Source organism: Peromyscus leucopus, chromosome 10, assembly GCF_004664715.2.
Source record: "Peromyscus leucopus breed LL Stock chromosome 10, UCI_PerLeu_2.1, whole genome shotgun sequence".
In the NCBI taxonomy this organism is placed as follows: domain Eukaryota; kingdom Metazoa; phylum Chordata; class Mammalia; order Rodentia; family Cricetidae; genus Peromyscus; species Peromyscus leucopus.
Genome location: NC_051071.1, coordinates 93,371,382 through 93,511,840, shown reverse-complemented (window position 1 = coordinate 93,511,840; position 140,459 = coordinate 93,371,382). Strand labels below are relative to the sequence as shown.

Genomic DNA, 140,459 nt, shown 5'->3' with positions numbered 1-140,459 from the left:
GTGTCAGCCAAGGAGGGTGAGTTGGGGGTACCAGAGTGTGAGCCATGTAACCCCATGAGTTGAGCTGGAGGCATGTGAAGCCAGTAGGACTTCGGGTTAAGGATCAGGAGTGGGGGCCCGCTGCGATGGGGCAAACAAGGAGAGGAGGAGTGTGCCAGGAGGGCACTGTGGCAGGGTTCAGGGCTGGCGGGAAAGGGGCGGCGCTGCTGAGGCCAGAGCGCCAGACTGGGCGCCAGGACTCACCTCGCGCCGCCTCAGCCGACGGGAGGACCCCCAGTAGCAACGGCGGCAGCAGTAGCAGCAGCGCCGGGCTCCGCGTCATCTCGCCGGTCGAACCTGGAGTAGGGACGCGGTCACTGGGAGCTGAAGTGGACGCCGCTCAGGGCTCAGGGCTCAAGCAAGCAAGACCCAGGTCGCGGCCGCAGAGCCAGGGTCCAGCCCCCCTCGGCGCTGAGCTCCAGGCAAAGGAAGCGCGGCGCGTAGACGCTGAGCGTATCAAAGGCAGACAAAGGGTTTACACTAATTACCAGCCGCCCCCGCCGCCCCCTCTCCAAACACCGTCTGGATTCCTGGCGCTTGTAACTCCGGCCCTGCCCGCGGGACACACAACACCAAGCGGCCCCGCAGATAATCGCCTGCGCCATTAGCGGACAAATTTGCGCTGGGGGGCCCACGTGGGGCGCGGGCGGGGGCGGGGCGCGGGGCAGGGCCGCGGGCTCCACAGGAGAAGCTTCGGCGCGAGCCCGGCCCCCAGTCCGCACAGTGATCGCGGCCCTGCCCTTCGCGCCCCGCACAACGACCCACTCTAGCCCTCCCTCCAGGGGTCGTGGACGTACGGTCCGGCTTACCTCGACAGGGATCGGCGCGCGGTGCGCGGCAGGCAGCAGGGTCAGGGCCGGGCCCGCGAGAAGAGCGCCGCGGTCATCGCTGCCCCGGGCGCCGCATCCCGCCCCCGCGCCCCGGGCCCGGCCTGGGCGGGGCGGCGCTACCTGGGCGCTGGCGGGTGGGGCCGGGCTGCGGCGCGGGGCGCGCTGTCCACGCGGATAAACGGCGAGGCTAGGCGCGGGCCGGGGCGAGGGGCGGCAGGGCGAGGGGCCCGGGGCGCCGCGCCGCGAGGCGTCCTTCCCTGCGGGGCTTTGTCAACTCTCCCGGAGCGAGCGCGGAGCAGCTGTGAGCTCCGCCCCGCACAACTTCCGGCCAATCTGCGAGTCCAGTCCTCCCCGTGCCCCGCCCCTCCCAGAAACTTTGCTCCAATCCGCGCGCGTGCCAGCCAGGCTCGCAGCTTAACCCTCGCAGTGCTTCTGCGCTTCACACCAGCGGCTCCCCGGAGCGCGCCTAGTCTGCCTGGCCTCACCCGGTCCCTGTGTGCTCTGGGAACGCCGCGTCGCTAGCCTCGAGACCAGCCGATGGCCCCGGAGCTTACTCTATACCCTCACCAGCAGGCTGTACTCTGAGTTCCCCTGGCTCCTAGAGCTGGCCGCTACTGCCCTGGCTCTAGCCTGGTATCTCAGGAGGAAGAGAAGTAGTCAGCCCAAAACACTACTAGGTTTGAAATCTGCAACCCTTGGAGCTTTTGTGAGTAGAGAAGGTCGCTGGTCTGCTCTGGTTTGAGGCAGAGGCAGGTCTCTACTGCTGAGTCTAAAGAGACCCTGACTTGAGCATCTAGCTTTCTTTACCTAGTGACCTTAGGAGGGCAGATAGGGTCCTGTGGCTTCTCTGCACCTCACTTGCTTTGTGATGGTAATCACAAGACATGGATAAGTCAACACACCCTTTTGTCTTTGCTACTTGGCAGGTGTGTTGCTGCCCTGATCAAACAGAAAAGACGGGTGAGTTACCCATGATATCATGGGGTAAGACAAACCATCTGGTTCCCAGGCCTCACCAGCTCCCTCCAGCAGCAGCTCTCTGACCAACCACCCCACAGCTTCCTACCCTCACTCTCTTGAGTGAGGGTAGGAAGAGCCAAAATTCATCAAAACATGGGTCACTCAATACAAAACCCATAATCATTTTTGAGGCCTTAGACGTCTGGGTCCCAACAGGTCACAGGAGCACTCCATTCCCAAGAGATCACCCCTATGCTCTGCTCTCAAGGACCCTGATCCAAACAGCCTCTCTGAGCTAAGAAGTACCCCTCTTCCAGGAAGCATTCCAGAAGGAAAAAAGAAAGAAAGAAACTGGGGGATCCCTTAGTGTCGCTAGCTCTAAATTCTGTTTCTGGGCCTGGTGGACAAGTGGAAGTGAGCCTATCATGCCTCCTGTGCCCCCTCTGCTCCCTGCATGAAGGTTCAGGGACCCATCTAGTAGTCATCTCACCTCCAAAACTTTGTCTCGGAAGCAGCCCACAGAACGTTCAATGGGCTACCAGAGGACTTGGCCTGGCACTCATGTCACAGACAACATTCAAAACAGAAGGATAGAGTGGTTCTGGCTCTTCTGAGTAGGCCCTGGCTCCACAGAAAGTTTTGTGAGGAGATGCCATTGAAGCATGAAGAGCTCCAACAGGTGTGTTGCTGCCAAGGGCAGGTGTGTGTCAAGGTGGCTCTGAAGTGTGGGGAGGTTAAAAGCAGGAGGTGAGCCCAAGGGGCAGGAAAAAATGGGCAGTGGGGAGGAGTTTCGGGAAGGTACAGAGACCACAGGTGGGTGAGGCTTGTTCAAAGAAGTAGGTGTCGGGGCAGGTGTGCCAGGAGCCCTTTGCCTCCCTCCTGGTTCCTGGTCACCACCTCTAGCCAGAATTCTCCAGTCCCCCTTCACCCTCACTGTTCCCTGCTGGGGAGACCACTCCCCTGCACCTGTTCCAGGTGGCCTGCCCAGACTCTACCTTACCCCTGCCCGGCACAAGAACACGCTGCCCCCTGGCGGAGGTGACGGGTCCAGCAGCTCCCGAGGGAACTTAACCAACCCCGCCCCGCCACGTCCTGCAGGAGCCCACACGGTGCCCATTCCTGCTGTCCGGAAACCGCAGCGCAGCTCTGGAACCTGGCTCGCCTCGCCTCGCCTCACTGCGTTTGGAACCCGAAACCGGAGTTTGGTATATTGAATGCAAGCCCTGCCCCCTTTAAAAGTGAAACCTAGGCGGTTGGCTATTATGTATCCAGTAGGCAATCCCACTCGGTACCATCACCGGTTTGAGTTTGTTTGTCGCATCTGCCGGCACAGGTAAATCCCTGCAGTCCCCAATTCTCTTTCTGTGATCCTCATTCTCTGTGCCCTGGTAAGACCAGGCTCAGTGATGGCCTAGAAGTGTGGCTGAATAAGGCAGACAGTCTAATGGGAGGATGGCCTCTTATCAGCTGCAGAGACTGAAAAGTACACATGCCCCCCCAAAAGATCTGCAGAGAACTGAGATGTGTAAGGATCAGATTTGCACTCTGACCTGAAACAGTAACAGTGACAAATATATGTGAAAGCCACTGAAGACATGGTAGCAAAGACGGACAGCACCTTTTGGAAGATGGCTGCCAGCTGCTGTCCTTATCACGCCCAGGCAGAGCCCAGATGAGATGCAGATAGAAGGCAAGAAGACAAAATACACAGAGCTCCAGAGACTTCAGAGAACCCCACCCAGCACAGAGGGCCTCCAGAGAGGGCAGGGAAGGCAAGAGAGGGAAATACCAGGAGAACAGGAACGACTTGGGGTCAGTCAGATACAGTGTCCACCACCCAAGTTGGACCTCAAAGCTCAAGTGGCAGTAGCTAGAACACAAAAAGGAGCCTGCCTCAGTTGAAGTGGGGGAGAATCACTCAGACCAAGTAGTTCCTGATGTGTGAAAACAAGACCCAGAGGATCTCCCAGCTCCCAAGTAACCCAGTCACATCACAGAAGCATGTGCAGAAATAGAAATACTCAGCATAATTCCAGATGTCCTATAAAAACATGAAAAGAAATGTAAAGTTGTAACTCAGATAGGGAAGGTGGGCAGTCACTCAAAATTGACCAGAAGTTAGAAAGTAGAAACATCACATTCTGTGACTATTTCTGTATTTTAGATGCTGCAAGAAGCCAGGAGTGGTCAGTTATCTCAGCACTTAGGAGACTGAGGAAGAAGGAGCATGAGTCCTAGGCCAGCCTGGACACAGAATGAGAGTGTGTGTGGACGATGGGAGGAATGCTGCAGGGAAGACTGAGATGTTACAATGGTGGGGGGTGGGCTTGCAACTGCATATCCAATTTCTAGATGTGAAATTAAGTGCCCAGAATTAAGATGGTGAATAATTGAAAAAGTAAGGGTAAGAAACCCATCAAGCTAGTGTTCTTTGCCAGCAAAATGCCTTTAAAAGAAAAGGCTAAATTAAGAATATGGAGCTGAAAGAATTTGTGACCAGCAGATCTGTTCTAAAGAAGTTGAAGATAAAGACACACAAGTTGTGTGTCTTCTTTAGGAGAGATGGGGATCACAGTAGTACTGCATGAGTAAATCAATATAAGTAATGCTTGTCTTATTTAATTCTCTTTAAAAGGTAACTATTTAAAGGTAGGCATGGTAGCATATTTCTGTAATTCCAACATTCTGGAGACTGAAGTAGTAGGATCATAAGTTTGAGGCTAACCTGGGGTACATAATAAAACCCTATTTCAAAAAGAATAGAAAAGACAACTGTTTACAGTAAGAAATAACAATGCATTTAAGAGCTTAAATGAAAAAAAAAAAGAATGTTTTATTTTTGTTTTTGAGACAGGGTCTTGATTTGTAGCTCTGACTGGCCTGGAACTCACCAAAGAAACCAGGCTGACCTCAAACTCAGAGATCTGCCTGCCTGCCTGCCTGTCTGCCTCTACCTCCCAAGTACTGGGACTGAAGACATTCACCACCACACCCCATTTACATGAAAGTTTAAAATATATAATCACAACAGCACAAACTGAAAAGAAAAATGGAAATATAATGTTGTAATTATTTTCTGCTTATGAGGTAATAAAATGCCATTTGAAGCTAAACTGCAACAGGCTAAACACACTTAACAGGGACAGAGCTTGATGACACCATTCTCTGTAGTCCTGGCCTAGGAGTTCAGACTGGGGTCCAGGTAATATAGAAGGACTCTATCTAAAGAAGTAAGTTTAGAATAAGTTCTCTGAAGCATCCAAGAATTTCATATAATGGAACGATACAGGAGAAAAAGGAAAAACATCATCCCAAAGAAGAAAGAGCAAATGAAAAAAAAAAAAAAAAAACAGAGGTGGTAGATATACACCTAGTTTTATCTATAATGACATTAAATGTAAATTATTCTAAACATCTACAATAAAATGCAGAGAATGTCCAGATTGGCAAGTGGGGGAGACCTAACCCTATGCTTTGTAGGGAAAAAAATCTTTAAAGACACAAATAGGTTGAAACGAAAAAGAAAAAAGATAAATCATACTAACTCTATTCAAAAGAATCTGGACAAGTCAAAGTGGGTTGCAAAACAAAGAATATTACCAGAGGTCAGCAGGGCCATTCCATACAAATAAATTGGCATTTGTAAAAGTACATGAAACCCTAATAACAGACAAACATCTCTGAAGCAAAAGCTAATAGAACTAAGCAGAGGAATGGGCAAATCTACAATTACATTGAGAGACTTCAGCATTCCCAGAAGATAACTTTATGGACAACAATGTCAATTTACTTAGCATAATTAATGTTTACCACTTGGAGTCAGGGCACAAGTCTCAAATATTTAAAAGGATTCAAATAATGCAGAGCACGTTCTCTGATCCCAATGGAATTATTGCAAAAATGAACAATAGAGATGAGTGTCATTCAGTGGTAGAGCACTTGCCAGTATGCATGAGTGAAAGGGGTAGGGGATACTATAGGAAAAATTATATCAATACTGTTTAAAAAAAGACTTTCAAATGAACAAGCTCAGCTTCTGTCTAAAGGAACAAGGAACACAGAGTAGTGGAACCTAAGGAAGCAGAAGGGAGGGATGGTAATGCCACAGAAGTTAACAGAAAAGCTGTAAAGAAAGAAGAGGAGCCGGGCGGTGGTGGCGCACGCCTTTAATCCCAGCACTCGGGAGGCAGAGCCAGGCGGATCTCTGTGAGTTCGAGGCCAGCCTGGGCTACCAAGTGAGTTCCAGGAAAAGGCGCAAAGCTACACAGAGAAACCCTGTCTCGAAAAAACCAAAAAAAAAAAAGAAAAAGAAAGAAGAGGAAATCAGAACTTGATTCATTGTAAAGTACAAGAAAATTGACAAAGAAAAACACAGAGGAAAGACAAAAGTTAACAGATACAAACAGCCCTGCAGGAGAAATTACAAGAATAATAGAGAATAAAAATCATTTTATGTCAGTGGATTTGACAACTCAGACAAAATAGACAGCTTCCTTAGAAGACAGAAACAACCAAAACTAACTCAAGAAAATTTACCTTACTTTAACAGCCCCGTGTCTATTAAATAATTGGAAGTTTTGATTAAAACCTTCACACATGCACACATGCACATATGCATACAATATTCACACACACACACACACACACACACACACACACACACACACACACACCACAAACAAAACAAAAACCTAGACCCAGATGGTTCCATTCTGGATGGTGATGTGGTTCTACACACACTCCCAAATGTAAGAAAGAACATTATGTCATGATCAGTAAAGGTTTCTTTCCCTACAGCTACAAAACTGGCTTTCCCTCCAAAAACCAACCACTTCAGGAAAGGTGATGGCCACAGAGACACAGAAAGACACAAAACAGGTCAGAATCCCTTCCTCACTCTCAGAATAGACTGTTCCCAAACTAGGAATAGGAAGGAATTTCCTTGGCTTGGCAAAAGGTAACTATCAAAGTAAATAAAAATGTAAAGAAAAAAATTATAGTCAGCCTCACACATAAATGAAAGACTACTACTTTCCCCTAAAACGAGGAACTAGATGCTTATGTTCAGTCTTTACTTCTGTTTAGTCCTTCACCTGTGGTCCTTACTCAGTGCATTAATCACAGGAAATATCCATACCGATAGACACCTGTGATCTCTTTCTAAGGCAAGAGGATTATGAGCTTGAGGCTAACTTGGGCTTCATAGTAAGGCCTTATCTAAAAACAAAACAAAAAACAAGTGAGAGATCCAGATTGGAGGGAAGAAGTAGAACATACCCTATTTGTAAAGGACAAAGCCAACTGTATGGGCACTTCAGTGTCCACTATGACTTGTGTATTTTTGGCAAGGTGGCCAGATAGAAGATTACAATATAAAGATCCATCACACAAGAAGTACAGCAAACTGTCACATGTGCTAGCTGGGTATGTAATTTTGGAAATGTTTCACAGGTTCTTGAATAACTGAGCCTGAATCTAACATATGCTCTGGCCATCATTCTCCAAAACCCACACCCAACAGAAATGAAGGTCCACAAAAGATATATGCACAGATGTTCACAGCAGCTTTATTTCCAACTGAGGTCAGGCAGTATTTAGAAGAGGAATCCATGCATGAAGAGGCTGTGAGAGGCCATTGCATGAAGCTGTGATAGTGAAGCTGGGTTGAAATGAAAACCCCAGTATGTTGGAGAAACTTAGCCATAAGGCATCTGCCAAAGAGAGTTGCAGGCAGGGATTGGAACCATCCCCAAAAGACATATGTATGCTGCAGGCAGCAAAGTAGGAGGTGGGGGTGCCATCTAAGTACTTTAAAACTGAAGTCCTTGGCACTAGACATGGAGCTATAGGATTTATTGTTTTTCCTCCTGGGTTCAGTCTTACTTAGGTCCAGTATTTTCCCACTACACCTCCATTGCTCCCCTTTGGAAAGGCTAAGGCATATTCTGTGTCCTTGTATGTTGGAACATACATACATATGTATATATAATGTAGTACTCCTTTTTTATTTTGAAATTGTCTTGAGTTTCAGAAGAGACTACACTGGAGGCAGGTTTTTAAGAAGTTATGCCTTCACCCAAATTCCAGCTCACTCTCTCTGCTTTGTGTGTGTGGTTGAAGATTTGTGATCTCTGTTTCCTGCTCCCAACACCATACCTGCTTCTTACTGCTATGCCTTCCTGCCATAATGAACTTTTATCCCTCTGAAACTAAGCCAGAATAAATTCTTCCATAGATGCCTTGGTCATGGTGTATTACCATAGCAATAGAAAAGAAACTAATACAGCCTCCTGAATGAAAACGAGCGCATGATTGCTCCAAGGTATGGTTGAGGAGAAGGGTTTTATTGTAGATATGAGGGAGAGTTCAGCCAGAGGCATCTGGAAGTGTCCAAACTGAACTGGGCCATGAGTGAAGGGGATCAAGAGGAAAAGGAGATACGGAAGTCAGACCAAAAGACGAGACAAGGACCAACTATGCCCAGTCATCAGGGTCAGAAGTGACATTATGACATAGACCATTAGGTTTTGTCTACTTGACACAAGCCAGAGTGATCTGTGAACAGGAAACCTCAATTGAGGAATTGTCTCCATCAGATTGGCCTGTAGGCAAGTCTCGGGAGCATTTTCTTGATTAATGATTGATGTGAGGACTTAGACTACTGTGGCTAATGCCATCTCTGGTCAGGTGGAACGGTCTAGAATAAGAGAGCAAGGTGAGCAAGCCATGAAGAGCAACCAGTAAGCTGTTTTCCTCAATAGTTCCTGCCTTGACTGTCTAGAGTATCAAGGGTCTGAAGTCTGTGGTGTATGCCTGAGTACCTACAGGGTTCAAAAGTCAGGATGAGGGACCTGGACAATACTCTGCCTGCACATACTGTGGCTAGGAGGCTGGTGATACCCCCTTCATAATGTACAAAGGGACAATGGTCAGTGTACCAAACAATATCCAAAGCCCTTTGGAAGCAACTACACCACAGGCAGATGGGATGTTTCTGAGCTGGCTCTTGGCTCAAGTACTTACACAGTAATGTTCCTGCAAAAGTCTGTGACACTGAAGGGACCAGTAAGATAAATACCATCAACAAGATGAGAGGGCCTGAGATATTACCTACACCACAGAGTATAGGCTGCAGAGTGCTGCTGGACATGGGCCCACAGGAACCTTTGCCAGCACAAACTATCACAATGTTGCTCCAGGGCCTCATATTAATTACTGACCTGAGCCACTTTACAGACACAGAACCTAGAACAAGGAAGGCTAGGTCCCACCTGGAAGAGGGAAGATGAACTCCTACGGTGATTAGATAATAGGTCTGAGTGGCTGAAGTCCTGTTACCTGAAAACTAAGTGGCCTACTGGTCAGAGGCTTAGGGACATCTGTCAGCAGACAACGTTGACTTGTACTGAAGACCACCCATCAGGCCCCTTTCCAGTTTACAGGACAGAGTGGGAGACTGAGAGGTCTCCCTCCAGATCCTCATACCGCCCCAGGGATATTAAATGTTGGTGGTTTGCTGAAACATGACCATGTCAACACCCACTATATCTGAGGGCTGGCTGCCTGACACATCAGCTTGTCCACTGGAAAGCACTCTTTATCTCATCAAGAGCAGTCTACTTTCTCATAATGGATGTCAGCACACCTCAAGTTTGCCTGGTGACATCACTCTTCCAAAATTAATGCAACCTGCTGGTCATGCTCACTGGGCTTTGTGGGCAAGAAGTTACATGCCCTGGAGGGCTTAGTAAAACATACTTCCAAGAGGTGGAAGACAAGCTCTGAAAAGCTCAAGATCCTCCAGGGAAGCCTGTGGTGATCCCATGGCAGTGGGAAATGTCATATTTTATTTAAAGTGAGGGGTCATTGACAGGCATGGTGATACATACCCATAATCTTAGTCCTACAGAGGCTGAGAGCCTAAAGTCCACAAAGGTGGTATTTTATTTGTACTGAAATGTGGTTTTATTTGTATGTTAATAAATAAAGTTGCCTGGGGATCAGAGCTAATAGCAAGCCATAACAGAGCTGGGCATTCGTGGCACACGCCTTTAATCCCAGCACTTGGTAGGCAGAGCTAGGTAGATCTCTGTGTGGTCAAGGATGCAGCCAGCACTGGAGACACACGTCTTTAATCTCAATACCACAGAAGACCTGGAGGGCTGTACAGACAGGCAGTGATGAGGCAGTCATGTGGTTGGGTTTGCAACCAATGAGAAGGCAGAACAGAAAGTCTATATAAAGATAAACAGACAGGAAGTAGGTCTCTTTCGGAGAGGTCTCTTGGCTGAAGAGGCTAGCTGCAGCAGGTGGGTAAGGCTCTTAGCTCTGATCTCTTGGCTTTCTTCTTTGCATTGGTTCTGTGTTTCTTGTTGGTTACTTCTACAGATAAAAAGCACTACAGAAAGTCATTGTATTTCATTCACTCTGCCCACTTCTAAGAGGCACAAGGCCAGAGGAACTCTCAATTTGGATGTAGCCACGAAGTATATACAAGTATTCCATTCAGACTTATTTCCTGGACAGTAGGTAACACTAACTTGGAAAAGCTTGGCAGCAGGCCTAGGCTGCAGAACAAACTTCTGTGTGCTGGGCTTTCATGGGTTGCTGGAGAGAAGGAAAATGTGCAGAATGAATTAAGGACATATGTGTCCAGCAGGCCACCTGGAAAGGGATATAGCTGTGTATTAGCATACCAGGAACTGGTACTGAAAGAGAGCGGGTTTTTCCCAATGGCCAGAACCAAGGTGATATATCCAGCCAATTCTGAATATTAAATACACCCCCAAGGACTTACATATTAAACAGTTGGTTTCCAGGTAGTGGTTCTGTTTTGGGAGATTCTAGAAACTTTAGGAGCTAGGGCCTAGTTGGACAAAGCAGGTCCGTGAAGAAGTGTTTTTGAAGGTTACACTTAATTTTATCCTTATATTGCTTCCTGTTCCCCATGAGGTGAACAGCCTTCCCCTCTACAAGTTACCATTGTCATAATGTTCTGCCCAAGTGCATGGGGCTAAGCAACAAGGCACTCCAAGTTTACTGCAGTCATGGATGGCTCAAGGGTCCTCAACTACCATTCAAGCTGATAATAGACCTTTGTATGATCCACAGCATGCTGGCTTAGAAGACAGAATACAAGAATTACAGTTACAGGGTTATGTAGGCTTCCAGCCAGATTTCAAAGGAAGACTTGGGAGGCCAGGTAATACGTGGCAAGGCTGGAATAGTTTTATGTCAATTTGTCACAAGCTACAGTCATTTGGGAAGTGGGAACCTCGCTGAGAAAACACCCTAACAAGATTGACTTATGAGCAATAAGTCTGTGTTGCATTTTCTTAATTAGTGATTGATGTGGGAGGGCCCAGGCCACTGTGAGAGGTGCCACCCTTTGGCTGGTGGTCCTGGAGTGTATAAGAACATAGTCTGAGCAAGCCGTGGAGAACAAGCCAGTAAGCAGCACTTCTCAATGACTCCTACATCAGTTCCTGCCTCCAGGTTCCTGCCCTGGCTTCCTTCGATAATAGACTGTAATGTAGAAATGTAAGTGAAATAAACTTTTTCCTACCCAAGTTGCTTATGTTCATCATGTTTAATCACAGCAATGGAAAACCTAAGACACCAGCCTGGGAGAAAGGTCACAGGGGCTGTAAATGGCAATACCACAAAGATAGAACTGTCTAGCACATTAGAGTTCATATCACAATAACATGTGTCCCAATTCTGGGAATGTATCTACAGGATTTAATGTTTGGTCTTGCTTCAATTAAATCCTTCCTTGTCATTTATTTTCCTGTTGAAATGGAGATGTTTACCCTGTGCAATTGTATTTCAGAAGTACATAACTTTCTTTTTGATATTACAGAATCTCAAGCTAAGAGTTTGTCTCAAGTCTCAGAAAAGGGACAGAATTTAGACTGTGTGTGCACAGTGTGATCTGTGGTGTGTTTGGGGGGTGGGTGTGTATTTGTGTATGTGAGGGGTGTGTGTGTGTGTGTGTGTGTGTGTGTATGTGTACCAAAGGTCAATATTGAGTATCTTCTCTATAGTTCTCTACTTGATTTTTCTGAAACAGGATTTCTTATTGAACCTGGAGCTTGCAGTTCCAGGTAGACTGGATGGCCAGTGAGCCTGGCCTGTGTCTGTCCTTCCCACCAACACTAGGTTACAGGCATACATCGCCATGCCCCGCCTTCACATGAGTAATCTGTAAACTCTGAATAGATGTCTGCACTCTGGTCCTCATGCCTGCACAGCAAGCGCTTTACCCACTGAGTGTCCTCCCAGCTCCAGATTTAAACTTTGAACAGCTGGGAAGAAGGAAAAAGGCAGGCAAAGGTTACTCCAGCTGGGCCCTCTGTAGTGTTCCTCCACAAAGGCAGACCCCAAGACTGAGGTAGAGAAAGATACTTTCAAAGGAAATGGGGGAACAACAAAAGGAGCTGATAGTCAACTAACCAGCTAATGGCAGTCTAGCTCAACCTGGCTGACCCCATTCACTAGTCAGCACAGGCTCACCAGTCACTAGGAGCCAGTGGCTCTTATGAGGCACGGAGATCCACGTAAGTTACAGGGTCTGAGAAGGGGCCTGGCCGGGCCCAGTAGTCCAATGCTCGTACTCGATAGGAACCAGAGACCACAGCTGTATCTGCAGACACAAAAGCACATATTTCCTGAAGTTCCCAAAACCCCAGACCCACCCCACACCATGTGATACTGAGGTCCATTTGGGCGCACCTGGGCTGAACACAAAGAGGTTAAAAGTAGATGGCCTCCTGCTGATTGGAGTATACACTTCACCCTTCTGGGAGAACTGGATCTCATATGTCCACAGGCACCTGGGGAGGGCTGGATCAGTACTGAAGCTGGGACCAGCTGGCATGGATGGACGGGATAGGGTGGACCCACATCTCTATACTCTTCAGCTCCCTTCCTGGTACCTCTAGGGTCCCTGGGTACTCTCAACATTATGACAGGCCACAGTGAGGGGAGAGCACTGGACACTACCACTGTAGGTGATTTCCAACTCAGACACAAGTGGATCTGTGCAGGTGTTGTGCAGTGTGTATAGAGCACAGAGGCAATAGAGGAGGAAGGTGAATGACTAAAAGGGTAATGACATAGGGAAGGATAACCACCCCCACTCACGCACTTGGAGCCCACATGCTCATCTGACCAGACCAGAACCAACTGCCCACAAGTCAGGGGCAGTGCACGCAGCCGGCTAACCTGTGAGGAGGGAGAAGCTGTGAAGGGGTGAGCTAGGCAGCCTCACAGGTAGGGTGGGAAGCTGCCACTTGCCTGCCCTGGTGGCTTCAAGGGGCGTGTGCAGACATGCACCAGCAGAAGTGATGGCAAAGAAAGCTTCCGGTGTAGAGTCAGGCTGCCTCCAGCAGGGAAGGGACGTGGTGCCTCAACCACTGGGTCCTGGGGACAAGGGAGGGGCATGTGGTTGGCAACTCTCTACAGTAACTAAGTAATTAAGGAACCCCCTCTCCCTCCCTCCCTACTTGCCCACAAACCTCCACCATGCGCATATGTCGGAATTGCTCTGCAGAGGGGAAGACTGGCTGGCCCATGTGCTGCCACGCACTGTAGGGGCTGCACAGTTGATTGTCTAGGTAGCGTACTACGTAGACAAGCCCTGTGGACCCAGACACCATGGTTTATCTCCCTTGTCCTATCCCTGCTGAGTTCCCAACTTCCTTCAGAACCCCACTCACCCAAGCCAGGGGGTACCCCATGAAGGTGAAGCGTCACAGGGATACTGTGGTTGAGGTGCTCATGGGTATCATCACTAGCGTAGATCAGGACTGTGGTACGCCAGGCCTCTGAGGAGACTTCAGGGCGATGGGTGCTGGCCAGGACACCCACTGTGTGATTGCTGTCCAACACAGCCCCAGCCTGTGACACTTCCGCCCAGAGTTGTTCTCCATCTACAGGCCAGGCAGAGGACTGGGGCTGTTGGCTCCCTCATACCCAGCTCCTGGCTTCCTACCCTAATGCCTGGCTCCCACCATTTGTATACTGAGAGGTCCTGCCATACTGTTCAGCCCACAGAATGAGAGGAGGGAATAAGGCAGAGATTTGGAAAACAAGCCTAAGAAACCCACCCAGCAGCTGGAGGAAATATGTTTGTCCCTGCCCAGCATTTCCATGTTCTCTCAACCCAGGTCCTTCTATGCTGATCCTCACCCAACCCAGGACATGACAGGCTATCATGGTATTTTCACTCTGACCCAGCATATGCAGAAGCTAGGTAGGTCATTACTCACCCAGCAGGGCCATCAGCCCCATGACTGTAAGGATTGGCTTTCTCAGAAGCTGCACATGGGGTGGGCAAGTATTGTTGACCTGGAAGCGGGCAGTAAGTGTACGCTGGGTGAAAGGGTGTGGGTGGTAGCTCAGGAAGGCATTGTCGTTGCTCAGGAGCACATAGCGAATGGAGGAACTGCTATTGGCAAACAGCAGGTTCTGGTGCTGTGCAATGACCTGTGGACATCAGAGCAGTTGGGACCTGTACCTCTGGCCACCCATACTGTTCCCACCCCCACCAGAGGAAGTCTTCCTGAGTCTGGATGAGGCCAGATGGCAAGAACCCACCTTCACCACCAAGGCTGCATAAATCACATCGGCTCTCCAAGGTTGTGGCAGTGACCAGCCCACCAAAGGGTCTGCCTCATCATTGTAAATAGGGGTGTCCTTGAACTTGGGGAAGAGCTGCTGGATCTGCTCCACAACTGCCACCTCCTGCTCCAGGATGGAGATGGAGCTGCCTGCGCCCTGCAGTCAGCATATACCTCAGTGCAGGCTCAGCTCAAAGCAGGCAGGTAGGGGTGGGGGAATAACATACCTTCTTGTGCAGGGAGATATAATCCAGACGCACGCCCACCTCACCAGTGAAGAAGTTGGTTCCATTGGCACAGTGACGCAGAAGGCTCCAGCACAGTGGTGACCTTGGCAGGGGGTGGAATGAATCCCCAGGGCCACCCATCCTCAACATGGGGCTGGCAATGCGCAGCCCCTCAGAGCAGGCATCATAGTAATTCAGGAAGCCTAGGGCAAAAGGGTCTTGAAGGTCTGGGGCTGTCATACTTCCCTCTCATGCAGCCCACCCAACAGGACCTGGAAAAATGCTGCCCACCTTGTGCAGTCATGGACACATTGTCAAAGTCATGGTGGTCTGGCTCATTCCAAGTCTCGAAGTTCCACTTGGAAACATGTGTCAGCCCATACCTACCTGCAGAGAGTCTCTGCTGTTATACAATGGAAGTTCTACCTTCAGGTCTGGGGATGGAGCCTATCTGGTGTCTCCTAGGTATTGGGCCCCATGGGTGGGGTTCCATTGATAGGGTTTATCTGGCTCCCAGTAAGTACCCCACCGCCATCAGGTGAATCCCTCACTCATCAGGCATCTCTAGCTGGGATATAGGGATGTCTATGGCAAAGAAGACCAGGAGGTGGCCTGAGAGATCAGGGAAGAGAGCCTCTCCAGGACAGCCCACTGGAGCCCCCCAGGATTTCCCCCTTCTATGCACCGATATATCTTCTGGCCAATAGAGAAACCAAGTCCCTCCATTCGAACACCTGCTGCTTGTCCTCAAAGTCTGTGAAATGCCCAGAAGGACTGCCCATCAGCTCAAATCCTGAAACACAAAGGGGTAGTTGCCCCACTGCCCAACACACCAAGCCCAGCTGGGCTACACCTCAACAGCACCTCAGTCTGTGCTGAGATACACTACCTACCAGGACATAGAACAGCAGGTGACGGGAGAAAGTAGAACCACTACTCACCAGGGAGGAGCTGGTTCTCCATGAGGAGGTCCAAAAATGCATCCAAGTGGGTGAAGTTGTATATCAGTCCCTGCCCAGATGACTTCCTGTGAAGGGAAGGTCAGTGCTGGAGAGCAGCAGTATTTCTCTACACCCTAGATTGGAACTAGGGCCACATTTAAGGATGTTGGTACCTCAAGTTCCCAGGGAGATCTAGGCTTTCAGATGGGCTTTCCCTTTGGAAAAGACCAGCATTGTGAAAGTCTGTCACAGTGTACAAGTCTGTAAACACTATGTACAAGTATGTGCACATAAAACCCCACATTAAGCCTTAAAGACACTGAAAACGGTACTATGAAAGCTTCTGTCACTCACAGTGGAATGTGAATGAGTATGGGTGTGTGCATGAAACCTTTAAAGAGATTCAAGTCAGGCTCAGGTCAGTCACCACACTGAGGAGGGAGGGACAGGCAAGTCATTTAGGAAAGGTACAAGACAGGGATGGGGCGGGGAGGTGATGAGGCATCTCAAGGACAACTGACATGGAACAGGGTATGGGACAGAAGTTGAGCAGAAGTTAGTAGGCACTACCCTTATTCTATACACTCTAAGAGACCAAAGCTCCGAATTTGACCCAGCAGTCCCTTTCCCTCTCTCCATACTGAGAAACAAATGGATGGACAAGAAAAGAAGATGAAGGACTTCCTCAATTCCACACTGGGCCTTTTTCATAGGGTTCAGTTTCTGAGAGGAAAAGAGTCATTAGACATTTGCCTGGATCTTTATTAAAACATCACACGTTTGGGAAAAGGGAAATGTCAGAGTGAAAGGGGAAGATGATCGGGGAGAGGAAACCACTCCAAAGGGGTAACATCAAAGGTCTGCCAAGTGGTGGCATGAACCAGTGATGAAAATATCCGGGGAACAAGGAGGTACAAAGGCCCTTAAACAGGAGCAAGCTAAGGGCAGTCAGGCAGCAGAAAGGCAGCTAGCTGGCCTGGAGCAGAATGAAGGTACAGAGACGGAAATGGGGTTACACAGGGACTTGTGACCACATGAATATGGGACATGATTCAGGCCACATGACTCAGAGCAAAATAGGAGACCTGTAAGGTGGTGATCAGAGCAAAGCCACTACATTCTGGAAGAATCTTGGTAGTGGTTAATTGAGGTGAAAGCAGGAGACATCAATGGGCATGAAGGAAGAGATGCCATGACAGTCTACTGTCAGATCTGAGATGAGCTGTGAGTAGTGTACAGGACAATCGCATGAATTTCAGGACACTGATGCTTGGGGCTGTCTCTGGCTTACAATTCTGGGGAAGGGGGAGAGCAGCCCCGAGGGCTGAATCTGCAACTGACACTGGCTGAAGGCACCAGCTAACAAGTTCAGTGTCAGTCCTGCCAGGTTCTGAGAGCTTGCTAAAAACAAGTAGCTCCAGAAGATATGTAAGACAGCTCATGGGTTTGTCTGGAGTGGGATGGTAGGTCAGAGACAGTCTCCACACTGGTTGGTAGAACCACCTCAACAAGAAGCAACAATTCTAGCCACATCAATCCCTCACCCTATATGGTCACATTGGCTACTGCCCCCAAGTTCAGGTCCTGCTTCTCCCAGCCTGCCTGCCCTCTGTGCTTTTGGACTGGAGCCTCTGCCTAAAGCTACAAAACAGACCTGCTTGGCTTCCCACCCAACGGTCAAAAACAGTTGCAAATAAATAAAGCCAAACAAGCACTTGGATAAAGATTAAACGCTTGTTCCAAAGTCCCAAGTTATTGGGGTTGGTCAGAAGCTGTCACCAGCTCCCTGTCTTCATAAACCAAGCAGAATACACAATTCATGGAGCAGGCCTCAGCAAAAGGGCTATTCCTGGGCCAGTCTTTCACATCAGAGATGTCCCAAGACTGCAACCCTGTAAGGACCTGACTGTTTGCCTGTCACCCCTGTCAGCCTCTACAGCTAGACCACTGAGATACCTCGAGGGCTTCCCATGCCCAGGAAACCCAGGGAACAGTCCTTTGTCCTCACTGCGAATTAGTTCCTTTCTGCTGCCTTGGAAGGTGTTGTTGTTAAAGAATCCTAAACAAGGGAGGGGGCAAGTCAGTGAGGTGAAGTGTAGGGAAGTCTGTCATTCCCTGCAGAGTGGCCTGAGCTGAGCTGAGGCAGGAAAAGATGCAGCCACACTAGCAAGGCCACACAAGGGCCTTTTCTCTCTAGCCCGCAGCGGTCGCACTGCTCTAGGCCTCCCGCTAGAGGCGGAGCGCGTGCGCTTAGAGGATGAGGCCGCAGCGGCTGGTGAGTGCCTGGGTGAGCGCGGGTGAGCCTGAGCGGGCGGGGAGGCGGAACGCGCCTGCAGCGGAGTGCAGCAGTACCCGGCAGCACCAGGGCCGATGCACGCAGCAGGCTTGGGAGGTCTAGGGCGGCGAAGAGAACACGGTCTGTTGACACCGCCGACTATGCAGGATGGGGGTGGTGCGTGGAGCGCGGAAACCGTATCTCGGTATCTCTCGGGAAAACCTGCTGAAGCCCCAGGAAGGTGCGCACCCGGACTAATTCTGGGGAAGAAATTCTGATTTGGTCCGGGAGCCTGTCTAGCCCATCATTTCCCACTGTTGGACAGTGTATAATATTTTCTTCCAAAATAAAATGTATTCAAGATTTAAATGGTGGATTTAGAGATAAAAGAAGGAAATCACTGAGCCGCATAGGACTAAACAGACCGATCGGCCCCATACCCCTGCCCTATATGTGTCCAGTAGCAAGCCAAGAAGCCCGCAGTTCAATGCACATTAGGGTGGGACAGTGGGCCTGGTCACACCAATTGCAGCACCACCCTGAGTGCACAGAGCTGTAGAGGCAGAAGACTGAGTGGGGCAGGGGACTCATGGCAAGTCATGGAAGACATGACTTCATCTACATTTCCATTGGCTGTGGGCACTGGCAGGGCGGGGTGGGGGTGGAGGATGGGGGATGTGTGATGTAAGGCTTAATCCCTCCTACCCAGGGCGGTGGAGAAGGGAGGGACCATTCCGACGCGGTTTTCTTTGCTTCCAAGGGAAGTTGAATACTCTCACCCTCTCCTTCACCCCAGCACCTCTGTGTTTACAGATCCATCCATTCCACAACTTCAGCTCTGCCTTTCTCAAAGATGTAGCAACAGGACATTCCCCAGAGGCCTCTTCGTGGGTAACAGGCTAGGCGGCACCCTCAGTAGCTGTCCGCACCACCACTAGAGGAGGCTTTTATCTGACAAAAGAGGGGCTGCTCTGACTAGCCCCACCACACCCACTGGGTAACTGCTCCTGTAAACCACAGTTCCCAACTGCTGTGCAAACAGAGGCTCAGGGCTTGTTGTAAGGGGAAAGGAAGCCCAGCCCTACAAAGGTAGGGCACAATGAGTTAAGACCCTGGGGCCCTAAATAGGTTCTTCCAGGAACAGCAGACCTACTTGGAGGGGTAGGACAGCATCCAGGTGGGGAGCCAGAGAGCAAAGGTAGAGGAACACCTAACCCACAGAGCATCCAGCCCTGCCTAGTCTTACACTCAGGCTTCCTACTCTGGCCATTCTACCCACATTCCATTTTCATTTCACCCCCAAGCAAAGTGTTGGTCAGGCCCATGGCTGCCAGGAACTGGACAAGGCTTCTTGCAGATGTCCCAAAGGACTGTCCAACCTGTGAACTGGAAGGGACTCTGAATTATTATCTCCTGACTTGGAGGAATGGAGCCTCAGAGTCCCAGCTGGTTCTGCAAGACAACTGTTGATCCTAAGCCCCTTCCCAAGACCCTTGGGGATAAGAGGAGGAGCAAAGCGTATAGCTTCACTTTGCCCAGTCCCAGGGCAAACTGCCCACTGAGCTTGGGCCAGTGGAGACAACAGACCAGCCTAGCTGGGCCTTCCAGCAATAATGAAGGGGACGATCTCCAGGATGGGAGGGTACCCAGAATACAGCAGACCACAGAAAAGATCAAGGCCTGTTAGCACAAAACTACTTACTCTCAAAGCACAAGAAGTGGACCTGAGATTCTGACCAGCCTTACAGAACTTGGAGGCATACCTCAAGTCTGAGGGCACTGATTAATTATGCTAATGTTAAGGATCCATTTATCTCTAGGCAATCCTTACAAGGCAAGTCCCATGTCCTACAGAGGTACATGGGGGCCAAGTACCTGACCATGATCACTGGTGGTCAGTACCAGGGAGGAGAGGAAAAGAAGTGGGGCAGGATCTGAGGCCAACCCAGGATTGAACACACTTATCTTGATGCTGACAGTCCTTGGGCTGTGCACAACACAGGCATGTGTTCACTCACACAAGTATGTGCACACGCATCAGTAGCCTTATGCATATACTGCACACAGGGACATGGAACAAAGCCTGAGCTTCAGTTTGCCCCAGCTAGCACAGGCTCCATGAAGGTGGAGAGAAGATAACCAGCATCTGGGTAGGTGAAGTCAGCTGTACGTGACCCCAGAACTTCACAGCTAAAGTGTTCCACTCAGCTCCTCTGGGGCCTCACACTCAAGCACCTCAGCCACTCCTGTCCCCACCTCCTCTTCCTCCTGACATTACAGAAGCTGGTGCACCTGGAGCACCCACCCCTCTGCAAAGGGGAGTTTATCAGAGGCCCACATAACCATAATTATTGTGAGCCTCTGATTATAGTACAACTCGCTGGATTAGCTCACCCGATTAGCTGCTCAGGTAACACTCATTTGACGGGGGAAACCCATGACTCAGCTATTTTGGGGGTAAATAATTTAACAGCGAGCCCAGTGGAGTATTCCCACAGGTCAGTCTCAGAGGCGCCTGCCAACCTTGTTCTCTGCCTGTTAACAGAAGCCAGAGTGATTGGAGGTTCAGCCCACGGCAGCCCCTGGATATTGTAAAGCCTACAGAGCCGGCCAGGTGTCCCAGGTAAGAACTATCCTTGTACCCATACAACAGGCCCCAGGAGATGTGGTTTCCTGGGCAGAGACAGGAACCTAGACTGTCATTTCTCTGGGGATTGCTCAGATACAAGGAAGATGACACTTAACAGTCCTTCCTCCACACACATGAGCCCCCAAAGACTTGGGGTGAGCCTCAGAGCGCTCAGTTTCACTTGTGTATCATTGTTCTCATAATCTTTCTCAAGAGCTAAGATGCCTGATAGACCACCACCCTAGCAGGGAAGCTGCTGTTCCAATACCCAAGCCAGGCACAAGGGGCTCCAACAGTCACCACTGTGTCCTGAGTCCCATGAGAACAGAGAGTGTTTGATTAATATTACAAATAAGTACTTTGGAACCTGTAAACAGGACCCAAGGTCATCATGTGGTCAGCATGGCCTGAGACTCTTCAGTACCAAGGCAAGGTCAGAAGGGGCCAGAACAGCTAGGCCAAAGGTGGACATCTGTGGAGCAGTGTGCTTGTTCAATATAGTCGAGCCTCTGGGAAGAGGCTCAGCACTCGGAGTTAAGGAGCACACTCGTTCCGGAGCACACTGGTCCCTGGTGAGGCACTCTCTAAACTCATTGGGAAGGGTGTCACAGACCAGGGGCCTCGGCACACACAATATGCAAGGCTTTCTCCAGGTCCATGGTATTCACAGGAGAACAGATGATGGCTTGGGAGAACTCGTGTGAAGTGGGGTGACTGGCAAAGCCCCTTGCCATCCAGATAGATGGGGAGTGGCTAGAGCTCAGGCAAACATGCATCTGTCTCTGTTGTCACTGGCTTGGGCATATATGGGTCTAGTCCAGCCCTCGTCTCAGGTGGGTGATCTTCAGAATGCTTTAAGTGGACTTCACACAGGAGCTGAACTAGACAAACACAGAGCACAAATGGGGGTGAGGCTGTGTAGAATGGCTCCCTGTCATAAGACCTCTCACCATCCATCCACATAGAAGAACAAGTGCTTAATGGAAGAACAGTCTCTGATGTCTGGTGTCTGTGTTTGGGTGAACAAACACTCACTGTGAAGCTGGGTCCTGGGCTCCTAACCATGCCCATTCTCCCTTGCAGGTTGGCCAAAGAGCCTGGTCTGACAGGATGGATGCTTCTCCTGAGCCCCAACAGAAGGGTGGGACACTGGTGCTGGTCCGACGGCAACCCCCTGTGTCCCAGGGCTTGCTGGAAACACTGAAAGCCAGGCTGAAGCAGAGCTGCACCTGCAGTGTGCCATGTGCTCAGGCTTTGGTGCGGAATCTGTTTCCTGTCATACACTGGCTGCGTCAGTACCGCCCAAAAGAGTACCTGGCAGGTGATGTTATGTCTGGGTTGGTCATTGGCATTATCCTAGTGCCACAGGCCATAGCCTACTCACTGCTGGCTGGGCTGCAGCCCATCTATAGCCTCTATACGTCCTTCTTTGCCAACCTTATCTACTTCCTCATGGGCACCTCACGCCATGTTAATGTGGGCATCTTCAGTCTACTGTGCCTCATGGTAGGTCAGGTGGTGGACCGAGAACTCCAGTTCGCTGGTTTTGACTCCTCCCAGGATTCTCTGGGGCATATGGACAATGGCACCACCCTCAACAACTCAACTACAACACTGGTGCTTGGACTACAGGACTGTGGACGGGACTGCCATGCCATTCGAATCGCCACTGCTCTCACTCTGGTGACCGGACTTTATCAGGTAAGGAGTTAGCTGTCTAGCAAGCGGGCTGGCGACTCAGTTTCTTAGAGCACCGGAAGGTGGTTGCCACTACCACCAGGAAAAGCCTGGAAGCATGTGGAAGAAGAATTCTTCAGGTTCAGAGAGAAAACAGCTCAGCAAGGGCAAGGTGGAGCCCAGGCCTAGATACCAGAGGGACTTCAGTCACAGAATGGAGGGATATGTGGGACTGGCCTGGCCACCTGTGCTCTGAGAAGGGCCACTGGGCCAAATATGGCCATGGCTCAGATGAGCTAGACTATAACCCCAATGTCCATCTTGGCTTTCTGACCCAGGCAGGACCTAGGAGTGGAGATGTGTTCCCCTGGCCTCCCCACACCTAGACCTTGTCTGCTGACCTTGTCTTCTCTGTTCCTTCTGTCTGTTCCATGGCTGCCCAGGAGGGGACTGGGTGGAAGGAGCTGTGTGCTGCATACAAGGCACAGGGGAAGGGCCTGCCTCCTTATGCCTACAGCCCTGATTCTGAAATAAAACCAATTTCCGCATGTGTGAGAGTGTGAGAAGTGAACATCCACAGCCAACTGCAACATCCATGTGCCCCTGTGTCTTCTGTCCCGTTATGCATGTGGAAACAGCAGGAGTCCATTCAGGGGAGTAAGCAAGGGTAGACACCAGGCTCTGTGCTGTAACCCCTTGGGTTATACTGATGCTAGCTCCTGCCTCGTGGCCTACCAAACTGACTGTACTCCATTTACAGGTCCTCATGGGTATCCTCCGGCTGGGCTTTGTGTCTACCTACCTCTCACAACCACTGCTCGACGGTTTTGCTATGGGAGCCTCTGTGACCATCTTGACTTCTCAAGCTAAACACCTGCTGGGTGTGCGGATCCCTCGGCACCAGGGCCCAGGCATGGTGGTCCGCACATGGCTGAGCTTGCTGCAGAGTGTGGGACAGGCCAATATGTGTGACATGGTCACCAGTGCCGTGTGCCTAGGAGTGCTAATAGCAGCTAAGGAGCTCTCAGACCGCTACCGACACTGCCTGAAGGTGCCAGTACCCACAGAGCTGCTAGTCATTGTGGTGGCCACACTTGTGTCGCACTTTGGACAGCTCCATACTCGGTTCGGCTCTAGTGTGGCTGGCAACATTCCCACTGGTTTTGTAGCCCCACAGGTACCAGACCCTAAGATAATGTGGCGTGTGTCCCTGGATGCTATGTCCCTAGCCCTTGTGGGCTCAGCCTTCTCCATCTCATTGGCAGAGATGTTTGCTCGTAGCCATGGCTACTCTGTTCATGCCAACCAAGAGCTGTTAGCTGTGGGCTGCTGCAACGTGCTGCCTGCCTTCTTCCACTGTTTTGCCACAAGTGCTGCTCTGTCCAAAACCCTGGTGAAGATAGCCACTGGCTGCCAGACCCAGCTGTCCAGTGTGGTCAGTGCTGCTGTGGTGCTGCTGGTGCTGCTGGTGCTAGCTCCATTGTTTCATGATCTGCAGAGGTGTGTGCTGGCTTGTATCATTGTTGTCAGCCTGCGAGGGGCACTGCGAAAAGTGAAGGACCTCCCACAGCTTTGGTGGCTAAGCCCTGCTGATGCATTGGTCTGGGTGGCTACTGCAGCCACCTGTGTGCTAGTCAGCACCGAGGCTGGACTGTTAGCTGGGCTGTTCTTCTCACTGCTCAGCCTGGCAGTCCGCACACAGCGTCCACGGGCTGCCCTTCTTGCTCGAATTGGAGACTCAACCTTCTATGAGGATGCTTCTGAGTTTGAGGGCCTCCTGCCCCCACCTGAGGTGCGAGTGTTCCGTTTCACAGGCCCACTATACTATGCCAACAAGGACTTCTTCTTGCGGTCACTCTACAGCCTCACAGGGCTGGACGCAGGGCACTCAGCCACCAGGAAGGAGAAGGGCCCAGAGGAGGGTGTCAGTGACAGAAATCATGACGGCAAGGACATGGGTTCAGTGAGCAGCGGGGCTGGGCTGGTGGTACCCCTGGCATTTGGTTTCCACACAGTGGTCATTGACTGTGCACCACTGCTGTTTTTGGATGTGGCTGGCATGGCCACACTGAAGGACCTGCACAGAGACTACAGGGCCCTGGACATCACCCTGCTTCTGGCCTGCTGCAGTCCCTCAGTGAGGGACACACTGAGGAAAGGTGGCTTCCTTGGGGAAGACCAGGGAGCTGAGGATGAGCTGCTGTTCCCCAGTGTACACAGTGCCGTGGAGGCTGCACGTGCCCGCCGTGAGGAGCTGGTGGCTGCTGACTCTGCTTTCTAGCACGACTAAGACCCATGTCCACAAGCCAGTACTGAGCTCCTTTGTAGGAGTGAAATGAAGGATGGAGTCATTAGAGAGATGTACCCTTGGACCATCTCTGCCCTGGAAAAGCCAGGGAACTCCAACTAGGAAAGGGAACACATTCATTCCAAACATTCAGTGATTGAGATCCTCTACCTGAGACCACTGCTGCCCCCTGGTGCCTATTCAACCCTGGTGGCTGCACCCACACATCTGATCCCTCAACCAAGGCAGTGCCCAGTTTGATATTCTGTTACCATCTTATCTGAAAAAAAGTCCTGCAAATTATGTGGCCTCCAAGATGCCAAAAGGACACTTTCCCTCCCCCTGCACCACCAGATATTAGGTATGAGCTGAACATATGGCCCAGGGGCAAGAGTCTGAATTTCTGAAAGGCCTTCTCATGCCTGGTGCTCATCTTGGTTGGGCCTTGCAAAGGCAGTCACCTGCTCCAGAACAGATGGCCCAGTGTCACTGTCTAAGATGATGTGACTGATATAACCCCAACATGACCTTCAATATGATGTCTCTACACAGCTTATACTGGTGACCACAACGGGCACATGTATGGTACAAAGCCAGGCACAGTATACACCAACCCCATTCTGTACTTCTAAGAAACCCTTAGAAGGAAACCACCTGTGCTCTTTCCAGGGGCTGCCCTTGGCATAGCCAAGCAGACCTTCCCTTCGTCTTCTGCCCAAGAGGATGCTCTAACAGGCAGTGCAGTCCCGGCCCTGTGCCCTACCATGATGCTTCCCAACCAACAGCCCAGCACTGTGCTCCACAGCTGGCCCTGACAAGGTCAGATCCACCACCTCAGCATCTCTGTAAGACAAGCTCTGACCAGCAGCTCCCACGGCACCCACCTCAGCATCACCCACCTGGCTGTGATGAGATCCAGCAGCCAATGTATCCGGACCTGCTCGATGCCACTGTGAGGTACGGCACCTATGTAGGCAAGGTTCAGGTGCTGGTCCCAACTAAGGTCGTACTGGTCAGCCTGGTCGTGAGGCAGTGGGGGGCTAGGGACAGGACAAAGAAGTAAAGTGTTTGTCCTAAGCAGGGGCCTGCAGCAGACCAGGTTCTACACATTTAGCACTTGACTGCCAGGCCCTTGCTGAGGAACAGTGTGTGTCTCCACATTGTATGATAAAGTAGCCCTTCCACCAGAAATGTTTTACAGTCTTGTCTCTGGGAGGTGGGTTCCCATAGGACACAGTACCATATTCTAATAGGACATCTGCCTGCCATAGAAGGGGATCTGTAAATTCCTAGAGAGACTTGGAGGCATTCAGAAACCAGGTCTGATCCAACACTCGAGGTCAGGTCTTAGTACTTTGGGAGAGTCCTAGGTTCTGCCAAAGTACCAATCATGAGCCTATAGCCTGAGTACCGTGCTCTTGATCCATGGGGACCATTTAGGGAGGCTCTGGCACTCGGAAAACCCACGCCACACCCTGAAGGAAGAAGTTTGATCTTCACTCCTGAGTGTCCAAGAATGATGGGCAGAGAGCCCAAAGGTCTGATGAGAGAAACCCAGAGAATGGAGCAAGAGGCTTTCCTGGACTTGGCAAGAGTGAGAGGTGGGCCTCACCAGAAGCCGGTGCTCCTCCAAAAGGGCAACAGAGGCCTCAGCGGGCGGGCTGCGTCCACACGCACCAGGTATGGGGTCTCAGCCATAGCCAAGGGCGCAGCCAAGAACGCAACTAGAAATGCCAGCGTAGCAGAGGTGGGACGCAGGGAGCGCATGACTAGGTAACCTGGAGCTGCCGATCTGCAAGCCTTTAGGTCCCGGTCGTAGTAGTTCCGCCTCCGGGTAGCGCCCCACGTGACCACTCGCCGGGCCGGGGCAGGACAGAACCCAACGCGCGCCGCCTCTTCCCCTGGCGAGTACCGCCCAGGCTGCTGCGTCTCAGATGCTCCAAATGCCAAACGAACACCTGCAGTGCTTGGGAGAACACTGTCCTTGGGTGTCTCCGTGAGGCCATTATTCTTGGCGATGCCCGCAAAGATCTCTCGGGAGGCCTACACGAGGTCTGAAAAGCAAATCAGACACTACTGCCTCTCGAGGAGTGGAGGTGAAGAGCTGTACCAGAAGATGGCGCTGCGGGACTGCTCCAAGGATTAGGTTTGCGGAGAAAATCAAGAGTACTCCAGAGCTTTGGCAGTGAGAATCTATTCCTTTTCCTGAAATGGGGCTGCTGTAGGACAAACAGGCGTGTGGTCAAAGACGCTTCAGAAGCCAAGTGGCCACTTCTAGTGGACAGCCAAAGGTAAATCCTGGATGTCTGTGAAAGGCAGGGTCAATAGTGCAAGTCTCTAAGATTTGAATTGTGCACACACGCTGAGTAGGATATTAGCAACAGTGGAAGAGAATCAACTAGTCTCTAACGACTCCAGTTCCTGGCACTCTTGGTAGCATATGCCTTTAACTTCTGGGGTTCCCTCAATAATAAAAGCAATCAAGTTTCACGACCCGGTAAAACAACCCTTTCTCGTGCAGTCTTCCCCTGACACCAACAGGAGACCTTCCCTGGAGTCAAACAACTGGTGTTGATAGTCACTTGGGTTGGTGACTTGAAGTCTTAGGTCCCCAGGACAGCTGGTAAAAGAAGGTTTCTAGGTAGAGAAATGAAAGCTCTTATGTCGTAACCCTATTCAAGGATCAGAAAGTCAGGAGACTATGTGGCATTTCTGCAATGACTGAAATTCAAAGCTCAGTGTCCATAGACAACCTCTGGATACTACCTGGTAGGGTATTCTGTTCTGTATGAATACTGATATATAGAAGCTGTATGTTTGATCTTGAATTAGTGGGTTTATTAAGCACATAGCAAGCAAAAGTAAAATAGTGAATATTAAGTAGTGAATAGAAGCAGACAACAAAGCATCAATGTTGGGCACTCACCAACACCCAACAGAAATGACTGGGATAGCCTGAGCTACATAGCAAAATGCTCCAAAAAGGGAGGGGGGGAGGTGAAGGAGGCAAGGATAAAACAATCACACAGAAATGTTCTAGAAACAATACAGAGACGGTAAATACCCCAGAGAAAACTGCTAAAATGGTGAGTGGAGCATTTTAAATAACCTAAAAGCTGAAGTAACAGTAAAGACTCCAGGCTGAAACTAAAGAGGGAGACAGCAGTGGGAGCAAGATTGTTTCAGACTAACCTTCATTAGAACAGCCAGTGATGGCAGGATTCTTGGGGTCACAGTTTCTCTGATGACAAGAACAGCATTTACAGCTGGAGATTTTCAATCAGGAAAGCGGGGACCAAGAAGCTATGGAGTTGGGACAGTCTCATGGGGACTGTGGTACAGAAGCTGAAGGTCAGGCTCAGTGCATTAGAGGACTATTCCCTGAACGTGAAGGTGAGACAGAAACTGAACTGTCCTCACGGGAACTGAAGTTCAAATCTCCTCATGTCCTGAGTGAAGGTAAGTATACTCCACTTGATTGAAGAGAACATAGTCCCTCTACTCCAGGAAGCTCCAGCTTCATCAGGATGTTATTAACTGGTGCTAGAATGGATCCTGGGTCAGGAAAAGATGATCAATCACACAGAGCACACTAGTAAAAATTCTTAACCTGAAAATGTACTGTATATTGCTCAATAAAACTCTATCATTGATAATTCCAAGGTGGTTAACTGACTTGACTGCACCACAGTGGGAATGGAGAGGCACTTGTTCCTTTCATATCTGGGCTGACATACTTGAAATCAAAGGGTCTTTGTCCAAATGACTTTGAAGTTCAAACCAAAGAGTAATAGTATGATTATACATAATAAGTGAGGCAAAGCAAATTCAGCAAAATGTTAATGATCCAGAATATGTACTACTATCCTAACTCTTCTGTACATTTGAAAAAAATTATTTTTTGAGACAGAATCTCCATATGTAGCCCTGGCTGGCTTGGAACTTACCATGGAAATCAGGCTGGCATAGAACTCGCAGGCATCTGTTTTTCTCTGTCTCCTGAGTGCTGAGATCAAAGCCATGTGCTTCCATGCCTGACCCTATCATTATTATCATTATTATTAGTTTTTTTTGAGACAAGATTTCTTTGTGTAGCCCTTGCTGTCCTAGAACTTGATCTGTAGACCAGGCCTGCCTCAGACTTGGAGATCCTGCCTCTGCCTTCCAGGTGCTGGGATTAAAATCATGCATCACCACCTCCAGCTGCCTATTTTTTTTTTTTTATTTTATACACATGGGTGAATGCCTGCATGTTTGTATGTGCACCATGTACCTGCTTGGTGCTCATGGTGGCTAAAAGTGAGTGTCAGACGCCCTGGAACTAGAATTACAGGTAGTTGTGAGGCACCATGTGGGTGCTGGGACCTGAATCTGGGTCTTCTGCAACAATAGTAGATTCTCTTAACCACTGAATCATCTTTCCAGCTCCTTCAAATTTTTTTCAACATAAAAATGTTGAAGAAAACACAAAAACTACAAGAAAACTTATCAAATGGCACTACTTAAAATGCTCTGTTTTGTTGTATGTAGATCATAAAGGTCGCAGAACCTTAATGGATTAGATTAGCTACAAATTAGACCCAGCTAAAGATAGAAGTAAGGAACTGGAAGATAGATTTTGGAGACAATTAATACTGAAACCACAGGACAGACTTAGAGAAAGGGTCTAATGGTATGATTAAATTTGCAGCTGGAAACAAGAGGTAATAGAGTGTAAAAAGTATTTGAAGGGACCATTGTGATACCTTTCTGAAAGTGAATTAAGAAAATTAGGGGCCAGGAAGATGACTGAGTTAGTAAAACGACCTGAGTTTGAGCCCTAGTGGAAAAGCTGGGTGTAGTGCACATGCTAGTAATCCCAGCACTGGGGAAGTAGAGACAAGAGGATCCTGGGGGCTTGCTGGCTAGCTAGTCTAGCAGAATTTGAGAGCTCCACATTTGAGAGACCTTGTCTCAAAAAACAGGTAGAGTTGGTGAAATAGCATAGCAGATATGAACACTTGCTGCCAAGCCTGAGGACATGAACTCAATCTCTGGAATGGTAGAAAAAAAGAACTGACTCCTGTAAGTTGTCCTCTGGCCTCCACATACATGCTGTGACACTCAAGTGCTCCTACACATATGTACTATAAGATGAATTGCTAAATGGTCTTATTAATAAAAAAAAAAAAACCAGAGCCAGATATCGGGGTGAAAAACTGAGAGATCAGAGAAATAGTACAAGCCACAGACAACCTCACCCCAGTCTCCAAAGAGACCTACTTCCTGTATACCCACGCCTATATGCCTTTCTGTTCTGCCATCTCATTTCCTCTCTCAGCCCAGCTACATCATTTCCTCTTCCTGTCCAGCTCTGTCACTTCCTGTCTGTCTGAACAGACCTCTAGACCTTTATGGTTAGTGCTGGGATTAAAGGTATGTACCACCACACCTGGCTCTGTTCCCAGTGTGGCCTTGAACTCACAGAGATCCAGATGGATCTCTGCTTCCCGAGTGATAGGATTAAAAGCCTGTACACCATTGCCTGACCTCTATGTTTACTATAGTGGCTGGCTTTTCCCTCTGATCCTCGGATAAACTTTATTAGGGTGCATAATATATTGGGGACACAATACATCACCACAATATACACAAATAATTAAAGGGTTAAAGAACATAGAGATGGAGAACAATTAAGGAAGACACCCATCTGATCTCTTATCTCCATGAACACACATTTGTGCACACACACAGAGACAATCAAGCTATCAGATTAAAAGTAAATCATTGTGTGGACTGGAGAGATATCTCACCAGTTAATAGCACTGACTGCTCTCCCAGAGGACCTGGGTGTTGTGGAATAATCTTTTTGCATACTGTGAAGATGTGTCACTCACTCAGATTGGTTTAATAAAAAGCTAAATGGCTGCCAGGCGGTGGTGGCGCACTCCTTTAATCCCAGCACTTGGGAGGCAGAGCCAGGCGGATCTCTGTGAGTTTGAGGCCAGCCTCAGCAACCAAGTGAGTTCTAGGAAAGGTGCAAAGCTATGCAGAGAAACCCTGTCTCGGGGGAAAAAAAAAAAAAAAAAAAAAAAAAAAAGCTGAATGGCCAATAGCTAGGTAGGATTTTAGGGGCACAGAGGATGCTGGGAAGAAGAAGCATGGAGTCACCAGCTGGATACAGAACAAGCAGGTAGAAAGTAAATTAATATAAATGAGTTAATTTTTATAAGAGCTAATTAGAAGCAATCCTAAAATATCAGGAAAGCTTTCATAATTAATAATGTCTCTGTGTCATGATTTGGGAGCAGGATGGCAGGACAGAAAAATCTGCCTACAAATGGTGTCTAATGTGGGGGCACGTATTTCCACATAAGATCTGAGAAAGCTTAAATAAAGATTCCAAACACACAAAAAATGGAGCCAAGTGCAGCTTCCTAGTCCCACAGTCTCTCATGGGGGCTGTGGTACAGAGATGTGTCTCCCAGCTGCTCCCTGTGGGCTTGAGCCGCCAGTGCACCCTGAGCTAAGGTGTACAGTGGTTTAAGATTTTGGTCATGCAGACAGAAAAGGTTACAGATATGCAGTAAAACAAGTTCAGATGGAAAAAACCTATAAGCAGGTTACAGTGTGTTTAACAATGTGCATAGGCTTAAGGGACAAAGAGAAAAATGGTATAGACAGTCATAAGAAATAATGGTTTAACAATAATAAAATAAAGTCTTTAAAGAGAGAAGTAATAAAAAAGAGGATAAGCCATGCAGATATGGAAACTACACAGGGAGTCTGGATCCTGTATGGTGTTGTATTAACTTTAAATTTTTTGATTGCTGATGAGCAAACAATAGCTGCTGAGACACATTGGATTATAAGAACTACTAAATTAAACCAACCTATATATTTTTTAAATGCCTTAACTTCAAAATGGAAGTAAAAAAATATGTTACATTGGAAAAGAGGTTATGCTTGTGTTTCCACAGAAACGAAAGGTTGTGGATTCAAGGTTGATAGAGATCAGATTTGATTAGAGGAGACCCCTGAAAATTCTGGCTACAGATATAAAAAAAAGTAGAAAAACTACAAGATAGGTCACATATATTTTCTCTGCTCAAACATAAAACAAAACATCATCTTTGGCTGGTTTGTGTACAACACATAGTCCATATTTGTGCTAATATAGATATGTAGATTTATATGTTTTCAGAGCAAGGGGACCAGACACCAATAAAAATGGGTGGCCCAGGTGATCCAGCCTCTCAGAGTGTCTCTGTTGCATTTTCCTCAGAGTCCTGCATCCAGGACAGCTTCAAGGCTGCTGGCTGAGATGGTCTAAACTCACAGACTAGTCTATCCAGGACTTGATCACTATTTTAATTTTCTCAGAGTCCCCTAAAGATGCCATTGCCCCCAGACAACAAAAAGTAATTTTAAGAACAGGATCCACATTCCCAAGAGGCTGGTTTTTGGTTGTTCAATGGATGTTTCTCATTACTTAGGGGGATTTGTCACCAGCTGTTACTGATCATGGAGGATACTAGGTAAAGGAAATTAGATTCAGGAATCTTGTTCTGAAAAAGGAAAGGGGGGTATAGAAATGATAGGATAAAAGGATAGATCATTGTATCTACTTTCAAACTAAAAAAAAAAATGACTAGGGGCTGGAGAGATGGCTTAGTGGTTAAGAACACTGGCTGCTCTTCCAGAGGACCTGAGTTCAATTACCAGCACTCACATAGCAGCTCACAACTGTCTATAACTCCAGTTCCAGGGATCTGGCATCTTCACACAGACATACATGTAGGCAAAATATCAATGCACATAAAAATAAATAAATCTTAAAAAAAGCAATGACTAATCTCAAATATTTAACATTGGCATGGATTTTTGTATATTGATACAAATTTAAGGTTGTTTTTGTTATATGGTATATATGTTTCTACTCTTGTGTAAGTATACTCTTATGTAAATATTTTTGTATAATGATCAAATGTAAGGTTATTTTTGTTATACTGTGATATATGCTTCTATTTCTTGTTTAAGGTATTATACATATACAGCTCATTTAAAATGTAATGTAAAGTTCTATTTCTTGAAAGCTATTTAGGATAATAAAGAAATACATGTTAATAGTCATCTATAACAATCAAACTTAGAGTCATGTTAGGTATATTTTCAAGGTCAATCAGAGATATTTTAGATAGATACATGGTCTTCAAACACTTCAGAGACCTACAGAATATGGGATTTTAATGTTTTAATAACATAGGAGTTTGTATGACAATGAGACACATTTGTTCCTGGTAGCACCAATTTACTTCAGAAAAAATGATGGGCATTGAAAAAAAATAAATATAGAGTTTGCTTTAATATGGCAAAACTAGCCAGCTGGGTAAGAAACTGCTCTTGTCTTGACTGCTGACAGTATGCTGTGCAAACTGGACAAGCAGGACACAAAGGAAAAAGACTGCTGAACTTTGCCAAGATAAGGCAGGACAGTCCTTCATAATTCCTGTTTCACAGAAAAGTCTGTCAGATATGCTAGGCCTGTGGGCCAAAGATGGAGGCCCCAACTTTGCAGAGGAATCTTTGGATGATTGTCCAGGCAGCCAGTTGGCTCTGTTGTTTCTATAGTTTGGGAAGTAGCTTACACTGCACTTCCTGTTTACTCAAGTAATATTATATCCTTCTGGGGTCTTTGATGGAGTTGAAGACTAGATAGTTATAGTTTTCCTTAGTTGTGATAGAAGATAAATTAGATACAAAACTTTGGACTCATCAAGAGAGGATAGATAATAGAGTATTTTCTCTAAATTTACCAAATGCAAATAGACTGGGCATTATAAATGTAATTCTTGATGATTGTTCTTATTGTTTCATGTGTTAAAGTTAATACCTTTCCTTTCTATTTAGATAATATCTGATAATTGTTCTTAGTTTTACTACGATATAGCTTTACTATGTTAGAATGAAAACTTTTCTTTTTATTTAGAAAAAAAGGGAAATGTTGTGGAATAATCTTTTTGCACACTGTGAAGATGTGTCACTCAGATTGGTTTAATAAAAAGCTGAATTGCCAATAGCTAGGCAGCATTTTCAGGGCTGGGAAGAAGTGCTGAGTCATTAGGTGGACACAAAGTAAGCAGGATGGGAAATACAAAGATGAGGTAATAAAGCCATGAGGCAGAAAGTAACTCAATGTAAATGGGTTAATTTAGGTTCTAAGAGCTAGTTAGACACAAGTCTAAGCTATCAGCCAAGCTTTCATAATTAATAATATCTCTGTGTCATGATTTGGGAACTGTATGGCTGGACAGAAAAATCTGCCTACACCTGGGTTCAATTCCTAGTACTCACACAGTGGCTCACAACTGTCTGTAACTCCAGCTCCAGGGCATCCAACATTGTCTTCTTGCCACCATAGGCACTGCACACACATGGTACACAGACATACATGCAGCTCTATAAAAAGAGCCTGGCATGGTACATGTTGGTAATCTTAGCACTCAGGAGCTGAAACAGGAGAATCACATTTTAAGGCAGCCTAGGATACGCAATAAGACCCTGTCTCAAAAAGTCAAGAACTGGGACTGTAGTTTAATGGTGCAGTTCTTGCCTAGTATGTGCAAAGCCATATGCAGAACCCCAGCACTGAAAAAAACATTTAAAGGGAACTGTAAAGATCAAGAGGAAAAAGATGAAATGAAGCAAAACAGTAATACTGGAAGTAGCCAATGGAAATGACCTATTTATTGCCTTCAAAGAGCCAAACAATAAAATGAACACCGACTCCAGCAGAAGTACTGATCTGAAGACTGAAAACAAACCTTTTAAGTCCTGAAAGTAAGCATCTTAGTTTTCTTTCTTTGCTGTAATAAACATGCTGAACAAAAAGTAACTTGGGCCAGGGGTGGGGTGGGGGGGTTTATTTGGCTTATGCCTCCCAGTCACAGTTCATCATCAAAAGAAGTCAAGGCTGGAACTCAAGGCAGGAACTGCATCAGAGGCAGTGGTGGAAAGCTCCTTATTGGCTTGATTCCCATGGCCACCTGCCCAGGGTACACTATCCACAGTGGGTTGGACTCAACCACATCAGTCACTAATCAAGAAAATGCCCCGCCACACTTCCCTACAAGCCATTTTGATGAAGACATTTTCCCAATTGAGGATCCCTCTTCCCAGAAGACCCTAGCTTGTATCACATTGCAAAAAATTTAGCTATCATATAAGCAACTAGTAACTTAAAATTCTAAATTCAGTAAAAAAAAAATCCAGTTGGGTGCTATGATATATTCAATTATCAGACACTCAGGAAGTTGAGGAGGATGTTGAAGGATTGCTTGAACCTAAAAGTTTGAGACTAGCCTGGACAACATAGGGAGAAACATATCTATGTCATACATAGACACACAGATACTTTGAAAACCAAAGGTTGAATAGAAACATTTTAGATAAATTGTGAAAACAACTGTTGCCACCCATTTTTTAATTAGGAAAATATTACATGTTATTCTTTAAGCAGAAAGATAATGATCCCTAGTCAGATGCAGAGGAACCAGAAAGAATGAAAAGTAGGGGTATAAAAGCTGTGTAAATCTAATTAATTGTGACTGCAGAAAGCCATGGTGGTAGGAGTGTCTTATGGGGGCATAAAGACAAACGTGTCTGGAGAGTTACACTGAATGGTAATAGCGGTGCAGGCACTAGAGGTCGGTATCAGGGTTAGAATTCCACTGCCATACTTCTGGAACATGCAGTCTTTATTGCATGATGTGGTGATGGGTATTTACAGGCATAATTGCATTAGGATCTTGAGGTGTGAGATTATCCTGGATTATCCAGTGGGTCCCAGATGCAACGGTGTGCTTACACAGGGAGGCAGCAGAAGATGTGACACAGAAGAGGGGATTATGGTGACCTCAGAAGATTGTCCTAAAACTAGACCAAGACTCTTAAGCCAGGTATGGGGACTCAGCAGACATCGGAGTGACATCCTGAAAGAAAAGAGGGTAAGATATTCTAGCAAGGCCTGGTATTGTGTGGCCTAATGACATGTATGTACTTTTGATTTGTATTTGAGTACCAGAGGGCAGATTTCCAGAGTTTTCCAGCTCAGCAATGTATCATACATGTGAGGATAAGTCCCTGTGTCATTTGAGGGCATTGTGTGCTAAGAGACTGCCTAGAGAGTGGCTAGGTGTAGGCCCATCTGGTACTGGGAACATTCTGGCTAGGAGATGGATGTCATCAGTTTCTCTCAACACCATCACAGATTTTGATCAGAGTGCTTCCAGCAATCTGCCAGCTTCCGTTGCCATCCATTCCATGAATACTAAGGGTCCCACCAGGTAGTCTGAGATCTGAGGCAAAGGGGACATCTTGGGTACCCTAGCCTTTGGCAAGGAATTGGACATGGGAAATTGTCTGCTACTGGAGACAAACACACCAGAGGGCCCAGATTTGACTCCATCTTATTTTAGAGAAGCCTGTTTGTGGGCAGAGAAGATGGATAGGTTAAGGTCTACAAGGGCCTCTTTGTAGGAAAGCCTTGCAAGTGGCTGGGCCTGTACGATTCTAGTGGTTCTTTCAAAAGGGTGAGGGGGCAACTGTTGAAATCAGAAGGAGCCTGACTCAGGGCTTGTGGATGAGAGGAGAGGTGCCCAAAGCAGTCACAGTGGAGAGCCTCAAGGGCCCTAGTGAAGATGCCCATGGAAAAACAATTTATAAACAAGGAATATGTTCCTGGCAGAGCCCAAAGAAAATTACAATGCTGTGGATATTGCTCTATATAAATAAAACACTGATGGCCAGTGACCAGGCAGGAAGTAGGTTGCCAGGCAGGAAGCAGGTGGGACAAGGAGAGAGGAGAATTCTGGGAAGCGGAAGGCTGAGGAGAGAGACATTGTAGCCACCGCCAGGAGAAGCAGCATGTGAAGACGCTGGTAAGCCACCAGCCACGTGGCAAGGTAGAGATTTATAAAAATGGGTTAATTTAAGATAAAAGAACAGTTAGCAAAAAGCCTGCCACGGCCATACAGTTTATAAGTGATATAAGCGTCTAAGTGAGTATTTTATATGTGGATTGTGGGACTGTGGGGCTTGGGGAACCTGGAGAGAAGCCCTCCAGCAACATTACAAGGCACAGGACTTATTGTCTGAAGGAGTGTGGCTTATATAAAATACTGTATCTACTCCTGGAGAGGAGAGGAGAAAGGCTCTTTCCCAAGAAGTTGTGATCACAAATGGGAATCCAAAAGGGAAGTACAGAGAGCTAAGTGTCTACCCAAGGCTGAGGCAAGCTGTTCTGAGCATTGTTAAAATGACACCAAAGGGAGCATGAACCAGTGTCTGGGAGAGGAATATGCATGAGCAGTATGTGAGGTTCACTCTGCCATTTTTAATATGTGAGATTAGGATATGGAGCCTTTGCAGATGGAACTACAGCTTCAGGCCACAATAATCCACCAGGACACACCTTAATTTTTTCCAGGTTAAAAAAAAAAGTCAAATTTGGGCAAATTTTCTCCCCAGGCTATTTATGTTTCTTATCTTTTCTTTCTACTCAACTCAATTCACTTTTTGTCACCAAGCTGGGGGCTTTAGTCTTGCCTCTAGTTGAGCAGAGGAAGAAGAGGTAAGGAGCCTGTCTGCCTTGCTGGTTCTTCCCAGTGGGCTCTATCCTATGTCATTACCTTCCCTGCTCATTTTCTGTTATACAAAATCTTGAGATTTTTTTCCAAAAGTTTAGCTTATTCTTTTAGATGGCTAACCTTCACTTTTTATATATCTTTCTTGTATTAACTATATTTTCTTATTTTCTGTGTTCTAGATGTGACATTTGGGGCTTTGATCCTAGATATACCCTAGATTGGCTAATTCCAGACAGCAAATGGAGTACCTTTGATATAAAGACTAAACATGTCAAAGCCCAGACTCACACCAAGTTCTTGCTCTAGAACCCCAAGAAGGTGGACAACACACCCTGCCATAAAGCCCCAGTAGGATGTGCAGGTTATCACCCTCACCCACTTATTCTTTGGGAAGCCAAACAAAAGCTTGGGTTGCATCCCCCTACTTCTGTTCCAATCAAAACTGGTGTCGCCACAGCCTGCTTGGCATATCAGGCCTCTTCCCTAAGTAAGTGTAGGTTGTGTGTCTTTCCACGCAGCTGTCTGCATGGCTGCAGGCCACCTGACTAGAACCTGTCTGGATTTGAAAGTGGATGCTGGGCCAATGGCCAGCATTTGGGGGTGGGGGGAGCCAAAAATGTCATGTACCTTAGCCTCTGGGAGAAGGCTAGTTTCTTAGCACCCTGTGCTGTTGAGGGCATGAACCATCCTAGATATAGTCTGCAAATGACAAGAAGGACAAAGGACTCCTAGAAAAACTGTGGGTCCACAATGGTATCACACACTAAGAAGCTAATGAAGCCCCTTCCAAGGTCATAAAAGGCCCTGGTTGCATATTCACATATCTTTGTAAAGCTCAATAAGGTGAACATAACTAATCCTGACCCAAGGTCTATATTATTTCCAACTTTTCTCTGGTTGGTCTGCTGCTGGGGAAGTAGGCACTTTATGACATGACCAAGAGGAAATTAAGTTGTAGAGATATCAGTTGGAACTTTGCAGAGATAACATTCTTTCTAGTCATTTCTTTTCTTAACAGAGTGAGGGCCAGGCATTCTGTAATAGAAAATAACTTTCAGGAATGCTATGGCTGGCTGCTTGGTTCAGGGTCTTATTGGTTCCACAGAAAATGCTGATAGATAAGGTGGTACAGGGTACTAACACTCAAAGTAACAGATGTGCTATCACACGGTGCATCAGAGGGAATTTATATTGGTTAACCCAGACACAGTCAATTTCCAAACCTCCCATCTTATAAATGAAAAACTAGTGTGAACAAGAATTTCTGGAAAGACTCTCTGTCTGCCAAGGTTGATGGACTGATTAAAACTGCAATGATGTGAAGAGGTTGGAATGTTGCAGGTCCAGAGGCTAATTACCTTATCTTGGGCTAGTTTTACCCCCCATAAACAGCCATTTCTTGCCCACCTCTATATCAGAACTAATATCCTGTGACTGATTAATAAAAGCCTTTTAAAATCTATTGATTTAGTGGACCACTAGTTTCTACAAACCCAATAGCTAAGAATGTCATCATATAACATCTGAAGTTTATAGAAAACCTCCCCCCACATTTTTTTAAACCACCTCGCTGATGTACCCACTAATATATTTTAAACTTCATTGATTTATGACTTACTTTGTTCCATAAAATTATACAACTTCACGAAATTGTTTTCATGATGGAATATGGAATTTGGGGTAACTTAAATCTGTGTTTCTGGGCCATGGTCACTCAAAAGGGCTCCAGAATAAACTCTTATTCCTTTAAAGAAGAGAGCTGTGGTTTTTGTGTCAACACTGGGCAGTGTTCTCTCAACTTTAACAGCAGTCTTTTCATTGCTTGTTTGTTTTATGTGTATGGTGTTTTGCTTGCATGTATGTATATGCATCGTGTATGTTCCTGGTGGCTTCAGAGATCAAAGAAGGTGTTGGATTCCCTGGAGCTGGAGTTACAGATGGTTGTAAGCCACTATGTGGGTGCTAGGTATTGAACCCAGGTCCTCTGGAAGAACCACCAGCTCTCTTAACTACTGAACTAACTCTCCAGCCCCTTAGCAGCAATCTCTTTTTCTTTTTTTTTTTTTTAACAAAATATTTATTTTTCCCGGTGTGATGGAGCATGTCTTTAATACTAACCCTCAAGAAACAGAAGCTGGTGGAGCCCTATGAGTCCAGCGCCACCCTGGTCTACAGGAATATGTAAAAAGACCCTGTCTTAGAAACAAAACGGACTTATTTTATCTGTATGAATGTTTTGCTCACACTATATGTCTGTGCCTGGTGTTTGAGGAGGTCAGAAGAGGGCACTGGATTTCCTGGAACTGGAGTTATAGATGTTTTTGAGCTACCATGTGAGTGCTAGGAATAGAACCAGGGTCCTCTGCAAGAACAACAAATGCTCTTAACCTCTGAGCCATCTCTCCAGCCCCCTTAGTAGCATTCTTAATAAGACATTTCTCCTCCTATCACTAATAAGGCAACAACAGCTCAAGTTCTTTAGAATAAGCCACTTTTGGGGTTCAATCAGCCATTTGAGGGGCTAAGTTATCTTTTTCTTGGAAAATAATATTTCAAAGTTGTTAGAAGAGATAATTTTAAAAGTAGCAACATAGGGACTGGAGAGAGAGATTATTGGTTAAGAGAACTTGCTGCTCTTACGAAAGACTGGGTTTTGATTCCTAGCACCTGCATAGCAGCTCATAACCTTCTATAACTCCAGTTCCAGGGAAATCTTCTGGTGTCTATGGCCACCAGACACACATATGGTGCTCATACATACATGCAGACAAAACAGTCATACACATAAAATTGAATAAAAAATTTCAATGTACTAACCAATAAAGAATAAAAGTCCTATTTATGGCTTTTGTGATGTTTGTGCTTTTAGTCTCTTTTTTAAATACTTAATTTTTAATTTTTGTGTGTGTGATTTTGTCTGTGTCTTAGTGTTTTATTGCTGTGATGAGATACCATGGCAAATCTTTTTTTTTTTTTTTTTTTGAAGTGGGGGCTTCAAGACAGAGTTTTTCTTTGTAACCCTGGTTGTTCTGGAACTCACTCTGTTGACCAGGCTGGCCTCGAACTCAGAGATTTGCCATGATAACTCTTAAGAAGAAAAACGTTTAATTAGGGGTGGCTTACAGTTCAGAGGTTTAGTCCATTATTGTCATGGTGGGAAGCATGCAGACAGACATGGTGCTGGAGAGGTAGTTAAGAGTTCTACATCTGGATCTGCAGGCAGCAGGAAGAGCAAGTGAGTCACTGGGCCTATCTTGAGCTTCTGAGACCTCCAAGCCCACCCCCAGTGAAATATTTCCTCAACAAGGCTACACCTACTCCAACAGGGCCATACCTCTAAATAGTGCCACTCCCTATGAGCCTATGGGGGCCATTTTCATTCAAACCACAGTCTCTAATTCTGAGTAAATACATACCAAATTTTGTAGTGATTATTTTTGCATTTTTTCATGGAGAAGCATTCACTTTAGGCTGCTCAAGTGGATGGGTTCTATGGTACTAGCCTAGCCATCTTTTTTTTGTGGAGACAAATTGTCATTTAACAGCATTAGGCCACTGGATGGCTGGTGCTCCCATTCCAGATCTATTCTGTCCACTCCAGGATAAAAGTGTGTGTGTGATTATCCACATTCTCCTACAAACAGGAGCGTGAAGTGACCTGTAGGAAGTGTAATTACTGAGGCATGGATGGAGCCAGAGACATGACCACCTATACTGGTAACAGTAAAGGGCTTCTTGCCGTAAGCACTATTAAGGACTGCCCTGCTTTGAGGGAGGTGTGGCCTGAGGACAAATTCCCTAAACATGTTCATATTATCCAGGTCAGTATTATTGTGCTTTTATGTCATTCAGGGAAATACTAGTCTGAGCTCCTGACATGCAGATTCCTGCTGCTTGTCCCTGTTCATCTGCCTTTTCTCGATTCTGCTGGTCACAGAAGTGATCTTAGCACAGTGCTAAGTGCTGTCGCTGTCCCCTAAGTTGTGGCATTCTTATAGAGAAAAGAGACGTATAAGAGTAGCTTCTTTCAGGTGTGAGTGTTAGCACTGCCAGTCCACAGAAGAAAGTAATGAATTGCTCTATGTTACTTATTAAGCAAGGTATCTATAAGCAGAGGCACTTAGGAAAAAAGGTCATGTGTCAGTTAAGTGCTCCAGCTAGCAGAACCTTACTATCCCCTGAGGGCAGTGATGCAGCATTTCTTTCAGGGTCTGCTGTGATCCATCCATGAGTTCTTTAGGACCTGAACAACAGCAAGTAACAAGCACCTGAGTTCCTGAGGCCCCTGCCAGTGAGAACAAAAGGCCCAGCAGGAGACAGTAAGATGTATGAAGGCTTCACAGCAACTAAGATAGGTGAAGGTCCTCTGACATCAGAGATACCCCTGAATATGACCAGAGAGCATGGAATACAAATTTAAGGGTCCACAGTCAGCAGAGTGTACAGCCTAGGGAGTCTTCCACACAACTGAGAGAAGTATTCATTTTAATTGTTGTATGATTGTATGTAAAAACCAGTTTAGTATTATTATCTTTTGAGACAGGGTCTCATTATGTAGCTCTCATGTCACTAGACCAGGCTGACCTTGAATTCACAGAGATTCTCCTGCCTCTCCCTCTTGAATGCTGGGCATGCACCACCATGCCCCACAGTCTAGTATTATTTTCTAAAGTGACTGTAATGCGCCCTGCTACCTCTTGTGCCACTCCAGCCATATGAGAATCTGGGCATGGACCATGCAGGTACAAGGACAGACTATTCATAAAAGTAAAATCAGAGTAGGGGGGTGGCGGCGGCACACGCCTTTAATCCTAGCACTCAGGAGGCAGAGGCAGGCAAATCTCTGAGTTTGAGGCCAGATCTACAGAGTGAGTTCCAGGACAGCCAGAGCTACACAGAAAAACCCTGTCTCGAAAAACAACAACAAAAAAGTAAAAAATCTGGTTATGAACCTGAGCACACTGGCAGTAGATTTAGTACTCCAATTGTAGGTCCAAAGTCACAGGCACTATCTGGATAACACAAAACTGTGGTTACTGTGGATGCCCTTCCTTTGCATGCTGGTCCTCAAAGACCTGGGAACACACTGAAGGAAGGTCTTGCCATGGGGTAAGGGGGTTTGTGAGAGCCCCGCTGAGGTTTGCAGCTAGCTATGAATGTCCCCATAGATTCTCCGCTGCTTATAGGAGCAAAGGCCTCATATCCAGTATTCTGAGACCCTCTGAGGGAAATCTAGCCCATTCCTTGTTTTGCTCATCTGGCGCTGGGCATAACAAATCCTTGTGGGCCACCTCGTCCCTCTGTCGGAGGCAAAGGCTCCGCCTTCAACAGGGCAGCACCGCCCCTCTGGAGGCCCTAGCCAAGCTCTCCGTTTGGGCCCCGCCCACGCGAGCCTGCGCGTTAGGTAGCACAGTCGGAAGCTCGGAGCGGGCACCGCTGAGGACCCTCTACATCGCCGATCTGGCTTTATCGCGCAGCTGCTGTTGGAGTGGTCGGGTTGCGGATGGCGGCGGCAGCCGAGGCCGGGGCCCGTACCTGGCCGGGCAGCGATTCCCCACGTCTCGGCAGCCCGGCCGGCAGCCCGGTACTGGGCATCTCAGGCCGCGCACGCCCAGGGTCAGGGCCGGAGAGGACTGGCAGAGCTATTGGCCCTGCAGCGCCTGGCCACAGCTTCCGCAAGGTGACACTCACCAAGCCCACCTTCTGCCACCTCTGCTCGGACTTCATTTGGGGGCTGGCCGGCTTCCTGTGCGATGGTGAGAATCCACCCTGTGTCCTGAGGCCGCTCCCAAGAGCCCTAGCCCTTCTCCTGATACACTGTCCTAACCTTTGAGCCCTGTCCCTCTTGGCAGTGGCCTTAGGGACAGTCTCTTGTTTGAATAGGGCCTCCCTGTGGAGGTGACGCCTGCTTTTAGGGGTAGGAAGGAGGGGTGTCCCCGGTCTGGCCCCCTTGGCCTGGGATCTCAATATTTCCTAGTGGAAGGTGGAGACAGAGTCGCCATAGTGCAATGCTGTGGATGGAATCCAGCGGGGTTGCAAGAGGCAAGGTGTGTGTTGAGTCAGTTGCTGGGCCTGGGCATAGAGATAAGAAGGTAGGACTGAGACCTTAGGCAATGGCGTTCCGTGTCTGGCTTCCTAAGTGCCCGGGACACTAGGAGAGGGCAAGCAGGGCTGGCCTGAACCATGGGTCCTGGTCATTCTTGTCCCAAGTGCAGGCTGATGCACAGAGGGACTAAATGATTCTTTGCTCAGGCTCAACTGCTTGGAGAGCCAGGCCCAGCCTTCTTTACAGATGTGGCATGTCCCAACACAGCTCCCACCCAGCTGCCAAGCCGGCTGGGCAGGGCAGAGGATGGCACCTCTTCCTCTGCTTCCCAGGTAGTTCTGTGACCAGCCCTCTTCGTGTTCTTCCTCTTGTGAGGAGACAGAACCCAAGACCCACCTCCCAAGTCTGTGAGGGGCATCTGGGCCTTTGACAGTGTGTTCTGACCAGGGACTGAAGCTGGGACCAGTTAAGGAGCATCTGTCCTGCTCAGGCAGACAGACTTGTGCTCCTCACACAGAAGTGTATTCTGCTAGTGGGAATGGCTAGTTGTCATGGCACCTTAGGGCCATCAGTGACATAGGAGTGGTCACCTGGTTTTCTCTGTCAGATAAGAAATATTATGCCAGGCGGTGGTGGTGCACGCGGTGGTGGTGCACGCTTTTAATCTCAGCACTCGGGAGGCAGAGCCAGGCATATCTCTGTGAGTTAAAAAGAGGCCAGCCTGGTCTACAGAGTGAGTGCCAGGAAAGGCACAAAGCTACACAGAGAAACCTTGTCTCGAAAAGCAAAAAACAAAGAAACAAAACAAACAAAAAAGAAACATTACACTGTCCTACCTGCTCTTTTGTAGTATCTGAGTCCCACTGGGGTGAAGGCTGCGGCATGTACACTGACTTAGCAGCAGGTCTGAAGCTATACCTCAGGATCTACAGGGTAGCATAGGCAAGGATCCAGGTAGAAGGGTGGTTCTCTGACTCACTTTATTGTTGAAAACCACAGAAAGCAAAGCTTCAAATCTAAGTGTAATCTCTGTGGAGGTAAAGGTAGTGGAGGTAGACCTAGGCTCTTTGAAGAACTAAGAGATAATGAAAGGAGGACTTGAAGTCTAAGGGTAGATTCCAGGTACTCCTTACAGATATGACCCCTGGCCTAGGTCTGTGGAGTCAAGAAACCCAAGCAAAATCCTGGTGTACAGCAGTCTTAGGATCTGGTCCTCAAGCAAGGGTACAGAGCCTCTTCTAGGCAGCATTGTGGGGAATGGGCTGGAACCCCAGCAGATGTCCTCACAAAGGTATGGGCAGAGGCCTTCCACCTTCAGGAGCACATAAGGTTCTACACACAACAGGTGCTGCCTCAACCTACAGAGGAGGCAGCTGGCAAGACCTTCCATGGTTGAGTAAATGGAGTACCTGGGAAAGACTCTTGTTGGGTCACTGCTTTCTCATCTGCTTTTCTCATCAGCTCTAGTCTCCTTCCAGATGTTTATGTGCACTCTATTCTGCCTTTGGAAACTCATCTCTTGGGTCCTCTATTGGCCTCAGAGACAAGGGAGTTCTGAGTCAGTGTGACAGGCATGGGCCATTCCCAAGACAGCAGGGCACACTCATCTCCCACTATGGTCCTACTGTGGCATCTGGCCTTTGGGCTCTTAAGGATGGTGTTACTGCCCGCTTCCATAATGATGGAGATCACAGGAATGACATTCCTGCCCCTCAGTGGCATAGGGCTAGGGTACCATACTGACTAGCCCAGTTCAAGAACTTCCCCCATTGGCTCTGGCTGAGTGGCCTCTTGATGATGGGCTCTTAGCCCTGTTGTGGAGTGCTCATGCCCTGTTATGCTGACAAAGGCTGAGTCTTCCTAAGCGTACATGGGGCTGCTTAGCAGGGTGGGCTGACTCACACAGCTCTCCTCCCTGCAGTCTGCAACTTCATGTCCCATGAGAAGTGCCTGAAGCAAGTGAAGACCCCGTGCACAAGCATTGCTCCAAGCCTAGTGCGGGTAAGCGTGGGGGCAGTGCAATGGCTCTCCTGGGGTTGAGTGCTGACCTCTAGCTGTCCTTTGCATTGGCAGTTTAGTCACATCATAGTTAGGAAGCAAAGGGCAGAGTCCTGTTCACAATCAGAAGGAAGGAGCCATTGATGACCTGAGCACCCTGAGTGGATCTCTAGGGAACTATATTGAAAACAGTCAGTGTCAAAGGGCACATACTTATCTATGGAACACTCTGAATGAGGAAGCCAGAGGAACACAGATCAGAGGTTCAAGGTAAGGAATTGGATATGGCTGCAAAAGGGCCTACTGAGAGGTCCTGGAGGCTGGGTACTTTGCTTGGACTGCATGTACTCTCAGTGCTTTGGCTATGACACTGACAAGTTTTGTAAGCTGTTAAGATTGGAAAATGGGTAAAGACCACAGGGGATCTCTGCATTGTTTCTCACAAATGCACATAAACCCTAGAGGTTGTAACATTAAATGCTTATGTAAAAGGCTTCAGAGCCTTGGAGTAGGTTTTGGCTATTGACCTTCCTTCACAGGGCTCTGGAGAGGGCAGTGAGGCTCCTAGCAGGGCACAGAGACTTCCTTTCTGTGAGTAACGGTAGTGGGGACAGTAGCATAGCCAGACACAGTTCAAACAGGTGAGCATGAGATACTTGATTACTAGGTGTGAGTACAAAACTCCAAGGATGCTAGCTGCTGGCTGCTGTAGTCTCAGGATGCTATGCTTGCCAGAGTGGTGCCCTTGTAAACACGGTGAGGCTATAGCTATTTAAAATGATCTCAATGTTTTATTTTTACTTAATAATAAAAATAAATACTGATATGATTTCAAAGAGGATATAGATACTTAAAAAGAAAATAAAAATCATCTTCCATCCTGACGTGTATATATAGACTACCCTTCTAGTATGCAGTTTTTCTGTCTTGCTAATTGAGTGTTCTTTAAGTCTTAGGCTAAGGACCAGTCAAGTTAAGACCTGACCCTTCCAATCTGCTTTCATGGGAAGGCAATTTTTCATCTCATGTTCACAGTCACTGTGATTGCCTCCAAGAGGGTAGATCTGGGGGGCTTTGGAAGCTCCTGAATCTAACAGGTACTTGGTAGTTGGCAGTCTTGCTGGCCTGTGGAGTAAGGAATGGATGTCAGGTGTCTTTCCATTACCTGTGCTTACAGTACTACAGATGTGAAGTTACAGAGCCTTTTCCCTACTCACCTGTCCCATAGTCAGTCAGGCTAGCCCCAGTCCAGGTCTCATGGTAGTATAGCTGGGTTGAGGTAGACACTCTCAAGTAGTACCTGAGCTACAGACTTGTGAAGGTGAAGGAGGAAGAGAGATGATCCCCTCTGTTCAAACAGTTACCAGCAGGTGATGCTGGGCCAGTTCACAGGGCTACCAGGAATAAGGGGTGCAGGCCCAGGCAGGCCCAAATCTGAGGATTGTTCTGCCCCTATAGGTCCCTGTAGCCCACTGCTTTGGCTCCCTCGGGCTCTACAAGCGCAAGTTCTGTGTGGTCTGCCGCAAGAGCCTGGAGGTACCTGCGCTCCGCTGTGAAGGTACCATTGGGCCTGTGGTCCCCTTGGAACTGAGCTCATCAATCAAGGGGCCTGATCTCTACTGCTCTGGGTAGCCCAGCCATCCTCTACCTGTGGCTTGTCAGTGCATGGGTAGTAGGCTCAGGATAATTTTGGGGGCTCCAACGGTAGGAACCTACTAGGCAAGAAGCAATTAGTCTAAAAGAAGCTGGTTCAGGATGGCAGGGGTTGGGGTTGGAGCACGCCCAAGCTAAGTGGTCAGTGAGGAGGGCAGGGGTACGGCAAGAGGCCCCTAACCTTGCCCACCCCCCAGTGTGTGAGCTGCACGTTCACCCCGAGTGTGTGCCCTTCGCCTGCAGCGACTGTCGTCAGTGCCACCAGGATGGACAGCAGGATTATGTGAGTGTACAAGTACTGGGGTAGGTTGGGTAGGGGTAGGCTGGCTGAGCTTCTGATTGTCCCCCATCCTCAGGACACATATCACCACCACTGGCGGGAGGGGAACCTGCCTTCTGGTGCACGATGTGAGGTCTGTAGGAAGACTTGTGGTTCCTCAGATGTGCTGGCTGGTGTACGCTGTGAGTGGTGTGGTGTACAGGTGAGCATGGGAATGGCATGAATGGGGCCTTGGGTGTGGGACAAAAGACAGCTGAAGCCATCAGGCAGGGTAGGCTCTATGACAGGGTATATGTGGAGGAGGGGGGAAGTTCCTTTCTTTCAAGTTGTCTACATCCTGTTGTTTTCTGGGTTATGGAGTAGCACCTCTGACTTTGTGCACCATCTAGATGGGTGCTTAGCCTGATGGATATAGCAGCTTTCTGCCCAGGGTGCCAGACTTATACCTTTGTCCTACCAGGCCCACTCAGTGTGCTCCACAGCACTCACACCTGAGTGTACGTTTGGACGTCTACGTTCCATGGTATTGCCTCCCTCATGTGTGCGCCTGTTATCCCGAAACTTCAGCAAGATGCACTGCTTCCGTATCCCTGAGACTATGGCCTTGGAGCTTGGTGAGGCGTAGAGGTGGGACTGGGGTATACCCTGTCTGGGCCAGGCACTGAGTACAAGGGCTTTGTCTATCCTGCAGGTGATGGAGACGATGGCCTAGATGGAAGTGCTGCCACAGGCATAGGCAGAGAGATGCAGACAGCCACAGAATCCAGTAAGTATGCCACTTAGCTGTCACTCTGTCCTGCCTAGTTTCAAGCCCCCTAGATTCTCAGCTGCTTCCCTCTTGCCTAGCCAAACAGACCTTGAAGATCTTTGATGGCAACGATTCCATGAGGAAAAATCAGTTTCGCCTGGTTACAGTTTCCCGCATGGCTCGGAATGAGGAGGTGATGGTAAGAGTGAGCCTATGCACACACTACCATACCTGGAGCACTCTGCTTACCTGGCCCTTCATATCTGGCCCCCTTCACAGTTGGCTTCCTCATACCTGCCTCCCTCACCTCTTCCCTTAACCTGGCCCCACATACTCGGCTCTACCCTTTACAGGAGGCAGCACTTCGAGCCTACTATATCAACGAGGACCCTAGAGACTTCCAGCTGCAGGCACTGCCCTTAACCATACTGTCTGGCAATGCCCAGGCCCCGGGGAAGGCCGGAACCACTGAGGAAGAGGCTAGCAAAGGCTCTGGGCCCCGGGATTCCATGCCTGAGGCCTGGGTCATCAGGTCTCTGCCTCGTGCCCAGGAGATCCTGAAGATCTACCCTGGCTGGCTCAAGTAAGACTCAAAGCACAAGATCTGATGAGGGAGGGTTAGGGTGAGGACCCAAAGCCCATACTTTGAGTCTGTCCCCCACAGGGTGGGTGTGGCCTATGTGTCCATCCGTGTGAACTCACAGAGTACAGCACAGTCTGTGGTTCAAGAGGTTCTTCCGCTGCTTGGACGACAGGTATGTACACTGTCCATTCCCATCCAACTCTGAGGTCACCTGCCCAATGGGCTAGGCTACTATTCCTCTGAATGTCCTGTGGATATGGGGGTTCTGTCCTAGGCCTGATGTTTTGCCCATGCTGTATAGGTTGAGGATCAGGGGAGATTCCAGCTGATTGAGGTGCTCATGAGCAGCAGACAAGGTAAGTGGTCTGCATTTTCAGATCCTTTTATGTAGTAGGCTTGGGCCTGCTGCTCTGGGAGGCCTACTAAGGACATTGAGGCTAGACCATGCCCTTCTGATCAGTCCCACCTAGACTCACTTGCATGTCCCAGAGACTCAGAGCAGCTGTTTATAGAAGGGAGGAGCCTAGCGCTGACATGCTGTGTCCCTCAATCCTACAGTCCAAAGGACAGTGCTGATGGATGAGGAACCTCTGCTAGACCGACTTTGGGACATTCGACAGGTCAGTGGGTATAGACAGTACTTCCAGGGAACTGCCAGCCCTTAGCCATGGCATATACTGGAATGCCACCAAGGCTGTCCACTCACCTGCCACCTCCAGAGGAGCATTTCTTCTCAGACACTATAACCTCTCCAATCATCAGCTGGCAGTACCCTCTATAACATATCACCTATTTCTGGCTGGGAGGCCTTGAGTCTTCATGTTAGTTAGAGTATCCAAGTTAGTTTCCTCAAGAGCTAAGTGAGGCGATGTAGAAGTGCTGCTGCCATGCTGCCCAGCATTCCCCATTCCTGTTCTTCCTACAGACATCTGTGCGCCAGGTGAGCCAGACGCGGTTCTACGTGGCTGAGAGCAGGGCCACGGCCCCACATGTCTCCCTGTTCGTGGGTGGCCTACCACCTGGCTTGTCCCCCCAGGATTACAGCAACCTGCTGCATGAGGCCATGGCCACCAAAGGTGTGACCTTGGGCTATCCAGGGCTCTGGCTGGGAGAGGGTCCTGACTGGGCAGTGGAACTGTGGTGCCAAACCTAAGTTCTCTTGCCTCCTCATGCACCATCTGAAGCCCATGCTCAGTTCCCACCCCAGGCCAACCAATACGGCCCTCACTGAGAGGCTTCTGGTCCCCCGTCCCACCCCCCACCTCCCCCCGTTTCCTAAAGTATTTAGTCTATGCTTCTTCTGGGGGGAATCCCTATACATTCAGGAGTCAGGGACCTTGTTTGGGAATAGGGCATGGGTAATTCCCAGGGGGCTGACCCCAAAGTATGGGTCAGGGCTGCTTGGGTGGGCTGTGCTCTGGATGTAGATGCCCTTAGAAGGGAGGCTGGCCCTAGATTGGGAGGTCAGGCCCAGGCCTCAATATGCCACTCTGACTGCAAACTGTCTATGCAGCTGCTGTGGTGTCTGTGAGTCACGTCTACTCCTTACAAGGTGAGCTGATGTCTGGTGGATGTTCCTGGAGTCGGGTGGAAGAGCCTGCTCTTATACTGTCTTCTCTATATCCACATGCCTGGAATCATCCCTTGGTTTTGTTTCCTGGTTCACATCTATTGCTTTTGTTACAATATGGCTGAGATTTTAGCTGTTTCCCCCCAATCTTTGTGGGCCAGCATATTTTACGGGGCAAGAAAGGTTTCAGATGCACTGCCATCCTTCTTGGCATGTGAACCCAGGATACTCAGAGACCATGCAGTGCTCATGGTACTAGATTTGGGTGTAAGTGGTTGGTCGGGGAGATGAGCCTCTTTACTCACTGCTGGATCCTGAATTCCGCCCGCTGTCTGTGGGAATACTTTGCTGTAAGTGGCCCCTTACTGTGGCTGTGGTCAGAGCTGGGGCTGGTACTTGTAGTGGAGGCTCCACCTAGGCACCTGGTTGGCATGGTACACAGGAGAGATTTTGGGGGTGTGATATCTTGGGGGTGGATTTCATAGACCCTTTCCTGAATACCATTTGGGTAGGATGCACAATATATCCTTCTCTGGGCACCTGGGGGTAGGATACACAGGACTCCTCACTGAGTACCTTGTGGATGGGGTGCATAGGACACCCACCCTGAGGTTTGGCCCACCTGTGGCAGGCGCAGTAATTCTGGATGTCACCTGCTTCGCGGAGGCTGAGCGGCTATACATGCTGGCCAGGGACACAGCAGTGCATGGCCGGCCACTGACTGCACTGGTGCTTCCAGATGTACTGGTAAGTGATTAGGACTCTGAGACCAGCTTAATGCTTCAGGACCATCTCCTCATTGCCAGATGGCTGGTACATGCCACTTTGGCCTACCTACAACAGCCCAAAAGGGACAAGGTTGACCTTGACAAGGTTTACATCAGAGGGTCAGAGGTCAGAGTCAGTGCTTGTCCAAGGTTTCTGAACGAGTGAGACATGATGCTTAGGATCAAGGCTGGTGGGCTGGAGAGATGGCTCAGAGGTTCAGAGCCATGAGTTCAATTCCCAGCAACCACATGGTGGCTCATAACCATCTATAATGAGATCTGGCGCCCTCTTCTGGTGTGCAGGCATACATGCAGGCAGAACACAGTATACATAATAAATAAATCTAAAAAAAAAAAAAAAAAACCAAAGGACCGAGGCTGGTTTCACATCAGGAATGGTGAAGTTCTAACCAGCTGGGATTACCACAGGACACAGCTCCAGCCCACTTAAGGCCAGAGTGTGTTGTGACCATGTGCCTACATCCTGCCAGGCCCTATCCTTTTGAGTATGATACCAACATTTTTACCCATGTGGCCATGTGCCTAGGGTTATTTCTGGCTGCTAGGTGGAGCTCCCTGACTTCAGATACCACTCTTACGACGTGGCAATGGTTGGGAAGAGGTGCACCCAGAAGGCAGCAGAAAGCAGTGGAATTGAATATGAGGAGTACCAGAAGGATTTATGCCTGGTCTCCACAAAGTGCCCACAGGTGTCCATGGCTTGATTGTACCCCAAACCCTGATCTTGACTTCAGACTCAAGTCTAGGAGGAACAGAATTCAAGTGGAATGAGTTTGGGAGACTGGCAGGCTTAGGCAGTGCCTACAGGTCCCTCCTGCCGCAGCCCACCGGTCCTGCCCTGGAAGTAGCTGTTACCAATGCCTAAGGATATAGGGCTCCCTGTATGTTTAACTAGGTACTGTCATCACTAGCTCTGTGGCAGTTAAGCACTGAGGCCATATAGTTTCTATTTCCTGCCAGCTGCCTGCCCTGGGGCAAGTGAGTAAGTGTTGAGTACCAGTAGCTCTGCCTGTCCAGTGGGTACCCCATCTCAAGTATGTCCTTGTCAGGCATGATGTAGCTCCTGTGCTGCTGTCCACCTTTTGTCTGTACCTGGCTTGTGTGTCTCTGTTACCCAAAACCACTGTAGAGACCTGAATCTGAGGCTGGACATGGCTTAGCAGTTCCTATGTGGGGCCTTGACCCCAACATAATTCAGTCCCCCCACTTCTCAGCACACGAAGCTGCCTCCTGACTGCTGCCCCCTCCTCGTATTTGTGAACCCAAAGAGTGGGGGCCTCAAGGGCCGAGAGCTGCTCTGCAGTTTCCGGAAACTGCTGAATCCACACCAGGTCTTTGAGCTGACCAACGGGGGCCCTCTTCCTGGGTGAGTCTGGAGTTTTCTGGCATGTGGAAAAAGCAACCCCTACCTGTCTCTAGCTAGTAGGAACTCCAAATGGGACTGCTGGAATAATTAAGTCCTCTATGTGGCCAGAGATGGACATCTGAAAAGTAAAGGGCTGCCCAGGGCAAGAATGAATGGCTGGGTCTTGGCCTGGGCAGCCAGGAAGTAGTGGCAGAACACTGTCTCCCACACAGGTTCCACCTTTTCTCTCAGGTGCCCTGTTTTCGGGTACTGGTGTGTGGTGGAGACGGCACCGTGGGCTGGGTGCTCGCTGCCCTGGAGGAGACAAGGCGCCATCTGGCCTGCCCAGAGCCGTCTGTGGCCATCCTGCCCCTGGGTACAGGTGGGCTTAGCCATCAACTTGAGGGATGGGGTCTCAGGGCTGTCCCCACTGTGGGTTATGCTAGAGATTCATGGTGGTATGTGGATTATGCTGTCTTTCCTGTTCCTAGGGAATGACCTTGGCCGGGTCCTCCGTTGGGGGGCAGGCTATAGTGGTGAGGACCCATTCTCTGTGCTGGTGTCTGTGGATGAGGCTGATGCTGTGCTCATGGATCGCTGGACAATCCTGCTGGATGCTCATGAGACTGATAGTACAGAGAACAGTGTGGTAGACACGGAGCCCCCCAAGGTACCAGTGTGGCACCTGCAAGGATCTTACATTTGACTCCCCCTTTGCTGATGTGTCTTTCCTCATGAGGCAGAGCAAGAGCTTGCTGACTGAAGCCTGTGGGGTTGTTGGGTTCTGCCCTCTCTGGGGGTGCTGTGGCATTTAAGCAGAGAGGTTACTAGGAAAGGGTACTGGTGACAACAGAGTCAGAGATGGCTGGCACAATTTGGGACACTTGGGAATGGCTGGCAGGATTCTGAACACTCGGGAGTGCCTGGCCAGCATCCTGGTTATGCCCTGTCTCCAGATTGTTCAGATGAGTAACTACTGTGGCATTGGTATTGATGCGGAACTCAGCCTAGACTTCCACCAGGCACGTGAGGAGGAGCCTGGCAAATTCACAAGCAGGTACTAGTAGAGCTGGGCTGGGGGATCAGGTCACTTAGAGCAGCTAGCAGCTTTTACCTGGTAATGCAGGATGCCTACCTCTCCTGTGGCAGGTTCCACAACAAGGGTGTGTATGTGCGGGTTGGGCTGCAGAAGATCAGCCACTCTCGAAGCCTACACAAGGAGATCCGGCTGCAGGTGGAGCAGCAGGAGGTGGAGCTACCCAGCATTGAGGGTCTCATCTTTATCAACATCCCCAGGTGCTGGGGCTGGGCTCTCAGAGATTCTGCAGTTTGGGCCAGGTGCTAGGTCTGTGTCTGGTCTGTGCTTAACTTTGTATTTTCATCTTTTGGGGGCAGCTGGGGCTCGGGGGCTGACCTGTGGGGCTCTGACAGCGACTCCAGGTTTGAGAAGCCGCGCATAGACGACGGGCTGTTGGAGGTGGTGGGTGTAACGGGTGTCGTGCACATGGTGAGCACTCACTGGCAGGCTGGTGGGCAGGCCCCGTGGTACCCCTTGGGCCCCACTAGCTAGCTCAGCTTTTGTCTTGCCTAGGGCCAGGTCCAGGGTGGGCTGCGCTCTGGAATCCGCATTGCCCAGGGCTCCTACTTCCGTGTTACACTCCTTAAGGCTACTCCAGTACAAGTGGATGGTGAGCCCTGGGTTCAGGCCCCAGGGCACATGATCATCTCTGCTACTGCCCCTAAGGTATGTTGGCAAGGTTGAGAACAGAGGTAAAATGGGTCAAGGTTAGAGCCATGCAGGCTGATGCTGTACAATAGCTAAGGCCAGGTGGGTCTAAACGTTGGCCTTCTGGGACTCCAGGTGTCATGAAGCCCTGGTGAAAGCAGCTTTGCTCTTTGAAGCCATTGCCCCTCTTTTGTGGAATGGAGCCAAGAAGTATTCACTGACCCAGAGGTCCCAGAGCTATCACTTGTAATGTCACTCTGGCCCTCTGACCCTCCATCCCTGCCTTGGAACAGGTTCACATGCTGAGGAAGGCCAAGCAGAAGCCCAGGAAGGCTGGCACCATCAGGGATACCCGAGTGGACACCTTGCCTGCTCCTGAGGGCAATCCTTAATAGAGGAGCCAAGATGAAGGGTCTCAACCACCCAGCCTTTCTCGTCTTTGGTTCTGTTCCAAGTCACATATTGGCTTGCCAAAAATTGGACTTAGCTATACCATTGGCCATAGCATCTTCATGGGTCTTGGGATGTTTCCATCCCTCATCCTTATCCAATGTCATCTGCAAACTTAGTAGCAGGCAGGTAATGACCACTGCTCACTCTGCTACAGCCCCAGTCTATAGGACATGGGCACAAGGCCCTGGCTACTTTGTCTTCTATACAAGACTGGTATGGGATAAGTGGAGCTGGTCCAGTTAGTCATACTCCTCCCTTTGAAATCTCTCTTACGAGTCCCTTGGGCCCAACACTTCTGGATGCAGGCCATCCAGGTGGGCCCTCTGATCTTATTTTGTTTTCTTTCAAAACAGTTAGCCCTACTAGGCCCTGGCCTAGCAGATACAGAATGCTGCTTGTTCCTCCTGCCCCTTTTAGGTGGGTGTGGCATCCTCAAGTTCCCTGGGCTCATCACCAGACAGCAGTTTGGGCTTAAGATATTAGTTGCAAGGTCTCATCCAGCTAGTGTCCCTAAGCTGAAAAGCTGTACCAAGGAAGGAGAAACTTTGTCTAACCTGAGGCTAGTTACGTTTAGGTGCCACTCATGTGTCACAGCTGGAGTATGTGCCAGGCCCTGAGTGTCCCTCCTCAGCCCTGGAGTAGTCACCTTGTGTCCAGAAGGGATCAGAACAGGACCAGGTGGTACTTGGTTGAGGAGTGTGTAAATAACAGTGGCTATTGTGGAGTGCTTAAAACTCCCTTAGACTCAACTTATAGCACTTTATATACATGCTGTTTGCCAGCCTGTAGCCCTTCCTTGTAGATGTAGAGCTTCTGCTCTGGCTCCTACATAAACCAAGGCAGCTCTGATGGCCAGGCCTTGCTGGGGGCATCAGGTTCACAGAATGAGAGAAAGCTCTCTTCCATCACCCAAGAATTCATCAGACCCCAGAAGAATATGTCCAAAAATAAGCTGTCTAGCTAAGCCTGGTGGTACATGCCTGTAATTCATTTCTTGGGGGCTAAAGCAAGAGAATAGCATGTTTAAGACCTGACTGGGCTACAGAGCTAAAGCCCCTGTTGAAAAGTAGAAAGATAAAAAAAATGGGGGGGTGGTGTGTGCTAAAGATGTTCAGGGGGCCAGCCTCAGCCCTGGATGGGGGAGGACCTATGTGGGACGTGTCCTGTGATACCCCACAAACAAGTAAATGGGTCTAGATCCTTCTCCTGTTTGTTATCACTGGGCCTGTGCCACTCTCAGAAGTGGCTATGGTGGGGACCAGGGGGGTCTACCTGGCTGGCAGCTTTATAGGACCATTGTTCCACTCCCTCACCTGCTTCTGCCAAAACTGCACACAAGTGCATTAGGTAGCCATTTGTGTTCTCAGTATACATGTCCCTCATGTTTACATCATTTTCCACATTCAAAAGAAACTGCAATGTAGTTTTTCACTTTTATTTCAGTCTATAGGAATTATTTGTAAATTGTGGTCAGTGTAGCATGTCCTTTGTATTTAAGTGAGACTGTCCCTTTGTGGAGTGTGTCCTGTCTCTGTGTGTAATTTATCACTACCTGAATGTGATCTAACTTATATCTGGGCCAAATACATTGTGCTGTCCTGTAGCTGCCTCTTGTCTTTGTCCAACTACTAGTACAGGAATGGGCAGATAAACTGTCAGTCCCACCAGGGAAGCTCTGCACTTGTGAGGATGTGAACCAGACAGCAACTTCTCAGCCTGACTTAGCCCAGACTCAACTGCCCAAAGGTTCTGAGCAGAAGGGTGGACTGTGTGGCCACATGCAGGTCAGAGCAAGGAAAAGGGATGGTCCTCTCATCTTGGCTAGGTGCTAACTGCCTCAAACAACCTCGGTGACAGCCCCTGGCATCTTACTCAGGTTAGTCAGACAGGTAAATTCCCCTAGCAGTGTTGGGGACAGGAAGTGAAGAGGAAAATAAATAGGTAAAAGTAATAAAATTAGTTCCCATGAAATCTCTCATTGCAAAATGTGAACAATGTTCATACTCTTGAAATAGATCTTGATATTTCACAATGTACACAATACCCAGACCAATAAAACCATAGCCCCAGGGTCACAACAAACTTCTACTGAGCCATCTCCACAGGACCCCTTACAGTATGCCTGGGATGGGCAGGTGTAGCTTCCTTGGCATTAACAGGGGGCAGGTAAAAGCTGAGACTGTGCCTCAGGTTCACCCTGGCCTGGTTGAGGGTGCTCTGGCCGGAGTTCCCATAGGATGTGAAGGCCTGCCAGGGCAAGGCGCACAAGGAGACGGAGCAGCAGGAAGGCAAAGGGCACTGCGATCTGCATGAGGTGGAAGATGGCTGTGCTGAACCGGCTCAGCAGGCAGGTGGCAGCAAAGGCCAGCAGGCTGGCACAGGGGTACAGTGCAAGCTTGGCAAACATGAAAGCATGCTCCTGCCCACCAAACTGCACAGCTGGCTGCAGTGTTTCTGTCTGGTGTAGCAGGGCTGCAGTCCAGATGGCAAACTGGAAGATGCTGGCCAAGAAGATGATGGCACAGCTGACGCGCACACGCTCCAGCTCATCACGGGGCTGTCGGGCAAAAGCTGAGGTCTGCTGGTAGGCCAGAGGGAGGCCACCCACAAAGGCCAGTGACAGTATGTTGAGTAGCCCCATGGTCTGTGTAGCCTTCCGGACATGCAGGAAGAGTGAATGGTGGGCAAACCAGAGCAGACCCACTGTAGCAAAGGAGCCGAAGTATGCCAGGAATTGTGGCCCATATGCACCCAGGGCAGTCACAAGGCTGCCACTGAATTTCTCTTGCACATCCTTGGGATCTGGAACGTTGTCCTCACTGGGAAGTATGAACAGATGACATATGTATCCCAAAGATGGCAGGACCAGAGGGGTATACCAAGCATCATAAATGAATTTGAGATTAATAACATGATCTTAGCAAACAAATGTTCCTTATGTGCTACTTACATATATTCTGCATACTAAACAGTTACTCTTCTTCACTCAAAATGCAAATTTAACCAGTCCTGTATATTCTCTGCCAACTGGTGCCCTATCTGACAGCCAGGAATTGACAGATAGCTCTGGTTCATTGGCCAGGGCCAGCCTTCTGAGGGTAGGATACCTATGAAAGAGAGCCCCCACAACTATCCTGAATCTTGCAGGCTGTGTTGGAACATAAGAGTCTAGGAATGGGAACCCATCACCTGGACATGAACATCAGGACACCCCAGTACCCACTGCTTTCTCCAAACCAGCCAGAAGGAGGGACATAGGGTTGGGGCAGGCAAGAGCATGAGGGCTGTCATATGAAGTAAAACTCCAGGCAGGAAGTGGCAGCCTTCTCTTGGCTTTGATTTCCTGCCCTAACCATGGCTTCTTAGCTGTGAGTCCTTCAGCCCTGGCCACAGAATGAAAGCAAAAGGAGATTGTTCTGGAATATTCTTTAAATCTAAGAACTCAGGAAATCAGGTACTAATGAATATTTACTTCTAGCTCATAAGAATTCACAAATTATAGTAGAAAAACCTACTCAAAAGTATCAGGAGAATCAGTGTCAGATACAGAATATAAAACCAGAGTTGTAACGTGTTTAATAAAATAAGTATGTAATGGAATATGACTGAGGAAACATAGGCCAGAGGAGAGCAAGGGGCTTTAAAAAAAAAAGGGTGGGTGGGTGGAGGTAGAGGAGACACTTGGAAATAAAAGTGAGCACCCACCAGAGCGCCAACAAGAGCCAGTCCTAGTAAGTATGGAAGTGGACAAGGTCTGAGGGAGCTGCCTGAATACTTCTGGGATGGAGAACACAAGGTAGCCTAGCACCTGTGCTTTCAGGTTGAAAGCAACGGGAAGGGGGCCTACATAAATCTCCAAGTACCCAAGGGGAAGCTAGTGCGGAGTAATACCTTTCTGGAGTTCCTAAGGACAAAACACTCAAGGACATACTACCACCTGGAAGATGGGCCAAAGCAGCAGAATTAGGGTCCTTACCAAATGTCCAGGATGAGGAGTGTGGCCACGATGGCATAGACACCGTCACTGAAAGCTTCCACCCGTTCTTTGCTGAGGGGCGCATGCAGATCAATACTGAAGGGCTCCACATTGTGAGGTGGAGACTCCCTGTGGCCTGTGGACATGCCAGGAAAAGGAACTAGCCTAGGTTAGAGACTATCAGGCCAGTGTGGATATCACTGCCGTCTTCTCCAAGGGGCCAGGAATATACAGGCCAAGAAGGGAAATGATGCAGAGATGTTTAAGGGGCAGGAAGCAGCCAGGGCCCAGTAAACCCACCACCAGAACTGGGCTGAGCCCAGAAGGCATCACAGACTGATGCCTTGTTCCTACTCAGTGGTCCTTGGGAGTAGCCTGAAATCCAGTGGAGCCTTCCAACATGCTTATTGTAGTGCTGTGCATGGTCACTTACCCATGAGCTTGTCTTTGCACCAGGCGGTAGCCTTGCTGATATGAGGGAGGAAGATGACAGTCACCATCAGCACATATGACTGCAGGAAGAAATAACAGGTCAGGGTGTTTCCCTGGGAACAGGGGCTGCTCACATCTCAAGTCTGGTCCCACTCTTCTGCCACAGATGGAGGGGCAGCAGGAGCAACAAAGGAAAATCCAGAGAACTGTCCTTTATGGAAATTAACTGTGTATAAGGGCAAAATCCCAAAAGGAAGGACTATTATAAAGGAGAAATGGATACCAGTCATGTACTTTCTGAGAATTTAGTATCCAGAATACATAAAGAATAGTAACAGCTCAACAACAAAAGGTGAGCATTCCAACTAAGAAATTAATGGGAATGGACTTGAAAAGACACTTCACCTGTGACTCTTCAGTCAAGGTCTGCTTGGCTAGATGCTTCCCATACACTGTTCTGTTCCATTCCAGTTTAGAAGTCTCGGGGTTCCCTGGATCCCACCCACTTAGCTAGAACCTTATCCCCTCACAAGATGACCTGCTAAGGCTTTAAAGGATGGCATCTGCAGCACTCACAGGCCTTCATTAGTCCATCTGTTTAAAACTTGGAATGTTCTTAAAATGCCAACCAAACATTCACTAATTTTTACTTAATTTTAATTACATTTAATTATTAATTTTTTGTTTGTATGCATGTGTAACCATGTTTATGCCTGTTACCAAACATTTAAAGTAACTAGCATTTGTTAATTTTCAATATTCTTAGGATACTTTGGTAATTCAATGTACTTTCATAGTACTTAAGATGACCCTGCTCAAGCCAGCTCCCATAGCCTGCTCTGAAAAAACATTGTTTCAGCATTGCCCGTTCTTTCTCCTGTTAGCTGTCCTTGCTTTTTTTCAACTGTGCTAAGACATCCTCTGAGGTTCTCACCAAGTGCTCACCAAGGGAAAGAAGAAGAGGGAAAAGACAGCTGCAACAAAACACAGTGCTGGGCCACGGAGGACTAGGCGCAGGATATGCCGCTGGGACTGGGCCCTGTGTGTAGAATGCTGGATCTGTGGATTCAGCAGGTGTGGGAAGTGGAAAGCATACCCTACAATTAGTGCCTGTGGTAAAAACAAACAAATAAAACAAGCTATAGGGCATCAGCAGGTAGATGAAGCACCAGTTAACCCTTGAGCCAACATACACATCTTTAGGGGTTAGGAGCAAGAGGGTCCCTCCTAGATAGCCTCCTACCCTAGGATGTTCTGAGAAGCTGGGGTGGAGAAGAGGGTAGAAACTCTCACCCTATTCCGAGACTGTGAGGCCCTGGTTATGCCACATCCCAGGTGCATTTATGGGTAAGACTGGGCTACTTGAGATGTACACATCCATATCCTGTGTCCTTACCTGCACAGATCCAATGGCAATCACACACATGCAGAACAGGAAGATGCCCAGGGGCACATCAGGGAACGTCACCATTAGAGAAAACTGTCAAAAGAACCCCCACAAGACCCCCAAAAGGCTATCAGAACTAGGCTCTGAGGTGGTGTATAATGAGCTTCCTCGTCTCTGTACTGGGCACTGAGAAGAAAACTGTCCTAGTGTGGGGGCAATGGCATGGGGCTGGGCGTGGGTATATTCAGCTCTCCAACAGAACAATGCCACCCACTGCTTTAGGCCTTTAAAGCCACCATCATGTAAAATCCCTCAGATCTGAATTATCTGCATCATAGCCTTGTATACTTTGGCCAACAACCTATATTAGAATTTTGAATGCTTGTTCGTCTGCTAGTGGGAATTATGAAGAGAGGCAGGTGGAAGCAAGGGGCATCCGGGACACTCTCAGTGCCTCCAGCAGCCCTCAACTCCTTTCTCTACTCACACCAACCGCTAGTTCTCTGGAAGTCTCTCCTCTTTTTAATTTGCAGTCCAGGTCTGGAACCTGCATTTCTGAGGACTGCCACACACAGATGTGCTCAAGGGAGATGTGTATGCAGGGAGATGATCTTTACTCACTGTGTAGGGTAGAAGGGTGATGGTCATCATACAGGCCTGCAGTGAGAGGAGAGGAAGAAGGTCACAGTCATCAGAAAGCCTAGAGGGTAAGGGCACTCCAGGAAGGCAGCAATATATCTATAGGAGTTGTGGGGTGAGATATACCCAAGAAGCCTGTGTGTCTGTCCTGGACAGGAGGACTCCATGGGCCATCTGAGGAGCTCCCAGGAATGGACAAAATCCAGGTTGTGGGGACCCATATCTTGTCCTACCTTTCAGGAGGGCTAAATCATACATAAACTCATTTTTCAAAACAATTACTCACCAGGTTGAGCAAGGCAAGTGTATCATCTATTTTCCCAACAACCTGGAACAATCTAAAGTTAGGAAAAAGAGAAGATGGGCTATCATTCAAATATGGCTCCAATAATAATAAAATTAAAATGCACCTCCCACAGTATTTTCTAGTTAAAATATCATTGAAGATGTCACTTTTGATCAAATTTAAGAAACTACCAGCCGGGCAGTGGTGGTGCATGCCTTTAATCCCAGCACTTGGGAGACAGAGCCAGGTGGATCTCTGAGTTCGAGGCCAGCCTGGGCTACCAAGTGAGTTCCAGGAAAGGCGCAAAGCTACGCAGAGAAACCCTGTCTCAAAAAACAGAAACAAAAACAAAACGAAACAAAAAAGATACTACCTAGTGGGACTGATGATAAGACTTAGTGGGTAAAGGTTGCTTTTTAAGCCTGAGAACCTGAGTTTGATCCCCAGACCCACATGGTGTGAGGAATCTTCCCATTTTGCACGAAGTTTACAGAAATCTTTTGCAGACAGTCTTTTCATAGAAAGCCTCGAGGAAGACTTCTGCACAAAGGCAGGGGACTTTTAACTGTCCAGGGAGGTCCTGCTAAGGGCAGGACTAGCAGGGTGGCTATAAGCTACCTGTCCCATGAGTGAGAAACAGCCTCTGGGGAAGTGGAGCTAGAGTTCTATTGTACAATACACTTGTTTTTTAGGCATTATATCTAAAATCCATTTTGAAGGAAAGAAATATTCTTTTCTCATTTTTTCTCCCCAAAGATTTCATACACTGCACCTGTTAGAAGTTGTTGTTTAACAGAGAGGTAGTGTTGTATGGAGATACTACAATGTAAATAGAAAACAAAATGGAGTACCATCCTTCATGGAAACATGAGCACAGGCTGCCAAGAATCCTGAAGCTTCCTCCAATGCCTGGGCCCTACAACAGGGTTGCCCCCAGTAGTCTTTGACTGTGGCTCAGGCTGCCACCCATCCAACTCTGAGCACATGGCCTTCTCTTGGACTGGACTCAGCTGAACTGCCGTTCTCACTCTAGAAGCTACCCCTAGCTCATGTCAGTGACACAGGCTCATTTGGGCTGAAGTCTTAATAAGCCAAATAGAAGGGGCTGCAACTCTAGAGACAGGAGTTCTGCTGCCTACTTGCTGGTACTAAGACCAAGTGAGCACCCAAAGCAGGATGCAGAACAGATCTATGAAGGGCCTCCCTGGGCCTCAGAACCCTGCTGTTGATGTTTTTCACAGTGGGTGTGGCCCCTGATGAACGAACCATGATGCTGGTATAGGGAAGGTTGGCTAAAGTTGCAGGCAGGCACCCAGCACCCACCAGGCTGTGTGCCTCGTGAACATTCCATAAACAAGGGAGACCAAAAAGATAAAGCCTGCCAATTCTTGAAACAGAAAGGCCATCTATCAGCATAATCTTTGCTTGGAACAAGTGTGTAACATGAAACATTTTGCTGCACTTTTAAATGTACTTTCAAAGAGCAGTGAGCTGGATGCCTTTAATCCCAGCACTTAAGAGGCATAGGCAGGCTAGTCGATACAGATTCACGCCCCCTTCCCCCCCCCACACACACAGAGCAGTGAAATCTTTACTAGGATCTGTGGATTTTTCTGTACCTTAAGCATTCTCTGAAGAGTATTTCCTTTGATCATGCTAATTTGCAGCCAGGAATGCAACACCTACATGCCCAGCTCTACCTATGGAAACCTCCTGTCCCTCTTTTGCCTACCCTGAGCAAATCATGACAATGAAGACCTTGTGTTAAAGGTCTGACTCCCTACCTGGTATGTGCTGCCCATGCCACAGTTACGATCAGAAATGTCATCAGGTAGACTGCAATCCTAGTAGCTAGAAGTTTCTGTATACTTTTGTCAAATTGCTGTATGAAAAGAACATTGCTATTAGAACAAAGTAACACATATCATTTCAACAAGACTTACCCTAATGCACAGTGCGAAGGTTACCAGGCTCAAAGTGTATACAGTCTATGTCTGCTCCCAGTCTAATCTTACTTCTACTACACTTGTCCCACCTCCACCCTCAAAGATGTCTTTTGCAGGTAGTTTTCCTAAAGCAATAGATTCCCTGGGTGTCACAGGATGACACCATCACCTCAAGTGACAAAAAATCCTGGCTGTCAGCAGGTCTTCTGTCCAGGGAGAGTCTAAGCATCTCAACAGTCACAGCATAAGGCATACAAAGGACAAAAAAAGGCATCCAGTCCTTCTACAAGGTCATTAATTTTCTTCTAAAGTATTCACTTTGGGGTTTAAGTTCCAACATGTGAATTCTGGAGGGACACAGACATCTAGGATATAGCAAGGCTAGATCTAGCATAGTCATGGGCAGGGACACCTCTAAAAGTTCCCAATGAGATTACAAGCATAACGGGTCTTCCATAGACACCACTTAAGGGGTTTTGGCTAGAACGGAGACCAGAGTACTAACAAAAAAAAAAACTCAATCAAGGCAGAACTCTTACCTCTGAAATCATGAGCAGGGAGGGAGCCTTATGCTTTTTAAACATACTCAAAGAAACTCACTTTGTAGACCAGGTTGGCTTCGAACTAACAGAGATCCATCTGCCTCTGAGAGTGCTGGGATTAAAGGCGTGCACCACCACGCCACCACGCCCAGCTTTTTTGTTTGTTTTTGAGACAGGGTCTCTCTACATAGTCCTGGCTGTCCTGTTGGGCCTCAAATTCACAGAAATCCACCTGTCTCTGCCTCCCAAGTGCTGGGATTAAAGGTGTGCATCCCCACACTTGGTCTCTTCTTTTTATTTTGAGACAGGATCTAAGTTGCCCACACTGGCATTGAACATGGAAATCTTTTGCCTCAACCTCCAGAGCAGCTATTGATCACAGGCAATGCCACCAGGCCTGGAAGTTAAGTCTCTTTTTTAAAAAAAATTGAACAGAAGCCAGGTACGGTGCCACATACCTTTAATCCCAGCACTGGGGGGGGTGGGGGGGGGGAGGCGGAGCCAGGAGGATCTCTATGAGTTTGAGGCCAGCCTGGTCTACAGAGCAAGTCCAGGACAGCCAAGGCTACCCAGAAAAACTCTGTCTCAAAAAAAAAAATTTAAAATTTCAGTACCAGGGATTAAAACTACAGCTTCATTCATGTAGGCTAGGCAAATATTCTACCACTAAGCCATATCTGCTCACTATACTTTTTAATTTTATTTAGGTTTTTTGAGATAGGTTCTCACTATATAGCCTTGCCTAGCCTGGGGATGCCATGTAGACCAGCCACTAGCAGGTACTTTCTCATCAGAACAGCTTTAAGCACAGCACAAGTGTGGTCTGATGCTCGGGTTTCTGAAAGTTTAATTTTTATCACAACACTATACCAGTGTTGTAACTATAGTTCAAAAGAAAAACCTCAGTAGTTCTGGGACCTCCCCAAAGATCTACCTCAGCTTGCGGGTATGGCTCGAATCACACCTCACTGTTGTGCTGGGTAAAGCTACAACCTGTTTCCTTGAGGCTTGTATGGTGGCATGCTAATCACATGGATGAAACCAGGAGAGGCACCTCAGTGCTGTCCAAGTATCAAAGTTGCTTCACTAAAGAACTACATGTTGTTGACTCAGGAAAAAAAAAAAAAATCCCATAAAATTGGATATAAATAGAAATGCTTTTAAAAAGCTCTTTGCTACCCACACAGGATGGTTTGGCTGGGTAGACATGCTTCCTTTCCTCTCAGTGGTGGATATCACTACCTGTCCACCTAGCTAGAAATAAAGTCTCCCTTGCAGAAGCCTGTGCTTCAGCCCACCCCACCCCCCACCTACTCTAAGTGCATATCCTGCCAGGAGGAAACACAGATGTCCTGCCCTCTCAATAAATACCCTGCCTTGGGCTCTGCTGCCTGCAGATCTGGGGGTTGGCTCCCCAAGTCCAGGTTGGGTTTTCTTATTGGCCCACTGTACAAACCAGTCTGCTCCTGTTACCTGTTCTGGTGAGATCTCTGTGTGGGTCACAGGCAGGATCTAAAGAAACAAAGACAAAAATCACCAAGAGATACTTCTTCAGCTGCTCAGAGGCAGAGGTTTATGGGCTCTTGACTATTGCTGGGCAGCCCCACCTTCATGAAAGGCTTGGGCATCTGACGCTGCTGCAGAAACCAGGGGTGGGTTTGACACAGTGGGCCCAACACTGACCATGACAGTGGCGATGATGGATAGCAGTGCATCACTGAAGCCCAGCATGCGGTGGGAGCTCTGGGTCCCCTCCTCGTCTCTCCTGTATAGGGATGAGTCTCCCTCAGAATCCACTGCCTGCTCCTGGGCCTGGGGCCTGGACATGGTGGGGCCACCGAGTTGTCACAGCAGCCTGGGAATAAGCGTAGCTCTGAGCATATCAGTGGGATCAGGTGGCCAACCCTGTGGACTTCAGCCATTTCAATGTAGAGACATGGGCTAGGTATGAAGACAAAGAAAGAGACACTTCACAAGGTAGTTCCTTCAGATTTCCAGCCACAGGCCAAGAGTATTACCATCACACTCATTAGTGAGCTCTGTGACTGGGGTGATATATTCTCTGTCTCAGTGGGAAAGCACTGATGATACAGGGTAGATGTTCAGTATACCATGGTACCAAGGAAGGCCTGAAATCTAACCCCAAGTTTCCCCTACAAGCTGCTTTGTCAGGCTTGAGCACATCTCCTGGCTAAAGGTAATGTCCCTGAGGGCTATTACTACCTTAGCTCACAGGGTCTGGAATGTTTTTAAGTTTTTCAGAAACAATTCTGGGTAGACAATTGAGATGCCAGCTGAAACATTCTCTGGGGAGGAGAAATATTTGTGCCCCAGGAGCAAAGGGTTCCTGAAGTACAGCCTTGAAATCCACCTGTATGCTACACTGGACCCAGGGATAGAAAAACTAAGAACCACTCAGCAGCTACAGGATATGGAAGGGTGGGCCACTGGGAAGTATTTTCCAAGTCCCCACTTGCAATCATGGGAGAGAGGACAGGAGTGTGGCAAGGATGACCAGAAGGATGAAGCTGTGACTGGGGGGTAAGGTGGAGTATGCCCAAGCAGGGTATAGAAGTGTTCCTGGAAAAGCAAAAGCAGGTCCTGAGACTGTAAAAGGAAAGTTAATGCTTGGGTCCAGGAGGGCAAGCCAACCAGTGCAATAACATAAATGTACCCTGCTTTGGGACACATTTACAAAGACATGGGAAGGACAGCCTCAGGCAGCAGAGGTGAGAAAGGAAGCTGTAAAGGAGATGAGACTATGGAGTCACCAGCACAGTTAGGGGAAATGAGGTTGAAAGGCAGATAGTCAGAGTAGAAAGTAGTGGTACTCTCTGGGAGGATGGGAAAGTAGGAGCCAGGATACTTGAAGGGTGAAGCTTTAGGAAGGGTGGTCATAAGCACAAGCCCTTTAGTAATGAAACAAGGTTATCATAAAGTATGACTGACTGGGTTTACTCTGAAGAGGATACTGTTAACCTAACATCAGGTACCACATAATCAGAGGCAAGGGGGTGATGTGGCATGCTACTCTAGCAATCAAGCACAAGCATTCACCAAGACGATACATAAAAAAGGGGGAGGGGGACAAAAGGCAACTAGCAATTTTCAGATAGGAAAAAAATAAATTGCAAACAAATATCTATAAGGCATTCAGGCTGCGTACAGCTCAGTGGGAGACAACCTGCCTTACACATAGGATCCCCAGCACTGCAAAAGAAAGAAAAAAAACTCTTTACTAGTAATCAAACACAACTGAAAGCAATTAGGTATCAATTACAATGGTAAAGCTCCCCAGTCAAGAGCTAGCTAGGATGTGAGGAGGATACTTGGATATATTAGGGAGCCACAAGAGCCATATTTGAACTGGCAGTCAGTAACAACTCTAGAGGTGTAGTAAACACCCTTACAGGAGAGGAGCTGAATCTGAGGGGACACAGATGAATGTGCACGGAAGCAAGGTTTGTCACAACAAAAAAGTAAAAAACAGGTGTTATTATTAAGCCATTAATGTTGTGAGGACCCTACATATGAATCCAGAGATAAAATTAAAACACAGTGCTGAGAAGGAAAAAAAAGCAGTTGCAAAAAGGTAAGTTCTATGTCATCTTCCTTGTTCATGACAATGAAAATATGACAAACAAAACACAAAGAACAGATTTATTAGCTCCAGGATAAGCAGGTGGTTACCTGGATGGCAAGGGCAGGCATTGGGTAGCAACATGGCTTTTTGTTGTATCTCTTTAAGGCTCACTCTTTAAATCAGTGGTTCTCAACCTTCCTAATGCTGCGATTCTTTAATATAGTTCATCATATTACAATGGCCCCCAACCATAAAATTATTTTCACTGTAACTTCATAACTGTAATTTTGCTATTATTACGAATCATAATGTAAATACTTGCATTTTTCCGATGGTATTAGGTGACCCCTGTAAAAGGGTAGTTCGACAATCCCCAAGGGGTCACAACCCACAGGTTGAAAATCAGTGCTTTAGATTATGAAGTCAAACCATGCCTGTGCTGTGCAGTTCTCTTGAGTTGCTGAGGAATACACACAGTTGTTACCACAACCAAGACTGAAGGATTAGAGAGATGGCTCAGTGGTTGAAAAGCACTAGCTATTCTTTCAGAGAACAAGGGCTCAAATCCCAGCACCCACATGGCAGTTCACAACCATCTGTAACTGGTACCAGGAGTTCTGATGCTCTCTTCTGGCCTCTGTGGGCTCTGCATGCATACATCCATACTCATAAAGACTGAAAGGTACTCCATCCTCAGCCCTTCTAAGTTTTCCATGCCTAGACCTTAGCACTTGGCAGATGCTGGTGTGACAGATGTTAGTGCTTCTGCTATTTACTGCTACTTTGCCATTTCCAGAATGTCTTGTGCTTGAGGCATATACTATGTGACCTTTTTAGTATGGCTTCTGCTACCTGAGATTGACCAATGTTCCTGAGAACATCACGACACACTTCTTTCTACTGCTGTCAGACTTCCACTGTGTTAAAGGTTCCTCTATCGGCTCATCCACTGACAAGCAGAAAAAGACTCATGTTTTCCTAGTGCTGGCACAGAGAGACGAAGTTCAGAAATAAAATCAAACATCTATGGTTAACTGATTTTTGATTCTTGACAAGGGAGTAGAAATTATTTAATAGGGAAAAGAATGGTCTTTTCAACGAATAGTATAGGACAACTGAATTTCCACATGCCAAAGAACCACAACAAAATCAATTCAAATGGAGCAAAAATTTAAATTTAACAGCTAAAACTATTAAACTTTTAGAAGAAAGTTTTGGGGAAATCGCTACAGCCAAAGATTTCTAAAGATGGCACTAAAAAGCATAAGCAACAATCTGGGCATGATGGACTACACCTTTAGTCCCTTGGGAGACAAGACACAGGCAGATCTCTTCAAGTTTTAGGCCAGCTTGTTCTATATAGTGAGTTCCAGGACAGCCTGGGCTATGTAGAGAGACCCTATCTATAGAAGAAAAAAAAGCATAAGCAAATAAATACTAAAGTTGAACTTCATCTACAATACCTTTTGTGATTCAAAAGAAAATAAAAAATAATCTATAAAATATGAGAAATTATCCATTCTTCTGTTGAAGGGCATCTAGGTTGTTTCCAGGTTCTGGCTATCACAAATAAAGCTGCTATGAACATAGCTGAGCATGTGCCCTTGTGGTACGATTGAGCATTCCTTGGTAATATGCCCCAGTGGTATAGACTTGACTGTCCTGCTATTCTAAGGGATAGTACTCTTCTCTACTGTACCAGGAAGGGTTAACTCTCACTGGTTAACTCTCTTTGGGCTGCTCATGGCTCCCATCTAAGAGCATGTCAGTACCACACTGCCCTTTTAGCTCCCACATTCTTCTCTATAAACCTCCTCAGTTACCTGCTGGTGCCATCTCTACTTCATCACTTTATTCCTCCACGTGTGATCCACAGCTTCCACTTCACCATTTCCATGAAACTGCTGCTCACCTACTACCTACCTCACTATGGCTAATGATCATCTTTCATTTCTTTTCTACTTGACTTTTAGAGGAGGTAGTTTCCAAAGGTATCTTTAATGGCATACAATTCTGGGAAGTTTAAGATGTTGATTTGAGCTTGAAGATCAACTTTTTAGTCCCAAAACACATACTCTACACAAGGGGCTGCAACTTCATGTGGCTTCAGGAACCACAGAGGTAAGGAGATGGGTGGGAACCCCATGACTTTGTCTCACCTAAAGTGGGCAGCTCTAGGTGGTTGACATCACACTGGATTCTGGGTCCAGTACTGCCAGGTGCCTTTTCTACACACGTTGTGAAGCTTTTTTTTCTTTTAAACTTAACGTTTTTCAGTCTTAATGTTAGCAACTAGTTCATCCTCCCCCATACCTATGTGGGCCAAAACATAAGAACGCGTGTCTGTGGATCATAGGCTGGCTGCTTGTCCGATAGACAACCTCCTCTCCCCAACCGGGCATTACGGGACCCTAGGGTGGGCTCCAGGCCTCGCTTTTACCTTGAGGCGTCAGGCGCGAGCGGCGGGCTCTGGGGCGGTCCGCAGCACGCGCCCAACGTCCCGCGACGCCCCAGCCACCGAGGCTGGCCCCGGCGAAAGCAGTCGTAACTCGGGCCAGCAAAAGCGACCGGACGAGGTTAGGGCCAGATAGCGACCAGCCCTCTCTGCACCTCTCCGAGGCTTGCCATCCATGGGGCTGCAGCCTCTGCGCCTGCGCATCCGGCTGGCTCTGCGGAAACACGCGCCCTTCCGCTTGCTGCGTCGGGGCGGGGCCGCGGCGTCGCGACGTAACTTGCTCTCGGGTTTACGTCACGGCGCGGGCGGAAGATGGCCGGGTTGTTCTCCAGCAGCTGCTGACCCGGCAGTGCGGAGCCGGAGTCTGGCTCCCGCTGCCGCTGAGCGGCCGTCGCCATGTCACTGCTGCAGTCTGCGCTGGACTTCCTGGCGGGCCCTGGTTCTCTTGGCGGAGCTGCTAGCCGTGACCAGAGTGACTTCGTGGGGCAGACGGTGGAACTGGGCGAGCTGCGTCTGCGGGTGCGGCGGGTCCTAGCAGAAGGTGAGGTGTAAGGCGTCGCCAGGCCGCGGGAGGCAGGAGCAGCCAGAGAGGGTCGCTGCTGGGGTGTGGTTCAAGTCAGAGCGCATGAGGGTCACCGCTTTGGGCAGGGGCAGCTGCATGGATCGTGTCCAGGGTATGAATCAAGTCTGGGCCCCGGAGAATCATTACTACGGTGTGGGTCATTTCAGGGCCGCGGAGAGTCATCTCTGTGGGCAGGGTCAGTGGGAATAGTCACTCTAGAATGTGGATCGGGTCATCGCTGTGGAGCGACACTGCGGGGGTGTGAGTCAGGTGGGGGTGGGACCTGGCAAGGCAGAGTGACCACAGGGGCCTGTGGGTTAGGGCCTTCGGAGGTGATTACTGAAGGTAGGCCGCGTCTGGGTTAAACACTTCCTGGAGGGTAGAGTTAGTACAAGGGTCATGCTAGCAGGTGGTTGTCCAGTAAAGGAGGCCTGGGACTGGAGGGACCACCTCTGTCTGGGGCCAATGCTGTGACTGGGGCTTATAAAAAAGTTTGAAAGGTCGAGTCAAGTGGTGAGTCCACTCACTCTGGGGTCATAAGCTATTATTCTTTGTATCATAGGGTTGCTGTTCCACCAAGGGAACTGTCTTGAGATGGCAGTGCTTGTGCTCCTGAGTTCTGGGGAACTCTACAGTCCATAGCAATTCCCCCACTTGGTGAGGGAGAGGATAGACTGCGGGGCCTTATAGTCTCGTTTTCTCTTATAGCCTTAGTGTTTGCCTCTCCTCTGGAATCTTTCTGTATGTGACTTCTTTTAAGTTACAGGAAGCAAAGCCAGTAGCTGTAACCTTTAAGAACTTGCTTGATAGACAATGCCACAGTCATGTGTCTTGAAGTCACTCTAGTTTGTAGCTTCCTGAACATCCTCTCTGTTCCTCACCCAGGATCTGTAATCAATATTGTAGAATCCTGTTCTCTCTTCTATGATTTCTCCTCTTTTTTTTTTTTAAATGTGCATGGGTGCCTGCCTGTATTTCTGGGCATCATCTGTATGTGTTGCCTGCTGAGGCCAGAAGAGGGCTTTGGATCTCTTAGAACTGGATAGACAGTTGTTAACCTCCATGTGGGTGCTGGGAATCTAATGCTGCTCCTCTCCTCTACAGAGCAACAAATACTCTTAACTTCTGAGCCATTCCTTCAGCCACTGTGCCTTTTTTTCCCATTATTACCATGGAGTGTGCCAGGTCTCAGTAGCTGTGACGTTTGCCTGCTAAACATAGTTATGTTCTGCCAAATTGGTTCAGGGAGAAGAGTGGCCTGACCCAAGTCTGAAGTAGCTCTCAGAATTGGAGAATCATCCTGCTGAGGTTGTCCATGCCATTTGTGCTTAATGGGGGCAGGGAACTTGTTCAACGTTCTTTACTATGGTAGGGCAGACAGAAGCTTTGTCATATATATTCTCCACTGTGGATATAAACAGATTTGGATGTGATATTTGGTGAGAAGACCTCTGGCACTTTTCCCTTCAGAGATGGATTTAGTACCTTCACTAACAGTGTGTATGATATGTGATGTTGCAATGACAAAGATGATACCAGATCGGTTTGTTCATTCTGAAAAATACCAGGCGATTACCTTCATTTTTTAAGAAATTCAGCCCTGGAGTGATGTCACAGGCCTATAATCCTAGCGTCTTGGGAGTCTGAGGCAGAAAAATTCCAACTTCAGGGTCTGCCTGAGCTACAGGTTGAATTCAAGACCAACCTGGGCAAGTTTGTAAGATGATGTCTCAAAAAGTGAAAAGGGCAGGGGATATAGCTTAGTGATATAGCTCTTGCTTAAAATGTATGAGGCCCTGAATTCAGTCTATAAACTGAGAAGGGAGAGAAGAAGAGAAGAGGCAGACCTGGTTTCCTTTCATATGGAATGCAAAATAAGACTTATGTTCAGATACTAGAAGGAAGAGGCAACTCGGGGATGGGGCAGTACAATAAACAATGTGAATTCTAGGGTAGCTGGGAAGACTGCCTCTATAGAAAGGGCCAGCAGAAGATAGCTGTAGGTTGTACCTGTCAGGGGTGAGGGCAAGAGGCAGTCTCTGGTGGGAGGTGGTCCTGACTGTCAGGAGAGGGAGATTTGTGTAAAGTAAGAAGCTTACCCAGGCCACAAAGAACCCAGGATGAAAAACCAGGAAGTGTGGGCAGCTACTGTCTGTACAGAGCAGCTCATTCTGTCTGCTCTCTGGCCAGACAGGAATAAAAATAACCAATGCAATTATAAGCCATAGATGTCTTCCTTTTAGACTTAATGTGGTATTTTAAGCTTTTTCCTGAATTGAGACAGTAAGAAATCTTTAGTATTTTATATAGATTATTTAAACGAGTTTCCTGAACAACAGCTGTAGACCATGGGCCACTGGGATTCAAGCTGTCTTATAAGAATATAAGGAAGGCTCTTAGCTTCACAATTCTTCAAGTTCAGAAAGATGACTCAGGGCATGACCTTATATCATGGGATGCTCCCAGAGGGGTTGAGAAAAATTTCTATAGTCAAATATATTGCTATGTATCTAAGTAAATGAATAAATATTCTCATTGTAGGCAAATTTCTCCTATCAGTTTATATCAGGTTTTTTCACAGAGGTGTTTATGGGACACCATGCTTTGTTGTCATAGTTTTTATTAATGCTAGAGTATGAAATAGGTTGTTAGGCAGAACCATAAAGCCAGATAGCTTTCTACTCATTTTGGAATTTGTTCTAAGTCTTATTTTATGTGTATGACTGTGCCTGTATGTATGCACTGTGTCCATCCATGGTACCTGTGGAGGTCAGAAGAGGGCATCCAGTCCCCAGGAACTGGAATTAAGGAAGGTCATGACCACCCATGTGGCTGCTTGGAACCAAACTTGGGTCCTCTGCAAGAGCAAGAGTGCTTTTAACTGCTGAGCCATCTCTCCAGCCTCTGATTTTTGTATCCTATAGCTTTCCTAAATTAGTTATAGTTCATTTGTATCTCCCTTCCTTCCTCCCTCCCTTCTCTCCCTCCCTCCCTCCCTCCCTCCCTCCCTCCCTCCTTTCTTTCTTTCTTTCTTTCTTTCTTTCTTTCTTTCCTTCTTTCTTTCCTTCTTTCTTTCTTTCTTTCTAGAGGGATGTCAGAGAAATGACTTGCAGCAATCACTTCTCTCTTTCCACAATGCAGATTCTGGAAACTGAGCTTGGGTTGTCAGGCTTGGTGGGAAGTTCCTTTATCTACTGAGCCATCTTGCCAGTCTGCCTTTTTTCTTCTGTTTTCTTCTCTTCCCTTCCGTCCTCCACTCTTTGCTCTCTGTTCTTTCCTTTTTGAGATTTTACCAGATTTGCTACTTGGAAGATTAAATCTGCAAATAAAAATATATCTTTACTTCTTTTGTGATCTGGATGCCTTTGATTTTTTTTTTCTTGTCTGATTGCGTTGGCAAAAGGCTCTTGTATAGTATTGAGTATCAGTGATGTGAATATGCACCTTGACCTTCTTCCTGTTCTCATTTTACCACTAACACTGCTGCTATTGGTCCTTTGGAATTCTTTTTATAAGATGAGGAAGTTTCTTTCTAGTCCTGGTTTGCTGACAGTTTTAAATTTATGATGGGACTGTCTGTTGAAATGAAGCATTGGGGAGGCTGAGGGAGAGAATATAAATTCAGAGCCAACATAGCAAGACCCTGTTTTAAAAAACCAAAACATCACAAACTTACTGAGTTCTTTGATCCATCTTTATGAGTGATATTGGTCAGTTTTTTTCTCTTTGGATATCAGGGCAACATAATCTACTTTCTTCCTCTGGGTGTTGACATTTTTTCCTATTTGCATTAGCCTTCTTTGATGTTTGCTAACCCAGATAGAATTCATCAGTTTTACTTATTTGTTTTCAGGGTACTTGATTTCAGTTTTGCAGATTTCCTGTTATTTCTATTTGCTGATCTGAAATACACTTTCCCTCCCTATCTCTGAGCAGAAGGTTTAAAGGGCTATGACATAGAAATTAGGCTGCAGTCTTTTGTAGGAAACAATTACTATCCATGGCCAAAATTTGGTTTGTATTTTATTCAGTAAAGGTATTTCTAAGTTTAAGTCATAGCACTGACTGACAATTTTTTTTTTTTCAGGAGGGTTCGCATTTGTTTATGAAGCTCAAGATCTGGGAAGTGGCAGAGAGTATGCATTAAAGGTAATAACTAATGACAGTCATTTTACAAGATTTTAGTTTATTGTAAAGATATCTTCGGCTATTTTCAAGGATGCATCTCTGCTGTTCTATATGTATCAGTCAGTTTCAGTCTGTTAATCCTTGTCTTCTCCATGTTCTCGGGACTTACCCTTATGCCCACAACTCTAGCTTACATTGAGAATGCTCTTGGTAGCTTCTTTTTTTGGGGGGGCGGGGGGGGGGGATTTCGAGACAAGGTTTCTCTGTGTAGCTTTGCACCTTTCCTGGAACTCACTTTGTAGACTAGGCTGGCCTCAAACTCACAGAGATCTGCCTGCCTCTGCCTCCCGAGTGCCAGGATTAAAGGCGTGTGCCACCACTGCCCAGCTCTTGGTAGCTTCTCATCCTACCTGGAGACCTGGAGAGCTGGTCTGGTTTTGAAGGAGGAGTGGGAATGACCCTCTGGATTTCATCCATTCTGCTCCACATGTCAAAATAAGGGCCAGGAATTTGAGGAGTTCAGAAGCCACTTACCAGATACATTCACAGCATGTCTGTAAATAGGATTAAAGTAATGTGGTGGGGAGGGGTCTCTAGATCTTGATGCCCAGTTAGGCAGCTCTGATTTTTTTTTGTTGTTGTTAAACATAGCAGTAGGCACAGCTCTGCTTTGATAGGCAAGCAGGGGAGGGGTCCTTTCCTGGCAAGGGTGAGGCATAACCAGTGGACCCTTGGACCAGGGCTGGTTTTGGCAGTCCACGTTATATACCTATTTTTGCTAGATATATACTCTGTATCTTTGTTTTTCTTGTTTTATTCTGTCCTATTTTTACTTTTTCTTGGGTCTTTGGAATATAAAGGTCATTCAAGTCTTCTAAGCTTCTGTGAGATCACATGTTCAAATGCAGGTAAATGGTATGCACCCTGAGACTTAGTATCCCCCAGAAACTGCCTGTAATCTCCAGAGTGTTTTATCTGTTAAGCAGAAGGTAAACAGACCTCAATCTTCTTGTGTGCTATTCCCTGACAGAGATTATTATCCAATGAAGAGGAAAAGAACAGAGCCATCATTCAGGAAGTTTGCTTCTTGGTATCCTTTTCCTGGGACTGAGAGTTATTGCCATCACTAACTTGCCATCAGGCTTGACACAGTTACTAGGAGGCTCCTGTGATAAGTTAAAAAATCAGCCTTTTGCTTTTACCAGATTTCCTATAGACATTTCTCATGCAAAGGATTTTTCTCTGCTACTCATTCTCAATGTTGCAGTGTAAGTTTCCTAGGTGTTGGGAAGTGGATTGCTGTTCCAGCCTTTGAGGTCTCCATGCCAAACAGATGGGTCAGTTATCACAAGGAGAGCCCCACGTTGCTTCTCTGATGACCTAGGCAAGAACTAAGTGGATGCTACCGTATCGGTGGGCCTCAGTGTGCACCCTGCTTGTACTCCTCACCCTGTACATATGGTGCATGACAGGACCTTTCCTGCCTGTTCTTTTCTACCACATGATAAGGCATAGTCTTTACTGCAGGTAGAATTTTCTTCCTTTTCTTTTTAGGCTCTGCTATCTGATAGCCCAATAGCTGCCTGAACTTTGAGTGGACACAGTCACTTCTGACCATCTTCCTGTTGTGGAACCTGGAAGTCTTCTGCCTGTCTCTCTGACCTGCTCATATCTAGCATTTTCATTAGCTTCCTGCCACAATTTTCACCTTCTCACTGTCCTTACTTGCCCCTCCCTCATCATTCTATTCAGATACCCATATGTGCTGAGGCATAAGGCAATTTGAATATCATGATTTTGGTTTCTTAACACTTGTGAATGTTTATTTTTAAGTGCACAGAGTTGTGGACATACTTATTCATATTATTCTTTAACAAGACATGCAGAAAAAACTTTCCGGCCACCCCAATATTGTCCAGTTCTGCTCTGCAGCATCCATAGGAAAAGAGGAATCGGATACTGGGCAGGCTGAGTTCCTCCTGCTTACAGAGCTCTGTAAAGGTAAAGTGCCTTGAAGTTTAAGTGCTTTCTGACATGTTTGAATAGTTTTAGCAATACTCCCAAGATGTTCTGAAAGTAAATTAGTCTTGACTGAAAGAACCAGTCAACTATCCACTGGTGTTTTTGTTGTTTGGAATGTGCTTTTGTGTGTCCTTCGTGGATTGTGGGTTCTTTGTATATTTTGAGACAGTTTTACTGTGTAGGTCTGGTTGGCCTGGAACTTGCTATGTAGAGTAGCCTAGACTTGAAATCACAGATACCTACCTACCTACTTCTGCCTCCCAAGAGCTGGGATTAAAGCCATGCCTGACCTTAGGCTATAGATTCTGAAGAGCAGGTCTCATCATATCTGTCTCCTGAAACAGGATTAGCAGGCATGCAATGGAACCTCAGTGTCCTCATATGTAAACTGGAAAGGATCAACAGAGGTGCATAAGTGGCATGTCCTTGGATAGTGCAAATAATGCTTTGTTTTGAGAGGGATGGAGGAGGCCCTTAGTTGGCATGTGGCCTTATCAGGGTCAAACCAAAGAAAGCACCAGGAAGACTCTTTGATCCACTGGCAGACCCAAAGATCGGACATACCTCAGATAGATCTCTAGGGACTGAATGGTTGCATTGAGTGACTATAGATAATACTTGAGGCAAGTCTCTCCCTTCCTGGATGTGGTATTGATATTGCAATCCTGTAATCCTAACAATAGGGAGTTGAACTCCACACTCTGGCTATTAAGTGGAATTGACCACTCAAAAAATAGCAAACTTCATCACAGAGCTCTACTGATGAATGTCTTCCAAAATGCTATGTCATTCCCAGTGTGGTCTGGAGTGTGTGGTGCCTATGCTGAGGGAAAACTGTGGTACAAGTGGCTGCTTATGTGTCCACCAGAGCAGTGAGTGTTGGGAGAGAAGAGGCAAAGGAGCAGCAGGGGAGACTGAGGCAGGAAGCCCATGGAGGGTATCCCAACCATGTGAAAGCTGCTTGCCTATGAGCCAGTCCCTACTCAATGATCATGAGAAACTATGGTATGATGGCTGGAGTGGGGGCAGACCAATAGCAGACCGATGAGGACAGAGGAGAAAGCTGTGGACAGTGAATGAATAGATTGGCAAAAGGAGCAAAAATGGAATGTCTTGCTGATAAGAAGAGGTGTAGTGTGAGTGTATAGAAGCCACAAATGAGCCAATAAGATCCCTCTGCCAAGTGGAAGAGGGTGGGGATCCATGAATGTCACATATAGTCTCTTAGTTGTCAAAAGCAAGTGACTAAATGTGCAGTACAGACTGTTTCCACAGGGCTGGAAGCCCTGGGATGTTAGCCTCTACAGGGGCAGGGCATTCCCCTCCGGCTTCCCCCACTTCTGTCCTCATGTGTCTGCAGGTCCCCACTAGTCCCTGTCAATCTACCAGTACCCTGTGAATAGAGGACAGGAGGCTACGAAATCAGGAGCTGCCTGGGCTAAGAACTTGCTATCAGGGGAGAAAGGTGGATTAACTACATCTCAATGGACACATATACAGATATTCTATTTGCTCAACTTTTTTTTACTAAATTTATTCATTTATTTTACATCCTGACCACAGTTTCCCCTCCCTTCTCTCCTCCTATCCCTTCCTCCCACCTTCATTCCATACCCCCATCCATTCTTCCTCTGTTTCTATTCAACTTTTTCATTCTAAAGTTTTAAATTTAATGAAAACATAAAAGTTCAGTGGATAGATGCATTAGATTTGCCAGTTTATAACACTTTCTGATAGTTGATTTATCTTTCTCAATAGTCTTGCTTCTCTCTATCTTTCTCTGTCTCTGTCTTCTCTGTCTCTTTTAAAGACAAGCTGCAAACATCAAGACCAGGAAGTAAGCATGTGTGTGTGTGTGTGTGTGTGTGTGTGTATGTGTGTGTGTGTGTGTGTGTGTTGCTAGAGTTTTCCTGCCTTGCCCACAGTCAGGACAAATCTCTGTCACCCGCCAGTCCCACAGCCGCTCAGACCCAACCAAGTAAACACAGAGACTTATATTGCTTACAAACTGTATGGCCGTGGCAGGCTTCTTGCTAACTGTTCTCATATCTTAAAGTAACCCATTTCTAGAAATCTATACCTTGCCACGTGGCTGGTGACTTACCGGCATCTTCACATGCTGCTGGTCATGGCGGCGGCTGCAGTGTCTCTTGCCTTCCTGTTCTTTTATTTCTCCTCTCTGTTAGTCCCGCCTATACATCCTGCCTAGCCACGGCCAATCAGGTTTTATTTATTGACCAATCAGAGCAACTTGACATACAGACCATCCCCCAGCACAGCCAAGTGCAGACCATCTCAGACACCTGCACTCAGGCCCATGGTCCTAATCATCCTCTATGCGGACCTGCCACAACCCAAGAAGGGCTCCCACAGGACATACAGAACATCCCACAGCATGTGTGTGTGTGTGTGTGGTGGTGGTGGTGGGGGTTTGTTTTGTTTGTTTAAGGCAGGCTCACTCTGGCCAAGGCTGGCTTGGAACTTGAATCAGTCTTTCTGCCTTGACTTTGTGAGAGCTGAGATTACAGGCCTGTGTCACTGTTCCCCACTCAAGACCAGAAATTATTTTTTACATGTATTGTCTGAGAGCAGGGACCTTTTCTGTTAAAGTTGCAGGCTTAAATTGTATATCTGACTCTTATCTTGGATGTAGTATACAGTGTATGATTAGCTAGGATGCCTTTCTAATATCTCATCCAGCCTCCAACAAAATCCTTCATGGTTCCCTAAGTTATAGTCAGTCTCGGTCTATTTCTTGTGACCTTTGTTTTTTTGGCAGCTCCAATCTGGAAACTGGGACTAGGTATTCTGGGCCATTTCTTTACAAGCTAGGAAGGTGCCAGCTCTAGTGTTGTGGCCTCCAGCTTAGAACTCTTGGGATACAGAGAAGCACTGTCCCTGTGCTGGGCAGTGTAAGAGGCAGATTTGTCCAGTCTGCTACATTTTGTCTTCATGGATGCCTTTTGTTCCTGCTATATTCAGTTACAAAAGAGCATATGCTCATTGAAAAAGTAAAAGCAGGGCTGACCACTGGTATTGGATAATCAATTAAGGGCTCATCCTAAGTGTCTTAGGTTTTTTATTGCTGTGAAGAGACACTATGACCACAGCAACTCTTATTAAAAAAAAAAAAAAAAAACATTTAATTGGGGTGGCTCAATTACAGTTTCAGAGGTTCAGTCCATTATCATCTTAATAGGGAGTATGGTGGCATTTGGGTAGATGTGGTGTTTGAGTAGTAGTTCTGAGTCCTGCATCTTGCAGCCAACAGGAAGTCAGCTGAGACAATGGGCAGTACCCTGAGCATAAGAAACCTCAAGGCCCACTTCCACAGTGACACACTTCCTCCAACAAGGCCATAACCACTCCAACAAAGCCACACCTCCTAATAGTGCCACTCCCTATGAGATTATGGGGGCCAATTACATTCAAACTACCACATTCCACTCCCGGGCTCCCAAAAGCTTGTAACAGCATCATACTGCGAAATGCCTGTAGTCCAACTTCAGAAGTCCCCTTAGTCTATCACAGTTTTAACAATGTTTAAAAGTTCAGAGTTTCTTCCTAGATTCATACAATCTCTTAACTGTAATCCCCTATAAAATCAAAAAACAGATCACATAACTTCCAACATATAATAACACAGGTTATACATTCCCATTCCAAAACATAGGGACCAAAGCAAGACCAAAAACCAGCCAGGCAAACTCTGCATCTCCATATCTGATGTCAAAATGCTCTTCAGATCTCCAACTCTGTTCAGCTTTGTGGACTGCAACACACTTCTTTCTCTTGGGCTGGTTCCACTCCAGTTAGCAGCTTTCCTCTGCAGGTATCTGGCATCTCTTAACATCTTGGGTTCTCCAAAGCAATCCAGGCTTCAAGTTCACAGCTTCCCACAATGACCTCTCTACTGCACCTCCATTCAGAGACATTCCTGACACATGCTTGGCCTTAGAGGCTTTCTTTAGACTCAGAGTCAGATTCCATAAACATTTTTTCTATCCTTAACTCTAAAGCCAGAACCACGTGACTGAAGCTGCCAAGTGCTGCTGCTTGGTGGGGCTGGCACATGGCCCCCTTATTCAGTTACATCCTTACTAGCTTTCTGTCCTTCACTGCCTAAGCTTGACTGTCCTGAAAATTGCTCTGTAACCAGGCTAGTTTCAAACTCAGAGATCTGCCAGCCTCTGCCTTTCTTGTGCTGGGATTAAAGATGTGCCCCACCACACCCATCTCTAAACTTTTCTTTAGTTCCTTTCACCAGTGGGAAATTTAGGTGGGTGGGATCTTGCCCTGAGGTCACCACTCCCTTTATTCCATCTCCTTGAATACAGGATTTAGCTCTGTTCCACTTCCTGGTGCTTTTTCTCCTCAAAATGTACATTTTGTAATTTACCCTGCTGAGCTTGCTCCTTTTCATTATAAATCTTCATTAGAGTTACCACGAATAACGACGGAGTCTATACTTGGCTGTTCTGAGATTTCCTCTGCCAATAGAGTTAATCTAAAATTCTTCACTTCAGCCTTAGGCAGACTCTTCAGACAAGGGTGAAAGGCAGCCACTTTCTTCACTAAAATATCACAAACCATTTCTAGGCAACATATAAAATTCTTTTCCTCTGAAACCTCTTGAGTGAGCACCCCACAGCTCATCAAATCACACACTCAGCACCACTCACCGTCTTCCATGCTCCTACTAGTATGGCCCACTTAAAATGTTCAACTGCTTTTCTAATACACAGTCCCAAAGTCCATATCACTCCAAACAAAAACATGGTCAGGCCTGTCACAATACTCCAGTCCCTTGTACCAACTTCTGTCTTAGTTCTGGTTTCTATTGCTATGAAGAGACGCCATGACCATGGCAACTCTTATAAGGAAAACATTTAATTTTTTTTTTATTTATTTTTTGCTTACAGTTTCAGAGGTTCAGTCCATTATCATCATGGTGGGGAGCATGGTGATATGCAGTCAGACATGCTGGAAGAGTAGCTAAGAGTCCTAAATCTTGCAGACAACAGGAAGTCAGCTGAGACACTGGGCATAGGAAACCTCAAAGCCTGCCCCCACAGTAACGCATTTCCCCCAACAAGGCCATACCCACTCTAACAAAGCCACACCTCCTAATAGTGCCACTGAACCTAAGATTCAGTTTATTCTAGAGATTTCATTTCTACCCACTATATACTAGAATTTTTTGCAGACTGTCACACCCACCCAACTTTTACTAGGATTCTAGGGATTGAAACTCTGGCCCTCATGCTTATGTGGCAAGCACTTAACCCACTGAACTAGCAGTATCTGCATTTCCTTTTTGGTAATCCAAAGTCATTACAACGGAATGAGCTGATACCCTAGTAGGTTTCTATTGATATGATAAGACACCATGACCAAAAGCAACCTGAGTAGGAAAGGGCACATTCCATCACTGAGGAAGTCAGGATAGTAACTGAAGGCATGAACCTGGGGGCTGCACTGGACAGAGAAGCCATCAAGGAATGCTGCTTATTGGTTTGCTTTCTTATATAACCCAGGACTATCTGCCCAGTGTTGGTACCACCTACAGTGGACTGGATCAAACATTAAAAAATTAACCCCTCAGAACAGGGGCTGTCTGTGACTTTTTTCCTGGCTTTTGGGACCCTACTTCTCCTACTGGGTCTTCTTCTCATAGTGTCCAGCCTTAATACATGGGGGAGGTGCTTAGTCTTACTACATGCAACTTGATATGTCACATTTTATTGATGCTCATAGGAGACCTGCCTTTTTCTGGATGGAGACAGAAGAAGAGGGGGTTGTGGAGGAGGGGGTAGGGCTTCAGCTGGGATATAAAATAAATAGATGAATACAAAATGTAATAATAAAAATAAATGTTCCTGCAGACTTGTCTACAGGTTAAACTATTGGAGACAATTTCTAAAAACTAACCAGCACAGCTGACAAACTAATATGCTTTGGAGGTTGTCTCCCAGGGTCCATCTTTGGGAGGACACAGAAAAGCAGCCAGGTGAACACTTCTGTGCTGAACAGGGTTTGCCTGGATTTGGAGCAGAGTTGTTGAACTTCTGAGAAGTTGGGGAATCCCGCTCCCTGTGATAGCAAGTGCAGAATTCAATAAAGGCAGTTTTGAAGTCTTGGGTTGAGCCATGGACCTTTTTAAGTTGATCTCTTTTGTTGCATCCACTGTAAGCCCTCAATTCGTACTTTGTCATGAATAGTCTAAACTATCTCCGAGTAAAGTAAGAGGGTTTTTTTTTTCTTTTTTATTTTTAGCAGTTCCTGCTCTGTCACATGTGGATTATTTGTAAAAATACTTTAAAACTGAAGATGTAACTCAGTTGATAGAGTGCTTACCTAGGATGCATGAATCCTTGGGTTTGATTACTAGCACTGCAAAAAAAAACCCAGGCATGCACACCTGTGATCCCAGCACTCAAGAGGTAGAGTTCAAAGTCATCCTTAGCTACTAAGCAAATTGGAGGCTTAAAAAAAAAAATTCAAAAGTATAGGTTAGATGGCTCCACAATTAAGAGTGTTGCTGCTTTGCAGAGGATCCTAGTTTGTACCTCAGCACTCTTGTCAAGTGGCTCACAACCATCTGTGATTCTCACTCCAAGGCATCCAGTGCTTTCTTCTGGCCTTAGTGAGACACCTGCACTCATATGAACCAATTCACACACACACATAATTTAAAAATAAAATTGTTAAAGATCAGTGAAATGACTCAGTGGGTAAAGGCATCTGCCGCCACACTCGATCATCTGAATTCAATCCTTAAGACACACATGGTGAAAAAGAGGTCAACTTCCAAAATGTCCGCTAACCTCCCTATGTGCATGGTCATGTGTACCCACACTAAATGTTTTAAAGATGAAATAAAAAATAAATATTTTTTAAAAATTTATGTGTGTGTATGACAATTTCACCTGCCTGTGTGTATGTGCCACATGTGTGCTAGTGCCCATGATGGTCAGAAGAGAATATCAGATCCCCTAGAACTGGAGTTATAGATGGTTGTGAACCACCATGTGAATGCCAGGAACTAAATCCAAGTCCTCTTCAAGAGCAATACATGATCTTAACTTTTGAACCATCTCTCCAGCCCTCAAATAAATTTTAAAAGTCTTGTGGTTTATTATAGTGACATATACATATAACCCTAGCATTCAGAAAGTTAAAGCAGGAGGGTAGCAAGTTTTTGAAACCCTGTCTCAAAACAATAAAAATCTCTTAATTCTTACCAAGAATGAACTATTGAATGGGACAGTTAAAATTAACATTATGATCAGTCTGACATAGAGCTTAGGTGGACATATCTACCCCTGCCCCTGGGAGCCTGCTCATTTCACCAAGGTCCCTATTTTTTTGGAGGACCACTGTTCCCCTGGGTTTGTATAGATTCTGAGAATCAAGTATGGTGGTAGCAGGAATTTATTTAATCCTGCAAGAATTAGGAGCCAGAAGGAAGCTATCAGCAGAACATGATATAATTCTCAACTACTAGGATATAGTTCTGTGGTGAAGAACTGTGGTGAGGGTCAGGGTTTCTGTTCTATCTCAGCTGTGCTGTGGACATGAGCCTAGAGCTTCTGCTTTGTGATTATTCTTTCAGTGACCTTGGTCACTGCCTCTGTCTAACTGCTAGAACTTTTCCCCTGCCTTCAAAGCTTTCTCATATGATTGTTTTTGCTTCTTGTTTTGTCCCAGGGATGTCCCAAGCCATCCCCTGCCCCTACCTTCCCTGGAACAGGGGTGGTCCTTATACCCAAAGTTATAGGGACCCCCTTTTATTGCCTTCCTACAGAAGTTTAAGGAATGGCTAGAGTGGTACAGGTTGGGTATGCACCCTGACTAAGACCTTAGAAATGCCACTCGTGCCTGGACTGTCATACACAGAGACAGATCAAACCTGTTAACAAGTGGAGTATAGCATTCTCAACCCCAGGGTGACTAAATTCACTTGTCTCCTTTAGGACAGCTGGTGGAGTTTCTCAGGAGAGTTGAATGCAAAGGCCCTCTGTCCTGCGACAGCATTCTGAAGATCTTCTACCAGACATGCAGAGCAGTGCAGCACATGCACAGGCAGAAACCACCCATCATCCACAGGGATCTCAAGGTACCAGCTGGGTTGCATTGCTGGCTGCATGTCTTCACACTCTGTTCTCCTACCTTGGGACAACTCCCTAGTAGTCTTTGTGCCCCTCATGCTTGGTCAGAGCCCAGTACTTTCTGCTCAGCTATTGTCCAGTCATTCTAAGCTTCTCAGTTGCCTTTTCTCACAGAATTGTGGCCATCCAGGTGCAGTTCTGACCTTGGTGGGGAATCACTTACATGGAAAGGCTTCTGTTGTGTATCTCCAACTGTAGGCAGTGTGAATGTACCATAGCCTAGCTGAGGGTGGCACTTGCCTGTCTGAATTGCTATATATAACTTGTGTAGCCTGGCTTAGGAATATACTCATATGAGTTTATTTCACTTTTTCCTGTTATTAATGAAGTTGAATATTTATAGCTGCCAGCACCTTATTCTTCAGTTTCTTTTTATTTTGCCTCCCCTCCCCCTCTATTTTGCCTTTGCTTATATATTTGGCTCACTGAAATTCCTGGTATATTATTGAACAAAACCTTTAAAGTTATATTGCCATAGCCTAGTGTTTATTCCCCTGTTGTGTCTTTTTTTTTTTTTTAATCTGAAACTGGATTGGTGAGGTGGCTCAGCAGGTAAAGGCATTTTCTACCCAGCCTGAAGTCTTAGTTACTTTCCTATTGCCGTGAAGAGACACCATGACCAAAACAACTTATAGAAGAAAACATTTGGTTGAGAGGATTGCTTATAGTTTCAGAGGGTGAGTCCATGACCATCATGGTGGAGAGCATGATGGCAGGCAGGCAAGCATGATGCTAGAACAGAAACTAAGAACTTACTTACATCCTGGTCCTCAAGTTGGAGGCAGAGGTGGTGGTGGGGGATGACTGGGAGTAACATAGAATTTTGAAACCTCAAAGCCCATCCCTAGGGTACACCTCCTCCAAAAAGGCCATACCTCCTAACCCTTCCCAAAACAGTTCCACCATTAGAGACCAAGCATTCAAATATATGAGCCCATAGGGTCATTCTCATTTAACGCCCCCCCTCCCCCAACAACTCTTGAGTTGATTCCCAGGCTCCATGTGAGGAAAGGAGAAAACTGGCTCTCAAAAGTTGTTCTCTAACCTCCACACATATGCTGTAGCATGCATGCACCTCTTTGCTTATTTATTTATTTATTATTTATTTATTTAAGCTTGAAGACAGTGTGTTAAATGTTATTATTGGTGGTGGTAGGTGGATGCGTGTTAGAAAAAATGAATATAAAGAATAAAATTAGTGGAGAATTGGTCACCTGCCTACTGAGGTGTCTACACAGGTGAAGCCTGTAGCTTCTGCTTCAGGAGCCCTAAGAGCTGGCTACTCTAGTCACTTCTTGCTATGAAACAGGCGCTTCAATTGCTTATACACCTCTTGTGTGCATATTTGACTTTGCCGCAGCCACTGCCTGCTTTCAGTGACCATGTTCTTGGTTTACTTGATGCTACACAGTTTGTTTTCTGTGCTGGTGGGTGTCATTTGAATTCTTTTGTGCCTGTTTTTTTGCTCAGCATTATGTTTAGATACGTCTGTATTTCTGTGTAGCCTTATCTCATAGAATATGCATTGTGGAACTTTCTCATTATGTATCCTTCTGCTGTGGACAATGTGGCACATCTGTTTTACTTTCCTTGTTTGTAGCTGACTCTGCTGGCCTGTGTCCTGAGAATAGTCTCATCTGGTTCATCCATGGAGCAAGTGTCCTCTGTGGTTGGAGGGTACAGGCATCTAACTATAGGTGTTCTGGAGGCACACGAACTCCATAGTTTTTCCTTTTGCCAGCCTGTGATATTACATGCACTTCAACCTTGACAGTCTAGTTGATAGACTCAGCAGAGAACTAGACTAGGAATGTAGGTGGTTGGCTGACCTGTGTTGAGACACTCTACTCTGATGAATGTATAGGATACTTAAAGTACCTAGAAGGAGGAACAGAATGCTAGTAAAGCAATTGACTGGAATTAGGATTGCATGTAATTTTATGAGTCATGGATTTAAATTTGGCTGGGTGTAATAGTGCTTGCCTTTAATCTCAGCATCTGGGGCGTGGGGGGTGGGCGGGGGTGCGGGCAGAGTCAGGTAGATCTCTGTGAGTTCAGGGCCAGTCTGGGTCAACATAGTGAGTTCTGGCCAACCAAGGCTACACAGTAAGACCCTTTCTTTTAAAAAAAAAAATTATTTTAAGGCCTTCTACATGAGAAGTCTTTTGTTTATCTTTGTTAGATTTATTCCTAAATTAGTGTAGATATAAGTAGTGTATTTTATTCTTTATCTTCTGACTTTTCAGAAGGCTCATTGTCCTTCGTTAGGTTTTCTGTTTGCTGGGTGGGTGGTTTTAACTTGAAGAAATTTTGTAATGGCCCCTAGCAACCAGCAGCCTGGACCTTGGTGCAGAGGGTTTTTCTAAGAAACTGATCTAATATTCCTGTTTGTCTTTGCTGAGGTTTAGGTTCCATGTACACACTGAGTTCATAAGAACCGTCCTTTGGCATTTTGCAGGTTGAAAACTTACTGCTTAGTAACCAGGGGACCATTAAGCTGTGTGACTTTGGCAGTGCCACAACCATCTCCCATTATCCTGACTACAGTTGGAGCGCCCAGAAGCGAGCAATGGTGGAGGAAGAGGTGAGGCATGCATTTGAGTCTGAACTCTTAGGAAGCTGCTTCTCAGTTCCTTTCTCTCTCATACTCTTGATATCCCCTCTGAGTCTTCAGGTACAAGTCTGAGTATGGCTTTATAAATAAAGATTCTTAACAGATTGCCTGGTACAGTGTCCTGGGAGCATCATCTTCTTCCTGGCTATATTCTGCTAGTTTGTGGCCACAGATTTAAAACGAATGGAGAATTCATTTGATCTCATGTTCTTCTTATCAACCTGCCTTTAAATGTCTTCATCCTGTTGATTTCTTAGAATTATTTTAAATTGTCTTAAATATGTACAACAAATTTTATTTTAACATTTTAAGTCAGATTTCAGTGGCATTAAGATACATTAGGACTGAAGAGATGTCTCAGAGGTTTGGAGCACTGGCTGCTCTTCCAGAGGTCCTGAGTTCAATTCCCAGCAACCACATGGTGGCTCATAACCATCTACAATGAGATCTGGTGCCCTCTTCTGGTGTGCAGGTGTGCAGGCATACATGCAGACAAAACACTGTATACATAATAAATAAATCTTTAAAAAAAGAAAAAGATACTCACATTATTATGCAGCTATCTCCAGAATTTTTCTGTCATTCTAAACTTAGATTTTTTTTTTTTTTTTTTTTTTATGGTTTTTCAAGACAGGGTTTCTCTGTGTAATTTTAGTGCCTATCCTGGATCTCACTCTGTAGACCAGGCTGCCCTCAAACTCACAGAGATCCACCTGGCTCTACCTCCCAAGTGCTGGGATTAAAGGTATACACCACCACTGCTCAGCCTAGAAATATTTTTTAAAAGTCATTTAGAGGGCTGAAGATGTGGCTGAAAGAACACTTGCTTAGCATAAGCAAGGTTCTAGCTTCAATCCCTAGTTTAAAAGAATTATTTAGAAATATTCTTTGTTGAGAGACCCACAGCTTAGGTCAGGTGGCTTCTGTCCCTGCAGAGAGAGAGGCTGCATGCTCAAAATGCATATATAATTCCACAGTGACTAGCATTTCATAGAATTTACATGAATTGCATGTACAAACAATACAGAGCAAAGGAATAGCCACAGTGCTCAGCATAAAGGTCCCAAAGTGTAAAGATAGGTAAAGGATAGTGAGGGACCATGATTCTGAAAGAGGCTTTACATTTCTAGCCTGTCAGGTGCTGCCAGGTGAAGCTACTATAAAGCTAGATTGCCTTTCATGGGAGGACATTTGCTTCCTAGGGATGCATCTGTGGAGGAAGAGGCATAACTACCTGGCATAATGCTGTCAGGGACAGTTGTGTTTATTGCTTAACATGATGCAGGCCTTATTAAAGGCAGGGTTTCTGAGCTACTTGGAGGTCTGCCACCACATCAGAGCCATGCTTATTAGACCAAGTGGGTCCTCATCTTTGCAAAGATCATGCTAAGTTCCATATGAGGCTTCATTCTCAACCACTGTTAAGAATTTGAAGCCCAAGAAGAATTCTGGCCAGAGCTTAGGAAGAAAGCCCTGCCCTTGCTATTCAGTGTTTGTCCCACTTCATAGCCAACTGTGTATGATTCAATTTTAGTATATCAGAGTTGTCAGCCACCATCAATATGAGTGAAAACCATTCAGGTCAGTATTTATTTGGATCATCAATCCAGTCCGGTTATCCTTTTCCAATGTCCTGCCTATGTGTGATGTATGAATATAGTCCTGCAGCCCTTCATTATGCCCATCTATTGTGTGTAGAGCTCTACTCATTCCTCCTAACTTCTGGTGTCCTGCAAGTCTCCTTCAGTGGTGATGACTCTTCTTAACCCATCTTTGCTGTCTGCTACTGACTGTAGTACTCTGCCCATCACTGAAGTGGGAGCCCCAGAACCTGCTCATGTATTTGTTATTCATAAGGACTTGGGTACCATTTTTCCCATGGTCACGATTCAGTATGTCTTTATTTTGGTGGAAAAATGTCCCAGATTTGCTTCACAAGGCTCTTGGATTCTTTTCACATTTACCATCTGGTATGGTTTTAACGTGGTTTGTTTTCTCCAGACTTATACTGAACTTAATCCTCATTGTGGGGTATTCACAGTGTGGAATCTTAATTCAACTATGGTTTTTAGAAATGGACCCTTTTAGAAAGGATTAGGATTAAATAAGGTCATCAGGATGGAGCCTAGTGTTTAAGTTTTGGTGGCTTTCTAAAAAAGAAAGACCAGAAGATACGTGGACATTACTTCTGTCTGCTATGTGGTACCCTGTGCTGCCTTGGGACAGTGCCAGGAAAAAAGACTGCTACCACATATAAGCTTTGGACCAGAATCATGAATTAAAGCAAACCTCCTTTCTCTTAGTTTACACAGCCTGTGGTGTTGTGTTGTAGCAATGGAAAATGGACTGATAACCATCATTTTGGAGCACTTGTATCTTTATAATACAGGAGGTTTTGGGTGACCACATGCCTACCTTGCTCTAACTCTGAGCTCAGCTTCTTGTCTGAGAAGCCTTGCTACCTTGGAATCAGAAAGGAGTAGAGAGTCTGGTCAGATCACAAGTGTGTTGGTCACTGCTGGGCCTCTGTCTAGGCCTAACAAGTAGATGGACTTACTTATACCATGTGAGCAACTGTGCAAATGAGCACACCTCCATTCTTACAGTGGCAACTACAGGTCTGCACAGCATCTCCTCCCAATGTGTCTTGAGTGAGAGCCATCCTGTCTACAATCTGACTGTTCCTTGGTCAGCCTCAGGATCATGTACCCTCAGCACTAAAGAATCTACTAGAAGTTTGGGTTTGTTTTAACTTTTGTTCCCAAGTTCTGTGTACTGAATAGACATAGTGTCCAGACATTCCTGGGATTATTTTCTCCTTAGTATGGTCCTTACTCATTTGTAGTATATTTGAGTTTACTTAACAGTATTTCCAGAGCAATTGTCATATGCCCCTTTTCACAACAGCTTCTTACACCTTATTTAGTATTTTCCCTTCTAAGCCTCTTTATCCAGAGCTGGGCAGAGCTAGCTACTCCCTTTTCTCTGATCCTATGGGGCTTTTTGTTTATTTTATGATTCCTGGACTCTGCTGAAGTGACTCTGCCTTAGTTCACTCAGTTTACTCAGTTTCTGTAGCTGCTTGAATCCCCAGTGTGTGTCTTTATCTATGTTTCTATTGCTCATGCTGTTTTCAGTATGCTGTAGGTATCAACAGGTCTACATGAACAACCACTTTGTATCCTTGTATCAGATGGGCTTTCAGAGTGGATGCTTGGAGAGGAATGAAATGAGCTTGCTGGATCAAAGGGTCAGTGCTCTAAAGTATATGCAAATCAAGTTTCTAATGAAAGTACATCTCACACCTAAAGTATATGGTCATAGTATGTGGCTTGGTGTTGGCCCTTTGTTGGCCACAGTACACTCTGCATTGCCACTGGCTTGACCTTTTGTTCACTCTTCATCTGATCTCTCTCCATCTCTTGGATCCTTGGTGTTTTACACCTTTCTCCAGGCTCTGGTTGGAACTGTATCTTGCATAGATTTCCTTGTCGTCCTTAGAGAGGCTTCTTATGTTGACTTTCCACTGGCTTGCATCTTCCACTGTCTAAGAAGTCATTGCCTGTCTGAGACCTCGGTACCTTTCTGCAGTGTGAAAAGCGTATTGGCTTACTTTTATTTGAATCATATTCTGCGGATTGGTATGTGAGTTTGCTATGAATTTCCCATGTGGTGTGTCTTAGGGTTTCTGTTGCTATGACGAGACACCATGACCACAGCAACTCTTTTTTTTTTTTTTTTTTTCTTTTTCCCAAGACAGGGTTTCTCTGCAGTTTTGGTGCCTGTCCTGGATCTCACTCTGTAGACCAGGCTGGCCTGGAACTCACAGAGATTCGCCTGGCTTTGCCTCGCCACCACCGCCTGGCTCATAGCAACTCTTATAAAGGAAAACATTTAATTGAGGTAGTGGCTTATAGTCCATTTATTATTATGGTGGAACATGGCAGTGTGCAGGCAGACATGTGCTGGCTACATCTTGATCTGAAAGCAACAGGAAGTGGTCTGAGACACTGGGCAGCCAGTATCTTGAGCATATATGAGACCTCAGAGCCCACCTCCACAGTGACACACTTCCTCCAACAAGACCACACTTACTCCAGCAAGGCCACACCTCCTAATAATACCACTCCCTTTGGGGCCATTTTCTTTCAAACCACCACAGGGTATATTACTGAGGGTCTACAGAGTCTTGGTTTTGTATGTGTATATATGTGAATATGCTTTTGCATGTGTTCATGTATTTGTGAATGCACATGTATGCATATGTGTATGGAGACCAGAGGACAAGTTCAGGAGTTATTCTTTAGGAGGCATCCACTTTGTTGTTTGAGAAAAGGTCTCTCACTGGCATAGAACTCACTGATTAGTTTAAACTGGCTGGCCAGCAAGCCCCAGAAATCTTACTTGTCTACTTCCCCAGCACTGGGACTACAAGCTCTCCCATCATACCAGCTTTTCTTAAATGTATGTTCTGGAGATCAAACTCAGGCCCTGATTCTTGTACAACAAGCACTTTACTGACTGAGCTCCTGACTGTTTTTAAATATGACCAGCTAACAGACTTCATTATTTCTTGGGTTATACAGGCTTATGTCCCCTACTAGAATGCATCTGGAAGCTTATTTTAATATAGTACCTCCATTTGCTCATTAGAGTAATGCCTGTCATGTAAGATGGCCTCTTTGATCACTCTAAAAGAGGTTTCTCATGCCAGGTACGACATGTTTCCTTGAGGAAATAAAATAGTCCAGTAGGTTAATACTTGGACTTGATTCCTTTAGTTAATTCTGGGTGGCCATGAGAGATTACAATCTCTGTAAGGAAAGTGGTGGTATAGCATTGCATGCCCAGATGAGTGGCCAGAGGTCCCTCCAGAACACAATGGGAGGAAAGGTCACTGCTGTTAGCCTTCAGTAGAGACCTTAGAAAGTTGTAGGGCCTCTGTGTAAAACTAAAAAATAATGCTTATGTGTAACTTACCTTGAAATGTTTTTTTTTTTTTTTTTTTCAGATCACGAGGAATACCACACCCATGTACAGAACGCCAGAAATTGTAGACCTGTATTCCAACTTCCCCATTGGAGAGAAGCAGGATATCTGGGTGAGGTCTGAGTGCTTCTCTTGCTGGTGCCTGGTCACTTAGGTCATGGCAGGAGCTGCAGAGGCCTCTAGCAGCTGTCTGTCTTAGGCTCTCATGTCCCATCAGCTCCCTTCTCTTATTCTTTACTCTGCTCTTCACCTTTATTTTCTCAAGTTTCATTTGTGACTCCTACCAGAGGTGAATTAACAGAGCAATTCGAGGAAGCTAGAAAGATGGCTTAGTGGTTAAGAACACTTGTTCCTCTTGTAGAGGACCCAGGTTCGATTCCAAGTGCCCATATGCTGGTTCACAATCATCTATAACTCCAGTTCCAGGTGATCTAATGCCTTCTTCTGACCTCCAAGGGCAGAAGGTACACACATGGTGCACAGAAATACATGCAAGCATGACATTCATACACATAAAATAAAATAAATCTTCAAAAATAATAATTGAGCAATTGGAGTAACAACATGACAGGCATCACATGGCAATACAGACAATTTCTGTACCTGTTCCACTTCTGGAGTCTTGAATTCCAGACCTAGGAATGTCTCTTGAAAGGAACCCTCTCTGGAACTACATCCTCATCTGCCACAGGCATCCACTTTTCTTTCACACTAGTACAGTTGACACGGGAGACCTATATGACCTCAGGTCTGTCCCCATGTACAATAAACAGTCAGTTCCTAAAAGGATGTCCCTGGGGCATTCTTAGACCAAGACATTGCTAACAAGTTGATGCTGTCTGTTTGCCAGATGTGGTTTCAGACCACCATAGGGTTAGACTCAGCCCAACATGCCTACCTCCACCCCCTCTGGACACCAGTAGGTCACAGTTGTTTTGCCTGTGCTTCTAACTGACTGACTAGAAGCCTGGCTTCCCATAAACCCCTCCTGGGGTTTGATTAGCTTCCTAGAACAGTTCATAAAACTCAAGAACACACTTATGTACATTTACTAGTTTATTATAAAGGATATTATAACTGATACTGATGGAGGAATTCATAGAGCCTGTAGGAGAATAGGTGGGAGCCTCACGACTCTACCAAGGTGCACCACTCTCTAAGATCTTCTGTCTGCTCAGTTGTCTAAGAGCTCCCATGAACCTTGACATTTGCATTTTGTGGAGACCTTGTGATTGGTTACCACCTTGGTCAGGGTCAGTCAGCTTAACCCTCATTTCCTCTGTCCTCTTAGAGGTTGAGGTCTGTGATCTTGATTTTGTCTTGGTCTTTCTGGTGACCGCATGCCCCATCCTGAAGTTACATACAGATGGCCAACAATCAGCAATTCAAGGAGTTATATCGTAGGAAATAGAAGAAGACTAAATATATTACTTCATACATGGCCCCTGTTTAAACACTGAGCTGGGCCCTCCATGTTGTGACCAGAGCCATCATTTCCATAGAGACAGGGACAGTGATGGCATCATCAGCACCCTCCCCCCCAGACACTGTCAAGGACTTACCTTACGCATTTGAAGTTTATAGGAGTCAGTTAACCACACTGATGAAGACACATCTTCATTAATTTCCTGGTCCACCCTAGGGGGTTTCTCACCACATATCTGGACACATCTAGGTGTTGTGTATATGCTATTGCCTGTGGATAAAATCCCAGTGTTTCAGTTACCCTCTCTTCACACTGTTGGATGTGGTGAGTAGAACAAACCATAAAAGGAGGTCAGGTCTGTGGGAATCCCTAGCTTGCCTTTATGCCCTTCACACTGCCCAATTTGTAGGAATTATCTACATGGAGCTCAATTCTTGGCATCTGCTGTGCCTTATATAGTGAGGTTCTCAGGGTGCTTACCCATCTATAAAACCTGTGTTTGAGTAGGAACCATGCAGTTTTGATGGGAGCCTTTTGATTTGAATAGCAAGAGCTTAGGACTTGTTGCTGAAACGTAGAAAGTTCTTTGTGGTGGAGGTGGGAAGCTTCCCATGGAAGGAATTGCTGTCACTGGCCCATCTTGCCAGGTTGACTTTTTAAATTTTAAATTGTGTGTATTTGTGTGTCTCAGGGTAGTTGTTTGCATGTAAGTGCTGGTGCCTAAGGAGGCCAGAGCAATTAAATCTCCTTGGAACTAGAATTACAGGTGATTGTAAGGTGCCAGACATGGGTGCAGGGCACCAAACTTGGGTTCTGGAAGAGCAATATGTGCTCTTAACCATTCAACCACCTCTCCAGCCCCTAAAGTGACTTTTTTTTTTATGTTATAACCCGTGTGTGACTCATTCAAATCAACAAAAAACGGCAGCCTGTTTGGTGCCCTCCAAGGTTCGCCAAGAAGGGGCAGTTCTTTTGTATCCCTCTATTGATGACCTTGTCTCCTGGGTTCCTGCTCAGCCTTTCCCTGCTGGTCCCTGTTCAGCCTGTGCCCTTTTTTCCTTGCATAGTCCCTCCCCCACCCTCTATTCTCCTTTTATTCAACCTCTGGTCTCCTTGAATATTCTCGTTCAGTCTTTAATCTGTCCCTCACACTCCGCTCTCCATTTTTTCCACACAGGCACTGGGCTGTATCTTATACCTACTATGTTTCCGGCAGCATCCTTTTGAGGATGGAGCAAAACTTCGGATAGTTAACGGGAAGTACTCCATTCCTGTAAATGACACTCGTTACACAGTCTTCCATGACCTTATTCGTAAGTTCCTGTTATGAATTTGCCTGATTTAGAAACTTGAGGAGATGAGCTTCCCTGTTGGGTTTTAGGTACTACTCACTCATTGACCATGTGGTCCCACATTTTCCTCCATAGCTGCTGTTCTGACAGCTTTCTAGTGGGGGCTTTTCCATGGAACTCCCACCTGCTCACCCCTTTGGTGAGCTTATGGTAGTCTAAGTGGCCATTTCTGATAGACTTGTTAATTTTTGTGGTCACTCTGTCCTTTTCTCCTTTGCTTCTGAAGTCAGCTCTATGGGTAAAGTATATGATCTTTGTTCTGTAACCTTTGCAATAGCAGATGGCCTGTCCAGCTGATACCCAGGGCTGTAGGTGATACGGGGCTAATTCATGGTGTTGTTTTGCCTTAGGTGCCATGCTAAAGGTCAACCCAGAGGAGAGGCTGTCCATTGCTGAAGTGGTCCGACAACTTCAAGAAATCGCAGCAGCCAGGAATGTGAACCCCAAGGCCCCCATCACAGAGGTAAGGACATCATGAGGCTCAACTGTCCATGCCTAGAACTTTAAGGTGTTGTGTATTCTTGACATTAGCCTGAGACACCTTCATCCTATCGTACTGAAGTCACAGACCCTCACAGGCTAATGGTTACCGCAACAGGCACTCCTGTGGGTCCTAGCTCAGATGGTCTCAAACTCTGGACATGCTCACTTAGATGAGCCAACAGAGTTTCTTTATCATACCATCTGGTAGGTTTTTTGGTTTGGTTTTTTTTTTTTTTTTTGTTTTGTTTTTCTGGGTGTTTTTTTTTTGTTTGTTTGTTTTGTTTTTTGTTTTTCTGGATGTTACTATCTACATCTCACAGTTTCTGGGGGCATGCACCCAACCATAGCCTTGTGGTTGCATTCATCCCCAGGCTCAACTCAGGTCCAGTGCACATAGTTGCTGGCAGTACTGTGCCTTACAGGCTGTTGGACTGAGGCACCCTGTGCTCTGAACTTTCAAAAAGTAGGCAGTCCAAGAAAATATTGTGGTATGGAGGTTCAGGAGGAGTCTAGCCTACATCTTCAGGGCATAGACAGGTCCCAACATCTGTGCCCACTTTGTGCTGTACAGCTCATGGCTCAGGCCAGATTCTGCTGTCCTACCATCTAGCTAATTCCTGAGGTGAGGCCTCTTCTGAATCACTCTGCAGAGACTGAATGTCTGGTTCTAGTTTTGTCTGCTTCCTGTTGTTGGCCCTTTCACCCCTAGAAGCAGAACTTTTCAGGGTCTATGGATACTGTACTAGTTATCAGGGTGTTTAAGGTCTATGCTGCTGAAGAGCAAGGGTACAACATGGAAGAGAAGACTTTTGGAGATACTGGTCTGAATCCCCATCTGTGGATAGGGATCCTCAGGGAAGTAGTAGGTAGAAGAGGTCTGTGACTCCTTTAGGGGATCCTGCTGATAAGACCCTTTCTATTGGCACTAGAGAGTAGGAAAACTAGGAACAGTATATGTTTTAAGAATTCAGGTGCTCTGAGGATGGCAGGGTGATGATATGGATGCTTTTGACAAGTTTCTTTGGTTGATCAGGTTGATGGTAATAGATCAGAGGGACAAAAAAGGCATTGGGAGATTGCTCTGTGGCAGGGCTACCTGGGGCCTCTCCTGTTACCTTTGGGCTTTTGCAGAAGCATTTGGTGGCTGTCTTGGAGACCACTGGAAGGTAGGAAGCAGGACTGTGGACCTTGTTCTTCATAGTGTGTCAGGACAGAAGTACTGCTGGCCAGTGAAGACACCAAGAGTTTTATGATTGTAGTGCTTATAGAACCCATGAACACTTTCTGTGGGCTAACCAGCTCCTTAGACAATATGCACTGTGAGCTGAGTTCAAAGAATAATGTAAGCATGTTCCAAGGAGTTGGAGGAGCCACACATAGCACTAGGACCACAGGTATTAGGGTTCTGGACTGCACAGCTGATATGTCTACTCAAGATGGTCAAGTAGATTGGGAGGAAATGAAGTAGAAAGAACAGATTCTATGTTTGGATATGTCGTCATAGTATAAGGGTATTAGCATTTGTCTGATGTTACTCTCTAGGTTACCCTGAATGTTTTTTTAGAGCTATGAATAGAAGTTTTATTTGTTTTATTTCTACCTCTGCCAAGACTCCTGGGAACTTACTATCCTTGCATGTTAGAGTAAACCAGATAGAGGCTGGCTTATCAGCTGAGGGCACAATGCTAAGTGCAGGTGTAAACTAACTCTGGCTTTTGTATGAAGCTGACACCATGCCTTTGAATCTTATAGCTGCTGGAGCAGAATGGTGGCTATGGGAACTCAGGCCCTTCCCGAGCACCACCCACTCCTGGGGGCCCTGTGAATAACAGTTACAGTGGAGGTAAGTGCTCCAGCCTAACCACTAGTCTTTCCCCACAGGTTGTTTACCAGGTACCCAATATGCATCAGAGCAGATATCAAAACCATGTTCCTTGGGGGTTTTCAAGTGGTGATTGTCTCTACCATTCCAAGGAATTCATAGTTCTTTTGAGCCATTGTGCTCAGGGTAGAATACAGAATTTGACAGGGTATTTGGTCTTAAATCAACCAAGGGAAATATTGTCAGGGAAAGATCCAGGAAAAACCAATCAAGAGCCACTGGGTAACTCTGTCCCATAGGAGTTATATTAGCTTCACAAAAAATATATATCTTCACAAAGCAAGGGTTAACTCACCTGCCATTCAAGATATAATGAAATAAGTCTTCCAGCATGATTGATGATAGTCTGTAGCTCCTCTGGAGGTTAAACCGTGTCCTGGACATCTGCATAGTTCAAAGCCTATGGAAATGACCCTTCTTAAGAGAAAACCTCCCAGAGTGCCTTCCAGAAATTGAGTATCAAAGCCAAACCTGCTTTAGACAAGGTTAGCAGATAATACCTTAAGGTCACAGAGCCCTAGAGGTGCCTACTGGGAGGGGAGAAGGAGAAGAGATGGGAGTCATAGGAACTAGGGTGCAATAGGAAGAGTTGAGGGTTATTCCTACTGGTTTGAGAGAACCAAGCCACAGAACAGTGGCTTTCCATCTCATGTGGAATGGCCACCTTAAGAGCACCAATGAGGGAAAGGAGGACTCTGAAACATTTACGGTCATGAACTGACTGTGGGATGAGCCATTTTCTAATCTCCTTTTTGCAATGTCAAGGACTAACTTGAGTCCTTCTCTAGATCTTTGTTTCCTAGAGAGGATGCTCTTGTCTCCAAAGATTGGCCACCCCAGTGTCCTGGTACTTGATGTTCTTACTCTGTGCCCAGTATGTGTGGTGCAGTTAGGGTTAGGATTAGGGTAGGGTGTCTTCTTTTACATTATGCTATGTGGGCTGTTTGTGGGGCTGTTCAGAACCTAAGTCGCATCTGTGTTAGCTCTACCACCGCAATCTTTGAGGGTGTCACTCTGTGGTCTCAGAGTCCACTTTTGTGGGCTTCACCTGCACTCACTTTAGAAAGGGTATCATGTCCTGCAGTTACTTTTTTGAAACTGTCTCATTGTTGGTGCAGTTCCAGGTAGAAACTAGGTCTGACTTGTTCACATAGCCTTCTGTGCCTATATTGGCCATTCCTTGGGTCTCTGAAATGGCTGGAAACAACAGGCTAGCACCTGCTAGTGGGAAAGATAGCTCACTGGTGGGTTTGAGGGAATCAGGGGAAGCAATGAGGCTTCTTGGGGACATACTCTTGACCTACTGTGGCTCTTTCCTGTAGTTCTGGCTCTGGCAGAGTATGACCAGCCCTATGGTGGGTTTCTCGACATCCTACGGGGCGGGACAGAACGGCTCTTCACCAACCTCAAGGATACTTCCTCCAAGGTCATCCAGTCTGTGGCTAAGTAAGTGTGAGGGCTGTCCTATCCTGTTCTTTGCCTGTATGGAAATTCCCCAAGGCAGTGTTAACTTTGTCACCCTCAGTTAGGATGAGCCATGTACAGACTTGAGCTTGAGACCTTGTCTTAGTTTGCCTTCTGTTGCTGTGATAAAACACTACCCAAAACCAATCTGGAAAGAAAGGGTTTATTTCAGCTTATAGGTTACAGTCCATCGTCAAGGGAAGCCAAGATAGGAACTTAAAGCAGGAAATTCTGGAGGTAGAAACTGAAGCAGAGGCCATGGAGGAATGCTGCTTACCGGCTTTCTTTCTATGGCTTGCTCCGCCTGCTTTCTTATGTAGCCCAGGACCACTTACCCATAGGCTAGTCTTATGGAGAGATTTTCTCAATTGAGATTTCCTCTTCACAGATAATCCCAGCTTGTGTCAAGCTGACAAAAAAAAAAAAAAAAAAAAAAAACACAAAAATAAACACCACAACTAACCAGCACAAACCTGAGGCCCCTGTCCATAGGACCCCCAACAGAACTGGCTTTGTGCAACAGCAGCATCTCAGGATCTCCTTAGCTCTGCTAGTACCTGGCATGATGGCACTATTTTTCTTTGGTACCAAATAGATGAAGCAACTGCAGGGCAAAGTGGCACCTTCCAGCATACTCTGGTTACTAGAAGTTAGTCACTGTGAGACCTGGGCCACAGTGGGTGTGAATATATGCTTAAGAAAGTCAAATCATGGCCCAAGAGCCTTGTTGAGTATTCCAGAACACAGTACTGTGTTAAAGGTTACTCCTTCAGCTTTTCCGGAGGGAATTGTGACTGAGATGCTTACCAGTATGGATGCTACTGCTGCCCAAGGATGTCTGTTTTTATAGTAAGCACCATTGGATCATATTACTTATGGTCCCCAAACTTCTACAGTTGATGAAATATCCTTTCATTTTTTTGTTGTTGTGACTGTTTTATGTTCGCAGCCTTAAGAGTTGCATGTGTGTGCCCTGTGCCAGTGAGGGAGTACACATGGTGGGTGTGTTGCATTGTAGAAATATGGATATGTGAGCATACATATGTATATACCTTCTGCCTGGAATGTATGCTTAAACCACTAGGCATGTCCAACCTTTTGATATTGTAACATGATCTCTGTCTGTGTTAGGGTTCTTTAAGGGAACAGAACCGATAGAATGAATACTATATATTTCTATACAGGATTTATTATATTGATTTTTAGGCAGTAATCCAGATAGTCCAGTGATGACTGTCTTATGACAGAAAGGCCAAGAATTCAATAGTTGTTTATTCCGAAGTCTAATGAGGCAGTCACTCCAGTATCACCATTTGGTTCTGTTGGGTCTGTCTGCCTTTCTGAGTCTAGACTCAAACATGACTTTAACCTTTTTTCTGTCTTTTGGATGTTTTCTAGAGCTTTATTTAGTACTTTGGGCTTTTTCACTTTCTCTAAAGCTTCACTCCCCACCATACAGCTGCTTGATTGCCATGTTGCTGACCTCCATACCTATCAAAGCATGTCTCTCTCTCTCTCTCTCTCTCTCTCTCTCTCTCTCTCTCTCTCTCTCACACACACACACACACACACACACACACACACACACACACACACACAACTGAGTTTATAATAAACTTTAAAACTAAAGCAACAACAACACATGATGTTTTAAGTAAGTATATGATTTTTTTGTTGAGCTATAGTCATAACTATCTTTGGCTGCATGTAACCTGTGGGTTACAAAGTAGACATAACTGATAAGAGTTACATAACTCCTATATTTCTTAAATTAGCAGCAAATAGCCTTCATTTTTTGGCTCTATTGTATGTGAAAAGGTCCAAGTGTGGTGACAGGTGGCAAAAGTGACCACTTCAGGCTCTCTTAGTTGCTTGAAGCTGCTTGATGCCTTAGAAACCAAGATCTGGGCCACCTTGATCTATGTTAGGTACAAACCTGATGTGTATACCGTTGAACCTGTGTCCAGTCCCCTGTACTTTTCCCTAAACAGACTAGAGGTTAGGGTATGTGTGTGTGGAACCCTAACTGATACTCAGTACCCATTGTACACCACTAGGTGTCTTGTGTGTGCTTTCCCATACCTGACCTGATACTGGGGCTCGTTTATCTTCTTGAGGGGTCAGCCAAGTTATTTTTATGCTGTCGTCTGTGTTATATTTGCGCCCTCCACTCTGTTTACCTTTGTAGCCCTGATTGATTTGAAACTCACTATGTGGACCAGGCTGCCTGTGAATTCACAAAGATCAGAAATTTGCCTGCCTTTACCTCCAGAGTACTGGGATTAATACATCTACCACTGATACCTGGTATCTTGGTTACTACTGGGTTATTAATTGTTTTTGTGAAGAAACAGATTGAAACTAGTTAGTTCTGATCTGTGGCCTGTTTGTTTAACTGCCTTTTCCCACCAAAATTTAAGTACCAGATAAAGCTGTACTTCAGTACATACTGTTTGTTGTCTCAGAGAGCCTTTTATACCCTAATTTAGCCTGTCTTAAATTCAAATGACATTTTAAACTGTTGAGATTGTCATAATCAGGTTTTATGTCAGTGAATTTATAGTGTATGTCTATTCTTTCTTCCACCTGACCCTCTATATTGACCCCTTGTTGACTCTGCTGATTCCAAGTATGCCTTCCTCAACTGCCTCTGACTTTCCTATCCTGATCTCACTGCCCAGCTATGGTGTGCTACTCAAAATAGTTCTACAACACCATTTACCCACTTCTCTCCTTTCCAAGATATCTTGGTTGTTCCAGCATAAGTGGGTTTTTTTTTTTTTTTTTTTTTTTTTTTTTAAAGAGGAATTGTATGTAGAATAAGTTTATCAAGTTCTTGCATAGTCACTTAGGATTTGATCTGTATTTTTGTCAGTTTTGTGAACCAATTTAGGGTATTGGTTTCTAAGAGTTTTTTGGTTTTTGGTAGCCATGAGCAGTGATTATCTTAGTCATTTGGGATGTCTTTGTTTCTCTCCAGCAGTATCTGCTGTCTCCTTTCAGGCCTGTATAGGGCACAGGGTATGCTCTCACCTCAAGTTGCCAACCACTGTTCCTATCCAGCCCCCTCGAGTAGTGGGATCAGTGACTGATGTCTACAGCACCCTTGTCTTTGTTACTGTCAGGATCAACTCTCAATGTTTTTGCCTTGGAGAACACTTTAGAAAGAAAAGATGGTTAAAGCCCTTCTGGGGCTGCTCTCTCCCACTTTCAGGTGTTTTATGCCACTTCTCATTGGTTGTCAGCTCATACAGCAAAGTCACACACAAGATCTTGTGCACATGTACACATACACACTTCTCATGGAATACAGCCTGCCGGCAAGGTTACCTCAGCGTTCTAGGACTTGGACTCCACTTAAAGTTCTTATGATATAACTGCCAAGTGTTTTCTGTAGTGATTTGAGTGTTCTTTTCTTTCCAGCTATGCAAAGGGTGATCTGGACATATCTTACATCACATCCAGGATTGCAGGTATGTCTAATTGGATAATAGACATCTATAGGGGACTTAGACAAGGGGCCAGTGGAGGTAGCCGAGATGCCTCTTTTGCCTCTTTGGTAGCCATGGATCCATTTGAGGTGTGACTTGGAGACTACCCAGATTGTTGGTGGGTAGGTGTTTTATATCGAGCATATTTCCTGGCCTATGAAAAGGGCAAGGCCAGTGTCAGCCCAGCTTCTGGCATGACTGGAACTCTGAGGGTACAAACTGAGTAATATAATGATCAGGCCATGCACATTTAAAACTAGATAATCTAGGCAAAATAATAATAATAATAATAAAATAATAATAATCAGAAAAGCTGATTGTAGCCCTTATAGACCGTGATATATATCAGGTTACCTGAAAAGTTTTCCTAGATGTTTGTGATTAGCTTTGTGAGATTTCCTGTGTTATAAGTCTGTACACCTCCCACTGCACAGGCTGAGACTTAAAAGAGGGTGAGAAGAGCCTGTGTTTTGCTAGCTGACATGCTAGGAGGCAAGCACAGCCCAAGTGGGCAATCCTTTAGTAGCTAACCTGAGCCTGCTCTGTTTCAGTGATGTCATTCCCAGCAGAAGGTGTGGAATCAGCAATCAAAAACAACATAGAAGATGTACGGTTGTTTCTGGATGCCAAGCATCCAGGACACTATGCTGTCTACAACCTATCTCCAAGGATATACCGGGCTTCCAAATTTCACAACCGGGTAAGTGGCCTTGAACTTTTTTTTTTTTTTTTTTTTTTTTTTTGGTTTTTCTGGTTTTTTGAGACAGTGTTTCTCTGTGTAACTTTGCACCTTTCCTGGAACTCACTCTAGTTCAGGCTGGCCTCGAACTCACAGAGATCCACCTGCCTCTACCTCCCGAGTGCTGGGATTAAAGGCGTGTGTCACCACTTCCCAGCCACTATTTTTTTTTTTTTATAATTTGAGCCATTCTTTTAGCATTGAAGTGCAATTTTAAGTGAAGGATCTGTACTAGCCTGATATGGACAGTGCCAGACAGCTGCAAAGAGCAGACCTTGGCAGCTGCCAGGGAGGCTAGGGCTAGAGGTGTGGCCAGGACTGAGTATCAGCCAGAGTTTGAAGGGAACTCTGCGTGTGTGCACACGCGCGTGCGCGCGCGCGCGCGCACACACACACACACACACACACACACACACACACACACACACACACAGACTATGGGGTAAAAACCTTGGGAAGATTGTTGCTTCCCAAGAAACTAGGATGCCTTCCTACCCTTCACTGCTCCTGGCTTCCAGGACTGTTCAGTCATATAATCCAGTTGGTGACATTGAACACAGGGCTTTTCACATATGTAAACTGACCCAAAGCACAAAAAAAGGTAGTTCTTGTGCCGGGCGGTGGTGGCGCACGCCTTTAATCGCAGCACTCGGGAGGCAGAGGCAGGCGGATCTCTGTGAGTTCGAGGCCAGCCTGGGCTACCAAGTGAGTTCCAGGAAAGGCGCAAAGCTACACAGAGAAACCCTGTCTTGAAAAACCAAAAAAAAAAAAAGGTAGTTCTTTTTGCAGCATCAGTGAATCAATCTTGTGGCATAGCCACTCATAGCCTAAAGGGATGTCACGTGAGAACCCCAGCTGAGAAAGATGCTCAGAGACCTAGGCCACCACATTTGTGGAATCATTCATAAAGGACAGTTCTGAGGGGCCAGTGAGATGGTTCAACAGATAAAGGTGCCTACTGTCAAGTCTGACAACAAAGTTCAGCCTCTTAGACCTGATGTTGTTCGAATCTAAAATGGTCTTATAATAAAAAACCAGGAGCCAGATATTGGGGTGAAAGCTGAAAGATCAGAGAAGCAGAACAATCCACAGCAAACCTCACCTTACCAATGCCTCAGCCGATCCTGTTTCCACGAACCGTCAGACTGAAAGCCTCTGAGTCCTCACCCAAAAGGATCTCAGCTGAACTGCTTTAGTTCCTTTTTCCTCACACCTTATATACCTTTCTCTGCCCTGCCATCACTTCCTGAGATTAAATGCTGTGTGTGCTTCCCAGTACTAGGATTAAAGGCATGTGCCACCACTGCCTGGCTCAGTTTCCAGTGTGGCCTTGAACTCACAGAGATCCAGATGGATCTCTGCCTCCCGAGTGATGGGATTAAGGGTGTGTGCCACTACTGTGCCTCTATGTCTAATCTAGTGGCTGGTTCTGTCCTTTGATCCTCAGGCCATCTTTATGAGGGTACACAATATATTACCGCAGAAGGAGAAAGATCAACTCTTACTAGTTGCCCTCTAACCTCCATGTACATATGCTCTGTGGCACTTGTGTGTGTGCATGGATACACACTGGTTAAAAAAAATGTTTAAAAAAGGACAATGTTGCCAGGGGGTGGTTGTACATGCCTTTAATTCCAGCATTCAGGAGGCAGAGGCAGGTAAATCTCTGTGAATTCAAGGCCAGCCTTGTCTACAGAGCAAGTTCCAGGACAGACTGGGCTGTTATACATAGAATCCTGTCTTGAGTAAAACCAAAATTTATTATAAGCCACAGTCATCCTAGGGTTCCCCCCTACTATGTAACCTCCCTGGAACTGTGGGTTGCAGTCTGATTGTTCTTTGCTTTATAGCTAGTATCCACTTATGAGTGAGTACATACCATGTTTGTCCTTCTGGGTCTGGGTTACCTCACTCAGGATGATATTTTCTAGTTCCATTCATTTGCCTGCAAATTTCATGCTGTCATTGTTTTTCTCTGCTGAGTAGTACTCCATTGTGTATATGTACCACATTTTCTTTATCCATTCTTCAGTTGACGGGCATCTAGGTTGTTTCCAGGTTCTGGCTATTATGAATAATACTGCTATGAACATAGTTGAGCATGTATCTTTGTGGTATGATTGAGCATTCCTTGGGTATATGCCCAAGAGTGGTATGGCTGGGTCTTGTGGTAGATCGATTCCCAATTTTCTGAGAAACTGCCATACTGATTTCCACAGTGATTTTACAAGTTTACACTCCCACCAACAGTGGAGGAATGTTCCCTTTGCTCCACATCCTCTCCAACATAGACTGTCATTAGTGTTTTTGATCATAGCCATTCTGAGAGGTGTAAGGTAGTATTTCAGAGTCATTTTGATTTGCATTTCTCTGATGACTAAGGATGTTGAGCCCTAACATGGGGTTTCTCTGTGTAAAAAAAGAAAACAAACCTGCCTTGAAACACACACACACACACACACACACACACACACACACACACACACGGGACAATCTTATAGGCAGAGACTATAGGTAAACATGTGGCGATCCCAGCCCAGGTTCATTGGGGCTGGTGCAGAAACTCAGCTGAGTGAACTCTCTCCCCACAGGTCTCTGAGTGTGGCTGGGCAGCCAGGCGGGCACCACATCTCCATGGTTTGTATACTCTATGCAGGAGCATGCATGCCTGGCTCCGGGAAGACCACAGGAACGTCTGTGTTGTGCACTGCATGGTGAGTTGGGCTGGCTGCATACAGTGAGCCAAAGCAACACTGGTTCTGAGTACTATGGGGAACACTGACTAGAGGAAGACCTCTATGCTTACAGCTTTGGGCTTGATGGACACAGGCTCCCTGGTGGTTCCTGCTTCTGTTGAATAAGAAGCACTCATAAGGGCCCTTTTGGTGATCTGAACAGCAAGAAGCCACTCCTCTGAGAGAGGGGTAAGCACCTTGAGATAAATGAGTTTTTATCTCAGGTTTTCCTAACCAGAGTGAGGGAAAGAGATTAGGACAACCAACATGCAGTGTGGCATCCAACAGGAAGCACACTCAGGGCTCAGCCCTGCCATGCTGCAACTGTGTTTTGGTTTTTTGAGACAGGATCTTTGCATACCCCTAGTTGTTCTGGCACTCACTATGTAGACCAAGCTGGCCTCTAACTCACAGAGATCCACCTGCCTCTGCCTCCCCAGTGCTGGGATTGAAGGCATGTGACATCACATCTGGTACAACTGCTAATAAATATTGCAATGAGAACAATGGTAAAATGAACCTGGTGATACTGGCCTGTAATCTCAGCTACTTGGGAAGCTGAGGCAGAAGGATCATAAGGTAAAGGCCAGCCTAAACAACCTAACAAGACCCTGTCTCAAAATAAGTGAAAAGAGTATTGGTAATACAGTATTTACATAGCATATAAGAGACCCTGGGTTCAGTTCCTGGTAACGCAAATGAAGAGAAAGGTGTCGATAAGAGGTCTCCGGAAGAGATTAAACATGGTGAGGCCAGCAGGCCAGCCTGAGTAGGAGGCCAGCCTGTGTACTTTGTTACTGACTCTTCATTATCTTCTGGGCTCTGAATTCTCATTGCACCAAGTACATTTATATGTTTTTAAACAAGCCCAATATGAGGTCCTTCTCTTAGCCACATAGACAGTTGGGAAGTTTATAGGAACTGCTGTGAGCCCTCGTCCTTTTTGTGCATGGCCCTATGTGTAAAGGAATTCTGTCTCTTTCTTCATTCTAGGACGGAAGAGCTGCATCTGCTGTGGCAGTCTGCGCATTCCTGTGCTTCTGCCGTCTCTTCAGCACTGCAGAGGCTGCTGTGTACATGTTCAGCATGAAGCGCTGCCCACCAGGCATTTGGCCATCCCACAAAAGGTACCAGGTGATTCTTGCTGGGGACAGTGATGCCTACCGCTTTTTTGGTGCTGCCTTCACTGTGTTGGACCTGAAATCAGGTACTCTAGTTTGTCACAGGCCAAGTTAGTGTCACTGTGGTTTCTAGCTCAGCCCCAGACCTGTGCCCACAGGTACCCAGCAGGTGTAGACCACAGTTGACATTCAACTGGAACTCTCAAGCGGTGATATCTCTGACTTGTGATGGCAGCCTCCTGTTGAGTGCCTGGGTACCAGGTTTTCCAGTAAATGTGTGAACTTGGTGTAGCCATCCAGCCTTGTATGGACTCAGAAGGTTATTTGGGAATGCACTGTGAACCTTTACACTTTCAAAGTGTTACCCTGCTTGCTCTGAGATCACAAAAATACATATAAGACTCACTCAGACATTCCTGTTGGCATAGAGTAGGTCATTCACCTACAGCAAAGGAAGCAATTCACTTTGTTTTTCTTTTTGTTTTTTTGACACAGGGACCCACTCTGAAGCTCAGCCTAGCTTAGAACTCATTATATAGGCCAGACTGGTCTCAAACTTGTGCCAGTCTCCTTATCTTAGCTGCCCTAGTGCTGAAATTATAGACATGAGTTGTCATGTCTGGTTAAGAAGCCACCTTGTCCATTTTCTATGTGGCTACTTCATTTGCTAGCTGTGACCACTCATGTTTATTATTCACCATTCCCCTAGAGCAAGAGTTGCATTTGGAAGTCCAGGTTTTAGAAAGACACTGCCCATCATAAATGTCCTCTGTCTTAATGAGTACTTGGAAAGACATGGATCAGCCTCCTTACTGAGAAAGAGAGTGGACTTTGATATAGACAACAGAGCTGCTAAGGGTGGGTGGAACATAAAACAAAAGTCAACATGGATGCTAGTGTGAGGCAAAGGTCCATGCCAGAAGGGTTCTACATTTTGGCAGTGGGAGTAGTAGGTGCTCTTCCCACAGTACATAATTCCCTTGGGAATGGGACGCACCTTAGTTGATCACTGCCTGGTGGGTAGAACATCATGACTGCAATGTATTCCTCAGGCCATATAAGGAGAGTGGCTATACATATATCTGTGTCCCTGTTCTAGCATCTGTTAGGGGAGGCTGGAAGAATTTCAGCATATTTAGCTCTTAGCCATTTGTGCTTCTATTTCCCACATATTGGGGCTTGCTGGGCCGGAGATGTGGACAACAGAGCTACAGAGGGTGAATGGAGCATAAAACAAGACAGTGTCTTTGGGACTGTATCAGGAACCCTGGGGCCTCCTGGAGGCGCCAAGACATAGTGCCACCCCTGTCCTAACAGTCACTGGGACAACTTCACAACTATGCCCTTTTCACCCATTGTAAACTGGGGCCTTCATGCCATCAACTTGCCTAAGATCTAAAGAGCACTAAAGAGATGCTGCATTTGTTGTCAGGGTATATTTGTCTGGATACCACATGGGAAGACCCAGAATACTGTAGTGGGCATGGGTAAAGCCTGGGTGCATTTTAACAGAGTATCCATTCCTTGATGACTATTCTCCACAGTCTCCAGAAACCAAGGTGAGGAAAGCATATGCAGTGTCTATCCCTTGCTCTCTTGAGGGAAATAAACAGAACCAAAGAGCATGTTGGAATTTAGAAGGAAATTTAAGATAGCTGATGAGTCTTCCAAAGACCCTAGCAAGGAAAGCAAACAAGATTGTGTGTGTGAGGAGGAGGGCATATTCTACATTAGTAGAACTGCACAGTAGTAGTGTGAGACTCTCACACTCTTGGGTAGATTCTGGCCAGCAGAGGAGTAATCCAGTGATCTAAAAGACAAATCACCAGGTGTTGCTCACCTGAAAACCAACAAAAGATCAGAAACCCAAGAGCTCTCAGGTTGTTGCAAATGGCCAAACATACACATGTAAGTGAATCCCAAAGGAAGGGAAAGTATAGAATGAAACACTGAATACATAAGCATCTCCAGGATTCACAGCAGCCACAGCCACAGGCCTAGGAATCTCTGAGTACACAAGCACAACTAAAAACAAAAGATATATGAAAACCATCCTGGCATATCATCCTACTTCATCCTGAAAACAGAGAATCTGAGCCTGAGGGAAAGAAGCCACTTGCAGAAAGGAAAGCATGAATTAGACTGTCAGAAACCTTTGGCCACCAGTGAGGAATTGAGACAGGTTCTCTACATAGCCCTGTCTGTCCTAGAACTCACATGTAGACCAGGCTGGCCTTGAAATCACAAGAGATCTACCTCCTTCTGCCTCCTGAATGCTGGGATAAAAGGCATGTGCCACCAAGCCCACATGTGCACACACTTTTTTTTTTTTTTTTTTTTTGAGAATGGTCTCTTTATGTGTAACCTTAGCTGGCTTGGAATTTGCTATGTAGATCAGGCTGGCCTCAAACTCTTAAGAGATCCTTCTGCCTCTGCCTCTGCCTCCCAAATGCTGCAGTTAAAGGCATGCTCTACCATTCAAGGCCTAAAGGTTATTTTAAGTGCAGTGACATCCAGGAAAACTTGTTTCTCCTTCAGTTTGGCTCTGCTTCCTGTCTCAGTTGTGGGCAGCCTCCATTTCCATTTGCCTTTGTGCTAACCATCAGATGAACACAAACTTAGATTTTTGTTGCTACCATAGTTTTCTGACTCCTGGGCAATTGAGACAAGTCTACAGGAAGATCCCTTCACCCATGTTGATTGAAGAAGATAGCTGCTTCTCATTCCCCTCCCCTGCCAGAGGAAATTCTATTAGTGGGAGCCTGACACAAAAATGCCCCATATAGAAACACTCCCCAAAAGAAAGTCAGAAAGTTCTATCATCAGTAGACAAAATAGATTCAAGCCAAGCATGGTGGTGTACTCCTGTCATCTCAGAACTAGAAAGGCAGGACCAGGAGGACCAAGAGTCAAGGCCAGCCTGGACTGCATGCCAAACCTCTATCTCAAAAAAAGAGGAAAAACAACAATAAAGCTGGGCCTAGAGGCATGTATCTGTAATCCCAGTACTTGGAAGTTAGAGCCAAGAAGATAAGGAGTTCAAAGCCAGCTTCAGTTACATAAGAAGTTTGAGGCCAGTCTGATCTATGTGGCCTTTGTCTTAAATAAATCAAAATTTATAGTATGGTAATGCTGGAGAAATAGCTAAGTAGTTAAGAGCACTTGGCTATTCTTGCAGAGAAGACCTCAACACCCACATGGTGGCTCACAACTATATATAGCTCTAGTCCCAGGGGATCCAACACCCTCTTCTGGCCTCTCAGGGTACCAGATATGCAAGTGGTGGATAGATCAGTAGACATGTAGACAAACACTGACACACATAAAATGAAAATAAATAAATTTTAAAACAAAAAAATGTTATAGTAAGGTTGACTCCCAACATTCTTCTCTCAGTAGTTAGTAGAGTAAGTACACAACAAAATCAGTGACTCCCTAGCACTGACTGGCTGCTGTAGAATATTTCACCATAAATACAAAGATAACATTTCCTTCAAATGCATGTGGAACATTAAAGCAACTTCATTTGAGCCTTTAGTGTGTTTGAGTGTGTGTATTCAAAGTCCTCTGGAACTAGAAATAAAGGTCATTGTGAGCTGCCTGATGTGGGTGTTGAGGATTAAACTAGGGTCCTCTGAAGAGTGCAAGTGCTCTTAACTGCTTAACCATCTCTCTAGCTCCTAAGTTTAAAAAAAAAAGAAAATTAAACTGAAATTATACATACAATAATATATCCTCAGGCCCTAAGGGTTAATAAAACTAGAAGTCAGCAACATAATCTAGAAAAATTCCTAAATATTTCAAAATGAAACTTCTTCTAAAGAACTCATGGGTGAAAAAGGAAGTCTCAAGGGATTTAAAAATACTTTTTTTTTTTAAAGATTTATTTATTATGTATAGTGTTCTGCCTGCATGTATCCCTGCAGGCCAGAAGAGGGTACCATATCTCATTACAGGTGGTTGTAAGTCACCATGTGAGTGCTGTGAATTGAACTCAGGACCTCTGGAAGAGCAGTTAGTGCTCTTAACCACTAAGCCATCTCTCCAGCCCCTTAAAAATACTTTTAAAATGTGGTAACAGATTTTTGAGGAGCAACAAAAACCTTCAAAGGGAAATTTATGGCATTAAATACTTTATTTGAGAAGGGAAAAAAATGTCTGATATGTCTGTCCACTGAGGACACATCACATACTTGGGTGACAAATGCATGTCTGCCTTAGGTACATTGAATATATATGTGACATGGTGGCAGAGGAGCCCATCACACCCCATAGCAAGCCAATGCTGGTGAAATCTGTTGTCATGACCCCTGTGCCATTGTTCAGCAAGCAGAGGAACGGCTGCCGACCATTCTGTGAGGTCTACGTTGGGGAGGAGCGCATCACCACCACATCCCAGGAATATGACAGAATGAAGTGAGTACAGATTTGGGGTGTCTCACCCCTTGACGGTTTTGTTTCCTCTTGCAGACTTCTGGAGCAGAAACTGCCTTTGTGTTGACATGTGCTAGGTACAGATGACTGCATGTTGGGCTGAGGGTGGAGAAGAGGGGTGTATGTACAAGAGTGACTTCTTGTGCTTAGGAGGCAGAGGCAGGTGGATCTCTGAGTTCAAAGCTAGCCTGGTCTACAGAACAAGTTCCAGAATAACTAGGGATACTTAGAGAAACCCTGTCTTGAAAAATAAGCAAACCAGCAAAAAGAATGGTGACTTATTGGAATAAATATTCTGCCAATAACCTACACAAACAGCTAGAGAAAGTGTTGGGTAAACTCTTAGAACTCTTGTTTTATTTATTTATTTTAACTTACATAAGCCAACTTCTTAATGTGTTCCAGGGAGTTTAAAATTGAGGATGGCAAGGCTGTCATTCCCCTGGGCATAACAGTTCAAGGGGATGTGCTCATCATCATTTATCATGCCAGATCCACTTTAGGAGGGAGGCTGCAGGCCAAGGTGAGTGTTGCTGGAGCTGCTTACTATGTATTTTAGCCTCTGCATTGACCTTACTATCCAGTGAGCTGAAAGCTATTGTTCCATAAATATTTGGGCCAGTCCTCAATACTCTCTGTGTGACACTGGGCAGAGGGGATTTTAGCCTGAAACATCAAGAATTTCCCCCATGAACATAGGCTGTAGTCTCCATGAAGAGCTGTTGTGCTTAGTATTGGTACCTCTCCTGCCTCAACCCAAGCTGCTCTGACCCTTATGCAGGCGTCTTCTCCACTCTCACCAAGCATTTGACAGGGAACACCAGCCTCCAGATAGTGTTACCCTATCTGGACGTCCCCTATCTGTCCTGTGCCTTGAGTTGTGTGTGAGAACAGATTGTTGGACCCCATCTAGCAGCTTATGTTCTTGGGGAAGAACGGTGATCCAGGATTAGTATGCACTCAATGGGTCTCCTGCTGGTCTTCTTGTAGATGGCGTCCATGAAAATGTTCCAGATCCAGTTCCACACTGGGTTCGTGCCTCGAAACGCAACCACTGTGAAATTTGCAAAGTATGTTGGTGTTGCACTGTGCTGCTGTTGGAGAGGGACAGGTACCCAGAACCACTAGCTGAACACATGCATATGGGTCAGTCCAAAAAAACCCAAAATTCTAGCATTTGAGAAGCCTGCCAGATGATGCTGATTGTAAAAGTGGATGTAGGCCCTTGCCTGCTTGTGTGCTCTGCCCCTCACACTTTACAAAGGGCCCAAGTGCCTTCCACTTTGTACCCTGATGCCTTTGGACTGACCCTATGCATCTCTTTTTAGAGTTTAGCTAGTTAAATCTAGAGGTGACATAATCAGTGAGTTGGCAAAATCTACTCTTATGTTTTGATTCTTTGCTCTGTGTACAGGGCTCCGCTGGGTACAGAGTTTGGAGGTAGTGTGCTGGTCCTACCTTCTAGAAGCTTGGTCTGCTTTTACAGACAAATACATGAACACACACTACTGAGTAATATCCCTTTAGACTGACAGAGGACTTGTGGGATACTGCTATATATGTTCTAGCAACATGCTCCCAACTTGTGATGAGCAGCTGACATCACTCACCACTTCAAGGTTGTTGGTATAGCCTATAAGATTCAGGCTATATTTTCAGAGTCAGGTGTAGGGGTCTTGCTCGTGGACTCTTCTCCATCGAGCACACTCACCAGCCCTGAGAAGAAAGGAAGTGAGTGCTCCAGGAGTGAGCAGGAAGTTGCCGGGCTGTGCCACCTGCCGTGTTGTGTTCTTTCCACTCGCCCACGGGAAGCACTAGAGCTGGTCTGCCACAGGTCACAACCCCAGAGACTACATGTCTATATGTGTGTTTGCTAATCTCTTGCATTTGTGTCTCTTTGATGTTGATTCTTCACTCTGTTTGTTTGAGGCAAGGTCTTACTTGTCTGTAGCTTAGGCTCATACCAACTATGTAGCCCAGGCAAGCCTAGAACTCATGTCGATGCCCCAGCCTCTTTCTCACATTGCTGGAATTACAGGTGCCTCATTCTTTTTCTTGCAAACAGTAGTTTCTGTAATTTTCAGCCACTAATGGAGGCATGGTTAATTTTTTTTAAGACCAAATGACTGTAAACCAAGAAAATGTAGGTGAAAGATTTATATGATTCAGGTACTAGAGTTAATGAACAAGAACTTTTAATAGTTCTGATTAGTATTGCTATGGTTTGAATGTCTCCACCAAAATTTGTGCTGGAATTTAATCCCCATTTAGAGTTATTAAGAGGATAAGGACTTCATCTGACTATGATGTGGGGGCAAGGGGTCTGGCTTTTGGAAAGCTATTAAGATTAAATGAGGCCATGAAGGTAATACCCTGTCTGTTAGCTTTATATAAGAGGAAAGGGCTAGACTGGGACATTTTGTCTGGCCATATGATGCCCAGTGCCATCTAGGGACTCTATAAAGCTGCTGCCAGCCAAGAAGCCCTCATCAGATACAGCCACCAGTCTCAGACCTCTCAGCCTTCAGAACATAAAAAGCATAACCTTTTATTCTCTCTAAATCAGTCATGATATTATTACAGTAGCAGAAAATGGATCAAGACAACACATTCAGGGTTCTGAAAGCAAAGGTACTTGCCACCAAGCCTGATGACTTGAGTTTTATTCCAGGGACCCAAACGGTGGAAGGAGAGAACCAGCTCCTGAAGGCTAACTCATGTGCGTGTACACCCACACCCATACAAAATAAATACATTAAAATATAATAAAGAATTTTTTAAAAAGAAATTGGGGGGAAAGTGGAGGATTTCGGCAGACTAGGAATCTGGAGACAAGACAGATGTGAATTCTAGAACTGAAAACATAGCTGACATGAAGAATTTGGGAAATGTGTTGGCAGCAGAACAGGCACAGTGAATTGTAAAGAATGTATTCTTCAAACTGAGCACAGAGGAGATGAAGGAAGGCTGAAAAGACAAATAAATGCCAGATCTGAGGTCAAAGGAGAAGAAACAGATTCAGCTCCTGGAAAATCAGTAGACATCAAAGCCAATGAGGTGTCAGGTCTATGCATACCAGGTCTAATAACAAGAAGAGAAACCTCTGCCTCAGAACACAGTTAAATTGATAAAAGCCAGACAATAACAAGCACATGTAGGCAGATGTCATGATTGTCATAGTGACAAGGCTGATGACTAACATCTGTCAGTGAACTGAAGGGCTAGAGGCCAGAAGTCAGTGCAGTAGCATCTTAGGAGTGATGGAAGAAAAGGATGAGGATTCTGTGTCTAGGGAAAGTGCCTTTGGGTGGTGATTAACTTAGCAAATGTGTTCAGGGAAATAGCGGGGATAGTTTATTACCAAAGGGCAGACAGAACAAACTAGAAGCAAGCCTGAAACTAGCTGTTAAAATATGAGGGAACTTGGGGTGGTCTTTTAGTATGTAAAATTAAGTGTATGTTGACTACCTAAAACATAATAAATCATGTATTGTCGGCTTTAAGATTTGTTTGGAACTGGGCATGTTGGCACACACCTTTAGTCCCAGCATTCAGGAGGCAGAAGCAGGGAGACTCAAGGCCAACCTGATCTACTAGGTGAGTTCCAGGACAGCCAGGACTGCATAGAGAGACCCTGTCTTTAAAAAAAAAAAAAAAGATTTGCTTGTAGTAAAATACATGACAGCAGCCCCAAAGAGTCAGGAGAGATAACCAATGAAATGTTTTCTCATTAGCCTCTGAGGCCTGGAAGTCAGCAATGGGCTAATTGTAGGCCAAAGAAGTATGTTATGATTCCACAGAACACAATAAAAAGCTTAATAAGGATAGAGGAGAAGAAAGATGGAACACAGAATATGATTAATTTAGGTACAATCAGAATAGAGAGATGAAGAACCAGAACCAGAGGAGATGGACAGAAAATAAGCAAACTCATCCCTAGTGTGTCAGCCTGATTCCAGATGTACAAAATATGCCACATGAAAGATGATGCTACCAGGTTAACTAAACAAACAACCCAACTAAAAAGACCTCAAGAGCCATGTTGTAGAAATACACATGTGAAGACCAAAAAGGCTAAAAGTAGTGGGATGGCACCTACCACACAAACACAGGCTAGAGATCTAGTCACTGTCGGCAACAGCTAGTGCAGACCAAGGCGAGGTGCTTTGAAAAGTAGCAGTGTGGTGTGCTGAAAGGCCAGTGTTCGTGTGCTTGTGGGCACCCATTAACAGAATGGATGAACTGCATTTGATGTTATTTCTTTTCTTGGCAAGCAGAACAGTAAATAAATCGTTATATAGATCTTTTATACAATGACGAGTTTTTTTAAACTTCAGTAACTGAAAAAAACTGATTTCTCAGCTGGGCAGTGGTGGCGCACACCTTAATTGCAGCACTCGGGAGGCAGAGGCAGGCAGATCTCTGTGAGTTCAAGGCCAGCCTGGTCTACAGAGTGAGTTCCAGGAAAGGCTCAAAGCTACACAGAGAAACCCTGACTCGAAAAACTTAAAAAAAAAAAAAAAAAACTGATTCTCTTTTTTTGAGGTATCCAGTGTATGGTACTGTTACCTGGGTTTGGGGGAGACTTCAGACCACAGAATACTGACTACATAAGCCTACAGTAAGGCAAGGGTGTTAACAAGAGAAGCATACATAAATGTACAGCAGATTGCTCTCCAGAGCAGCTGAACTATAGCTGTAGAAAAGAATTGGGAGCAACACCATCAGATGAGCCTGAGTGGGTCAATCTGGTTATGGAATACACAACAGATCTGAGGTGTCCTGTGATTGAGTGAGGGTTCCAGGGGGATTTCAGTGCATTATACTCCAGTCATGACACAAGTCAGATTTTTATTTACAATATACTACATGTGTGAGAATCCCCTTCATTTCCCATTGGAGCCTAGACATACTGGTATCCAACCTCCAGGGCCTGTGAGCTCTGTCTTGAAGACCAGCTCCTAGCCCCCTACTCACACGCCCTCATTGTGCCCTCACTGTCCTGCTGGCTAGGCTGGGCATTCTCAAGGTCAGTTGGTCAGGGAAGCAAGAAATGAGCTGTGTCCAGAACTATCATCAACCTGTCTTAGAGGCCGAATCTGCCAAGTACACAGAACACTCTCCGTGGGTTCTCCTGCCTTGTCCCTCCATCCTCATTGATGGCAAGTTTTGGCCTTTCCTCCCTGTAGCTATCAGCTACATGTAAGCTGTTTCTGCCTAGCTCCGTGTAGTTACTAAGTTAAGTCCCAACTGAAAGACACATATGGAGGGAAAACCCCTGTCACAGAGCCACCTTGCTCTGTCCTGTACTCTCCAGGATGCAAAGGGTTGTATCCCAGGCAGGAAGTAGTAAACTAGGGATCTTAAGCATTGCAGGCCCACCTGCATGCTTATTTAATAATGGTAAGAAACAAAGTGAACCATTGCTTTGCCACCCAGATTACCACTCTTTCCTCCCCAGCTTTCCTTAGACAGTGGTGTTGATAACTACAGTCACAGATTCAGAGAAACCTTGGGACCAGGAATACATGGCCTCCCTTGGCACCCAGGGACATCCCTAAAAATGGGTTGCCATTGCTGTGTGTGTTTCGTAGATTTTGTTGGCTATGGCAATGGTGTTGATAGGCACAAAATTTAGTATAATGTACAGAGATATTACATAGCAAATAGGTTGTAAAACCAGGTTATGTTTGTGACTCTGGGATGTTCGAAATGTAGAATTTCTTAAAGCAGTGTGGAGCTACCACATAGGAAAAGTTTGTAAAATGATTAAGGTTGCTGCCTTTGAGGTGGCCTGGCTCAACATCCCTTGCTCCCCATGTCCCTGTGAAGTCTGAAGACCTTATGACCTCCTGCTTCCTGCCTGTCCCTTTTCTCACAGCCCAGGTTGCCTCCCTGGACCTTCAGCAAGTCTTGTTCCTAGCTTCTAATAACTGAATCCCAGAAGTCTCGATTTATGATTATCTAGTTCGGATTTTTACCAAGATGGACATATTTTTATAAAAAAATCTATTTAAGATTTCAGAGTACCTGATTTGAACCAATGAAGTTTCTGCAGTATGTGTCTACTTGTGAGTGAGGAGTGGGGCCTAGGGCCTCTGGTCAGGGCTATGGGCCTGCTTGCCTGCCTGTCTTCCTAGAGTCATGCTATGGCAGCTATCCTGTGTTTATTCTGAGCACCTACCTTCCCATAGACATGGGGAATACAGAAGTCTAGCTCAGTAGTTTGCCATACTAACAACTAGGGAAACCCTGCCCTGACATTAGGGGAGCAGTGATCCTGGGTGCATCAACCCTGCTATAAGTGCCCATGTCCCACAGGTAGGGATGGTTATGTGTCCACTGCCTCACCAGCAGTCTTTTATCCTTTCTGTGGATGCTGAAGGACTTCTGAAATACCCTGGCCATACTCACTCATTCCCTCTCGGTACCTGTAGGTATGACCTGGATGCTTGTGACATTCAGGAGAAGTACCCAGATCTGTTCCAGGTGAACCTGGAGGTGGAGGTGGAACCTAGAGACAGGCCCAGCCGAGAAGCTCCACCTTGGGAGAATACCAGCCTGAGGGGCCTAAACCCCAAGATCCTCTTTTCCAGCAGGGAAGAGCAGCAGGACATCCTGTCTAAGTTTGGTAAGATGTGCCCTGGCTCTCAGTGTGCTTGCTCAGGACCCAGTTCTAGTGACTTACATTTCTAGGAAAGATTTACAGGAACAGAGGTGCCTTTCTCCCTGGTTTGGGCACCCCTACCTGCTCTGTGCTTACCTAGGTGCTACAGAAGGTAGCAGAAACTCACTGTTGGATAAAGATGCAGCTATGGTACCAGGGAAGGGGGCCCGTGACACTATGATCCTGAGGCCTCTCATGAAACCATGAGCCACATGAAATACCTAGGCCTAACATGGGCCCAGCAGGGAAGTCTGTTCTCTTGCTCTACAAAAACAAACTCTAGAGCAGTTGTTCTCAACATGTGGGTCCTGACCCCTCTAGCAAACCTCTATCTCCAGAAATATTTACATTATGATTCATAACAGTAGCAAAATTATAGTTATAAAGTAGCAGCAAAAATAATTTTGTGATTGGGGGTCACCACAACATGAGGAACTGTATTAAAGGGTCACAGCATTAGGAAAGTTGAGAACCACTGCTCTAGAGTGAGGTGTTGCTCTCTTGAGTACATGGGCCTTGCATCTACTTTTGGGGTCAACACGAAGCTGTGACTGGGAAGGATTTCCTCCAGAGTTAGGTTTGTAACATAAGCTGACTCAGGTCACATCCTCCGGGCATGACTCTCCACTCAGCATAGGTGTCTCCTCTGTTTATGTCAGCCTAGTTCTCACAGAAAATGGAGTGCCTTAGCAGGTTGGGCTTGACCTGCTCCCTGTAGCTTCTCTATGGTCTGGATTTGTACATTTTGTGTTTTTAATCTGCAGATAATTAAGTATTCTTAAAAGGAATATATGTTTGCATCTATGTTTATATGTGTGGTATGTTCAATGAGTGTGCTGTGTGTGTTCATGGGTGTGGCACAGCATCCGAATAGAAGGATGGTGGGAATCTACCACAGCCAGACCTTGTTTCAAGGAACTGGTACAGATGTCCTGATGGCTTACCTGCTCTGTTGCTCTGGCTGTGCCTTGCCCAGTGTTGTGCCTGGCACAGGTAGCCTGATGTCAGCCCTTTCCTGGCAGGGAAGCCAGAACTACCCCGGCAGCCGGGCTCTACAGCTCAGTATGACGCTGAGGCAGGGTCTCCAGAGGCTGAGATCACAGAGTCTGATTCACCGCAGAGCAGCAGCACGGACACCAACCACTTTCTTCACACGCTGGATTGGCAGGGTAGGCATAGGCACAGCTAATTCTTCATTCTTCCATGGGGTCTAGTCTGTCATATGCCCGTGAACTTACTTGTCACCTCTAATTTCTGGCATCAGGCTCTATTAACTACACAATTGCAGCATTCTACAAGGACCATATGCTGAGATCAAGTACTTAGGGTGAACTTCATGGGGACAAGCAGAATTGAGGTCTCCTTAGAGGGACTGCAGACGCTACACATTGGCCTGTTGTGGGAGGAATTGTCAGTGAGGATCAAACTCCAGACTCATGCATGTCAGACAAATCCTCTACAATTGAGCTACACATTTAACACTATTGCCTGGCACTTAAATTAAGAACAGTTCATATATTCTTTTAAGATAGAAATACACACACACACACACACACACACACACACACACACACACACACACACATTCCCACAAAGCCTGAGATATCAGCTTCATTTCATTATTGACTTGAAGTCATTTGCTAACCAAGTCTCTATATTCATAGTCTTATTAACAGGCCCAGAGGTTCTTAAGGAGCAGAGGAGGGGGCCTCAGTAGAGGGATAAACTGAACCATGGTAGTTTATCACTTTATTTCTTTCTGCCTCCAGTTTCTACTGGGCATCTTAGTCCCTTCTTCATGTTTCATAGCCTAGTTATTACAACTAAACACCTAGGCTCTTCACCTTGACCACTCACCTCCTTGACATATCCCAGGGTATATCACTACCACTCACTCAGCAAAGGACATTTCCCCAAGAAGTGCTATGGTATGTCCCCTGCTAGGTTGTGGTTTACCAAGGCTCTCCATAGAGATGAAGAGGCTAGCAGGTGGACATGTTTGACGTTGGGCTCAGGGAGGGACTGGGAGAAAAGTCCTAGAATCTTGGCTTCTTTGTTGTTGGATAGAAGCCAGTATTGTGGCTCCAGAGTGGTCTGTGAATTTCAAGCCTCAAGACATGTGCTCTGAGGCCCAAGATTGGCCACTGGGGTGGGTCATGAGGATCCTGGTGTTGGCTGTATGGTTGCAACATGGGCCCTGCTGAGGCTTCTGGTTATGTCAACTTGTTCTGCCCTCTTACAGCTACCCTAGCATGTGGGTCAATCAAACGATGATTTTCTTTCCACAGAGGAAAAAGAACCAGAGTCTGGTGCAGACAATCCCTCTCCTAAGGAGAGTCGGTCTGTCCTGATTTCAGACAGAGATGGAAGTGAAGTGTCAGATGAAGAAGAACCTCCATTCCCCAGAGAGGAGAAGGAGCCAGGGTCTGGAGAAGACACACCAAGGCTGGCAGCTGGGACCAGACAGCAAGACTTAATATTTGATGTGGGCATGCTGGCTGCCCCTCAGGAGCCTGCACAGCAGGAAGAGGGTGTTGATCTCCTAGGCCTGCACTCTGAGGGAGACTCAGGGCCTACTGCCCCCTTGCAGGCTTGCAGGGTCCCCTCCAGCAACACTGACCTGTTGAGCTGCCTTCTTGTACCATCTGATGCTGTTCAAGTGGGGCCTCCTGGTGACCTGCTTGGTGGTGAGGCTCCTCTGCTTCTGGCAAGCCCAGTTTCTCTTTTTGGGGTACAGAGCACCCTACAAAAAAGAGTCCCTGACACTGGTATGCATTTCAGTTATGCAGAAAAATGGCTTTATAGTAATAAACAAGGGTTCACCATTCCTGCTGTGTAGAAAAAGGATCATCACTATTATATTGACACCTGGAGGGAGGGAGCTGCCCTCTGGAGAAACTGTGTAGCTGCATCAGTTCCTACTGGTCTCAGCTCACAAGCCAAGACCGCCAGCGTTGGCTTCAGGGGTGATGTTGTGTCCATGGGACAGTCGTAAGTTGTGGGTCATTAGGAGAGCAATGTATCCTTGGGGGTGCTGCTAGATGGTCTGAGTCCATATTGTTGAGGAAAGTAAAGGCCTGAGAGCAGGGCAACAGGACTCCCAGGTGCAGGCTAAGGTATAATGTTTGTCCCTGCCCTGCCTCTGTCTCCTAGTGGACCCATTTGACCAGCTCCTACTGTCATCCAACTCGGACACCCAACCCAGCTCCAAGCCTGATCTATTTGGAGAGCTTCTCAACCCTGACTCTGTAGCTTCCTCAACACCCTTCCCATCCACCCACAGTGCCCCACCCCCATCCTGCAGCACTACCTTCCTGCCTCTGGGTGAGTATGGCCATGATGAATATTGCATAGAAGCCACAAGCTTATGCCCAGAAAGGCCTAGGAGCTCCTACTTCCTGCAAGCCCCTGGGGATAGGGCTCAGGGATAGACCAATGGGCATAAAGGCCTTCTATCTACTACAGCTCTGGTGCACTAGGCCTAACATACCTCTTGGTGACTTTCCAAAAGCCTAGAGCTTCTCAAAGCCTGGCAGGACACATTGATGTCTTTTTCACCTCCTTAAGCTGTCTCCTCAAATCTGGAACAGGTTCCACTGCTGTTTACAGGTCCTGATAGTGAGTGTTTCTATGGTTTGGGGCTGTAACTGTGACTAGAACAGCTATTTCTGCCAGAAGCTTTTAGGAATGAGAGGACCAGGAGGTAGGAATGACAAATTAGGGAACAGAAAAGTCCAACTTTAGGAAGAGGCAACAGTATGTTTAAAGGCTGGTCATGTTGGAGCAGCAGGCATGGCCCATTGAGGCAGAAGTTGTGGGGTGGGAAAGAAGAGGCCAGGCTGTCACTCTAGCCATATCTTGGAGAGAAAGCTTGGTTCTTTTTCCTAGCAGAGAGTACATGGTCTGGGGTATGCTCTGGAGGACAGCTGACTGTCCTGAATGACTTATGGGTAGAAAATTTGACATACGGCTGTGCTGTGCTGGGGGTGGGTTCATGACCAGCAAAGGACACAGGATGAGCTCTAGATTCCAGGGAGTAAATATAGCTGTAGGTAAAGGACCTTACCCATCATGGGCTATGTATGGCAGGTTTAGAGAAAGGCAGAAAGGCTCTGAATGCCCTTTCAGAAAGGCAACATACAAGTGTTGTCATTACTGCCTTGTGAAGATGTTGCCTGCTGACTGACCTCTGTTGCTTAGCTTAGTGGCTATCTGCTACATACTCAAGACTATCAGAAAAGAAGTCATATGATGATGGCTGAGCCCAGCCAGTTCTGATCACCAATCCTGTGAGTTCAGAGTATCAGCTACAAGGTGTCTGAGCAAAGCATGGCCTCAACTGCCTAGGCATACTGGTCCCTTAAGTTGTATGCTGGGTCAGCAGGTTGTCCTCTGCTCATGTCTGGGGGTGAGAGAGGTTCCCGAGCATCATGTGAAGTGAGAAGGCACATACACCAAACCTTGCTTTTCTCTGGCTCCTTCCAGGGGATCTCTCAGCCGAGCCCAACAAGGTGATAGCTTCATCAAGCCACCCAGATCTGCTAGGAGGATGGGATACCTGGGCTGAGACTGCTATGCCTGGTCCAGCCTCCATGCCAGTACCAGAAGGTATGAACACCAACCCCACTGTTTCTGAGCATTCAAGATGGTTACAACTGTGGCCATGGAGTCTCCCCATGCCCTTTTGAGAAGAAGATGAAGCAGGGCTTGCTTACAGATTCCTGCACATTCTAGTCAGCCAGTGTGTGGTGACTACAGTTTTCTGTTACTTGTTCGATGACAACACAGACACTATATAATTGTTCAGCCTTTGTTGAGTGGCGGCAGTGTATGGTCCTCCTAGTGTAAGTAAATTTGTTGCAACTTTGTGGGTTTGGTCCCAGGTTTTGGCACCAAAGTGTGAGTTTTGCAACTCTGGGGAGAAGTGTCCTGGCTACCTGGGAGTCAGGTAACACCTTGAGCTGCTTAGGACAGCTCTGATGGCTGGAGCTGCAAAGAGGCAGCCCAACCCTGGAGGGCAAAGTATCATGGACACCTCAAGCTGCTCAGAGCAGCTCTGCCCTGGAGGTATCCCAGACACCTGGAGCTATTTAGCACATCTCTGACAGCTGGAGCGGGCAAAGAGACAGCCCAACCCTAGAGGGGAAGTTTTTCTGACTTCTCAGGAAAGTCAGGCCTGGAACTGCTTCAACAGGGAAGGGTATCCTGACTGTTCAGGAAAGTCAGGCTATACCTAGTGTAATGGGGGATGGTCTCCCCGCAAGATATAGCAATCTTGCTTCTCTCTTGGAGAGCCACTACAACTGAGCTTTTCTCAGCGCCCATTTACGAGGGCTTCTTAGCAAAGCTCTGCTTCTTCAGCCTAAGAAATTGCAAAAATGTAGCAATCTCCTCCGGCTCAGAAGAAAGGTGTTACTTTTCAGCTCCCACTTGCTCAGTCCACAATGGGACCTCTCAGCAAGGTTCTTCTGTACGCCAGTGAATGAAGGTCTTCACACTCAAAATTCCTTTGAGAAAGATTTATTTGGGAAGAAGGAGTCCAAGAGGAACTGCTTCTACCATGGTGGAGAGAACAGCTCACAACTGACCAGGCAGGGCAGTTTATATCCGATGTCCAGGGGGCAGAGTCAACTGTGATTGGTTATGTTTTTTTCTGCCCAGGGATTGGCCAGTTTTGTGGGCTAGGACAGAGATGGCCCTGATTTCAAGGCCAAACTGTTTTTCTTTTACTGGTTTTTCTTGGCTTTTTGACACTACCTCTAAGGCCAGGGCACATTTCTTTCACTGACTCTGATTCTAGGGACCAAGAGTGTTATTTTGACACTAGTTTCAGAGTCAGGACATATTTCTTTGGTTCTGGGTTTGGTGATAAAGTGTTCATTTTTCTGGCTCAGGTCCCAGGCCCAGGCTGTTTTTCATTCCCTGGTCCTGGGCCCTAGGGCCAGGATTCTACTGTCCTGCTCTGTGATTGGTTGGTTTCACAAATCAGTTGGTCAGGGGCAGAGATGGCTCTGATTTGAGCCAAACTGTGTTTCTTTTACTGGCTTTACTTAGCTGTTTGACCCTTATTCTAAGGCCAGGGCACATTTTATTCACTGACTCTTGATTCTAGGGGCCAAGAGTGTTTCTTTGGTACTGGTTTCAGAGTCAGAGCATGTTTCCTTGGTTCATTTCTCTGGCTCAGGTCCCAAACACAAGCTGTGTTTCTTTCCCTGGACCTGGACCCTAGGGCCAGGATTCTACTCTCCTGCTCTGTGATTGGTTGGTTTTACAAGTCAGTTGGCCAGGGGCAGAGATGGCTCTGTTTTGAGCCAAACTGTTTCTTTCATTGGCCTTATCTGAGCTATCTTTCCCTAGTTCTGGGCTCCAGGGTCAGTGTGGGTTTCTTTAGCCAGCCCCTTTTCCCTACACCTAGTCTTCCATGCTGTTCCTTTTTCATGAAGGCAAATATGTTTTGGAACATAATTCCTTGCCTGTGTGTAATCAATTGCCCTGTTTGCCCACATTGTACCTTCATGATTTTTCCTGCGTTTTCTGTGTCTTCTGAAGGACCCTAAGAAAGGCTGTCACGTGTGTGCCATGGCTACTGGCATATACCCTATTGGTAACATGGATTACATGGAGTAGTTCATATTTGTGAATATCCATTTGACCTTTTTGTACACCTACAGTTCTATCTTGCTGGCACGTTCCGATCCAACACAGTCCTGTTTGCAAAGTCTTTGACATACATTCCCCCCTCTGAATACTATTTCCTCAATTTATTTGCTCAGGAACAAGAATTCCTATCTTGTTTCTCATTAGAGTTGGATTATAAATTTAAAAACATTTTACTAATTTAGTATGTATTTTTTAAAAGTTGTACATTTATTTGAATGTGTTTATGATTCAGCACATATGTCACGATGCATTTGTGGAAATCAGAGGACAATCTATGGGATTTGACAGGATGAATGACCTGTCATGTGAATTCTAGGGATCAGGTGCAGGTAATTAGGATTGGCAACAAGTGTCTTTATTTGCTGAGCCACTTGCTAGCCCTTGTAGGTGCTTTCAGTTTCCATTTTTCTTGTATTACAAATTAGGCTGACTGTAATTGTGTGTGCTTTTGGTTGTGAGTTTTTTGTTTTTGTTTTATGCAGGAATTTCATGTTCTTTACTCCCTTTTTGACTTTTCCAGATGGTTACTCTGTGTGTAGACCAGACTAGCCTTGAACTCAGAGATCCACCTGCCTCTGCCTCCCAAGTACTGGGATTAAAGGCGTGCACCACCACTGCCCGGCTCTTCATTTCCATTTCACATTAGGAATTCTTTTTTCTTCTTTTCATTTTTTGAGACAAGGTTTTATCTGTGTAGCTTTGGAGCCTTTCCTGGAACTCACTCTGTAGACCAGACTGGCCTCGAACTCACAGAGATCCGCCTGCCTTTGCCTCCTGAGTGCTGGGATTAAAGGTGTGTACCACCACGCCCCACTTCTTTTTTCTTTTAAATTTTTTTTTAATTTATTTTTTGAAAAGGTTTTTACATTGTGTTTATAAAAAGGGGTTATGGGTGGCAGTGTCCCTATCATGGCAGGCACACAGAGGTCAGAAGACAACTTGGGTAACTCCATTCTGTTTTACTATCCAGGACCCAGGGATTGTGATGCATGAGTGATTGAACTCAGGACATCAGGCTTGGCAGCAACTGCCTTTTCCCACTATGCCATCTAGCCAGCTCATTTTTTTTAATTATTATTGTTGTATGTGTGTATTTGTGTGTGAGTGTGGATTTACACCTGCTGTGGCACATGTGCATGCCATGGCACACATTTGGAGGTCAGAGGACAACTTTTTGGAATCATTTCTTTCCACCTTGATGAGGTGGGGTCTTTGATTTCTGCTGCACCAACTGGCTTGCAAGCCTCTAAGCAATTCTCCTGATTCTACTTGCCATGTCACCAAGTACCAGGATTACAGATGCACATATCTACATCCAGCTTTTTCACAGGGATCAATCTCAGGTCATCAGGCTTACATAGCACTTTTACCTGCTGAGCCACAATAGTTTTGTTTTATTTTCAGACAGGATTTTAACTATGTAGCTCTGGCTGTCCAGGAACTCATTAGATCAGGCTGGCCTCAAACTCAAGAGATACCCACCTGTTCTTTATATATAGATAACTCTCATCTTTTAAAGATTATTTTTATGTTATTACATAGACACTGGGATCTGAACTTGGGTCCTCATGATTGAACAGCAAGCACTCTTTTTTTTTTTTTTAACTTTCTTTTTATTTACTTTTTGTGTCTTTCACATCGTGCATCTCAATCCCATTCATCGCCCCGTATCTTCATATCTGCCCTCTGCCCTTGCAACCTCCCTCCCCAAATTAAAATAAATTTTAAGAGAAAAAAAAAAGAAAAATCTTGTCATGGAAGCTGTAATGTGACACAGTGAGTCATGCAGTATACCCTTTTATCCATATATCTTTACTCAGCAAGCACTCTTAACCGCCAAGCCATCTATCCATCTCCATAGCCATCATTTTTAATGACTAGATCATACTTTGAGTAGTTGTGCAATAAATATTTCAAGATTTTATGCTTAGACTAGTCTCAAATTTATATTACTATATCGTAAAGGACAGTTAAATTTTAGATAGATTATAGCAAGTGGTACTATGAAGTCAAAACAATGAGGACATTTTCTGGTTCTTGGTACCAAATGTTCAGTGATTTCCCTGGGAAGCAGTGTGGATGCTGGAGCCAGCCGCTCTATCAAGTTTGTTCTATGTGTTCCTCCCAATGTTCTTAAAGAGTTATCAAACCTTGAGTGGGGCCTTTGATATTGAAAGGGAGGACCAGGGACTTTGGAAGACTGTGTTTCATTCTATGCTCTGCAAGTCTAATGGCTTTTATCCTTTTTCCAGGTACCCTCTTCTCTTCTGGAAGTCACCCAACCCCTCTGGGTCCCCACCCCAGCCAAACCAAGTCTCAGAGCCTAGACCCATTTGCTGATCTCAGTGATCTCAGCTCTAGCCTCCAAGGTAATGAGGGCCAACCCTATGTACCAAGAGGCTCATTTTCATCTTCTACTACTCTTGTGTCCAAAGACCCAGGAAGTTTGTGTCTGCTTCCATTCTGAATGCCCACTGACTGAAAGACTAAAACTGGGAGTTGCTGGAAATATGTTGCTGCATGACCCTTATGGCCATGCAGTGAGTGCACCAGCTAACTCCATGGTTATGGTGTGTCCAGGAAGTAGGGACAGTCTAAGAGTTGGTGAGGCTTTGCTGAGTACTGGGTATGACATCAACTATACTTGGTAGCACAAAGTGCTGGTTCCTTTAACAAGATAAAATTGAAATCAGAAAATCAGTGATGGTAAGAATACAAAGGAGCCGGGCGGTGGTGGCGCACGCCTTTAATCCCAGCACTCGGGAGGCAGAGGCAGGCGGATCTTTGTGAGTTCGAGGCCGGCCTGGTCTCCAAAGTGAATTCCAGGAAAGGCGCAAAGCTACACAGAGAAACCCTGTCTCGAAAAGAAAAAAAAAAAAAAAAAAGAATACTAAGGAAAACAGTGCTTTAAATGGCACATGTGTTAGAGGGGAGGCCCAGGAAATAGCAGTGTTTTGACTGGACTGGATGAAATACCTTACATCATAGAGGGGCCTGGGACATAATAGCAAGAGGTGCTTGAGGGTGGTGTAGGTTGCATCCTCTAGAAAAGATGAACTAGCTAGGCTTTTATCCCAGCACTTGGGAGGCAGGAACAAGTGGATCTCTGAGTTTGAGACTGCACTGGTCTACACAGAGAAACCCTTTCTTGGGGGAAAAAAGGAAAAAGAAAAGAAAGAAAAAGTTGTTTTGGGTTACATAAGTGAGTTGAAGGCTAGCCTGAACTGCATGAGATTCTTTCTCAACAACAAATCAATGAAATAAAATGCCACTTCTTTGAAAATAGTGGTAAACAAATTTACTGAGACTGACTGAAAAGCAACTATAGCACAAGCCATCAGTGTCGGGAACGGTCAGGGTCTATAAAGTGTAGTTGGAAGTTCCTCCATTCCTGCCTGCCCAGTAACCTGGACCAGACGAATCTCTCCCACCTGCAGTCTCACAGCTGCTTATAAAATAATGACTCGGGATTATTATATTAATTACAAACTTGTATGGCCTATGGCTTCAGCTTCTTGCTAGCTAGCTCTTTCATCTTAAATTAACCCATTCCTCTTAATCTATAAGTTGCCACTTAGCTGTGGCATTACTGGTCTACTGGCATCTTGTTGCACCTTTGGTGGTGGGCTGGTGTCTCTCAGCTCCACCCTTCTTCTTTCTGTGTCTCTACTTGGATTTCCCACCTGCCTCTAAGCTGCCTTGCCGTAGGCCAAAGCTGCTTTATTTATTAGCCAATGGAAGCAACACATATATTCACAGAATACAGAAAGACATCCCCTTGCTGGGCGGTGGTGGCACACGCCTTTAATCCCAGCACTGGGGAGGCAGAGCCAGGCGGATCTCTGTGAGTTCGAGGCCAGCCTGGTCTTCAGAGCAAGATCCAGGAAAGGCGCAGACCTACACAGAGAAACCCTGTCTCAAAAAAAAAAAAAAAAAAAAAAAAGACATCCCACAGCACTTCCCCTTTTCTGTCTAATCAAAAAGGAAGGTTTTAACTTTAACATAATAAAGTTATATATAACAAAACAGTTATCAATCAAGAATTACAGTTATAAAAAAAATAGTCTATTTGTATTTGGCAAAATTAAAATACTCTTATCCTATTTTTGTGAGTCTAAAGTTTCATGTCTAATTTACCTTTTATCATAACCAAGGAAAATTACATCTAATCTTCAACTCCATCAAAGACCTCAGAAGAATATTATATTACCTAAGTAAACAGGAAGTGCATTGCAAGCAACTTCCATAATTCTAGAAATGATAGGGACATATGGATGTCTGGATAGTCATTCAAAGTTTCTCTGTAACATTGGGGCATCTATCTTCAGCCTACAGGCCTAGAGTCTCTCATAGCTTTCAGTGAAGCAGGAAATTTTAAGGACTGTTCCACCATTCTGGCAAAGTTTGTCAGTCGCTTCTCCCCATGTCCTGTAGAATGTCTGGCAGTTTCCTGTGTGAAACAGGAACGAACCTGAAGGACCATCTTGCCTTGCAAAGTTCAATGGTCACCTTCCTATGGGTCCTGTATGTCCAGTTTATACAGAATCCTGTCAAGCAGTCGAGGCAAGGATACTTTTTCGCCCAGTGGCTAACTTTGGCAACAAAGAAAGCAAACTCCATAATGAGTTTATTCAATGCCTATCATCCTCTTTTAAGTAATTGGTGCTGCCAGGAGCAGACATGTCTCACTGTTTAGAAAAGTCTAAATTCTTAAAACATTTTAAATGCCATATTCTGTAGGTCTTTGAAGTGTTTGAAGATTACTTACCTAATTGAAATATACCTTTGTATACCTAAAAAACTTAATTAACATGACTATAAATTTGATTATCATAGATGAATATTAATATGTATTTCTTAACTATATTTTATAATTTTAAATGAATTGCATAAACATAGTGCCTTGAGAGTAGAAATATACATACAGTAAGTGGTGAAGGAATAAAAACAAGTGCTGGGAAGCTGGCAGTGTCAAGATATGGAAATATCTCACAGGTAGCCACTACCAACCAAACTCTCAGCATGAAGCAGGGCACTTGAATGGTTTGTCACTATGAAGAATGAATTCATAATAAATTCCTCAGAAAAGGGAAATCCCCAGGCTCTAATGAGTTCACTGGAGAATTTTACCAAATGTTTATATGACCAATTCCACATAATCTCTTAGAAAGCTTAGAAGAGAGGAAACTGACTTTCCAAAGTGCAAGTGCCAAATCAGACAATCTAGGAAAGAAAACCTCAACAAGCCAATCTCCTCAAGAACAGACATAGACCCTTAGAATATTAGGGCACAGAGTTTTTCAAAGGATTAAAGGGCAGTAACTACCACCAAGTGGGGCATATTCAAGGAGCACTAGTCTGATTTGCTTTTCCAGACTCAATGAGTAGCATCTACCATGTTTATAAGCCAAAGAACAATGACATGCTCTTACCAGTGTTTCTGAAAGGATAATTGTTAAAACCCAGCAGCAGCCAGGCAGTAGTGGCGCACACCTTTAATCCCAGCACTCGAGAGGCAGAGGCAGGCGAATCTCGTTGAGTTCGAGACCAGCCTGGTCTACAGAATGAGTTCCAGAACACCCAAGGCTATTATGCAGAGAAACCCAATCTCAAAAAACAAACAAACAAACAAAAACAAAAACAGCAAATGATGAGGATGTTTTCAGAGCAGATGCAGAAACTGCATCAGATATGACAAATTAGAAAGGACTTCTGAACCCAGGAGCAAGACAGATGTCCCCGTAACATTCTACTTACTGGGAGACCCAGTACCAACTTGAGGCAAGAAAAAGAAGTAGAAATTGCATATGATAGAAGGAAAAAAGTAAAATTGTTCCTGTTTGAAGGTAGCATAATTGCCTGTCAGATCAGAGGAAATCTACAAGGCTTAGAACTTTATAGTTGTAAGTTCACAGTATCTAAGATCACCAAAGAGTAGTCTGTTGTAGTTAGGTTTACTAGGAATAGCTCAAGGACACCAAACTTATACAGCTATATAACACTATTTATAGTCAATGTTTGCTAAGAAGCTTTCAGACCAAGCATAGGTAGAGGCTTATTTATAGCTGTAATCCCAGCACTCAGGAAGCTGGGGTTGGATCAGAAGTTCAAACTTTGGCTACATGAGACCCTGTCTCAAAAATATCAGCAAAAGAGCTTTTAACTATAAACATAAGGAAACACATAGTGCCAGTGTGATGAAACTACAGTACAAACATGGCAGTTGAGATTGGCACCAAATGTTTGTAGATCACAAGACTGGCTTAGCAAAGGTACCCCTTTGCCTTTTATTAGTTGATCTGTAGATCTAATGTTCTTGCTACCAAAATTCCAGCAAGGATTTTTGTAGATCAGCCAAGTTCATTGTCACATTTATTTGAGAAAACAGATAGACTAGAATGATTGGGGCTTGTTGTAATTGGAAGTAGTATAGAAGCTCCACCATGACTTTGAGGTACACTCTCTGGCCACAGAAACCAAGACTGGTGTTGGCATGAATTGGAAGAGAGGACCCAAGTATATACCCAGGGAAGACAGAGGTGTGAAAGTTTTAACAGAAGGCGTTCGAGCCACCATTGGACTTGTACAAGCAAGAAAAGGCGGCTTGGCTATATCCTGAGCCTCACCGCCTATTGCAGGTAGAATGTAAGGCAGAACAACTTCACTAGCAGAAGAGAGCACAGATCTGAGACCTTCAGCTGTGGAAAGACCAAGCAAAATGCAGAAAGAAAACATTTTCAAAAACTATTTGACAAAGGACACTTATAAAATACATAACTGTAATGGAAAAACAAAAGGTAATCTGGTGGGGAAATGAGAACAGGGATGAAGGTTCCATCAGCAGTAATTCTGGCATGCCAATGAGCACGAGACAATGTTGAGTCATCAGCTGCTAGAAGATTTAGGCAGCAGCCATGCATCACCAAGGATCATAGAAACTGGGTTTATTATATATACACAGACTTGTAAGGATGTGAAATGATGCAGCCACTGCTGGTCTGTTTCTTACAAAAGTGAACGTGCAGACACCATAGGACCCCAGTGTTTATTCCAGAGAAATGAGCTTATGTTTTCTCCAAAAATCAAACAAGTGTTCAAAGAAGAGCTGTTTGTAATAGCCAAGGGAATAAACTCTGAATAGACGTTCTTCTGTGGAAGAAGGTTAAGCAAACAGCAGTCCCTTTCATATTGTGAAATTTTTTTGGCAATAAAAAGGCAGCAGGAGTTTGAATCAGCTGATCACATGACATTTATAGTCAGAAAACAGAAAGGTGAATGTATGCATGCTAATACTTAGCTTATCTTCTGTGTTCCATACAGCCCAGGATCTCCTGCTCATGGACAGATCTCACAATTAAGATGGATTTTCCCACATAAATTAGTATCAATTAATTAATTAATTTCCCTCATCAATTAATATTAAGATAATCCTTCACACTGGACATGGTGGTGCATGCCTTTAATCTCAGCACTTGGTGGACAGAGGCAAGCAGATCTTTGAGTTTAAGGCCAGCCTGGTCTACATAGAGTTCCAAGTCAGCCAGGAATATACAGAGAAACCCTATCTTGGGGCAGGGACGGGGGATAATCCCCCACAGATATGCCCAGAGGTCATCTCCTGGGTGATTTTAGATATTGACAAAATAACAACCATCACAGGGGAACTTCATGGCTGGGGACATTATGTAAAGGTGCTTTAGACTTCTTGACATGACTCTCGTAACTTCTCTGAATTCAGTTTTCTACAGTCCTGCCCAGTCCCACGGACCCCCACCACCACTTATAAAATAATCACTCAGAAGCTCATATTAATTAAACTGCTCGGCCATTAGCTCAGGCCTACCATTGTCTAGCTCTTACACTTAAACTCAGCCTATTTCTGTTAATCTATATGTAGCCACATGTTCCATGGCTTTACCTTTTGCCTTTACTGTTGCTCCGTGGACAGCAGGCTGGTGTCTCTCCCAGACTTCCACCTCCCAGCCTCTCTTCTCTGTTTGTCCCGCCTATCCTATACTTCCTGCCTGACTGCAGGCCAATGAGTGTTTTATTTATCAATCAATCGTAGCAACATATATTCACAACATACAGGACATCCCACAGCACAGTTATTTCACAGAAAGTTAAAGAATCAGTCACACATTTGAGAAGCTTTGTGAGAAAGTGTCCACACAGTGGGACAGCCCTCTAGACCATTCAGCAGATGGGGATGCCGAGCCCCTGTAGGTGTACATGTAGCTTATCCTGGCATCTAGCCTTGATTCAGAAAGTGCTTGAGCAACACAATACTTGTGTATCCCTGGCTACTCAGGACCCTCTACTTATTGGGTAGAACAGATCAACTAAGTGACAGCAGTTTTGTGAGCACATAATCCCAGCAACTCAGTATCCTCAGCCACAGAAGAAGCAACTCATAAATTGACTAAGTGACTTACAAGTGTCCTGTGGTGTCTCCCCAGGCCTGCCTCCTGGACCTCCTGCAGGGGGCTTTGTTGCCACCTCAGCCTCCAAAAGCAGCAGCTCCTGGCAGACAAGTCGTTCCACGGCCCCCGGAACCTCACGGACCCCCCAGGCCAAGCCATCCCCAAGAGCCTCTGAACAGCTAAGGTCTCACTTCAGTGTGATTGGGGCTCGAGAGGAGAGGGGTGTCCGTGTGCCCAGCTTTGGTAAGTCCTGCAGGTTTGTGGGTAGAGTGCTTTATTCCTCCCCTCAGAGCCATCTAAGACAGCTGTATTTATGTTGCTCGCTGAGGCAGATTTGGATTTGTATGCTGGTGTCTTCAGGCATCTCTGCAGGCCTGGCCCTTCTCCCAATTCTCAGTGGCCTTTAACAGATGACCCTGAGGCCATGTTTTTCTTCTTTACTATTCAGGTATCAGGAGAAAGGTAAAAGCAGGCAGAGTGTCTATAAAAAGTGTCTATTTTTACCCCAGCCCAAAAGCCGAAGGTCTCAGAAAATGATTTTGAAGATCTGCTACCTAATCAAGGCTTCTCCAAATCTGACAAGAAGGGACCAAAGACCATGGCTGAGATGCGAAAACAGGACCTTGCCAGAGACACAGACCCATTCAAGTTGAAGGTGGGTACCCCAGGGCCCAGGTCACACTGCAAAGTCAGTATCTGCAGTCAGATTTGCTGTGTGTATGGACCTAGCACCTGGGGTGTCCTGGGGTGGGGCAGAACCAGGACCTCCATGTAGCCATACTCCTGGACAATCTGATAGACACTTAATGTTTGCATCTCACAGTGCTGCTCACAGGCACTGGGGATCAGTGAGGGATGCAGGCATCACATAAGGTCATGCTTGACCTTGGCCTTGAGCTGGCAAGAGGGCATAGCTCAGACCTGTACCCATCCAAACCAAGGTTTATTTGACTTATTTTTTTTTTTTTTTTTAGTTTTTCGAGACAGGGTTTCTCTGTGTAACAGCTCTGGCTGTTCTGGAATTCACTCTGTAGACCAGGTTGGCCACAAACTCACAGAGATCCTCCTGGGTCTGCCTCCCAAATGCTGGGATTAAAGGCGTGTGCCACCGCCACCCTGCTCATTTGACTTTTTTTTTTTTTTTTTTTTTTTTTTGGTTTTTCAAGACAGGGTTTCTCTGTGTCATTTTGGTGCCTGCCCTTGGATCTCACTCTGTAGACCAGGCTGGCCTTGAACTCAGAGATCCACCTGCCTCTGCCTCCCGAGTGCTGGGATTAAAGGCATGTGCCACCACCGCCTGGTGCTCATTTGACTTTTGAGGACAGCAATTTGTTTGGGTTTTGGTCCTGACCTGGGGCACTCACTGTGGAGTAAAGAGTCAGTATAGCACAATGGTCAGGTTGTTCCACTGTAGATCTTAGATACATCCATTTCTTTAAGTTTGTGTGGTGGTCAGTTCTTTAGGACACTGTGGCCATTCCCTTAAGAACTACCTGAAAGGTTGCCAGGGACCCAATTGGATGAGGAGGCTATATTGAGGGATTAAGGGCTTTTCTTTGTATCTGGCTGAAAAGGGTCTCAGTTCTGTCCACAGTACCTTCTCTCCACAAGGTGCTGTAGCTTGAACCACCTGATCTGTATGGTCTGGGGTGGGCCCAGTGCTGGAACAGAGGGCTAGGTTGGGGCCCTTGTGGGTAGTAGGGAGTAGGGTGGAGCCATGGCTTCCCTGCTCTCCTATAGGGATAAACAGAGAGGTATCAAACCATGTTCTCAAGAGGCCTCCACAGAAGCTTGCTCCCCAGGCCCGCAGATGGTCTTTCACTTGAGGACCAGGACCATTGAAAAGATGGTCCCTCTCCAGCCTCTGAACATCCCTCAGTACTTGCTTTGCTGCTTACCTTGATTTTCCCACCCTACACTCCACACAGCAGGGAGGGAGGTCTCCTAAATTACAGCTCTTTCCTGAGGTTTTGTGTACACTGGTGTCTGCAGCTTTTGGAGTGGATTGAAGGCAAGGAGAGGAACATTCGTGCACTGCTGTCCACAATGCACACAGTATTGTGGGATGGGGAGAGCCGCTGGACACCTGTGAGTATGGCTGACCTGGTGACTCCAGAGCAGGTGAAGAAGCAGTACCGCCGTGCAGTGTTGGTAGTGCATCCAGATAAGGTAAGTGTATGGTGTGGCAGTTCCCAAGATACTAGGCCTTGGGCTTTTGGACCCTGTGCTTGTGGTCAGGTTGTCTCTGCCTTTCATCCTCTATGGGCTTTTTGCCTGCTGGCTGTATCACATGAAAGGAGCTGGTGGGAAGTGGGCTGAGTGATCAGTCTGGCTCTTCCTCTATTGCCTACAGGCCACGGGGCAGCCATATGAGCAGTATGCAAAGATGATCTTCATGGAGCTGAATGATGCATGGTCTGAGTTTGAGAACCAGGGCTCGAGGCCCCTCTTCTGAGGCCGGTGATGGCTATGGCTGCAGGAGCTGCTCATGAAGCCCAAATGCTGCTTGCCTGACTCATACACAGATGGGACCATAGCAGGTGTGACAGGTGATATGGCCCCAGGGGCTTGGACCATATACTCCCAGCCATCTTCTATTCATCATGGACAAATACCATCCCATGGCTGGGAGAGAAAACATTCCTCAGACCTGATGTTTGTTGTTTTGTTTTTCTTTTTCTTGTCCCAGAGGAAAAGTGTTGATTTATACTCCTTCCACAGCTGTCACAGTTTGTGATTTACTTGGTGTCTGGTGACTGTCACCTCTTGAATGGCATATGTCGCTGGCACTGCTCTCCTGTCACTTCTTCAAATCTGGGGTTACATCCACACCCTACTCTGATCAGTTTGCCAATCATCTGTACATAATTAAACTATTTTCTGATGGCTGGTGCAGTCTCTGGCTTGGAAAGCACTTCTTACCTGGTACCTGATAACCTGTTTGTTCCTCAATTTTTTACCTGTGATGGATTATAGGATCTTGAAGTTGACTGAGAATTGGCTGCAAAGACCACTGTGGCCAGCATTATCTTCTCTGAACACTCTGCTAAAAAAAGTTCTAGAAACAGATCAGAAGGGAGCCTGGTCCACAGTATTGAGTCTTTCCCAGGGCCTGAAGTCTTACACCACCCTCCAAAATGCTGCTGTTCTTCATCTCAGCTCATAACTAGAGTTCTTGGAGGAATGTTGGATACTTCCACCTTCCAGGGGCTGTAGAGTTGGGTCATGTTAGTCTCAAACACTTGATTTACTGGCTGGATCTCACTCCTTCTTTAAGGACTCTAGTGAAACTTCAAGCCAGTGGCCCAGGCCTAAAAGTCACTGACAGAAGAAATGCTAGGATGGGTATGAGCACAATGTTAAGCCTTCATCACTGTGTAGGCAAGACACAGCCATGGATCGGGTGGCTTGATGTCACCCCTTGGGTTAATCATCCATGGTCAGAGTGCATTTTGGAGTGAGGAACACTGCTTCAGAACAATCCAGCACACAGGCAGGCAGGCAGCTATGACTGCAATGCTGTTTATTGGGGACTCAATGAAAGGAGGCAGCAAGATCCCCAGATCCCAGGATTTGGGTCTAAAGTATATAAGTATGTATTGATTAGGATGACACTGACCAAACCAGGATGTCCCAGGTTTATCTTAAGTTAATGTTAAAATTAGGCACATTCCTGCTATGAGGGTCTGCTTGTAAAGCCCTCTCATGATCTGTTCTGTTTGTAATTTGTTAGGGAACTGTGCAGAGAAAGCCAACCAGGTTCACTTGGAAAGTCATGACAGAGACACCTCACCATGACTGCAGTCGTGTCAAATTGGATCCATACAGATATAGATCTCAGAGCCCCTTCTGCCTTCAAGACTGGGGTTCCTCTTCCCCTTGGATTGTCCTGGATCTGAGCAGGATTAGAGCAAGAACTTTACATTATTATTCAGGGAATTTAAACATAATTTCTTCAACTGCCCCCATCACAGGCAGATAGGCTTCACTACAGGGCTTCTGGGCTATAGTTCATGGATGGAGACTTCAGCCAGACATGAATAATTCACCTTTCTCTGGAGGTCTGTAAGTAGCATCTGTCAACAGAGGCCCAAGGAATCATCTTGTTGACAGACCACTTGCCTCGTCCCTGTGTGGCCTCTTTATCATCAAATCCATATGATGCCAGCTGGAACCCAGATAAACATGCAAGTCCTGTAGAACATGGTAGCCCTTTGATTATAACAGATGTGTATGTAAGGGAACTTGTCTGTGAGAGTCCCAGTGGCATTTCCATGGGTACTAGTTATCTTGTGTACGTTTGGCTGAAGCTTCAGATCCACTAGCTACTGAACCTGTCCATTGCTCTTGACTTGCAGAAATGAGGGTTTGTATATGGCTGGGCTAACAAAGCAAGAGCAGATAAGAGGTGATCAGGTGACTGCTAGTTAATACAGGCAATGGGTCTAATCCCACTGGGGTAGGGGCCATTCCCTGCCAATCAGAGTCCTAGTAGAATAGTGTTGGTAATCCTAGACACCACCACCAGAGTGGATGCCAAGTGGACCCAACTCCAGTTACATGAATCTAGAAGTTTGCCAGTGCTGCCCAGAACACCATGATGGCCCTGTTTCCATGACCATATCAGTTGGTGCTCAGAGCCACAGTTCTGCAGACCTAGCCACCTCTCCTTGTTAGTCAGCCTAGGGGGTGGGGGCACTGCCCACCCTGCCCCATAGGTAACGCTTGAAACCAACCCCCCCCCCTTTAATCTGGCCCTGTAAGCTTCATTCTGTCATTCTCTTATTTAATGACTCCCATTTCCTATGTGCTGCTGCTATTTTTAGTTTCAGCTCTTTAAAAAAATAATGAACAGCCTGAATAGGTGCAGAGATCTTTCAGGTCAAAGCTGCTCAGGATTCCCAGTTCAGGGCTTGGTGGGGCTCAGGCAGGCACTATGGAGCTCCTTGATCATGTTGGGGAATATCCAGACAGGGGCCCAAGTAGTCATTGCTACCCTAGACCTGAAGCCAGGGTTTGTGGCCTCAGTCAGTGGGATCCAGTGAGTAGCACACAGCCTCCAGTGGTGGGGAAAAGGTAGATTGTGGAGGTCCTTGGAACTATGAAGAAGTTTCTAACAGGCCAGTATTGGGAACTTTGCTGGTTCCCTGGTTGTGCCAGGCCTTGTGTCCATCTGCATTTCTGTTCCACTTCTCCTGGTGTATCCAGCTCCCATTCTGCCAACCCCACAATGTAGAGTGCTCCCAAACCTTTCTTACCCCTGGCCTGAATGTTGGACTTCGAATTCTTCCAACAGTTTATTGATTTTAACATCTCCCCTCCCTGGGGATGGGGGGAAACCCAAGTCCCCCACAGTGCCTGGCCTCACCCTTGGAAGCCCTCATTTGGGGCATGAACCACAGTTGTAACAAAGGGGCAACAGGTCATCTGCTCAGACTTCCGGAGTTGTAGATTGTGGTCATTGCAGAATGAGGAAGGGAACAGAAAAGAGATCCTGACTGCAAGACAAGACAAGGAAGTTCCACCCAAGAGGACTGGAACCCAAAAGGGATTGGGGCTCATGCATTGGTTTTTGGAAGCACCCACATGTGGAGAAAAGTACACAGATAACAAATCACAGCCCAGACACTTAAGTTCTTGATACTCCTGAATGGTGTAATCTCCTACCTGATTGCTAGCTAAGAACTGTCTTTGAATTCTAGGTTGACAGGCCTGTCTAGCAAAGCCTTAGCACATGGCTGAGTAGAACCAGTGCTTTCACATTACTTTGTAAACTCCCTTATTAGTGATAATCTCCCATATTTTAAGGGAACTACTTTTAAGGGACCTAGGGTGCAGGTATGGGCTGCTTTTGTGACCCTGGCCTCCAGGCAAGGATGAACAGAAAGCCCACCTAAAAAGTAGATGGATAGCTATACCTGGTGGGAAGGTTTCTGAAAGTGGCCTGGATTACAGAGTCAGCAAAAGCCCCAAGGTGGGGTAAGATATATCCAGACTAACTGGTAACATGGGGACTAAAAGATGATGCAGGTTGGTCCCCACAGAGACCCAGCAGCCCTTTATATGATGCTCACAGCCTCCCTGGGCTTGAGACCTCCCACACCTCTGTGCCAATACACAACCTGGTGGAGCTCATGATTCTAGTACCAGCATTGGAGGTGTCCAAGTTCAGGCAGTTTGGCCAGTAGCTATTGGCAGGGTCTTGGGCCACAAAAGCTCTGGTTGGTGGTCTGCCACCTCCTTCAACAAACAGCACTTAAGGGTCAGGGCCCAGAGAGAACCCCAGTTCATGACAAAAAGATGAGTGAGTCTGGTGCTCAGTACAATCTTGATGTGTCCAGCCTTCAGAGCATCCTTGCTGAGCTTCAAGGAATCCACCTCCCTGAGCATGAGCCCTGCCAAGTGCACAGGGATACCAGAACATCACTGAGGTCTTGCCAAGTGTAGGAGGAACAAGTGAGGTTGTCTTTATATTAGCCAGAAGGGAACTCTGGCTCACATAGGGCAGTTGGCTGAGGCTACTATTGTGATCCTCAGGCCTTTGAATGAGACTAAAAGGTTCAACCCAAAGCCCCAGACCTAACCCTACCTTCAGTGAGTTTGCATGGATGTGGTAATGGTTTCCAGGTAGAAGTGCCACCCATGCCAATCAGGGCAGAGGGGATAGGCTGCTGTCTGGGCCCACCTGGTGAGTGTGTCAGTTCTACTGAGCACCAGGCTGTGAGGATCCCCTGCTGGGCTTAACATTTGCACATTCTTTTATTCACATTCAAAGCCCAACAGAGCCCATGTGTGGAGTGAAAGAAACCATGTTCTAGGACCAACAATGTAGGAGTAGCCTAGGGTCCTAGTTCTCATGCTAAGGATACTGAGCCTTACTCTGCACATGACAGACTAAAAAACAAAGTGACTAGAAAGTAAGCTGAGTCCTCAGGAAGAACATGGAAAGGACATTGCCCCTGGACTAGAGAATTCAGGCCTCCTCATCTCCTAAGGTTGACTGGCAGTCTGTCTTAGTTAAGGTTTTTATTGCTGTAAAGAGACACCATGACCATTTAATTGGGTGGCTCGCTTACAGTTTCAGAGGTTCAGTCCATTATCATCATGATGGAGAGCATGGCAGTGTGCAGGCAAACATGGTGCTGGAGTAACTGAGTCCTACATCTTGCAGGCAACGGAAAGTCAACTGACTCACTGGGCAGTATCCTGAACATAGGAAACCTCAAAGTCCACCCCCATAATGACACATTTCCTTCATCAAGGCCATACCCACTCCAACAAAGCCACACATCCTAATAGCCTCAGGTAGCATGACTTCCATGGTAGCAGGTCTGAATGACCTTGTCTTTAGCTCCAAGCAGAAAACAGCTTTATATCTTTCCCCTGCCTAGAGTCTGATATAGGGCTGGCCTCTTTCCCTAGCTCAGAAATACCCATCTCAGGCATTCCATTTCACATCGTCTGGGTTCTTTTTCTGTATGTTTCCCAGAAGCCAGTGGACAGGTGATAATTTGAACTTGTCTTAAGTCTAGCTTGTCTGGGCTAC

The 140,459-nt window shown here is 46.2% G+C and overlaps 6 protein-coding genes across 26 annotated transcripts in view; 3 read left to right on the top strand and 3 right to left on the bottom strand.

The window, feature by feature from the left end:
* Fgfrl1 (fibroblast growth factor receptor like 1) overlaps window positions 1-639 on the bottom strand; it is a 12,372-nt gene extending 11,733 nt beyond the window's left edge. Inside the window, exons 1-2 of the mRNA XM_037209306.1 lie at window positions 528-639; window positions 244-336 (exon numbers count right to left, since the gene is read on the bottom strand). Of these exons, the coding sequence (XP_037065201.1) occupies window positions 244-322 (79 nt within the window). The 5' untranslated portion in view covers window positions 323-336; window positions 528-639. The remainder of the gene's footprint in view (window positions 1-243; window positions 337-527) is intronic.
* A 9,502-nt stretch (window positions 640-10,141) lies between these two features.
* Window positions 10,142-28,562, bottom strand: Idua (alpha-L-iduronidase). 10 transcript variants are annotated; one of them, XM_037209301.1, is made up of 15 exons: window positions 26,101-26,255; window positions 25,388-25,528; window positions 15,621-15,706; window positions 15,365-15,472; window positions 14,971-15,066; window positions 14,680-14,882; window positions 14,430-14,609; window positions 14,102-14,318; window positions 13,550-13,762; window positions 13,349-13,470; window positions 13,128-13,253; window positions 12,979-13,055; window positions 12,564-12,664; window positions 12,345-12,474; window positions 10,142-10,493 (listed from the first exon to the last, which is right to left on the bottom strand). In XM_037209301.1, the coding sequence occupies exons 1-14, from the start codon at window positions 26,253-26,255 to the stop codon at window positions 12,368-12,370; spliced, it is 1,932 nt and encodes a 643-aa protein (XP_037065196.1). In that variant the 3' UTR covers window positions 10,142-10,493; window positions 12,345-12,367. The 10 variants fall into 10 exon arrangements, 8 of the variants coding, with proteins under 8 accessions (XP_037065196.1, XP_037065197.1, XP_037065193.1 ...); XM_037209302.1 differs by having other exon boundaries at window positions 10,142-10,436; XR_005092370.1 differs by having other exon boundaries at window positions 12,285-12,474; window positions 12,564-13,055; window positions 26,101-28,561.
* Slc26a1 (solute carrier family 26 member 1) lies at window positions 17,182-25,679 on the top strand. Of its 3 annotated transcripts, XM_028867444.2 has the most exons (4): window positions 17,182-17,895; window positions 20,441-20,518; window positions 21,608-22,225; window positions 22,962-25,679. In XM_028867444.2, the coding sequence occupies exons 3-4, from the start codon at window positions 21,635-21,637 to the stop codon at window positions 24,480-24,482; spliced, it is 2,112 nt and encodes a 703-aa protein (XP_028723277.1). In that variant the 5' UTR covers window positions 17,182-17,895; window positions 20,441-20,518; window positions 21,608-21,634; the 3' UTR covers window positions 24,483-25,679. The 3 variants fall into 3 exon arrangements, with proteins under 3 accessions (XP_028723277.1, XP_037065199.1, XP_037065200.1); XM_037209304.1 differs by lacking the exon at window positions 17,182-17,895 and having other exon boundaries at window positions 20,375-20,518; XM_037209305.1 differs by lacking the exons at window positions 17,182-17,895; window positions 20,441-20,518 and adding an exon at window positions 20,916-21,096.
* A 13,931-nt stretch (window positions 28,563-42,493) lies between the features above and the next one.
* On the top strand, window positions 42,494-55,907 carry Dgkq (diacylglycerol kinase theta). Its single transcript, XM_028867432.1, has 23 exons — window positions 42,494-42,870; window positions 45,082-45,161; window positions 46,617-46,716; window positions 47,009-47,094; window positions 47,168-47,293; window positions 47,552-47,705; window positions 47,783-47,857; window positions 47,938-48,038; window positions 48,193-48,422; window positions 48,504-48,594; window positions 48,724-48,778; window positions 48,981-49,042; window positions 49,348-49,498; window positions 49,936-49,974; window positions 50,624-50,739; window positions 51,995-52,146; window positions 52,359-52,507; window positions 52,617-52,795; window positions 53,082-53,182; window positions 53,275-53,421; window positions 53,521-53,632; window positions 53,717-53,869; window positions 54,145-55,907. The coding sequence occupies exons 1-23, from the start codon at window positions 42,618-42,620 to the stop codon at window positions 54,241-54,243; spliced, it is 2,811 nt and encodes a 936-aa protein (XP_028723265.1). The 5' UTR covers window positions 42,494-42,617; the 3' UTR covers window positions 54,244-55,907.
* On the bottom strand, window positions 55,726-69,775 carry Tmem175 (transmembrane protein 175). 3 transcript variants are annotated; one of them, XM_037209297.1, is made up of 11 exons: window positions 69,536-69,775; window positions 65,196-65,453; window positions 64,986-65,024; window positions 62,809-62,906; window positions 61,025-61,076; window positions 60,721-60,756; window positions 60,109-60,192; window positions 59,658-59,822; window positions 58,714-58,792; window positions 58,281-58,416; window positions 55,726-57,123 (listed from the first exon to the last, which is right to left on the bottom strand). In XM_037209297.1, exons 2-11 carry the CDS (start codon window positions 65,337-65,339, stop codon window positions 56,457-56,459), a joined length of 1,500 nt encoding a protein of 499 aa, XP_037065192.1. In that variant the 5' UTR covers window positions 65,340-65,453; window positions 69,536-69,775; the 3' UTR covers window positions 55,726-56,456. The 3 variants fall into 3 exon arrangements, with proteins under 3 accessions (XP_037065192.1, XP_028723271.1, XP_028723272.1); XM_028867438.2 differs by having other exon boundaries at window positions 65,196-65,367; XM_028867439.2 differs by lacking the exon at window positions 65,196-65,453 and having other exon boundaries at window positions 69,536-69,774.
* Window positions 69,776-69,819: 44 nt separating this feature from the next.
* Window positions 69,820-135,808, top strand: Gak (cyclin G associated kinase). Of its 8 annotated transcripts, none has more exons than XM_028867429.2 (28): window positions 69,820-70,091; window positions 74,200-74,261; window positions 75,271-75,330; window positions 76,127-76,241; window positions 84,244-84,381; window positions 86,892-87,017; window positions 92,059-92,148; window positions 94,640-94,775; window positions 95,165-95,277; window positions 97,050-97,140; window positions 98,502-98,625; window positions 102,067-102,116; window positions 102,686-102,834; window positions 105,465-105,587; window positions 106,602-106,735; window positions 110,951-111,145; window positions 111,569-111,686; window positions 112,154-112,233; window positions 117,601-117,794; window positions 118,853-118,999; window positions 120,119-120,598; window positions 120,984-121,154; window positions 122,316-122,438; window positions 126,743-126,859; window positions 132,950-133,156; window positions 133,423-133,568; window positions 134,906-135,082; window positions 135,267-135,808. In XM_028867429.2, exons 5-28 carry the CDS (start codon window positions 84,340-84,342, stop codon window positions 135,366-135,368), a joined length of 3,435 nt encoding a protein of 1,144 aa, XP_028723262.1. In that variant the 5' UTR covers window positions 69,820-70,091; window positions 74,200-74,261; window positions 75,271-75,330; window positions 76,127-76,241; window positions 84,244-84,339; the 3' UTR covers window positions 135,369-135,808. The 8 variants fall into 8 exon arrangements, with proteins under 8 accessions (XP_028723262.1, XP_028723257.1, XP_028723264.1 ...); XM_028867424.2 differs by having other exon boundaries at window positions 84,239-84,381; XM_028867426.2 differs by having other exon boundaries at window positions 69,828-70,091; window positions 84,239-84,381; window positions 120,119-120,517.
* Window positions 135,809-140,459: the final 4,651 nt, after the last annotated feature.

What these genes read in the sequence shown, in the direction of transcription:
- Slc26a1 (XM_028867444.2), top strand. Translation starts at nt 21,635, where the DNA reads ATGGATGCTTCTCCTGAGCCCCAACAGAAGGGTGGGACACTGGTGCTG. An exon ending in TGGTGACCGGACTTTATCAG is followed by an intron (nt 22,226 to 22,961) that starts GTAAGGAGTTAG and finishes CTCCATTTACAG; the next exon opens with GTCCTCATGGGTATCCTCCG.
- Tmem175 (XM_037209297.1), bottom strand. Translation starts at nt 65,339, where the DNA reads ATGTCCAGGCCCCAGGCCCAGGAGCAGGCAGTGGATTCTGAGGGAGAC. An exon ending in CCATCATCGCCACTGTCATG is followed by an intron (nt 65,025 to 65,195) that starts GTCAGTGTTGGG and finishes TTGTTTCTTTAG; the next exon opens with ATCCTGCCTGTGACCCACAC. An exon ending in GTGCAAAGACAAGCTCATGG is followed by an intron (nt 58,417 to 58,713) that starts GTAAGTGACCAT and finishes GCATGTCCACAG; the next exon opens with GCCACAGGGAGTCTCCACCT.
- Dgkq (XM_028867432.1), top strand. Translation starts at nt 42,618, where the DNA reads ATGGCGGCGGCAGCCGAGGCCGGGGCCCGTACCTGGCCGGGCAGCGAT. An exon ending in AGGATGGACAGCAGGATTAT is followed by an intron (nt 47,095 to 47,167) that starts GTGAGTGTACAA and finishes CCCCATCCTCAG; the next exon opens with GACACATATCACCACCACTG. An exon ending in TAGACACGGAGCCCCCCAAG is followed by an intron (nt 52,796 to 53,081) that starts GTACCAGTGTGG and finishes CCCTGTCTCCAG; the next exon opens with ATTGTTCAGATGAGTAACTA.
- Gak (XM_028867424.2), top strand. Translation starts at nt 69,947, where the DNA reads ATGTCACTGCTGCAGTCTGCGCTGGACTTCCTGGCGGGCCCTGGTTCT. An exon ending in CATCACATCCAGGATTGCAG is followed by an intron (nt 102,117 to 102,685) that starts GTATGTCTAATT and finishes GCTCTGTTTCAG; the next exon opens with TGATGTCATTCCCAGCAGAA. An exon ending in AAAAAGAGTCCCTGACACTG is followed by an intron (nt 120,599 to 120,983) that starts GTATGCATTTCA and finishes TCTGTCTCCTAG; the next exon opens with TGGACCCATTTGACCAGCTC.
- Idua (XM_037209298.1), bottom strand. Translation starts at nt 26,255, where the DNA reads ATGCGCTCCCTGCGTCCCACCTCTGCTACGCTGGCATTTCTAGTTGCG. An exon ending in TGGAGGAGCACCGGCTTCTG is followed by an intron (nt 25,529 to 26,100) that starts GTGAGGCCCACC and finishes TCCTGTCCCTAG; the next exon opens with CCCCCCACTGCCTCACGACC. An exon ending in GGGGCTGATGGCCCTGCTGG is followed by an intron (nt 13,763 to 14,101) that starts GTGAGTAATGAC and finishes CCTGGCCTGTAG; the next exon opens with ATGGAGAACAACTCTGGGCG.